Source organism: Oncorhynchus mykiss, chromosome 15 (genome assembly GCF_057628025.1).
Source record: "Oncorhynchus mykiss isolate SJ-2025 chromosome 15, ASM5762802v1, whole genome shotgun sequence".
NCBI lineage: Eukaryota > Metazoa > Chordata > Actinopteri > Salmoniformes > Salmonidae > Oncorhynchus > Oncorhynchus mykiss.
In genome coordinates, this window is record NC_143036.1 from 32,973,787 (window position 1) to 33,107,951 (window position 134,165).

Genomic DNA, 134,165 nt, shown 5'->3' on the forward strand with positions numbered 1-134,165 from the left:
TAAGGTTATTTCATTAGTAGGGGATGTCCAAGGTCTGCATGTGGGAGAAGTTGGAGCTCAGGGATGATTTTCCACTCAGGCATTTTCCACTAGTAACTAAACTCAGCAAAAAAATAGAAACTTCCCCTTTTCAGGACCCTGTCTTTCAAAGATAATTTGTAAAAATCCAAATAACTTCACAGATCTTCATTGTAAAGGGTTTAAACACTGTTTTCCATGTTTGTTCAATGAACCATAAACAATTAATGAACATGCACCTGTGGAACGGTCGTTAAGACACTAACAGCTTACAGACAGTAGGCAATTAAGGTCACAGTTATGAATACTTAGGACACTAAAGAGGCCTTTCTACTGACTCTGAAAAACACTAAAAGAAAGATGCCGACGGTCCCTGCTCATCTACGTGAACGAGAATTAGGAATGCTGCAAGAAGGCATGAGGACTGCAGACGTGGCCAGGGCAATAAATTGCAATGTCCGTACTGTGAGACGCCTAAGACAGCGCTGCAGGGAGACAGGACAGACAGCTGATCGTCCTTGCAGTGGCAGACAACTTGTAACAAAACCTGCACAGGATATGTACATCCGAACATCACACCTTCGGGACAGGTACAGGATGGCAACAAAAACTGCCCGAGTTACACTAGGAACGAATAATCCCTCCATCAGTGTTCAGACTGTCCGCAATAGCCTGAGAGAGGCTGGACTGAGGGCTTGTAGGCCTGTTGTAAGGCAGGTCCTCACCAGACATCACCGGCAACAACGTTGCCTAAGGGCAGGAACCCAGACTGGCTAAAACAGCCTCCACTCGTCTGGGAAGGCTTTCCACTAGATATTGGAACATTGCTGTGGGGACTTTCTTCCATTCAGCCTAAAGAGAATTAGTGAGGTCGGGCACCAATGGGCGATTAGGCCTGGCTGCACAGGGCTCTGTGCAGGCCAGTCAAGTTCTTCCACACCGATCTCGACAAGCCACTTCTGTATGGACCTCGCTTTGTGCACGGGGGCATTGTCATGCTGAAACAGGAAAAGGCCTTCCCCAAAGTGTTGCAAAAAAGTTGGAAGCAGAGAATCATCTAGAATGTCATTGTATGCTGTAGCGTTAAGATTTCCCTTCACTGGAACTAAAGGGCCGAGTCAGAACCCTGAAAATTTGCCAGAGACAATTATTCCTCCTCCACCAAACTTTAGCGCTGGCACTATGCATTGGGGCAGGTAGTGTTCTCCTGGCATCCGCCAAACTCAGATTCATCCGTCAGACTGTCAGATGGTGAAGCGTGATTCATCACTCCAGAGAACACGTTTCCACTGACCCAGAGTCCAATGGCGGTGAGCTTTACACCATTCCAGCCGACGCTTGGCATTGCGCATGGTGCGGCTGCTCGGCCATGGAAACCCATTTCATGAAGCTGCTGACAAACCGTTCTTGTGCTGATGTTGCTTCCAGACTCAGTTCGGAGTTGCTTCCAGAGGCAGTTTGGAACTCGGTTTTGAGTGTTGCATCTGAGGACAGATGTTTTTCCGCGCTATGCGCTTCAGCACTAGGCAGTCCCATTGTGTGAGCTTCTGTGGCCGATCGGTTCGCGTTTGAGCCGTTGTTGTTCCTAGACGTTTCCACTTCACAATTACAGCACTTACAGTTGAACGGGACAGCTCTAGCAGGGCAGAAATTTGCCAAACTGACTTGTTGGAAAGGTGGCATCCCATGACAGTGCCACGTTGAAAGTCAAGGAGCTCTTCAGTAAGGCCATTCTACTGCCAATGTTTGTCTATGATTCTAGATTCTATGGCTGTGTGCTCAATTTTATACACCTGTCAGCAACAGGTGTAGCTGACATAGACAAATCCTCTAATTTCAAGAGGTGTTCACATCATTTTCTATATATAGTGTATTTACTTTATTTTTACTGCAACTTTAGGCAAAGCGCAGAAATGTATCCTTGGTAATAAATGTCTAGACAATCTCCATTATGTCCATAGACCTGGAGGCGCAGCATGAACTTCAGGTAGCTAGCAACTAATAGTGAGGTTGACTCCCACGTAATCAGCATACTAACATTAACACCTTAATTTAGCTGTAAAAATACGGAAACGACTTGTAGATTTACCATCATACAGTGTTCTGAGAATGTCCTAAAAAAGTCCTTGGGACATCCCTGGAACAATAATGTAACTAGATAAAATCTGGAGGGGACCATGACTTGACATTTTAATTAATGTCTGTCATACCTTTTTAAGTAAAGTATTCTAAATTACATTTGATATCTCAGTTTTCACATGTGCTCAAATGTTGTCACATGTATAGTGTTATGGTACAGTATCACATTCCTCATGTTGTCACATTTATTTCACATGAGATCGTGTTTTCACATGTCATGTGTAGTTTCATGTTCTCACATGTTGACATTTTGCATCCCCATGTTGTCACATTTATTTCACATTCATTTAATGTGAGATCATGTACTCATGTGCTTACATGTCACATGTTGCTTCACATGTTATCACTTTAAATCACATATGATCACTGAAATGCATCTGTTTTTTTGTAAGGATCACTGATGTAATGGACAGGTCGTAGAAATTCAGTGAATAAAGAAATTCAGTGTAAACATGAAACTGACAAACGTGAAGACCATTAATAAAAAGACAACTTTCCCCTACTTGACTACGCAACGGATCACCTACATTGTGTCACACAAGGTGGCTCTCTCTACACATCGAAAGTGCTAAACTCAAATTGAATTGTTTCACAATACCTAGCAGTTAAACAGAACGGTCTTCATAATAGAGGAGAATTAATATTAGAGGGCGTATCCATCTGTGCGGAGGCTGATATATCAAGGGTGAGAGAGCGCGGAGGGAGGGTCTTCGTTTGGTTGGTAGGAACAGGCACACTGTAAACAACCACTCCGTGAAGTAGCCCACTCAAACTACATCAAGGCGAAGCCAGCATTTTTTAAATCGCTGTCTATCCAGTGTAGTCTATACTCGTGCGGCAGAGACAATCCAGGTACAGACATAACATATCAAACAGACACTGAAGCCGAATGTGGATTGCTGCTGTACTTTCAGTATAGATGACACACAGCGGATATATAAGGTGAGATTGATTTGATATTGTTGACGTGCATATTGTATGGTAGGCTTTATTGTTTGAGTTGTCTAAACAATATAAACTTATTTATTGGATAAGGCTACAAATGTTCAGTAACATACACTGTCTGCAGCTTGCTACCCTCGTTAGCTTGGTGCTTTATCCTTTCTCTGATAATAATGTTACAGGAAACGTTAAACATGTGTTATGACACTGATTGCTGCAATAACACATTGATTGCCCCTTTTATATTTTAAAATAATTTAGCCTACACATCAAGCTTCAGTTTGGTTGACAAATAAGTGTATCATGCAATGCATTGATGGGGAGGTCAAAATTCCAATATATCACGTTTTTTTAGAAAGCTAATTGGTATTTCAAAATGTCTACCCTGTTAATAGTGTTATGTAGAAACTGTGTTACAGTCTTTTTGTAGTTGCTTCTATTTGACTTCAGAGCCCACTCTGCTCCCTGATAGGAGAGAGAACAGAGAAAGATAGACAGACCATGACATAATAGGAAGGTTTTGCATTGTCTCCAGTCCATCGCATGATTTGCCTATTGCTTGTAGGCCTAGGATATAGAGTAGGGCCTAGTCTGATTTAATCAGGCTGTAATACACAATTAATTGGTATATATCTACAGCCTGAAACGAATGCCTGCAAATTCATGTAAATGTTCCTTACAAGCCAGAATGTTGAATACAATTAAATGTAAACTTACTCTACTGGTTGTCTGTGCGGTATGTCCTTCAGCTGCTCGAAATTTGAGACAAAATATCTACAGGAAAATGTATTTGTTTACCCAACATTATAGAGAGCCTGTAGGTATGTAGTTCGTTTTGGCACCTAGGTTAAATTAGTTTTATATTAGATATTTAGTTTTCTCTCGTCAATAGCTATTGAACCAAGCATGCCATGACAGTGAAATCCGAATATTGCTGTATATACCAATTTATTCAAGTTTTAATGTTATGTGTACATGTACAGTGAAATGCCTTCCTTGCAAGATCTAAACCTAACAATGCAGTATTTCATATCAATGTAGTACTAAATATAACATAAGGTAGAACAAGAACACACAATATATCAAAATAATAAATAAGAACATGAGAAAGTAAGAAGCTATATACAGTACAGGGTCAGTTCCAATACCACTATCCTGATCACTAGGCATCAGGATTTATGATAAATAGAGTAACAGCAGCATATGTGTGCAGAGTCATTATAAATGTGTGAGAAAATGGTGTGTGTGTGTGTGTGTGTGTGTGTGTGTTGGAGTGTCAGTGTGCTTGAGTGTATAGAGACAGTGTAAAAAACAAATACAAAGAACAACTCAGTGCATGTAGCCATTTGGTTGCTATTTTGCAGACTTATGGCTTGGAGATAGAAGCTGTTACGGAGCCCGTTGGTGTCAGACTTGATGCACCGGTACTGCTTGCTGAGTTGAAGCAGAAAGAACAGGCTATGGCTTGGGTGGCTGGAGTCATTAACAATTTTCCAGGCCATCCTTTCACACCATCTGATATACAGGTGCTGGATGGCAGAGAGCTCCGTCCCAGTGATATACTGGCCTGTCTGCACCACCCTCTGTAGTACCATGCGATCGAGGGCAGTGCTGTTGCCATACCAAGCAATGATGCATCCAGTTATGCTCTCAGTGGTGCAGCTGTATAACTTTTTGAGGATTTGAAGACCCATGCCAAACCTATCCAACTCCTGAGGGCGAAGAGGTGCTGTTGCACCTTCACGACTGTGCATTTGTGTGTGGACCAATTTAAGTCCTTAGTGATTTGGACGCAGAGGGACTTAAAGCCTTAATTGTGTATTACAGCCTGATTAATCAGGCTAGATAAAGAGCTTATTCTGTAGACAGCAATTCAGGCATTGATGGTGGATGTATGATATTGACCCTTTCAACATGTAAATGTTTCTTAATTCTATCTAGTTTTTTGGGGGGCAAATAGCCCAATAATGTCTCTTTAGGAATGTTGGCAAGTTTACCAAAAGTCATTAAGTTTACCAAAACTCATAGTAGAGAGAATGATTTATTTCAGCTTTTATTTCTTTCATCACATTCCCAGCGGGTCAGAAGTTTACATACACTCAATTAGTATTTGGTAGCATTGCCTTTAAATTGTTTAACTTGGGTCAAACGTTTTGGCCCATTCCTCCTGACAGAGCTGGTGTAACTGAGTCAGATTTGTTGGCCTCCTTGCTCGCACACACTTTTTCAGTTCTGCCCACAAAATGTCTGTAGGATTGAGGTCAGGGCTTTGTGATGGCCACTCCAATTCCTTGACTTTGTTGTCCTTAAGCCATTTTGCCACAACTTTGGAAGTATGCTTGGGGTCATTGTCCATTTGGATGACCCATTTGCGACCAAGCTTTAACTTCCTGACTGATGTCTTGAGATGTTGCTTCAATATATCCACAAAATTTCCCGAACTCATGATGCCATCTTTTTGTGAAGTGCATCAGTCCCTCCTGCAGCAAAGCACCCTCACAACATGATGCTGCCACCCCCGTGCTTCACGGTTGGAATGGTGTTCTTCGGCTTGCAAGCGTTCCCCTTTATCCTCCAAACATAATGATGGTCATTATGGCCAAACAGTTCTATTTTGCTTCACCAGATCAGAGGACATTTCTCCAAAAAGTATGATCTTTGTCTCCATGTGCAGTTCCAAACTGTTGTCAGGCTTTTTTTATTGCGGTTTTGGAGCAGTGGCTTCTTCCTTGCTGAGGAGCGTTTCAGGTTATGTCGATACAAGACTCGTTTGACTGTGGATACAGATACTGTTGTACCTGTTTCCTCCAGCATCTTCACAAGGTCCTTTGCTGTTGTTCGCACAAAAGCACATTAATCTCTAAGAGACAGAATGCATCTCCTTCCTGAGTGGTATGATGGCTGCGTGGTCCCATGGTGTTTATACTTGCGTACTGTTCTTTGTATAGGTAAACGTGGTACCTTCAGGCATTTGGAAATTGCTCCCAAGGATGAACCAGACTTGTGAAGGTCCACAATTCTTTTTACGAGGTCTTGGCTGATTTCTTTTGTTTTTCCCATGATGTCAAGCAAAGAGGCACTAAGTTTGAAGGTAGGCCTTGAAATACATCCACAGGTACACCTCCAATTGACTCATGATGTCAATTAGCCTATCAGAAGCTTCCAAAGTCATGACATAATTTTCTGGTGTATTCCAAGCTCTTTAAAGGCACAGTCAACTTTGTGTATGTAAACTTTTGACCCACTGGAATTGTAATACAATGAATTATAAGTGAAATCATCTGTCTGTTAACAATTGTTGGAAAAATGACTAGTGTCATGCACAAATTTGATGTCCTAACCGACTTGCCAAAACTATAGTTTGTTAATTAACAAGACATTTGTGGAGTGGTTGAGAAACAAGCTTTAATTACTCCAACCTAAGCGTATGTAAACTTCCGACTTCTGTATATGTACATATTTACCTCAATTACCTAGTACCCCTGCATATCGGCTTGGTACTGGTACCTCGTGTATATAGCCAAGTTATTTTTACTTTTTGTTTATTTATTCCTTTTTAAATGTTTCTATTTCTTCTATTTTTTTCCTCTGCATTTCACTGTTAGTCTACACCTGTTGTTTATTAAGCATGTGACAAATAACATTTGAATTGATCATTTCACAAATGCAAAATATAGACTTACTGTACACTTTTATCCGGCTTTATCACAGTTGCAGGCAACAGTATTTTTCAGTTAGCACACATTTCTGGCGACCTTCTTCTGTTACACACAGGTGTTCGGAGCATGCTAGATAACTAATTAGCACAGGTGGTCGCCTCTGTCTTCCGTAAACAGGCGCTGTAAAATGGAGATATGGCCGTGTGGGAACACTAACCATATAAAGGTGTGTAGTAATTTAACCTTTTATTTTTTTGAAAATGATTTCTTGCTGATATGAAAGATAAGGACATTATGCTTCCAATACCGTATGGCAAGCAAAGCGTGTTCACTTGCAGATTGAGCGTCGGGGCTCTTAACAAAAGTCCCCTCGGCTTAAGGTAGTTAGCGTATATGAATGGGGTCGGTGGCAAAGAGCTTTGATAAGATAATACTGAATATTTGAAAGCCTGTTTTAACAGTAAAGGATACTAATACAATCTGTAAATAAGAACCATTGATGGCATTGACTTGTAAGCATAATCAGAAATGACAAGGATAGCAAAACAAGATATTGTTTTCAAAACCGGATGTTTTAGAGAATCACGCATAGCAGAGATACAACATTTGGGGGGAGATTTTCAGTTTCAACATTTCTTTAGCCCCATCCCTCAGCAGTTTACTGAGTTGGAGGTGTCCACTTTGCCCGTTGTTCCCAAACCCCTACTTTCTTTAGATAAATATATGGATACCATCCATTGGATAGTTAGGTTTCTTAACTGTGTTGACAAGTATTTTCCAATACAAATTAAAAGGCTGGAAGGTAAGAATGCTGGAGGTCTGCATCATTTTAGGTTCACAAAGGTGGGCATGGCACTTTGGTCGATATTTTTGCATACACAGTAGCTGAGGTGTGATGTCAGTGGGAGTATTAAAACAAAATAAAAAAAATACACATTTCTCCAGTATATAAATAGAGCAGTGATTGACACCCAGTCTTATTTAATCAATGCGTTGGTGGGAGGACATATGACAAAGAATACCAATTAAATTTAGGTTTCAGAATGAATATGCCTCTGTTGATTTTACAGTTGGATATTCTTAGGAATAAATAGAGAAATATTCAATGCCATGGCTTTTATCATCTCTTTCATACATCCTTCTATATTCACACCCTTCAGGTGTTTGTCTAACATCTCCTGGGAACCTTCCTCCCTTTCTCTCCTCCTCCTGTTCTTAATACAGACTTTCTACCCAACACTCTCTTTCTCACCACCCCTCTCCCTCTCTTCATATCTCCCTCTCTCTCTGTGTCTCTCGGTCTCTCCCCCCTCTCTCTATTCCCCCCCCCCTCTCTCGATCTCTCCCCCCTCTGTGTCTCTAGGTCTCTCCCCCTCCCTCTCTCTATCTCTACCTCTCTCTCTCTCTCCCTGTCCCATTTTTCAAAACTGCTCCACCACCTCCACTGTCCCCTTCATTAATTTCTCCTTTCCCAAGATGGCTTTCTCAGTACCTCTCCTCCTCCTTTTCTCCTCTCTTCCCTCCATTTGCATCTTGGCGCTACGCTCCACGCGTCTGGCTGAAGTCAGATGGCTAATTGTGTCCCATCTGTTGGGAGAGGTCTGTGCTAAATCCAGGCTAAGGCCCTATTCTGAGATGAAGGACAGTCTCTGAGGAGCGGAGTGGCGAAACAGATTTCTACTTTTCAATTCATATTACCTCCTTGCCTTACCTTTCGTTGTAGCCGGCAACATCACATTCTTGGTCCACAGCTCAAATTGACTGTAAATATCACAGTAGCCACTAAGCCACAGTAAGAACAAACTATTTAACAATCCTATCAACTTTTCTTCTAAAACATGTTACAATGGTTAATAATGCAACAATTCACAAGCATGTGCAGACAATTAAAGGGTATATTTTCTCATCCGTACACATTAAATTAGCAAACAATACACAGCTAAATACTGCTAGCTAGCTAACTAACTCTATGCTTAATGATCTAGTAACGTTTACCCCCCCAAATGAATGACACTGTTTGCATACAGTGTCATTCATACTATAATATAGGCTACACAACTAGGTAACGTTAGCTAGCTAAAGAAAATAATTTCTGCATCCTCACATAAATGTTGTTGCTGTAGCTTAATGCTAATGTTCAGCTGAACCATAGCTGGAAAGGAGAGCTCTTAGGCTTACACTGGCTACAGTATTAAAGTTACCTTAGAACAAACCAGGCTTAATTTTATCAATATCATGGAAGTCATTACAGGGCTGGACATTAACTTTGTCCTTTGGACAAGTAAGACTGACAATTTATTTTTTTGGTCTGAAAGCTCAAGTCAATTGTCCCCCTAAAATGAATGGTCTGTACACCGTGGGCCAAAAAGGTGACTGAAAATGGTCTTTTGGATGCAAGGAACCACTTCACAAAATACATTTAATTATTATCACTGGTATTGACAATGGAAGGCTGCTGGTCTCTGATCCCTGTATTATATCTCATTCCATTGTGGCTTTGAGAAATGCACTTGGGGAAAACCATCCACGTCGCGGACACCAACACCTTCTTCGCCCGCTTTGAGGATAACACAGTTCCCCCGACGCGGCCCGCTACCATGGACTGTGAGCTCACCTCCTCGGTGGCCGACTCGAGTAAGACATTTAAGCGTGTTAATAACACGGTCACTGCTGCCGACCCAGAAGGCATCCCTAGCCGCATCCTCAGAGCATGCACAGACCAGCTGGCTGGAGTGTTTACGGACATATTCAATCTCTCCCTATCCCAGTCTGCTGTCCCCACATTTTTCAAGATGGCCACCATTGTTCCTGTACCCAATAAAGCAAAGGTAACTGAACTAAATCATGAAGTACTTTGAGTGGCTAGTCAAGGCTCATATCACCTCTACCTTACCTGACACCCTAGACCCACTTAAATTTGCTTACCGCCTCAATAGATCCACAGACGATGCAATCACAATAGCACTGCCATATCCCATCTTTACAAGAAGAATACCTATGGAAGAATGCTGTTCATTGACTATAGCTCTGTATTCAACAACATAGTATTCCATAGTAGCTCATCATTAAGCTTGAGGCCCTGGGTCTGAACCCCGCCCTGTGCAACTGGGTCCTGGACGTCCTGACGGGCCGCCCCCCAGGTGGCGAAAGTAGGAAACAACACCTCCACTTCGCTGATTCTCAACAGTGGTGCCCCACAAGGGTGTGTGCTCAGCCCCTCCTATACTCTCTGTTCACTTATGACCGCATGGCCATGCACGCCTCTAACTCAATCATCAAGTTTGCAGACGACACAACAGTAGTAGGCCTGATTACCAACAATGACAAGACAGCCTACAGGGAGGAGGTGAGGGCCCGGGGTGTGTGGTGCCAGGACAATTACCTCACTCAACGTCAACAAAACAAAGGAGCTGATTGTGGACTTAAGGAAACAGTAGAGGGAGCACCCCCTCATCCACATCGACTGGACCGCAGTGGAGATGGTGGAAAGCTTCAAGTACTTCGGCGTACACATCACTGACAAACTGAAATGGTCCACCCACACAAATAGTGTGATGAAGAAGGTGCAACAGCACCTCTTCAACCTCCCGGTACAGCAACTACACGCCCGCAAACGCAGGGCTCTCAAGAGGGTGGTGTGGTCTGCACAACGCATCACCGGGTGCAAACTACCTGCCCTCCAGGACACCTACAGTGCCCGATGTGACAGGTAGGCCAAAAGGATCAGGGACAACAACCACCCGAGCCACTGCCTTTTCACCCTGCTATCATCCAGAAGGCAAGGTCAGTACAGGTGCATCAAAGCTGGCACCGAGAGACCATAAGACTGTTAAATTGCATTCACTAGCACATTAGAGGAAGTGGCCCTATATACATAGACTTGAAATCACTGGCCAATTTAATAATGCAACACTAGTCACTTTAATAATGTTTACATATTTTGCATTACCCATCTCATATGTGTATATACTGTATTCTATTGTACTGCATCTTAGTCTATGCCGCGCTGACAATGAACCAGGGATCAAGTGGCTAACGTGGGCGAGGTAGCTAACGAAGATGTTTATCTATATTTAAGTCTTGAATATTCAGTGTTCCGGCCAGGGAGATATTGACAGTATAGGCATTAGGCTACTTGTCAATTAGGCTATTCTAATATATATTTGTTTGTATTACTTTGTCAGAATTACATAGCCACTATTGAATAGAGGAGAATCCTAACCAATTTTGAGCACTTGAGAGACTGTTTTACAACTGGAGTATGCAGCATTGGTTTCATCAACTGCACACCTGTATCAACTGTTTGTCGGCCATTTGTGGTTATAGTTTACATGAGTGCCAGTGGAAAGTTATTTTAGGACATCAGACATGACAAGGACATTAATACATGCTAATAGCTAAATAGTTAACCATCCAAACTACACTATGTTTTGAATTGGCTAACTCGTTAGTCTGTTTTAGGCTTTATCATTATTGTGCCTGCTCGCTCTCTCTCTCCTCTGGCAATGGCCCATTGGCACACATGCAGGTGAGCTATACTGCAACTGGGCAAATAACTCATGAACTAGCAATGAATATCAACAAATGTACACAGGCAGCTAGGTTCACTTTGATCTCAAAAACGCATCTTGCGACTGCATGATTGAAAGACCGCTCGTGCCTGTCAATGAAAGCCATCAATAATTATACTCCTATGTGCTGTGAGATTTGTCAATGCAGGCCTACAATTATACTCCAGTGCACTCTGCAGAGATTGGGAGGTAAGTGCATAACACATCGTATCCGAAGGACACTTTGGCCGTGTCTAGACTTGACAGTTCATATATTTCTGTATTGTGATAATGGAGATCTGATCATGGACTTCCGAACACGTCATGAATCTACATGTATATTTAAATGTGTCCACCATGTCCATGTTGTGTCCATTCCCGATCTATATTCAAGTGCCAGTATGCAGTCTACAAACTGTGGAATAGGCAGCATATGATAATACCATAACAACTGATGGCAGTAGCTAACTACTGTAGCTAAGTAGCCAGCTAACCTCTGTAGCTAGCCATCACGTTAGCAAGCAACACTAAAGGGATTGCAAATAAGTCTCTCGTAATTTATTTCAAAATATTAGCTAGCTGGCTAGCATTTATGAGGCCGGGCAAACACGTTCCCCACACTCTAGAAATTTATTTCCTCCAACGTTATAATGAAAAGGTGCCTCTAGGGCACAAAATACATGTTTTCTGGAGACTTGTGGGAGGAATGCTGATGACATTGCCCACTATGCGATTTTGGTAGCCGGATTGCGTCCAGACTGAGGAGGACTCTTCAAACACAATCGGACCACAAAGCGGCTTTTGTGCGTCTTGACCCGTCTTTTCAATGATAGCAGAAGTCGCATGTAATGTCAAGTGTAGATGACCTTTGATACAATTCTGATCGGAGTAGCCTAATTATCTGATATTGGGATTTTTGCATAATGTTTTTTTACATGTCCTTTCAAACAACTTAATCCCTTAATCTATAATCTGCTTGTCCGGCAATTATTTTTACTTGCCCTGGGCAGGCGGACAAGCTTTAATGTCGAGCCCTGCATCATATGAAGTAAAAGCAAATTGCTATAAAAACATTTGCTGTAAGAGTGCTGGCTCAACAAGATATTTCTGTTTACACTGCCCTGCTTAGAGGGGAGCAATTGTCACACGAGTGTCATGTGCTACCTCTGTAGGTAGCGGTCAAGACGTGACAAGTTCATAAATTTACATTGCATTATGTGTTCCCGAAGAGACTTTTAGCAAAAATAAAAGTGTGAAGACCCTCTCATTTGTGTCAGGATTTTTACCATATTGACTCAGTTCTGCTGGGGGCAATGGCACCATGTTAACCACTTTCAGTGGGCTCAGATTCACAGATGCACATCTTAGTTTTTTTCTAGTTGTTCATGGACTCTTACTTGTGCTGTTAGTCTTGGGATGTGATTGAGAGATTCCTGTGGCATTGACTGACTTGACAGAAATGTGCAAAATAATGCTCCCTCCCTCTCCCATTCTGTAATATTTTGTACATGTATCAACGAGTTGTATTGGTAACCTCACTCCTCAGCTTGAAATGCCTCCACCTGCACCATCACGTTCTTGTTAGCGTTGTTGAGGGCAGAAATGCGTGTTTGTGAGACAGAGGACACAAGATGAATCCCAGTGAGTGAGGGAGATACAGTATACTGTTAATCAAGCAACAGAGCCCCATTACATAAGGATTGGGCTGAAGTGCAGACAGATCAAGTCTTCACTCTTTCTCTCTCTCACGTCTTCTCAAATTCAAGCTGCTTTATTGGCATGAAAAACATTGCGTCAATATTGCCAAAGGAAAACTGTATACAATATACATTGTAAAAAATAATGAAGAATTATAATACTAAAATAATACAAATAACAGTAACAGTCAATAGTAGAAATTTAATAAATATAAAAGGCTAAACATGAAAAATGAAACTACAACTAACTTAACTGTTATCCTCAACATTACATCAGTACTACAACTACAGTCATCATCATCACTATTACTACTACTACTACCATCATCATCATCATCATCATTCAACTGCTATTTTTACCATCACCCCTACTACCCATACCACTACTATTTGGAATAACAATCATAATAATAATAATAATACTAATAGTAATAACAATAATACTAATAATTATTATGTTACTGCTTACTATGCCGATGTTATTATTCAGTGTCCCTCAGCCTATGGAAAGGCAAATACATATTTGGTTGGAAGAGGAGCCGTTGCTCCTTCGACCCATGAGTATTTTTAGAAATGTGGAATAAATGTAGTAGTTTCTGTGAATAATTCATGTCTTGGTGACAAATATTTCTCACAGTAAAGGAGAAAGTGCATCTCTGTTTCTACCTCCCCTCTCGTGTAGTGACCACATACACCTTCCTCTTTGGGTAGCCATGTTTTTTTCAGTCTGCCAGTTTCTATTGCCAGTTGGTGGTCACTCAGCCTGTACTTGGTAAGGATCTGTCTCTGCTTCGTATCTATGTCAGTGTAGAGATAATCGGCCAATTCATATTCTCTGTTGGGGCCAGATAGTAATTTAGTCGGCTTTGGGATTTTGTTTTGTTAATCGTTGTAAATATTGTTGTAAATATGAGTCCTTTAATTGGTTAATGATTTTGTTTATTTGAATTCTTTCTTTTGAAGCAGTTCTGGTGTCAGCTTGGTTGGTTAGGTCCAACACCAGCTGACTGAGAGGGCTTGTTTCTGGGCTCAGCTCTTGGGTTTGAAGTGCTTTAAATCGGAGACTTGAATTTGGACTTGAATTTAGTTGTAGACAAAATTGTAATGATCTTTTTTTGTACTTTCATTATCACTAGAAAGCGACCTAATCCTGCACTAGATGAATTAGTTGGGGCAGGGCCTAAACTTTGGTTTTAGAAGTGGGGGGGACATAATTATTATTATTATATTCGCTTTTTATCAGGTTGGATAAATACTTGAAACAGCCTACCCGACTGCTCGGAGGCATTCGTATGGTCCTAAAGCACACCATTGCCTTGCGCAAGCGCTCTCTCTCACTCTTGCATGCTCTCTCTTCCTATATCCTTTCTTTCTATCTTCCTATATCCATTCTTTCTCTCGCTCTCACAATCTCTAACTCTTCCTATATCCCTCCTCTCTCACTCTCACACACTCTCTCTCTCTCAATCTTTATATATCCCTCCTGTCTCTCTCTGCGTCTGTCTCTGTCTCTCTGCTTTATTGGCATGGAAAACATATGCTTATATTGCCAATGCAAGTAAAATATATGATAAACAATAAAAATGTACAGTTGTAACTAGTGCGATGAGAGTCGGGAAGCAAGTTCAGTGAGTGTGTGTTTAAAAAAATAAACACAACATAATTAGAAACAAGAACAACGCACAGACATGACACAGAAATAATAACTCCTGGGGAAGGACCCAAAGGGAGTGACATATATAGGGAAGGTAATCAGGGAAGTGATGGAGTCCAGGTGAGTCTGCCACACAGGTTTGTGTAATGATGGGGACAGGTGTGCGCCATAATGAGCAGCCTGATGACCTGCAGGAGAGGGAGCACACGTGACAACAGTAAACATTACACTCACAAAATGTACAAAGGAATAGACATTTCAAATGTCATATTATACAGTGTTGTAACAATGTGTAAAGAGTTAAAGTACAAAATAAAATTAAAAGAACATACAGTGCATTTGAAAAGTATTCAGAACACTTTACTTTTTTTTGTTACAGCCTTATTGTCACGGTTTTCTGTATGTGAAGGAGAGTCGGACCAAAATGTGGCGTGTAGATTGCGATCCATGTTTATTAAACTGAAGCAAACACGAATCTAAATACAAACACTACAAAACAATAAACGTAACGAAAACCGAAACAGCCTATACTTGTGTAAACTAACACAAAACAAGGACATCAAGACACTAAGGACAATCACCCACAAAACCCAACACCAAACAGGCTACCTAAATATGGTTCCCAATCAGAGACAATGACGAACACCTGCCTCTGATTGAGAACCATATCAGGCCAAACATAGAACTAGACAAACTAGACATGTAACAGAATGCCCACTCAGCTCACACCCTGACCAACCAAAACATTGAAACATACAAAGCAAAACATGGTCAGGCTGTGACACTTATTCTAAAATGTATACAAAAAAATTATATTAATCAATCTACACACAATACCTCATAATGACAGCATTTTTGCAAATGAAAAAAAGAAACATGACACATTTACATATGTATTCAAACCCTACTTTGAAGCACCTTTGGCAGCAATTACAGCCTCAAGTTTTCTTGGGCACACCTGTATTTGGGAAGTTTTTCCCATTCTTCTATGCAGATCCTCTCAAGCTCTCTCAGGTTGGATGGGCAGCGTCGCTGCACAGCTATTTCAAAGTCTCTCCAGGGATGTTCGATCGGCTTCAAGTCCGGGCTCTGGCTGGGCCGCTCAAGGACATTCAGAATCTTGTCCCGATGCCACTCCTTTATTGTCTTGGCTGTGTGCTTAGGGTCCTTGTCCTGTTGGGAGGTGAACTTTTGCCCCAGTGTTTGGTCCTGAGCACTCTGGAGCAGGTTTTCATCAAGGATCTCTCTGTACTTTTCTCCCTTCATCCTTCCCTCGATCATCACAAGTCTACTGGTCCCTGCCGCTGAAAAACATCCCCACAGCATGCTGCTGCCACCAACCTGCTTCACCGTAGGTCTGAGAGTTTTTAGGTGCCTTTTTGCAAACTCCAAGTGGGCTGTCATGTGTCTTTTACTGAGGAGTGGCTTCCGGCTGGCCACTCTACCAGGCCTGATTTGTGGAGTGTTGCAGATGCTTGTCCTTCTGGAAGATATTCCTATCTCCACAGAGGAACTCTGGAGCACTGTCAGAGTGGCCATCAGGTTCTTGGTCACCTCCCCGATCAAGGCCCTTCTCCACCGATTGCTCATTGCTCCACCGATTGTGGTCGGCCAGCTCTAGTTAGAGTCTTTTGTGGTTCCACATTTTTTCTATTTAAGATTGATGGAGGCCACAGTGTTCTTGGCGACCCTCAATGCTGCATACATTTTGTTGGTACCTCTCCACAGATCTGTGCCTGTCTCAGAGCTCAACAGACAATTAATTTAGACCTTTATGCTCTGACGTTCACTGTCAACTGTGGGACATTAAATAGACAAGTGTATGCCTTTTCCAAATCATGCCCAATAAATTGAATCATGTTCAATCAATAAATTTAATTTACCACAGAAGGACTCCAAGTTGTAGAAACATCTCAAGGATGATGAATGAAAACAGGAATCACCTGAGCTCAATTTTGAATCTCATAGCAAAGGGTCTGAATACTTACGTGAATACGTTTTTTTTTATTTCTGAAAACCTGTTTTCCCTTTGTCATTATGGGGTATTGTGTGTAGATTGAAGAGGAAAATATTTTATTTAATCAATTTTCAAATAAAGCTGCAATGTAACAAAATGTGGAACACTGTAAATATGGGTTGTATTTACAATGGTATTTGTTCTTCACTGGTTGTCTTGTGGCAACTGGTCACAAATGTGGCTGCTGTGATGGCACACTGGTATTTCACCCAATAGATATGGGAGTTTATCAAAATTGGATTTGTTTTAAAATTCGTTGTGGGTCTATGTAATCTGAGGGAAATATGTGTCTAATATGGTCATATATTTGGCAGGAGGTTAGGAAGTGCAGCTCAGTTTCCACCTCATTTTGTGGGAGAGTGTGCACATAGCCTGTCTTCTCTTAAGAGCCAGGTCTGCCTAGGGTGGTCTCTCAATAGCAATGCTATACTCCCTGAGTCTATACATAGTCAAAGATTTCCTTAATTTTGGGTCAGTCACAGCGGTCAGGTATTCTGCCACTGTGTACTATCTGTTTATGGCCAAATAGCTTTCTATTAAAATAAATAAATATATATATATATATATATATATATATATATATATATATATATATATATATATATATATATATATATATATATATATATATATATATATATATATACAGTATATATATTCTTTCCAATGTGTCAAGTAATTATCTTTTTATTTTCTCATGATTTGATTGGGTCTAATTTTGTTGCTGTCCTGGGCCTCTGTGGTCTGTTTGTGTACAGAGCCCCAGGACCAGCTTGCTTAGGGGACTCTTTTCCAGGTTCATCTCTGTGTAGGTGATGGCTTTGCTATAGAAGGTTTGGGAATCGCTTCCTTTTAGGTGGTTATAGAATTTTAACGACTCTTCTGGATTTGGATAATTAGCGGTTATTCGCCTATTTCTGCCATGCATGCATTATTCGGTGTTTTATGTTTTACTTGGAGGATATTTCTGCTGATGTCTCAATTTGGTGTTTGTCCCATTTTGTGAATTCTTGGTTGGTGAGTGGACCCCAGACTTCACAACCATAATTGGTAATGGGTTCTATAACTAATTCAATTATTTTTTGCCAGATTCAAATGGTATGTCGAATGATGTTCCTTTTGATGGCGTAGAAGGCCCTTCTTGCCTTGTCTCTAAGACCGTAAACAGCTTTGTGGAAGTTACCTGTGACGCTGATATTTAGGCCAAGGTATGTATAGTTTTTGTGTATTCTAAGGCAATGGTGTCTATATGGAATTTTTATTTGTGGTCCTGGCAACAAGATCTTTTTTTGGAACACCATTATTTTTGTCTTACTGAGATTTACTGTCAGGGCACAGGTCTGACAGAATCTGTGGAGACGATCTAGTGCCCTTGCCAATTTGTTGATACGCTATATGACAAATGATGTGGACACCTACTCGTCGAACATCTCATTCCAAAATCATGGGCATCAATATGGAGTTGGTCCCCCCTATGCTGCTATACAGACTCCACTCTTTTGGGAAGGCTTTCCACTAGATGTTGGAACATTGCTGCGGGGATTTGCTTCTATTCAGCTAAGAGCATTCGTGAAGTCGGGCACTGGTGTTGGGTGATTAGGCCTGGTTCATAGTCTGCGTTCCAAATCATCCCAAAGGTGTTCAATGGAGTTGATGTCAGAGCTTAGTTCCGAACTTCTTCCATTTGTATTTTTTATTTTTTTTTATTTTGAAGAATTTTACCCCCTTTTATACGGAGACTTGATTACACACAGGTGGATTGTATTTATCATCATTAGTCATTTAGGTCAACATTGGATCATTCAGAGATCCTCACTGAACTTCTGGAGAGAGTCTGCTGCACTGAAAGTAAAGGGGCTGAATAATTTTGCACGCCCAATTTTTCAGTTTTTGATTTGTTAAAAAAGTTTGAAATATCCTTTAAATGTCGTTCCACTTCATGATTGTGTCCCACTTGTTGTTGATTCTTCACAAAAAAATGCAGTTTTATATCTTTATGTTTGAAGACTGAAATGTGGCAAAAGGTCGCAAAGTTCAAGGGGGCCGAATACTTTCGCAAGGCACTGTACATTGTTTAGGTATCTTTCCACAGATCTGTGCCTGTCTCAGAGCTCTACAGACAATTAATGGGGTTGATGTGCAGGCCAGTTACACCACTCCAGCCGACGCTTAGCATTGTGCATGGTGTTTTTATGCTTGTGTGCAGCTGCTTGGCCATGGAAACCCATTTCATGAAGCTCCCGATGAACAGTTCTTGTGCTTACGTTGCTTCCAGAGGCAGTTTGAAACTCGGTAGTGAGTATTGCAACCGAGGACAGACGATTTTTAAGCGCTGTGCGCTTTAGCACTCGGTGGTCCTGTTCTGTGAGCTTGTGTGGCACAGCACTTCGCTGCTGAGCCGTTGTTGCTCCTAGATGTTTGCACTTCACAATAACAGCACTTACAGTTAATTCCTCTAGGGTCTGTGGGACGCTAGCGTCCCACCTGGCCAACATCCAGTGAAATTGCAGAGCACCAAATTCCAAAAGAGAAATACTCATTAGAAAAATTCATAAAACATACAAGTGTTATACATCGGCTTAAATATTAACTTCTTGTTAATCCAACCGCTGTGTCAGATTTCAAAAAGGCTTTACGGTGAAAGCATAACATTCTGAGAACAGTGCCCAGCTGAGAAATCATTACAAACATTTACCAGCCAAGTAGAGGAGTTACAAAAGTAAAATGAATCACGATAAAATTAATCACTTACCTTTGATCTTCATATGGTTGCACTCACAAGACTCCTATTTACTTAATAAATGTTTTGTTTTGTTCGATAAAGTCCCTGTTTATATCCAAAAACCTCAGTTTTGTTGGCACGTTTTGTTCAGTAATCCACAGGCTCAAAGGCAGTCACAACAGCAGACGAAAAATCCGAAAAGTATCAGTAAAGTTCGTAGAAACATGTCAAACAATGTTTATAATCAATCCTCCGGGGGTTTTTAGTCGTAATAATTCATAATATTTCAACCGGACAATAGCTTCGTAAATATAAAAGGAAAACAAGAAAGGCGCACTCTCGGTCGTGCGCAGGAAACAACTCTGGGGATTTTCCCAGACCACTCATTCAGAGTGGTCTAACTCCCTCATTTTTCAAAATACAAGCCTGAAACAATTTCTAACGATGGTTGACATCTAGTGGAAGCCATAGGAAGTGAAGTCATTGGAATCTGTATTGGCAGTCAATGAAAAACTACAAACATAAAAAATCGCACTTTCTGGATGGATTTTTCTCAGGTTTTCAACCTACCATATCAGTTCTGTTAAAATCACAGACATTATTTTAACAGTTTTGGAAACGTTAGAGTGTTTTCTATCCAAATCTACCAATTATATGCGTATCCTAGCTTCTGGGCCCGAGAAACGAGCAGTTTACTTTGGGCACGCCTTTCACCTGGAGGTGAAAATAGTGCCCCCTACCCTAGTGAGGTTAACTTTGGAAGCTATAGTAGCTTAGAATTTTGAGAAACGGACTTATTAGAATCAAATCAAATTTTACTGGTAACATATACATGTTTAGCAGATATTAATGCGAGTGTAGCGAAATGCTTGTGTTTCTAGTTCCGACAATGTAATATCTAACAATTCCCCAACAACTACCCAATACACACAAATCTAAAGGGATGGAATAAGTATATGTACTTATAAATATATGGCTGAGCGATGGCCGACATGCTTAAGGAAAGAGGCAATAGATGGTATGAGATACATTACTCATCTTATATGTATGTACTGTAAGATATGTAAACATTATAAAAAGTGGCTAATTGCTGTTTAACCTTTTCCATTTAGGGAGCAGTATTTTTGAATTTGGCTAAAAAACATACCCGTTTGAAACCGCCTATTTCTCAGCCCCAGAAACTAGAATATGCATATAATTGTCAGATTAGGATAGAAAACACTCTAAAGTTTCCAAAACTGTAAAAATATTGTCTGTGAGTGTAACATAACTGATATTGCAGGCGAAAGCCTGAGGAAAATCCAATCAGGAAGTGCCTCTTATTTTGAAACCTCTGTGTTCCTATGCATGCCTATCCTCCATTTAAAGGGAGATCAACTAGATTCCTTTTTCTATGGCTTCCCTGAGGTGTCAACAGTCTTTAGACGTAGTTTCAGGCTTTTATTTTGAAAAATGAGCGTGAAGGATCACATTGCGTAAGTGGATGGGTGGGGGCTCTCAGAATGAGTTTTGCGAGTAAAGCGGCCATTGTTTCTCCCGCTGTTATTGAAAAAGCTACACACTCGGATGATATATTATCGAATATATATTTTAAAAACAACTTGAGGATTGATTAATAAAAACGTTTGACATGTTTCTATGGACATTATGGATATTATTTGGATTATTTGGATTTCGGAACATAACGCCACAAACAAACGTCGGTATTTTGGGTATAAAAATAATCTTTATGGAACAAAAGGAACATCTGTTGTGTAACTGGGAGTCTCGTGAGTGAAAACATCAGAATATCATCAAAGGTAAACAACTTTTTTGATTGCTTTCCTGATTTTCGTGATATAGCTACTTAATGCTTAGTGTACATAATGTTATGTTATGCTATCGATAAACTTACACAAACGTTGGATTGCTTTCGCTGTAAAGCATAATTTCAAAATCTGAGACGACAGGTGGATTAACAAAAGGCTAAGCTGTGTTTTGCAATATTGCACTTGTGATTTCATGAATATGAATATTTTTTAGTAATATTATTTGACTGTGGCGCTATGCTATTCAGCCGTTGCTGATGACGGTACTGTGATGGGTAGCGTCAATGCCTTGAGATAGAAGCTGTTTTTCAGTCTCTCGGTTCCAGATTTGATGCACCTGTACTGACCTCGCCTTCTGGATGGTAGCGGGGTGAACAGGTAGTGGCTCGGGTGGTTGTTGTCCTTGGATGATCTTTTTGGCCTTTTTCCTGTGACATCGGGTGCTGTAGGTGTCCTGGAGGGCAGGTAGTTTGTCCCCGGTGATGCGCTGTGCAGACCGCATAGCCCTCTGGAGAGCCTTGCAGTTGCCATACCAGGCAGTGTGATACAGTTGCGCCTTCTTCACCACACTGTCTGTGTGGGTGGACCATTTCAGTTTGTCTGTGTATCCAAGGAACTTAAAACTTTACACCTACTGTCCCTTCGATGTGTATAGGGGGATGCTCCCTCTGCTGTTTCCTGAAGTCCACGATCATCTCCTTTGCTTTGTTGACGTTGAGTGAGACGTTGTTTTCCTGACACCACACTCCAAGTGCCCTCACCTCCTCCCTGTAGGCTGTCTCGTTGTTGGTAATCAACCCCACTACTGTTGTTGTCTGCAAACTTGATGATTGAGTTTGGGGCGTGCATGGCCAATGATCGATGTTATTCTCTGAGGCTGCCCTGAACATTTCCCAGTCCGTGTGATCAAAACAATCTTGAAGTGTGGATTCCGATTGGTCAGACGATCATTGAATGGTTCTAGTCACAGGTACATCCTGATTGAGTTTCTTCCTATAGGATGGTAGGAGCCAGATGGAGTCGTGGTCCCTATACAGAAAGGGGGTATCCTATGACAGTGCCAGGTTTATAGTCACTGAGCTCCTCAGTAAGGCCATTCTACTGCCAATGTTTGTCTATGGAGATTGCATGGCGGTGTGCTCGATTTTATGCACTTGTCAGCAACGGGTGTGGCTGAAATAGCCGAATCCACTAATTTGAAGGGGTGTCCACATACTCTCAAATGAGCTTTCCATGCATACAAACAATAGGCATATTGATACACCGACTATGTCCCAAATGGCTCCCTATTTATACAACGGGTGAGTCTAATCCTGAATGCTGATTGGTTGAAACCACATTCCATCCGGTTTCTATTCCACAAGTTGCTACCGGCTAAATCTACAATGCCTATTTACTCTGTTCCATCTGACTTCGCAATCCACTGTCTCATCAGCCCAGCCAGGTAACTTATAAACACTATAAAAAGCATCTAAACATTATCTCACATTTATTTTAGACCAACATTTTGTTTTCAACAGTGGAGATTTGTATAAATATTGCTGTTGGTCTCTGACATTTGCAACATTGTTTCAATATTCAAATTCGATCTCCTGCTGTCCCCTACTAATGAACGTGTCGGGAGTCGGAGACAGACAGGCAGGCAGCGTTTCTCAGCCAGTCGAAATCATGAATTAGCTGGCTTTTTTTTATGGATATATTCCACAAATATCAATTGAAAAAAGGTTTAACGAAATGCAGCTAATATGCAGTCTTTCCAGCTTAGTTTGAAGTGACTGTGTTACTGCAGTTGCATTATTTGATAGCTCCTCTGAACAACAATGTCCTTATGAGTGAGCACATTTTCGATGACAGGCAAAATTGCGCCTCATTAGCTCATTGTTATGGATGTACCCAAATAAATGTCACTAGAAAACAGCTTTAAAAAAATGCAAATGAAGCTACTTTGCTGTTATTCTGGCGTTACTTTTTGACGTGACTGTTAATTAGCTGTAGTTGGCTAACTACAGTAGCATGCAAGGAATAAGAACATTGCCAGTCAGTATGGCAATGCAACATTTAGAACACGTCCATAGATACAGAACAAAATGACTGGGTCTTGTCTCAAGCGACCCTATATTTTTGTCGGGACTATATCTTGTGGAAGGATAAAATTGTATGAATAAATTAATCAATAACGTTTTTAATTACAATGTCAATCATTCTTTGAATATGTTGGCAACCCTTTGTATAGAACACAATGCCCTCGAAGCGGGTGTTTGGACAAAAAAACGTAGTGCACTGTATAGGGAAATAGGTTGCCATTTTGGATGTACTCACCCACTAACTTATCCTTAATGACAGTATTAAATGCATTTCCGAGGCCTTTCTTGAGCTCCGGTATTTAATAAATACTGTTTTTCTTTCTTTCTCACCTACTAGTTTTGCTGCAATGTCTCCAAATGTAATCAATCACCATCTCTAAGTTGTTCTTGTTTAAGACATCTTCTTGTTAATTATTACTGTTATTTCTAGCTTCCTGGATGTATTGTAAACTTGGTCTGCGTTCCAAATGGCACCATATTCCCTACATAGTGCTCTACTTTTGACCAGAGCGCTATGGGAACCCATTTGGAGCTGATAAAAAGTAGATCACTACATGGGGAATAGGGTGCAATTTGGGACGCAGTGGGCAACAGCAAATGCGTCCATTGTTGTCAGATCAAATTAATTTACTCTGCTTCCAGCGTGCTACTAAAACAGAGGTAAGGTAGAGAGGTAGCATCTGCCATGGTGGCAGTGATTATTTTAGCATCTGCAGCGGTGGTAGTGGTTATTTTGTTGTACTGTGTGCTGTAGCTAACCCTTCACAACATTGAAAGGTGAAAGAAAGCATTACCACACTAACAGTTGTTGTCAGTGCACACCATGGCTTCACAGCACAGGTGGTCTTCTGTTACATTTTGTTTTGTTCTGAACAGACCTTGTTGATTTGTGTACGTACGTTAGTAGGTAGTGTACTATGAAATGTGATGAATGAATGGCACGGTTTGATACTGTTCAATTAATTTCATTCCAGCCACTACTATTAGCCATCTTACCCTCACCAGCCTCTATTGTGTCATGTGTTGGGTCAATTCAGTTGTAACATTGATGCTTTGGCAATATTAACTCAATGTTTTTCAGGCAAATAAAGCAATTTGAATTTGAGAGAGAAACATACAGATTGCGATGAATGGCTGTCACAGTAACATTGATAGTTGCAGTGTAATATCCCTGAGCTGTGAATGTCTAACCCTATACAAACTACAGTGCCTTGCTGTGTTGCTTTTACGCCAAACATAACGTTTTGCATTGTTGCCAAAAAGTTCAATTTTGGTTTCATCTGACCAGAGCACCTTCTTCCACATGTTTGGTGTGTCTCCCAGGTGGCTTGTGGCAAACTTTAAACAACACTTTTTATGGATATCTTTAAGAAATGGCTTTCTTCTTGCCACTCTTCCATAAAGGCCAGATTTGTGCAATATACGACTGATTGTTGTCCTATGGACAGAGTCTCCCACCTCAGCTGTAGATCTCTGCAGTTCATCCAGAGTGATCATGGGCCTCTTGGCTGCATCTCTGATCAGTCTTCTCCTTGTATGAGCTGAAAGTTTAGAGGGACGGCCAGGTCTTGGTAGATTTGCAGTGGTCTGATACTCCTTCCATTTCAATATTATCGCTTGCACAGTGCTCCTTGGGATGTTTAAAGCTTGGGAAATATTTTTGTATCCAAATCCGGCTTTAAACTTCTTCACAACAGTATCTCGGACCTGCCTGGTGTGTTCCTTGTTCTTCATGATGCTCTCTGCACTTTTAACGGACCTCTGAGACTATCACAGTGCAGGTGCATTTATACGGAGACTTGATTACACACAGGTGGATTGTATTTATCATCATTAGTCATTTAGGTCAACATTGGATCATTCAGAGATCCTCACTGAACTTCTGGAGAGAGTTTGCTGCACTGAAAGTAAAGGGGCTGAATAATTTTGCATGCCCAATTTTTCAGTTTTTGATTTGTTAAGAAAGTTTGAAATATCCAATAAATGTCATTCCACTTCATGATTGTGTCCCACTTGTTGTTGATTCTTCACAAAAAAATACAGTTTTATATCTTTATGTTTGAAGCCTGAAATGTGGCAAAAGGTCGCAAAGTTCAAGGGGGTCCGAATACTTTCGCAAGGCACTGTATATATTTCAGCTAGTCTGAAAAGACGGGCTATACGGACTCCTCTTCCTAGTATCCTGATGGCTAATGTCCAATCACTGGAAAATAAACTTTGAACTCCAAGGAGGGCTTCATTCGCAGAGGAACATCAGGTAATGCTATGTCTTTGTTTTTACAGAGACATGGCTTGCTATAAAACCAGATGGCTCTTCCATTTTCCATACAGAGAAATCTGTACCATGCTGAGAGCCCATACTGCAGCATTCAATGTCAGCAGAGCGAACCCAGATGACTCGGTGGCACACGACCTGTACAAGGCAAGCTCCGAAATCCATTCCGGACACAAAGAAAACTTGAATCGATGTTCAACAACTCATACTCGTGACGCATGTGGCAAGGACCACAGACTATCATGTACTACAAAGGCAAATCTAGCTGTGAGGTGACCCCCGAAGCCTCCCTTCCAGACAAGCTTAACACATTATATGCTCGCTTCGAGGCAGACAATACCAAGCCATCCAGGAAGGCTCTCGCAGCTGAGGACGACCAGGTTGCTTTCGCTGACTGAAGCTGATCTGAGAAATTTAAATGCAGGGGACATCTTCTCTGACATCTTCAACAACCTGTCCCTGTCCTAGGCTGTAGTCCCCAGCTGCTTCAAGGAGAGCACCATCGTCCCAGCCCCCCCCCCCCCCCCAAAAAAAAAACAAGGTGACAGCCAAGTCACTGCTGCCCCATCACTCTCTCTCTGGTCATCATGAAGTGCTTCAAAAGTCTGGTCATAGCCCACATCAAGGCCAGCAAGCCAGGCACACTGAACCCGCACCAACACATCCACGGAAGATGCCATTTCCATCGCTATTCACACTGCCCTTATTGTTCCCTCCAAACTTGACACCAAGCTCAAAGCCCTGGGTCTGGATACTCTGCAACTGTCAACTGTCAAGGGGTCTGAATACTTTCAGAATGGGAATAGGGTGCCACTTGATATGCCAACTGTCTGGCTCTCACATTCACAGCTTCATTATTTAATGTGGAAATTGACACAAACAGTGGTAATTTCTCCTCATAAAAACGTTTTGAGAACATCAGTACGACGACTAACACAGTGGTAATGTTATGATTGTAGTGTACGTTAACTTAAACATATAGTGTCCTTGTAATGATGGGGCGGTGAGTCGGAAACAGGTGCAGGTGAAACGTTTTTAATAAAACAAAACCAAGAACACGACACTAACATAAGGCAGTACGCCGATACACAAGTACATTTGCTTTTGATCGATCTGTTCTTTTTTTATTTTAAATAAATGATTGGAAAAATGCAACACAAAAAAAAACACTCCCTGATGCTTCCCTTAGGTGAGGTGTTACTGACTCTGTTTTCATGTTGGTGAGTGTTTCTTTTATTTATAAAAACACTCAGTCCCTGAACTTACTTCATGACTCTCAGTGCACTCGTTACAGAATAACACCTCACCTAAGGGAAGCATCAGGGAGTGTTTTTTTAATTTTTCAGTGTAAATGACGTCGGGTCCGGAAGCCGCTACAGTCTCTCATGCCTCCGCCGCATCGCCAGGCTCCTCTGCTTACACCGGCTCTCCAGGCTCCCCTGCCTCAGACGGTCTGTCAGGTTCCCGCGCCCCAGCCAGCTCGACAGGTACCTGCGCCTCAGCCGGCGTGCCAGGTTCAAGCACTTCGGCTGGGGTGACCGGTCTGCTCCTGATCCCCGGGTTCGTCCCCTTTGTCGCGTCCTGCGGCTGGAGCCGCTCGTCGGGGAGGGTGTACAGTAACGTATACTCCCTCTCTGGCCTCTAGGTCATCAGGCTGCTGATTATCCCACACACGTCACCATCGTCAAGCGCACCAGCGCCTCATGACACTCACCTGGACTCCATCACCTCCTTGATTTTCTTCCCCAAATTTACATACACTTAGGAGTCATTAAAACTTGTTTTTCAACCACTCCACAAATGTCTTGTCCTAACCGACTTGCCAGAACTATAGTTTGTTAACAACTACTTTGTGCATGACACAAGTAATTTTTCCAACAACTGTTTACAGACTAATGATTTCACTTATTCACTGTATTACAATTCCAGTGGGTCAGACATTTACATACACTAAGTTGACTGTGCCTTTAAACAGCTTGGAAAATTCCAGAAAATGACGTCATGGCTTTAGAAGCTTCTGATAGGCTAATTGACATAATTTGATTCAAATGGAGGTGTACCTGTGGATGTATTTCAAGGCCTACCTTCAAATTCAGTGCCTCTTTGCTTGACATCATGGGAAAATCAAAAGAACTTAGCCAAGCCCTCAGAAAAATAATTGTAGACCTCCACAAGTCTGGTTCATCCTTGGGAGCAATTTCCAAACGCCTGAAGGTACCACGTTCATCTGTAAAAACAATAGTACGCACGTATAAACACCATGGGACCACAGCAGCCGTCATACCGCTCAGGAAGGAGACACGTTCTGTCTCCTAGAAATGAAGTACTTTGGTGCGAAAAGGGGGATGCTTGCAAGCCGAAGAACACCATCCCAACCGTGAAGCACGGGGGTACTATGCTGCAGGAGGGACTGGTGCACTTAAAAAAAAAAATGGCATCATGAGGAATAAAAATTATGTGGATATATTGCAGCAACATCTCAAGACATCAGTCAGGAAGTTAAAGCTTGGTCGCAAATGGGTCTTCGAAATGGACAATGACCCCAAGCATACTTCCAAAGTTGTGGCAAAATGGCTTAAGGACAACAAAGGCAAGGCATTGGAGTGGCCATCACAAAGCCTGACCTTAATCCTATAGAAAATTTGTGGGCAGAACTGAAAAAGCGTGTGCGAACAAGGAGGCCTACAAACCTGACTCAGTTACACCAGCTCTGTCAGGAGGAATGGGCGGAATTCACCCAACGGAATTCATCCAGGAGGAATTCACCCAACTTGTTGTGGGAGGCTTCCTGAAACGTTTGCCCCAAGTTAAACAATTTAAAGGCAATGCTACCAAATACTAATTGAGTGTATGTTAATGTCTGACCCACTGGGGATGTGATGAAAGAGTAATAGCTTAAATAAATCACTCTCTATTATTATTCTGACATTTCACATTCTTAAAATAAAGTGGTGATCCTAACTGACCTAAGACAGGGACTTTTTTACTAGGATTAAATGTCAGGAATTGTGAAAAACTGAGTTAAAATGTATTTGGCTCAAGTGTATGTAAACTTTCGACTTCAACTGTATCTGTCACTGACTCTGTTTCATGTCGGTGCGTTGTTTGTGTTTATTGTTCTGTTTATTTATAAAAACACTCACTCCCTGTACTTGCTTCCTGAATCAGTCCTGGAGGTTAGGGGCCTATCCCAAATGGCACCCTATTCCCTGAACAGTGCACTACAATTTTACTAGAGCCCTTGTCAAAAATAGGGCACTATTCTGGAAATCGGGTGTCATTTAGGACGTAACCGATCTTGTGCTTGGTATGTAAGTGGGGTTTTGTTTCATTTCTCCCTTCTGTTCACTGGCCAGGTAGCTGGATATTTTATTCTCCCTCTATTTTTTGCTCCCTCTCTGACTGCCTAGCCATAGGCATATCATTTTACTTTCAGATTTGACTTGGGATTGAATCAGAATGTTAATTCCCCTACTGAAGAATTGCCTTGCTGTAGTGATATCTAGGTTCAGCTGCAGTCAACAGGGTCGTTTTTTTTGCTGGGTAGGACTTACTGGGAGAGACTGGGCTGCTGGAAAGGAGGGAAGGGGCTTTAGGGGAATCTTTAATAGGTTATTATCCCTGGAGGGGAAGTGTGTGAGTGTTTGTTGAAACGGCCGCCCAACTGTGTTGATTCTGCTGGGGTGGAGTTGTTGAAACGCATACGCCTGTGGAGCTCCAGATTGTGGATATATTTCCTGGTTCCGTAAGGACACAGAGCATGTGTCTCAAGTTGCACCATATTCCCTACATAAGGGCACTACTTTCGATCAGGGCCCATAGTGCACTACTTTGTCTAGATCCTTATGTAGGGAATAGGTTTCTATTTGGAATGTAGAAACAAACATCTCCCATAGGGCTGCTTCTCAGTGAAACCTTGCCAATGATCTAAAAAAGGAGAATGAGGGAGAGAGCAAGAGGCAGAGTCAAATCAAGGATATACAGTAGCTTTACACAGAGGATGCTTTTTCAAGTCTGTTATACTTTCATATTTTCAAACCATCTCAGTCAGTTTAGATGCACTTTAGTGTACTGCCACGCTTTCGCTCTCTTTATCCCCTTTTGAATTTCTCTTACTACCACAATGATGATGCTGTGTGTGTGTGTGTGTTTGTTACACTGTGCAGTCTTTCCCATTTAGGCTCACACTCGTACTTATGTGCTTGGCAGTTGCAGCCAGATCTTGGCTGTGTGTAAAAAAAAAAAAAAGTCTAAAAGTGAGGGGAATGGGAAGGTAATAAGGAAGGAGTCTTCCATTTCTTTCACACTGTATTTCACTCTGTTTTACACACTAATGTCGGTAGATATAGGCGATAGATGTTAGCTTTTGTATGGGATCTGTCTAACATGGATAATGCCATACTTGACTGTTGCTGTATGTTGTACAGTAGTAGGTGTGTGTGTGTGTGTGGTATGCTCTTGATTTATTAATTCATATACACACAGACAGAATGCCTCATTGACTTGACCCATCTTTCTTTATTTGCTTAAACTGCTAACAGTATGACAAACAGGCCAATCTGGCTACCGCGATAATTTATCATCAAATCACATTATTTATATAGCACATTTCAGACATGGAATGCAACCCAATGTGCTTTACAGGAAAGAACTATGACAAAACAATGAGAATAAAAGCTGAAATATGTAATACACAAAGTTAAGATAAATACAAAAGAATGACACTAACTGAGCAACTAATGAAAAGCTAAAAATGTGTTTTTAAGATCTCTTTTTAAATATGTCCACAGTTTTGGCAACCCTCAGGTTCTCTGGCAGGCTATTCCAGAGGCTGGGGGCATAATAATGCCTCTCCATGCCTATTGGTCATAGGCTTTGGGATAGTTTAAAGGCAAGTGCCAGAGGACCTGATGACCTACTGGGTACATAACTTAAAAGCATGTCTGACATGTATTGGGGAGCACAATTTTGGATTGATTTAAAAACAAATAGAAGAAGCTTAAACTCACAGGCAGCCAATGCAGAGATCTTAAAACCGGTGTAATGTGTGCTCTATTTGTTTTTGTTCAGTACCCGTGCTGCAGCATTCTGTATGTTTCGCAATTGACTTTCTTGGCTTTCTTGGGTAGACCAGACAGGAGAGCATTACAATAGTCAAGCCTGCATGTAATAAACACATGGATGAGTCTCCCCATCAGCCTGAGAGAGAAATGGCCGCACCTTGGCAATGTTCCTCCGGTGGTAAAAAAACAATTTTTATCACATTCCTTATGTAGTTCAGAATCTAAAATAACACTTAGTTTTTTTAACCTGGTGTTTTATCTTTATTGCCCATGAATTAAAATGTGTGGCTAGATTCTCTCTCTGTGCTTTGGCTCCAACAATATGTACCTCGGTCTTGATTTAGCTGGAGGGTTGTGAGCCATCCAAGTATTTAAATCACTAATACAGTCTAATAATTTATCTGTGGAGCTAAAATCCTCTGGTGACACAAATGTAAAGTTGTGTATAATCTGCGTAGAAGTGAAAATCAATGCTGTGCTTTCTGATAATGCTGCCGAGGGTAACATATATAAACTGAACAGTACCGGTCCCAAAGTCTAACCTTGTGGAATGCCACACGTGATATGTATTTTCTCTGAGTCAATTTCACCAAGGGTGACAAACCAATAGGTAATAAACCAATTTAGATATGGACCGGAGAGGCAGACCCACTTCTCCAGTCTGTCCAGAAGGACATCATGGTCAATAGTGTTGAATGCAGCACTTAAATCTAAGAGAACAACAGAGAGCTGTTTGGCATCTTTTACCACTTTATTTAAGGCTGTCTTTGTGCTGTGGTGGGTACGAAAACCAGTGGAATTTTTCAAAAATACATTTGACACTTAGAAAATCATTTAGCTATTTTAAACACCAATTTCTCCAGAATTGTGCTTATAATGGAAGGTTGAAGATTGTCCGATAATTGCTAAGAGCTGAAGAATCTAGATTACTTTCATTCAGAAGGGGTTTCACCATAGCAGTTTTTAGTGCAATGGGGAAAGTGCCTGTGAACAGGGAGAGATTAACAATAGCTTGCACTTTTTCAGATATTAAATTACATTTTTTTGAAGGGGTTGGGGATGGGATCGAGAAGGCAGGTAGAAGGCTTAAGTTATGATATCAAATCTAATTTTATTTGTCACACGCGTCGAATACAACAGCTTGTAGACCTTACAGTGAAATGCTTACTTACAAGCCCTTAACCAACAATGCCATTCAAGAAAAAGTTAAGAAAATATATACTAAATAAACGAAAGGAAAGAAATAAATAAACTCAGCTAAAAAAGTTATGAAAAATTAGGACACTAAAAGAGGCCTTTCTACTGGTCCCTGCTGATCTGTGTGAACGTGCCTTAGGCATGCTGCAAGGAGACATGAGGACTGCAGATGTAGCCAGGGAAATAAATTGCAATGTCAGTACTGTGAGACGCCTAAGACAGTGCTACAGGGAGACAGGAAGGACAGCTGATTGTCTTCGCAGTGGCAGACCATGTGGAACAACACCTGCACAGGATCTGAACATCCTAACATCACACCTGCGGGACAGGACCAGGATGGTAACAACAACTGCCTGAGTTACACCAGGAATACACAATCCTACATCAGTGCACAGACTGTCCGCAATAGGCTAAGAGAGGCTGGACTGAGGGCTTGTAGGCTTGTTTTAAGGCAGGTCCTCACCAGACATCACCGGCCACAATGTCGCCTATGGTCACAAACCCACCGTCGCTGGACCAGACAGGACTGGCAAAAAGTGCTCTTCATTGACGAGTCGCGGTTTTGTCTCCCCAGGGGTGATGGTCGGATTCACGTTTATCGTCAAAGGAATGAGCGTTATACCGAGGCCTGTACTCTGGAGCGGGATCGATTTGGAGGTGGAGGGTCCATCATGGTCTGGGGCGGTGTGTCACAGCATCATCGGACTGAGCTGTTGTTATTGCAGGCAATCTCAACGCTGTGCATTACAGGGAAGACGTCCTCCTCTCTCAGGTGGTACCCTTCCTGCAGGCTCATCCTGACATGATCCTCCATCATGACAATGCAACCAGCCATACTGCTCGTTCTGTGTGTGATTTCCTGCAAGACAGGGATGTCAGTGTTCTGCCATTGCCAGCAAAGAGCCCGGATCTCAATCCCATTGAGTACGCCTGGGACCTGTTGAATCGGAGGGTGAGGGATAGGGGCATTCCCCTCCAGAAATGTCCGGGAACATGCAGGTGCCTTGGTGGAAGAGTGGGGTAACATCTCACAGCAAGAACTGGCAAATCTGGTGCAGTCCATGATGAGGAGTTGCACTGTGGTACTTAATGCAGCTGGTGGCCACACCAGATACTAACTGTTACTTTTGATTTTGATCCCCCCCTCTTTGTTCAGGGACACATTATTCAATTTCTGTAAGTCACATGTCTGTGGAACTTGTTCAGTTTATGTCTCAGTTGTTGAATCTTGTTATGTTCATACAAATATTTACATATGTTAAATTTGCTGAAAATAAACGCAGTTGACAGTGAGAGGACATTTCTTTTTTTGCTGAGTTTTATATATCAAAAAGTAACAATAAGAGGACATAACAATAACAAGGCTATATACGGGGGGTACCGGTATTGAGTCAGTGTGCTGGGGTACAGGTTAGTCGAGGTCATTTGTAAAGTGACTATGCATACATTATAAACAGCAGTGTAAAAACAAACTGTTTCATCAAACTTCTCATCAAATCAAAATCAAATGAAATTGTATTAGTCACATGCGCCAAATACAACAGGTGTAGACCCTACAGTAAAAGGCTTACTTATAAGCCCCTAACCAACAATGCAGTTTAAAAAATTCAAATAAGAAAGGAAATAAACGGAACAAGTAATTAAAGAGCTGCAGTAAAATAACAATAGCGATACTATATACAGGTGGTACAGAGTCAATGTGCAGGGGAAACCGGGTAATTGAGGTAACATGTACATGTAGGCAGAGTTATTAAAGTGACTATGCATAGATAATAACAGAGTAGCAGTGGCGTAAAATAGGGGGGGGGGGGGGGGGGGGCAATGCAAAGAGTCTGGGTAGTCATTTGATTAGATGTTCAGGAGTCTTATGGCTTGGGGTAGAAGCTGTTTATAAGCCTCTTGGGTCTAGACTTGGCTCCCCGGTACCGCTTGCTGTGCGGTAGCAGAGAGAACAGTCTATGACTAGGGTGGCTGGAGTCTTTGACAATTTGTAGGGCCTTCCTCTGACACCACCTGATAGAGGTCCTGAATGGCAGGAAGCTTAGCCCCAGTGATGTTCTGGGCCGTACGCACTATACTCTGTAGTGCCTTGCGGTTGGAGGCCGAGCAGTTGCCATACCAGGCAGTGATGCAACTAGTCAAGATGCTCTCGATGGTGCAGCTGTAGAACCTTTTGAGTATCTGAGGACCCATGCCAAATCGTGTCAGTCTCCTGAGGGGGAATAGGTTTTGTCGTGCCATCTTCACCACTGTCTTGGTGTGCTTGGACCATGTTAGTTTGTTGGGGATGTGGACGCCAAGGAACTTGAAGCACTCAACCTGGTCCACTACAGTCCCGTCAATGAGAATGGGGGCTTGCTCGGTCCTCCTTTTCCTATAGTCCACAATCATCTCCTTTGTCTTGATCACATTGAGGGAGAGGTTATTGTCCTGGCACCACATGGCCAGGTGTCTGACCTCTCCCTATAGGCTGTCTCGTCGTTGTCGGTGATCAGGCCTACCACCTTTTGTGTAATCTGCAAACTAAATGATGGTGTTGGAGTCATGCCTGCCTGTGCAGTAATGAGCGAAGAGGGAGTACATAAGGGGACTAAGCATGAACCACTGAGGGGCCCCCATGTTGAGGATCAGCGTGACGGGTATGTTGTTACCTACCTTTACCACCTGGGGGTGACCCGTCCGGAAGTCCAGAATCCAGGTGCAGAGGGAGGTGTTTAGTCCCAGGGTCCTTAGCTTAGTGATGAGCTTTGAGGGCACTATGGTGTTGAACGTTGAGCTGTAGTCAATGAATAGCATTCTCACATAGGTGTTACTTTTTTTCCAGGTGGGAAAGGGAAGTGTGGAGTGCATCATCTGTGAATCTGTTAGGGCAGTATACAAGTTGGGTTAGGTCTAGGGTTTCTGGGATAATGGTGTTGATGTGAGCCATGACCAGCCTTTCAAAGCACTTTATGGCTACAGACGTGAGTGCTATTACCTTAGTGTTCTTGTGCACAGGGACTATGGTGGTCTGCTTAAAACATGTTATTATTACAGACTCAGATAGGGAGAGGTTGAAAATGTCAGTGAAGACACTTGCCAGTTGGTCAGCGCATGCTGCAGGACACATCCTGGTAATCCGTCTGGCCCTGCGGCTTTGTGAATGTTCAACTGTTTAAAGGTCTTTCTCACATTGGCTGCAGAGAGTGTGGTCACACAGACGTCCGGAACAGCTAGTGCTCTCATGCATGTTTCAGCGTTATTTGCCTCTAAGCGAGCATAGAAGTAGTTTAGTTCCTCTGGTAGGCTCGTGTCACTGGGCACCTCTCGGCTGTGCTTCCTTTTGTAGTTTGTAATGGTTTGCAAGCCCTGCCACATCCGACAAGCGTCGGCGCCGGTGTATAATGATTTGATATGTATGCACTGTCACTGTCTTGCTTGATACCGAGCCTAATGTTGGTTATCTTTGAAATATTCCGCAAACTCATCACATTTAGATGTGGAGGGAAGTTCACATAAATCCTACCCCCAAAAACCTATCAGGCCATCAATGTTCGAGAAGAGCACTCTAAGTATTCTGATTTAATAGTGATCATGTTAGAAAAATGAGCCTGTCTGGTATTTCTAATTGCCTTGTTATATATTCCAAGTTGCTCTCTCAGAATATCATAATGGACCTGCAACTGTGACTTTATCCACTTCCGCTCTGCCTTTCTGCATTCCACTTTTAATTGATTAGTTTCCTCACTCATCCAAGGGGCTCTCCGATTGGATGTTGGCTTTTTCAACTTTACTGGAACTATGACATCAATGATTTCCCTCTATTTGCTCATAAAGTTGTAAGCTAAATCATCCTGCACATTATGTGTTCACTTCACTCCAGAGTGTCTCCATGGCAGCCCTTTAGGCTGTGGTGCTCTGCCAGCACCTTGCCAGAGGGGAGGTTGACAGTAGATGGTGGATGGCCACGGTCACGTGTGTGTCCCCTAGTCTGAATCCTATAGAAAATGTGTGGGCAGAACTGAGAAAGTGTGTGCGAGCAAGAAAGCCTACAAACCTGACACCAGCTCTGTCAGGAGGAATGGGACAAAAAAACAAATAAAGTTAAACAATTTGAAGGCAATGCTACCAAATACTAATTGAGTGTATATAAACTTCTGACCCACTGGGAATGTGATGAAAGAAATAAATGCTGAAATAAATCACTCTACTATTATTCTGACATTTCACATTCTTAAAATAAAGTGGTGATCCTAACTGACCTAAGGCAGGGAATTTTTACAAGGATTAAATGTCAGGAATTATGACAAACTGAGTTTAAATGCATTTTGCTAAGGTGTATGTAAACTTCCAACTTCAACTGTAGTTAACTTTAATTGGAGCCCTATGGGCCCCGGTCAAAATAAGTGCACTGCATAGGGAATAGGGTCCCATTTGAAACGCAGCCTATGACAGTGTGTACCTGGTAATGAGGAAAGCATTTATTGTGCAGCAGGCAGAAACTAGCGAGGTAATCAGTAATTAATTGCTTTAATGCCTGGACAGCACTGTAATGGTTCTGGAGATTAACAATTAGACTTGTACAAGGTGTGTGCCTTGTCCTTCTTTCTCTCTCTTTCTCATTTTCTTGCTTGCTCTGGCTCTCTCTCTACCTCTCTTTCTCTACCTCCAAAGAGATGAGCAGTAGGAGATTACGAAATTCTGAAATTGCAGCTGGCTTTTGTGAAATAATAGAGCTGTAATTAGGAAGAGCAGGGAAATGTTAGAGCCAATCTAGCCAGATCTGTCTGGTTTAGCCAACAATTCTGGTGTTGGTTGTTATGCCAAACATGTAGCCATGTAATGACAATTTACGATTAATGAGTTGGCTGAGGCACAAATAGATCTAGCAGGCTAGGGAAATCAAATCTACCTTAGTTCCTTCCCACAAATCCCAAATCCAACAATCATTATGCTACAGACAACAGTCCTGTCTGTCTGCCTGTCTGCCTGTCTGTCTGCCTGCCTGCCTGCACACGCTTATTCTCCCTCCTTTTCCATTCCCTCTAATTACTACAGAAAGCTGGGCTGTAGAACCAAAGCTACGTAAGATGATGCAGATGACAAGATAGAAGGAATGAATGAAGGAGAAATAGAGCAGCAGAAAGGAAGAGCTGAGAGAAAGGGAGAGTGAGTGGTGGAAAGAAAAAAGCCAGGGACAGAGAATAAGTTATCTGGCTTGTCTTGACATTTCTCTCTGTCTCCCCGGGGATAAATCCCTGGGTTTTAAACGATCTAGACTACTGATGGAGGAAAGGTGTGGAGAAGGAGAGCGGGAGAGCAAAGGGGAGAGGGGGGGACAGAGAGCGGGAGAGGAAGAAAGGAGGAAAGAGTGACATGAGAGGAGGGGATAGGGAGAGAGAAACTACTTACACACACAGCAGGTAATGCTACTAGCACATAACATATGCAACTTTATAGTACAGCGTTTCTCTGTACCAGGGACTGTACCATAGTCCTCCTGCTTTTTTTGCCAGCTCTTTTTTAACCAGCTCAAGTTTAAGACAAATACAACATCTAAAAGCACCACTGGAGATACAACTCACCAGTATATCGTTGCCTCCCTGTTAATGCAGTCTGTTTCTGCATCTTATCTGCTGTCACTCTCTCTCTCTGTCTGTCTCTTGTCTGTCCGTCTGTCACTCGGTCCATCTGTCTGTCTTTGCTTCTCCTTGTGCTCTTCTGTTGTCACTCCTAAGTGTTAATTGCTGTTACATATAGAGCCAACATACAGTGCCTTGCAAAAGTATTTATCCCCCTTGGCATTTTTCCTATTTTGTTGCATTACAACCTGTAATTTAAATGGATTTTTATTTCGATTTCATGAAATTGACATACACAAAATAGTCCAAATTGGTGAAGTGAAATGAAAAAAATAACATGTTTCAAACAATTCTACAAAATAAAAAACAGAAAAGTGGTGTGTGCATATGTATTCACCCCCTTTGCTATGAAGCCCCTAAATAAGATCTGGTGCAACCAATTACATTCAGAAGTCACATCATTTGTTAAAATAAATTCCACCTGTGTGCAATCTAAGTGTCACATGATCTGTCACATGATCTCAGTGTATATATACACCTGTTCTGAAAGGCCCCAGAGTCTGCAACACCACTAAGCAAGGGGCACCACCAAGCAAGCGGCACCATGAAGACCAAGGAGCTCTCCAAACAGGTCAGGGACAAAGTTGTGGAGAAGTAAAGATCAGGGTTGGGTTAAAAAAATATATCAGAAACTTTGAACACCCATTGGAGCACCATTAAAAAAATGGAAAGAATATGGCACTCCAACAAACCTGCTAAGAGAGGGCCGCCCACCAAAACTCACAGACCAGGCAAGGAGGGCATTAATCAGAGGCAACAAAGAGACCAAAGATAACCCTGAAGGAGCTGCAAAGCATAGGACCACTTTAAGCCGTAAACTCCACAGAGCTGGGCTTTACGGACGAGTAGCCAGAAAAAAGCTGTTGCTTAAAGAAAAAAGTAAGCAAACACGTTTGGTGTTCGCCAAAAGGCATGTAGAATCTCTGCGGACATGTGTGGAGAATGCATCAAACATTTAAGAAACATCTGCTCTGCCGCTAATGTATTACCTCGCGCCGCATCTCCCCATTCTCTGAAACATCTTCCAGCCAGGACAATGGCAACAATAGAGACAAAACAAGACATACACAAAGCAAAAATTTTACTTCATAATTATCAGCAAGATACAGTTCAAGTCAGAAGTTTACATAAACCTAAGTGTAAGTCATTAAAACTTGTTTTTCAACCACTCCACACATTTCTTGTTAACAAACTATAGTTTTCTTAAGTCGGTTAGGATACCTACTTTGTGCATAAAACAAGTAATCTTTCCAACAATTGTTTAAAGACAGATTATTTAATTTATAATTCACTGTCACACAATTCCCGTGGGTCAGAAGTTTACATGCACTAAGTTGACTGTGCCTTTAAACAGCTTGGAAAATTCCAGAAAATTATGTCATGGCTTTAGAAGCTAATTGTCATCATTTGAGTCAATTGGAGGTGTACCTGTGGATGTATTTCAAGGCCTACCTTCAAACTCAGTGCCTCTTTGCTTGACATCATGGGAAAATCAAAAGAAATCAGCCCAAAAAAATTGTAGACCTCCACAAGTCTGCTTCATCTTTGGTGGCAATTTAAAGGGCCTGAAGGTAACATGTTCATCTGTACAAACAATAGTACGCAAGTATGAACACAATGGGACCACGCAGCCATCATACCGCTCAAGAAGGAGATGCGTTCGGTCTTCTAGAGATGAACGTACTTTGGTGCAAAAAGTGCATATCAATCCCAGAACAACAGTAAAGGACCTTGTGCTGTAGGAAACAGGTACAAAAGTATCTATATCCACAGTAAAACGAGTCCTATATCGACATAACCTGAAAGGCCGCTCAGCAAGGAAGAAGCCACTGCTCCAAAACCACCATTAAAAAGCCAGACTACGGTTTGCAACTCCAAACTGGAACAAAGATTGTACTTTTTGGAGAACGTGCTCTGGTCTGATGAAACAAAAATTGAACTGTTTGGCCATAATGACCCTCGTTATGTTTGGAGGAAAAAGGCTTGCAAGCCGAAGAACACCACATCCCAACCAAGAAGCACGGGGGTGGCAGCATCATGTTGTGGGGGTGCTTTACTGCAGGAGGGACTGGTGCACTTCACAAAATACATGGCATCGTGATGATGGAAAGTTCTGTGGATATATCAGTCAGGAAGTTAAAGCTTGGTCGCAAATGGGTCTTCCAAATGGACCATGACCCCAAGCATACTTCCAAAGTAGTGGAAAAATGGCTTAATGACAACAAAGTCAAGATTTTGGAGTGGCCATCACAAAGCCCTGACCTCAATGCTATAGAAAATGTGTGGGCAGAACTGAAAAAGCGTGTGCGAGCAAGGAAGCCTACAATCCTGACTCAGTTACACCAGCTCTGTCAGGAGGAATGGGCCATAATTCACCCAACTTGTTGTGGGAAGCTTGTGGAATGCTACCCAAAAATGTTTGAACCAAGTTAAACAATTTAAAGGCAATGCTACCAAATACTAATTGAGTGCATGTAAACTTCTGACCCATTGGGAATGTGATGAAATAAAAGCTGAAGGATATCATTCTCTCTGCTATTATTCTGACATTTCACATTCTGACACTGACATTCAAATAAAGTGGTGATCCTAGGGGATTTTTACAAGGATTACATGTCAGGAATTGTGAAAAACTGAGTTTAAATGTATTTTGGCTAAGGTGTATGTAAACTTCAGACTTCAACTGCATATGTGAATCATAATAATGTAGCTAACCAGATAGTTTAACAGGCAGAAATGACCAAATACCAATGTTACCCAATTCTCTGTGACTATTTCGTTAGCTAACAGTAGTAGCTAGCCAGTTAGCGCTATTGACTTACTATGATAGACTTACGACCTATGCACACTACAATGGGTATTGTAGGCAGTTAACCAAGGCTAAATTAAAACTGCATGTATTTATTAGCATATCATGTTCAAATATTGTAGTCAGATAAAATATGGGACACGTTTCAGGAAACTAGGAGTATGTCGCACGTCACTACTTCACAGGAGTGGCATTTGAACATATTTTTTTGGCAGCTTCGTTAAACAGTACCCGCATAACACCAATCTCAACGTCAACAGTGAAGGGGCGACTCTGGGATGCTGGCCTTCTAGGCAGAGAAAAAGCGATATCTCAGACTGGCCAATAAAAATAAAATATTAAGATGTGTTAAAGAACACAGACACTGCGCAGAGGAACTCTGCCTAGACGGCCAGCATCATAGAGTCACCTCTTCACTGTTGATGTTGAGACTGGTGTTTTGCTGGTACTATTTAATGAAGCTACCAGTTTAGGACTTGTGAGGCGTCTGTTTCTCAAACTAGACACTCTGACGTACTTGTCCTCTTGCTCAGTTGTGCACCGGGGCCTACCACTCCTCTTTCTATTCTGGTTAGAGCCAGTGCACTGTTCTGTGAAGGGAGTAGTACACAGCTTTGTACAAGATTTTCAGTTTCTTGGCAATTTCTCGCATGGAATAGCCTCAGAACAAGAATAGACTGATGGGTTTCGGAAGACAGGTTTTTGTTTCTGGCCATTTTGAGCCTGGAATTGAACCCACAAATGCTGATGCTCCAGACACTCAACTACTCTAAAGAAGGCCAGTTGTATTTCTTCTTTAATCGGAACAACAGTTTTCAGCTGTGCCAACATACTGTAATTGCAAAAGGGTTTTCTAATGATAAATTAGCCTTTTAAAATTATAAACTTGGATTAGCTAACACAACGTGCCATTGGAACACAGGAGTGATAGTTGCTGATAATAGGCCTCTGTACGCTTATGTAGATATTCTGTAAAATTCTGTTTCCAGCTACAATAGTAATTTACAACATTAACAATGTCTACACTGTATTTCTGATCAATTTGATGTTCTTTTGAATGCCCCCCAAAAATGTGCTTTTTAAAAACAAGGACATTTCTATGTGACCCCAAACTTTTGAACGGTAGTGTGTGTGTGTATGTGTGTATATATGTATATATATATATATATGTATATGTATATGTATGTATATATATATGTACAGTGCCTTGCGAAAGTATTCGGCCCCCTTGAACTTTGCGACCTTTTGCCACATTTCAGGCTTCAAACATAAAGATATAAAACTGTATTTTTTTGTGAAGAATCAACAACAAGTGGGACACAATCATGAAGTGGAATGACATTTATTGGATATTTCAAACTTTTTTAACAAATCAAAAACTGAAAAATTGGGCGTGCAAAATTATTCAGCCCCTTTACTTTCAGTGCAGCAAACTCTCTCCAGAAGTTCAGTGAGGATCTCTGAATGATCCAATGTTGACCTAAATGACTAATGATGATAAATACAATCCACCTGTGTGTAATCAAGTCTCCGTATAAATGCACCTGCACTGTGATAGTCTCAGAGGTCCGTTAAAAGCGCAGAGAGCATCATGAAGAACAAGGAACACACCAGGCAGGTCCGAGATACTGTTGTGAAGAAGTTTAAAGCCGGATTTGGATACAAAAAGATTTCCCAAGCTTTAAACATCCCAAGGAGCACTGTGCAAGCGATAATATTGAAATGGAAGGAGTATCAGACCACTGCAAATCTACCAAGACCTGGCCGTCCCTCTAAACTGTCAGCTCATACAAGGAGAAGACTGATCAGAGATGCAGCCAAGATGCCCATGATCACTCTGGATGAACTGCAGAGATCTACAGCTGAGGTGGGAGACTCTGTCCATAGGACAACAGTCAGTCATATATTGCACAAATCTGGCCTTTATGGAAGAGTGGCAAGACGAAAGCCATTTCTTAAAGATATCCATAAAAAGTGTTGTTTAAAGTTTGCCACAAGCCACCTGGGAGACACACCAAACATGTGAAAGAAGGTGCTCTGGTCAGATGAAACCAAAATTGAACTTTTTGGCAACAATGCAAAACGTTATGTTTGGCGTAAAAGCAACACAGCTCATCACCCTGAACACACCATCCCCACTGTCAAACATGGTGGTGGCAGCATCATGGTTTGGGCCTGCTTTTCTTCAGCAGGGACAGGGAAGATGGTTAAAATTGATGGGAAGATGGATGGAGCCAAATACAGGACCATTCTGGAAGAAAACCTGATGGAGTCTGCAAAAGACCTGAGACTGGGACGGAGATTTGTCTTCCAACAAGACAATGATCCAAAACATAAAGCAAAATCTACAATGGAATGGTTCAAAAATAAACATATCCAGGTGTTAGAATGGCCAAGTCAAAGTCCAGACCTGAATCCAATCGAGAATCTGTGGAAAGAACTGAAAACTGCTGTTCACAAATGCTCTCCATCCAACCTCACTGAGCTCGAGCTGTTTTGCAAGGAGGAATGGGAAAAAAATTCAGTCTCTCGATGTGCAAAACTGATAGAGACATACCCCAAGCGACTTACAGCTGTAATCGCAGCAAAAGGTGGCGCTACAAAGTATTAACTTAAGGGGGTTGAATAATTTTGCACGGCCAATTTTTCAGTTTTTAATTTGTTAAAAAAGTTTGAAATATCCAATAAATGTCGTTCCACTTCATGATTGTGTCCCACTTGTTGTTGATTCTTCACAAAAAAATACAGTTTTATATCTTTATGTTTGAAGACTGAAATGTGGCAAAAGGTCGCAAAGTTCAAGGGTGCCGAATACTTTCGCAAGGCACTGTATATATATATATATATATATATATTAATATATATATATATATAACATGGTCCGGCCCTTCTGGCATTTGCCAGATGGCCAATCCACCCATGGGCAGGTTGATGTATTAGTTATTACACACAGTAGAGTAGAGTTGGCCTATAAATTGGTTTTAACTTGATGTAATTAGGAGATTAAGGCCTCAGCAGTTTTCCCCCAGCTAATTTGTTTAGAAGATGCTAATTTCCCCCAGGTGCTTTTCAGGAGTGCCGGTGGTGACAGCTAGCTCTAACACAACACTGACTCAAACGTAACAATGGCCTACAGGTGTCCACAGTGTTACTTTTTGTGGTTTGTCACAGTTTCGTTTTACCACAGCTTACCTCACACACATGTGAGCATACACACACACACACACAATGCTAATAGCCACTGAATAGAGCTGTAAGGGGAGGTACTGTGTGTCATCAGTGGACTGTAATGAATGGTGATAAATGGGTGGTTTGGCTGGTAGTATGTACCACCCAGCATGCCCTCACAATGGGAGACAGAGACAGCCGAGCCACGTTTCAATCAGCAGCCAGACGGCTGGACATCATATGAGCTGACAGTACAGACAGAACTAAAACACAACCAGCTTCTGTGAGATATGGGGCTCCAGAGATCAGGGTTTATAGACTGAGAGGGGGAAGTGAGGAGTGAGAGCGACAGAGAAAGACAGTGAGAGATACCTATTTCAGACAGAATTTACAGTGTTTTCTGTAAAAAAGAAGGCAATGTTTATATGACCCCTTTCAAACAGTCCTTTTATTTGCCACTTTCTTGCAGGTATAATTTATATACACCCCAGTGTAGCTTGCATCGCGGAGGGATGAGAGTAGGGGGTGTGCCAATGTGGCCATAGTCTACTTGTATTCGTAATCATATTCATAATTGACTGTTGATAGTCTGATAGAGGGCTCCAGACTGAGACCATTTAGTCACATTTTGATTGACTGTTTGACTTGGCTGTGCGAGTAAAAATATGTATTGGTCGCATCGGTGCAAGCACATTCTAAACAGGTCACCTCAATCAAAATTTCCTGTCATTTGGCTAAAAAGATGAAAGTGATTGCCCAGCCCTTGTGCCAGTTTAGCTGGAGCCTGCTTCTGAGATGAGCTAGCCATTCTCAGTCCCATCTGCCCTCTGGGAGAGAAAAATGTGTTCTGAATTCACAGGGAAACACAGCTATGGAAGGGAAGATGGTCCCAGCTTTCTGTAGGTATCATTTGTATTTATCAACTCTCAATAACAACTATTTTCCCTCTGAGATATTTGATATGGCTTTGAGATGGAGTGCATGAAATACGCATCAAGTACAACTGCATTTGTTGGGGGGGACATTACATTTACTGTTAGTACATGGCTACTAATAGCAATCTAGCTACTGTGTTTTGAGTTTCACTTCCTCAGGTGATTAAGTAGTCCCAAATTCAGGAGATGTTTTATGGCTCGGTTTTCAGAGTGGTAGGCAGAATCTTTAAAGAAAGTACCGCAATCATGACTACCTCTGTTGGTGGGTTTTACTGTGCAACATTTGTTACCAACTACACCTTTCAGATATAACAAAAATATGGTATAAAGACGACGCAATGGTAAAGATTGCTCATATGCCTCACATAAAGCTCATTCTTGCGGGAAGCTGCTTCAGACCACCAAGTGCGAACAGTCAGTATCTGGATAACATGTGTGAAGTGCTTGATAATGTATGTGATATCAACAGAGGTATATTTTCAGGCTGATTTAAATATTGACTGGCTTTCATCAAGCAGCCCACTCAAGAAGAAGCTTCAACTGTAAACAGTGCCTGCATCCTGATTCAGGTTATCAGTCAACCTACGAGGGTAGTTACAAACAGCACAGGAATTAAATAATCAAAATGTATTGATCTTTACTAATGCTGCAGAAATGTGCTTTCTACATCCGTTGGATGTAGTGATCACAATATAGTAGCCAGGAAAATAACCTCACACTCAACGTCAACAAAACGAAGGAGATGATTGTGGACTTCAGGAAACAGCAGAGGGAGCACCCCCCTATCCACATCAACGGGACAATAGTGGATAGGGTAGTAAGTTTTAAGTTCCTCGGCGTACACATCATGGACAAACTGAATTGGTCCACCCACACAGACAGCGTTGTGAAGAAGGCGCAGCAGTGCCTCTTCAACCTCAGGAGGCTGAAGAAATTTGGCTTGTCACCGAAAGCACTCACAAACTTCTACAGATGCACAATCGAGAGCATCCTGTCGGGCTGTATCGCCGCCTGGTACGGCAACTGCTCCACCCACAACCGTAAGGCTCTCCAGAGGGTAGTGAGGTCTGCACAACGCATCACCGGGGGCAAACTACCTGCCCTCCAGGACACCTACACCACCCGATGTCACAGGAAGGCCATAAAGATCATCAAGGACAACAACCACCCAAGCCACTGCCTGTTCACCCGACTATCATCCAGAAGGCGAGGTCAGTACAGGTGCATCAAAGCTGGGACCGAGAGACTGAAAAACAGCTTCTATCTCAAGGCCATCAGACTGTTAAACAGCAACCACCAACATTGAGTGGCTGCTGCCAACACACTGACTCAACTCCAGCCACTTTAATAATGGGAATTGATGGGAAATGATGTAAAATATATCACTAGCCACTTTAACAATGCTACCTAATATAATGTTTACATACCCTACATTATTCATCTCATATGTATATGTATATACTGTACTCTATATCATCTACTGCATCTTTATGTAATACATGTATCACTAGCCACTTTAACTATGCCACTTTGTTTACATACTCATCTCATATGTATATACTGCACTCAATACCATCTACTGTATCTTGCCTATGCCGCTCTGTACCATCACTCATTCATATATCTTTATGTACATATTCTTTATCCCCTTACACTTGTGTCTATAAGGTAGTAGTTTTGGAATTGTTAGCTAGATTCCTTGTTGATTATTACTGCATTGTTGGAACTAGAAGCACAAGCATTTCGCTACACTCACATTAACATCTGCTAACCATGTGTATGTGACAAATACAATTTGATTTGATTTGAACAGTAGACAAAAATAGACACACGACTGAACAGTAGACACACAACTGAACAGTAGACAAAAATAGACCCTGTAGGACCTGCCTGGTAGATAATGTTGTTAAAAAGGCAGAGTAGCGCTTTATTATGGACCAACTTCTCCCCATCTTAGCTGCTGTTGTATCAACATGTTTTGACCATGACCGTTTACAATCTGGGGTTACTACAAGCAGTTTAGTCAACTCAACTTGCACAATTTCCACATTTTACATTCCACGGTTGTGGGCGGAGCAGTTGCCGTACCAGGCCTGACAGGATGTTCTCGATTGTGCATCTGTAGAAGTTTGTGAGTGCTTTAGGTGACAAGACAAATTTCTTCAGCCTCCTGAGGTTGAAGAGGCGCTGCTGCGCCTTCTTCACGATGCTGTCTGTGTGGGTGGACCAATTCAGTTTGTCTGTGATGTGTACGCCAAGGAACTTAAAACTTACTACCCTCTCCACTACTGTTCCATCGATGTGGATAGGGGGGTGTTCCCTCTGCTGTTTCCTGAAGTCCACAATCATCTCCTTAGTTTTGTTGACGTTGAGTGTGAGGTTATTTTCCTGACACCACACTCCGAGGGCCCTCACCTCCTCCCTGTAGGCCGTCTCGTCGTTGTTGGTAATCAAGCCTACCACTCTTGTGTCGTCCGCAAACTTGATGATTGAGTTGGAGGCGTGCGTGGCCACGCAGTCGTGGGTGAACAGGGAGTACAGGAGAGGGCTCAGAACGCACCCTTGTGGGGCCCCAGTGTTGAGGATCAGAGGGGTGGAGATGTTGTTACCTACCCTCACCACCTGGGGGCGGCCCGTCAGGAAGTCCAGTACCCAGTTGCACAGGGCGGGGTCGAGACCCAGGGTCTCGAGCTTGATGACGAGCTTAGAGGGCACTATGGTGTTAAATGCCGAGCTGTAGTCGATGAACAGCATTCTCACATAGGTATTCCTCTTGTCCAGATGGGTTAGGGCAGTGTGCAGTGTGGTTGAGATTGCATCGTCTGTGGACCTATTTGGGCGGTAAGCAAATTGGAGTGGGTCTAGGGTGTCAGGTAGGGTGGAGGTGATATGGTCCTTGACTAGTTTCTCAAAGCACTTCATGATGACGGAAGGACTACTGTTCAGTCGTGTGGTCAGGTGCCACAAAGAGGGACAGGGCAGCATGGCTGGCCCTTAAATGTAAACAGAGAGCTAGCATTAATAATATGCATGTCAATCTCTCAAGTGGAGGAGAGTGACCAAATCACAACTTGTTTTTGTAGGAAGTGTTGACATGCTTAATGCCCTTAGGTGTCTGTTTTAAACTACTAGCACATAGCTTGGACACCCATGCATACCCCACAAGACATGTCACCAAAGACATGCCTCCACAATCCCCAAATCAAGAAAACTAGGAGAGGCGCACAGTACTAGCATTAGAATCAGTAGAATAAGATTTTAAAAACAGATAAGGTGTATTTTTATGGAACAATTGGGACTGTGGAGACACACACACACACATATATACACACACACACACACACACACACACACATGATAACACACGCACTCGACACAATTAAAATAAAAGTGATCATGCAAGAAGAGCACACCTGTATCATTTAGGACACACAGGATTGGCTCCATCGCTGGATTGTCCTGTAATTCTTTGCTTTTTTATTGGACATCATGCAGTTGATTTGGTTTTGCAGTTCAAACACGTACACATGGATTTTGTAGAGATTTGATAGTAGAGTAGTGGCCTGAGGGACCACAATGTGTTATGAAATGTAATGTCATGTGATATTTAAAATTGTATTAATGTTGCTGGACCATAGGAAGAGTAGCTGCTGCCAAGGCAGCATGGGGATCCTTAATAAATACAAATACAAATGTAGGATTTATGTAAAAGGGACTAGAGAGATAGGTGGGCGGAGCAGAAGAAGAAAAGGGAGAGGGAGGAGTGGGGTAGAGAAAGATGGCGTGAGAGTATGTGTTTTAAAAAGAACGGAAAACTGTGAAGGAGATATATTCCCTGCCCCCGAGGTACAGTGTAACTCAAGGTTTCGCAACATAGGCTAGTAATAATGACAGCCTAAACGCACGCATGTCCCTCCACCTCACCAGTCAGCGTAACTCAGAGGAGAAACATTTCTCTATTCCACTTTCAGACACACTTTTTGTGTCACAAAGGATAACACACATAGCATTTTCCGATGCAGTATATTTCCATTACTATTGTGTTTTAGTCCAATAAGACTGGTTTAAACAGGCTGTCTGTTCTGCTCTATCTGCGGTTGTAGCTGAGCACTGACAACATCTACAGATAACCATCAGCTTTCTGTCGAGAGAGAGAGAAATTTTGCAGATACAAGGTTATCATTTTTGATTTTTATTGCTTTGAACTGAACAAATTGGAAGGACACATTTTACAAACAGTATTTTAGGAAAATTATAAATGAGCCCCATTGAACACACCTTAAGGCTGGTCTACACACCACATGAGGGACAGAGTTTTACAGTGTGTGTGTTGCAAATGTATTTCGTGCACTTGATGCATGTGTACTATGTCTTCCTGTCCTTCTTGGATCTACACACATCGGAGCGCTTCTTCTTGTTGCTACCTGCTGCAATCTAGAATGAGGAAAACACTTAGTTCAGGAATTTTACTAACATCTCACTCACTCACATATATAGTTACAGTTGAAGTCAGAAGTTTACATACAGTACACTTAGGTTGGAGTCATTAAAATTTGTTTTTCAACCACTCCACACATTTCTTAACAAACTATAGTTTTGGCATGTCGGTAAGGACATATACTTTGTGGATGACACAAGTCATTTTCCCAACAATTGTTTGCAGACAGATTATTTCACCTATTCACTGTATCACAATTCCAGTGGGTCAGAAGTTTACATACACTAAGTTGACTGTGCCTTTAAACAGCTTGGAAAATTCCAGAAAATTATGTCATAGCTTTAGAAGCTTCTGTTAGGCTAGTTTACATCATTTGATTCAACTGGAGGTATAACTGTGGATGTATTTCAAGGCCTACCTTCAAACTCAGTGCCTCTTTGCTTGACATCATGGGAAAATCAAAAGAAATCAGCCAAGACATCAGAAAAAAATGGTAGACCTCCACAAGTCTGGTTCATTCAGCAATTTCCAAACACCTGAAGGTACCACGTTTATCTGTACAAACAATAGTACGCAAGTATAAACACCATGGTAAAACGCAGCCATCATACCGCTCAGGAAGGAGACACGCGAGCAAGGCCTACAAACCTGACTCAGTTACAGGAGCTCTGTCAGGAGGAATGGGCCAACATTCTCCCAACTTGTTTTGGGAAGCTTGTGGAAGGCTACCTGAAGTGTTTGACCCAAGTTAAACAATTTTAAAGGCAATACTACCAAATACTAATTGAGTGTATGTAAACTTCTGACCCACTAGGAATGTGATGAAAGAATAAAAGCTGAAAAATCATTCTCTACTATTATTCTGACATTTCACATTCTTAAAATAAAGTGGTGATCCTAACTGACCTAAAACATGGAATTTTTACGAGGATTAAATGTCAGCAATTGTGAAACTGAGTTTAAATGTATTTGGCTAAGGTGTATATAAACTTCTGACTTCAACTGTACATCAGGCCATGGTAGGAAAGTCAGACACACACACATACATGCAACAACATCACTTACACTTACTTCGGGTAGTGGAGTTAATGGTTCTGTGGTTCGGGCAGATGGTGCATCAGCATTCTCCTCACGATGGCTGCAGAAGCTAGGGTCCTTGGGATATGTTGCCTCCTGGATTTGAGGTCTTACCAATGACTTGTCCAGGTACATGAGAAAGAGCAGTCTCTTCTGGAGCTTCCCTCTGTTCCAATCTAGGTTCAACGCTATCCAGATGACAAATGCGTTGCATGACGAGATGTTGAAGAATATCACAAGTGGCCAGCGTAGGGTTCTTCTTCTGCAGCTGTAGCCGGTCACCAGCTTGTTTGTTGTCCACCCCTCCTTTTGTGGCATTGTAATCCATTATGATTTCTGTTTTTTGATATTCCTGGCCACAGAGTCTCCGATCCCTATGCAGCGTACTCATGAGTACCACATTTTGTCTTTCTTTGGCACGTAGGTCACTAGGGACGTGTCGGCCGTGAACACAAACTTTGAGGAATTGATTGGCCTGTTCCGTTTATTCAACTCCTGAGGTGGGTTCTCTGGCTTGTTTTTTCTTACTGTTCCTACCATCGTCAGCTGCCTCTTGAGGAGCTCCTGTCCCAGCTTTTGCGAAGTAAAAATAGTTATCGCTTCTGATGTTGTGCCCACAGAGTCCCTGTGTCATATCTAGGACAACCCACACCCCTTGGTTCTTCTCAGGGGCTCCTCCATCTGGCTTCCCCGTATACACTTGCAAGTTCCACACATATGATGAAGCAGCATCACAGGCAGCCCAGATCTTGACTCAATATTTTGCGGGTTTAGACTGCATGTACTGCCTGAAGGTGCAGCAGCACATAAATGGCACACGCTGCACATCAACAGCAACTTTGGGTGTCGGGTGGTAAAACCGGGGAAGGCCCACTTGTCCCACACTGACCTGATTGCAGCTAGCTTGTCTCTCCACTGCTGAGCTGGTCTGGTGTCTCAATTATCGAAGCGGATAATCCTGGAATTCGTGTGGAAGTTTTCCAGAGACATTTTTGCACGGAAAAGTTCTCTGCCAGTTTCTGCATCCCACAGGGATTCTGTGGATTCCCCATTGGATGTATTTTATGCTACTGCTTCTCTCTGGTTATCTATGCATAGTCACTTTAACGCTACCTACATGTACATTTAACCTTGACTATCCTCTGTACCGGTACCCCCTGTATATAGCCTCGCTACAGTTATTTTACTGCTGCTCTTTAATACATTGTTTGCTTATCTATTTTTTACTTAAGACTTATTTTTCTTAACTGCATTGTTGGTTATTAAGGGCTTGTAAGTAAGCATTTCACCGTACACCTGTTGTGTTTGGCTCAAGTGACAAATAAAATTGGATTTTTAACACCAAGGATAAGAACGCTGAATTATGCATGTAAATGAGTTTGGTCCATCTTTCTCCAAAAACACATTTTCTGGATGGTTTCTGGGATGAACAGCTCAAAATAAGACTATGTCCTGCACATGAGTAACCACCATCCGATTCGGCCCTGGTTGCATCCTTATCACATTGGCAGCCATGCGGGGAGGCTCATTCTTTGGGCAAGAACAATTTTTGGACATACATATTTCTTCTCCTGCAGGTTGTTGATGAACTGGTTGCTGATGGGCTGGTCCTGGGGCTGGTTGAGGGTCAATCTCATCTTCTTCCAACTCACTGTCAGACAAATTCTTAATCTTCCAAGGTGGAAGACACTCCTTCCACACTAGTTTCTCTCTCTGCAAAAAAAATTTCTAATGCCCTCTGAGCAGAGATTATTTTTTGCCATATTGATTGATTGTGGTAAGGAGCCACAAATGCCAAGCTATTATTTGTTGTATCCCTCCCCCATTTTCACCTGGCTGGGGTAGAGCGTGGGAAAATACTGAATTTGTATTGAAATAATGTATCAAAATCATATATAGTAAGGACATTGTGTTGTTATACACACTACAAAGGGTAAACAGTGCGAGAAAAGCGGGAGAGGCAGACAGGCAGGGAGACAAACAGGCTATTGGTGCCTTGTTGAAACAGCAGGCCCAGGGAGGAAGAATACAGAGTGAAGGCACACAGCAAACCTTTTTGTTTCATTTTTACTTGTTTTCACCTACACACACTTATTACCCTCGGGCCCAGTAGACCCAAACACCACATATGTCATATAAATATGTAGGAGTGTGCACTCAATGAAAATGTGTTCTTCATGTAAAGTCTCAGGTTGAAAAAATTATTAATTGTATCATTTTTCTTTTAGTAAACATGGGTCCCACAGACCCTAACACCTAAACCTATTTTATTTCAGTTAAGAAGAAGTAGAATGTATAATTCTTTCTATTTTGGTGTCTTGTTACCATGAAAATGGCTGCTCCAAAGGATGGGATACATTTAGGTTAACCACTGATTAATAATATATAAATATCTAGTATTTCTCCTCCGTTTAACAAGAGAAACATCTCTATAGTAGGATAGGTTATGTTTCGGTCACACTTTATTTATAAAGTCCCATATCAACCTGGACTCAGGTCCATCATCAATTTTGTATGTTATTTTCTGAATTACAATTTGTATAATATGTTACGAATTGCAATTTGTACTATATGTTTCAAATTTGCAATATGTATAATATGTTACGAATTCCAATTTTGTTTTGGCTAACGTTACCTAGGTGGCTAATGCTAAAGTTAGCTAGGTGGCTAACATTAGCTAGGCGACTAACATTAGCTAGGGTTAGAGTTAAGGTTAGGAGTTAGGTTAAAAGGTTAGGGTTAGTGAGGTCCTCTTTATGTGTCTTTCATTGACTGTGTTTAGGCTGTGGTGTGTTATTCATTGACTTTATATGTGTGTGTGTGTTTCATTGACTCCTCTCTTAATGTATGTGTTTGCCTGGTTCTTAACGACCAGCTCATAGTGTGTCATTCCCATCGATTGGTTCTCTGGTGGTGATCCTCTTAAGGCTTTTGTTACTGTGCTGATTTCAGTTTCACACTGCTGAAGTGTGTGTGTGTGTGAAGGGTTGCGTACAGTGGAAAAAGAACACCAGGTGTTAGCACTTTACAGTCATTAGGTTCCATTCAGACTGATGCTGTTGTGGATGAGTCCCAAATGGCACCATATTCCCATCATAGTGCCCTACTTTTGACCAGGTCCCTCCCATGTGGTTAAAAGTAGTGCACAATGGAGGAAATAGGGTGCAATTTGGGACACAGCTCCAAACAATAGGACTTTTGTGTGAAGATCGTCACTAAATGGCTGTAGTATTAACCAGGGTAGAACCCTCACTCATTGAAGCCACGAAGTTCAATGTTGATCACGGCACTTCAGGAATTATTTGCAAAAAACAGGATACCCAATTATAGTGAAGTGGAAAATAGCAATCATCCTGTAAATAAATAACAATTTAGAAGACAGTCATGGTACCAATAATGACTTATATTACGCCAGATGTCCTTGAACCGATTATGTTAAATCTCACACAGACGTTAAGGATCATTTAGTAGCTAATGGCAGCCTGCAATACCCCGGTCGGCCTGCAACCTGAGATACTCAAGAGATGGCAGCACTGAGCTAGCTTGCAACCTCACTTCCTTGAGTAGCTCAAACTGCGCATGTTACAGTTGAAGTCAGAAGTTTACATAGACCTTAGCCAAACACATTAAAACTCAGTTTCACAATTCCCGACATTTAATCAGAGTAAAAATTTGCTGTCTTTAGGCCAGTTTGGATCAACACTTTATTTAAAGAATGTGAAATGTCAGAATAATAGTAGAGAGAATTATATATTTCAGCTGTTATTTCTTTTATCACATTCCCAATGGGTCAGAAGTTTACATAAACTCAATTAGTATTTGGTAGCATTGCCTTTAAAATTGTTTAACTTGGGTCAAACATTTTTGATAGCCTTCCACAAGCTTCCCACAACAAGTTGGGTGAATTTTGGCCCATTCCTCCTGACAGAGCTGGTGTAACTGAGTCAGGTTTGTAGGCCTCCTTGCTCACACACACTTTTTCAGTTCTGCCCACACATTTTCTATAGGATTGAGGTCAGGGCTTTGTGATGGCCACTCCAATACCTTGACTTTGTTGTCCTTAAGCAATTTTGACACAACTTTGGAAGTATGCTTGAGGTCATTGTCCATTTGGAAGACTCTTTTGCAACCAATCTTTAACTTCTTGACTGATGTCTTGAGATGTTGCTGCAATATATCCACATTATTGTCCTTTCTCATGTGGCCATCTATTTTGTGAAGTGCACCAGTCCTTCCTGCAGCAAAGCACCCCCACAACATGATGCTGCCACCCCCGTGCTTCATGGTTGGGATGGTGTTATTCGGCTTGCAAGCCTCCCCCTTTTTCCTCCAAACATAATTATGGTCATTATGGCCAAACAGTTCGATTTTTGTTTCATCAGACTAGAGGACATTTCTCCAAAAAGTACGATCTTTGTCCCCATGTCCAGTTGCAAACCGTTGTCTGGCTTTTTTATGGTGGTTTTGGAGCAGTGGCTTCTTCCTTGCTGAGCGGCCTTTCAGGTTATGTCGATATACGACTCGTTTTACTGTGGATATAGATACTTTTGTACCCGTTTCCTCCATCTTCACAAGGTCCTTTGCTGTTGTTCTGGGATTGATTTGCACTTTTTGCACCAAAGTACATTCATCTCTAAGAGACTGAACTCGTCTCCTTCCTGAGTGGTATGACGGCTGCGTGGTCCCATGGTGTTTATACTTGCGTACTATTGTTTGCACAGATGAACGTGGTACCTTCAGGCATTTGGAAATTGCTCCCAAGGATGAACCAGACTTCTGGAAGTCTACAATTATTTTATGCGGTCTTGGCTGAATTCTTTTGATTTTCCCATGATGTCAAGCAAGGAGGCACAGAGTTTGAAGGTAGGCCTTGAAATACATCCACAGGTACACCTCCAATTGACTCAAATGATGTCAAATAGCCTATCAGAAAGTTCTGAAGCCATAACATAATTTTCTGGAATCAACTTAGTGTATGTAACCTTTTGACCCACTGGAATTGTGATACAGTGCATTATAAGTGAAATAATCTGTCTGTAAACAATTGTTGGAAAAACTACTTGTGTCATGCACAAAGTAGATGTCCTTACCAAAACTATAGTTTGTTAACAAGACGTTTGCGGAGTGGTTGAAAAACAGGGTTAAATGACTCAAAACAAAGTGTATGCAAACTTCCGACTTCAACTGTACGTCTACATAAATCTCACTGTGCTGTTCCAAGAGCTTTTATCTGATTGTGTCTGTAGAGATTGTGAAGGAGGTTTAAACAAAACCCTCAGTCTTTGTGTGTCAAACTTTGTAGGAGGAAGAGCTAAATAGATGCATACAAAAAAGGAAAATATTACATGAAAATATGCTAGAATTACTGTATATTAATGAATATGCAATCCCAACATACCTGGCTCATGTTGACTTTATGTGAAAGAGACAAGAAAGAGCGTGTGTATGTGTTTACAGTATGTTTGCGTATGTGTGCATGTCTGTATTTTTTTTGTGTGTTTATTTGTTTTGTGTCTGACCTTTTGATTACCCCACTCCCCCACTACTTCCCTTCTCCCTCCCCTGGGCTGTTGGGTATTATTTGTGTGGAGACATGAAACGAGAGAGGTTCAAAGTGGAATGGAGAGATGGACAGAAAGAGAAATAAAAACAAGGTGGTGGAAGAGACAGACGGAAAGTGAGAGCAATAATAACACCTCGTCAAGGAGAGTGTGTTTATATGTCATGGTCAGGGGGGTCAATCCCATACTTAATGTAAGTATGGGATCGACCCCCCTGACCATACAGGATACATCAGATCATCCTCCCTCTGCCCACTTTCCCTGTCTCTGCCTCCCCTTCTCCCCCTATCCTTCCTCTTCCCCTGCTGCCTTTACCCCTGCCCCCCCCCCCCTGTCCATGTCCCATCTCCCTGCCTCTTCCCCTGTCCCTACTCCTGTACCTGTCGGTGTATCTGTCTAGCTATCTGTCAGACAGACAGGCCCATATGGTACTGAGGTTGGGAGATAAAAAAATGTTTAGCAGATGTTATTGTGGGTGAAGTGAAATGCTTGTGTTTCTAGCTCTGACAGTGCAGTAATATCTAGCAGTTTCACAACATATACCCAATACACACAAATCTAAGTTAAGGAATGGAATTAAGAATATATAAATATGGATGAGTAATGTCAGAGCAGCATGACTAAGATACAGTAGATTAGAATACAGTATATACATATGAGATGAGTAATGCAAAATATGTAAACAGTATTAAAGTGACTAGTGTTCCATTTATTAAAGTGGCCAGTGATTTCAAGTCCTATGTATATAGGCAGCAGCATCTAATCTGCTAGTGATGGCTATTTAACAGTCTGATGGCCTTGATATAAACTGTTTTTCAGCCTCTCGGTCCCAGCTTTGATGCAACTGTATTGACCTTCCCTTCTGGATGATAGCGGGATGAACAGGCAGTGGCTCAGGTGGTTGTTGTCCTTGATGATCTCTTTGGCCTTCCTGTGACATCGGGTGCTGTAGATGTCCTTGAGGGCAGGTAGTATGCCCCCGGTTATGCGTTGAGCAGACTGCACCACCCTCTGGAGAGCTCTGCAGTTGCGGGCGGTGTAGTTACCGTACCAGGTGGTGTTACAGCCAACACAGATGCACAATTGAGAGCATTCTAAAAGTTTGAGGGTTTTAGGTGCCAAGCCAAATTTCTTCAGCCTCCAGAAGGCGCTGTTGCTCCTTCACTACACTGTCTGTGTGGGTGGATCATTTCAGTTTGTCAGTGAAGTGTACGCCGAGGAACTTTAAGCTTTCCACCATCTCCACTGCGGTCCCATCGATGTGGCTAGGGGGTGCTCCCGCTGCTGTTTCCTGAAATTCACGATCATCTCCTTTTGTTTTGTTGCCGTTGAGTGAGAGGTTATTTTCCTGGCACCACACTCAGAGCCCTCACCTCCTCCCTGTAGGCTGTCTCGTCATTGTTGGTAATCAAGCCTACAACTGTTGTGTCATCTGCAAACTTGATGATTGAGTTGGAGGCATGCATGGCCACGCAGTCATGGGTGAACAGGGAGTACAGGAGGGGGCTGAGCACGCACCCTTGTAGGGCCCCAGTGTTGAGGTTCAACGAAGTGGAAGTGTTGTTTCCTACCTCCACCACCTGGGGTGGCCCGTCAGGAAGTCCAGGACCCAGTTGCACAGGGTGGGGTTCACATCCATGGCCTCAAGCTTAATGATGAGCTTGGAGGGTACTATGGTTTTGAATGCTGAACTATGGTTGTCTGTAGACCCTGCTACATACGTCTCACGTTTGAGCCGTTGAATTTCTAGTCCACTTTGATTCTCTATACTGATGTCATGCCTGTTCGATTCCCAGTCATCTTGCCATGGTTTAATGCGGTGGTTCACACTTTCAGTTTTGCACGAATGCTGCCATCTATCCACAGTTTCTGGCTAGAGTAGGTTTTAATAGTCACAGTGAGTACATCTCCTATACACTTCCTGATAAACTCAGTCACCGTATCAGTATATTGATCAATAATATTCTCGAAAGATACCCGGAACATATCCCAGTCTGCGTGATCAAAACAATCAAAACAACAAGTGGTGTGCATGCCTCCTAAGTCGGACTAGAAGACCAATCTGAGTACCTCTCCTCCGCCAGCGGTGTTTTGAGTCGGGCTCTGGAATCAGTTCAATTGCTCTGGGGGGTGCAAACAAAGGATCCACTTCAGGAAAGTCGTATTCCTAGTCGTAATGCTGGTAGTGCTGGTGAGTTACCACTGCTCTGATATCCAATAGTTCTTCCCAGCTGTATGTAATAACACCCCAAAAATTCTGAAATAATAATTTAAGAAATAATACATAAAAAAAACAAAATACTGCAAAGATTCCTAAGAGCTAGGAGCATGGAAGCCCTCTCTGTTGGTGCCATTTTTCCCTTGTAGTATACTACTTTTGACCAAAGACCATAGTGCTCTGGTCGAAAGTAGTGCACCGCTGATATTGAATAGGTTGCCATTTGGGATGCATGGCCTAACAATCTCAGCATAATGAACACCTTCCTACTTAGCTACAGAAGTCAGACCACCAGACTAGACCTGACACTAGATTCCACATTCTCATTTATGACAGTATTTGATGTTTCTGAAAAATAAAAGTTCTAAATATTCTTTATAGGTAGTGCATGACCCTAGAATTGCAACAAATACATTCTAAGTTGTTTTAATGGGCTTTCTCCATTCAAATGGCTTTATACTGTTATAACAAAAATAATGGGACATAACTGACTGTTTTTAATATTATTTGTAGAACATGACATAGGAATCAAAATCCTATTTTGTTGCCTCACTCTGGTACTTGACCAATGTTTGCCATTTGCATTGCACAGCATTCATTTTCATACATTTCTTGATTTCCTGCACTAATTTGTTATCATTTACAAACGGTGTCACATTTCTTTTGTCGTAGTATACCTCTATTCCGTAAAAAAAAATCCTTTATCAGAATAATTATTATACTCTTCCATGTAATTTCAGTTCTTACGTTAGCCACTAGAGTAGTGAGTCGGGCAATTTCCCAGGGTCTCTACTTGGCAAGCTTGTTCTCCTGAAGTTGGCTTGTAAGTTAGCAAGCAGTTCTCAGCGGAAATTATGTTGAGTCATTACTGAATTATTTAGTGTAACAAAAATCCACACAGGTGTCAATATCGGTATTTAGTCAAATATGATATGCTGCCTAGCCCTACTTTACACTAATAGCCCAATTACAATTGAATCCCTGCAAATAGCTGGTTTTGTACACCCATCATGTTCCCCTCTCCTCCTTCACACATTTTTTTAATTATTTAACCTGGCAAGTTAACCTGACATTAACTCATTTTACTTCATTGTTTTTTATTTTTATTTTACCCCTTTTTCTCCCCAATTTCGTAGTGTCCAATTGTTGTCTCATCGCTACAACTCCCGTACGGGCTCGGGAGAGACGAAGGTTGAAAGTAATGCGTCCTCCGATACACAACCCAACTTAGCCGCACTGCTTCTTAACACAGCGCGCATCCAACCCGGAAGCCAGCCGCACGTGTCAGAGGAAACACCGTGCACCTGGCACGGTTAGGCCAATTGTGCGTCGCCCAACGGACCTCCCGGTCGGTTACGACAGAGCCTGGGCGCGAACCCAGGGTCTCTGATGGCACAGCTGGCGCTGCAGTACAGCGCCCTTAACCACTGCGCCACCCGGGAGGTCCCTACCTTCATTGTTATGAAACCAATTAACTAGCCTCCTAATATTGTTGCACTCACTAAGTTTAGGGATCTTAGGCCTGTGTAACTGATCTGTAACCATGTGCATCTACAGTATGGGAGAAATCAGCACATGAGGATCTTGCTGTATTTTTTTATTATTTAACTTTATTTAACTAGGCAAGTCAGTTAAGAACAAATTCTTATTTACAATGATGCCCTAGGAACAGTGGGTTAACTGCCTTGTTCAGCGGCAGAAAGACATATTTTTAACTTGTCGGCCTGGGATTTGATGTGGCAACTTTTCGGTTACTGGCCCAGCGCTTTAACCCCTAGGCTACCTGCCGCCCCTAAATTATGTACATATGCCTAAATTTACCAGGATTAGACCCTGACTGATTTGGGATTTTGGGGTCTGATACGATTTGAGGGAGGAAAAAGTCATCGATTTAGCAATATATCTGCCAATATATTGTTTTTTAGAGGTGGAATGAAAAACACTTGTTTTTTTTTACACATTGTGCTCCAAATGATTAGCAGATACAAAGGATTAACATTATTTAAGAACATTTTATTCGTAGTTTACAGGATATCCACCAAAAAACAACTATATCCTCTATAAATAAAACAGTACAACTTGTTTAGTTTACCTTCTTTGGTACAACTTAAATATGTGCTATCTATGGCAGTGGATAAGAAGTATACACAAGTGTTTGTGCTATACCACCACAAGGGGTGGTTGGTAGAATGAATGAAACTTTGTCTCATGTTCACAAGTTCACATATAAGCACTGAAATGCAGTAACATGCCTTCCTTAATGTCACCACTAGGTGTAAGCGTTAGCATTTGTCTTAAGTAGATTTACTACAGTGTTTACAACAGTCTAAGGTCATGTAAACACTTTATGGCAACCTTGCAATGAGAGTTCATTATGACCTATCCCTCAGTGGTTATGACAAGCACAAGCTAGCTGTTCATTACGACAATGTCTTCTTACGTTACACTGTTACTCAATGGAAAATGTATTGGCTATACATTTCAACTGCATATGGCATGCGCTGATGACTGAAAACGTTTATTCAGGCAAACGCTTGCCTCACCCGTTTTAGTCACATGTAATAATTTAGCTAGTTAGCTACATATCTCATCATGACTGCAAGCACATGGCCTGAATGATTGATCTGTGCCAACTGTCTTGCTTTTTGCAGATTGCATATTTCGGAAAAAAAAACTAAATAAGCCTACCTGCTAATATAACAGGCCCAGACAGTAACAGTGTTTTTGTATCAAGGACGAGTGTTCACTTTGGCGCCAGTCCAGTCTTGGCACACAAGTAGCACAGATTGCTTGCTAGCTAGCTAAGCTATCCACCTTGCTGGCTAGCTAGCCAGCTAACATGAGCTAAGTGAGAATGTGACTAGGACAGGGCTGCTTGCTTGGTGAAATGTACTTTTGATTATTTACGTACTCAAATACGCTGGCTGTGGTAAGCTCCTCACCATCAAACAACCATACCTACTCTCTCTCTCTGTGAATTATGTTCAATGAGCAGCTCATAGAGCACCCTCTCTTCAGGCAACCATTGAAAATGACTGCAAATGTGCAGACATATGTTTATTCTATATATATATATATTATCTCTGTGCTTTATCTGTGGAATAAAGACCAATACAAATATTTCTGTGAAAGGCTAATATGGACCAATAATATTGATGAACCGATGTATCAGTTGGGCTCAAGTCATGACCTCTTTTCCAGCCAGTCCAAGCAGATAAGTATTCATTCAGTGCTGACCTAAAATAAATATATACAGAAATAATAACACAAAGAGGCAGGGTTAAACTAATGAGGTTACACAAAACAACACCAAACGCTGGCAGGCCGGGAGGCCTCCGGTCACAAATTGCCAATCATCCTGATTGCTCACAGCTGTCAATTTTATCTAGGCTTCCTGGCAGAGCACAGCCCTTGACCCGGTTGGTGCTGCCACCAGGGGATGGAGTGTGGAAGTGTATCCTGGTAGTGATGCCTAACTGTTCGAACACTAAACTACCCCATATATCATAAGACCATTTGATATGGGTCTACTGTATACTGTAGCTCTTTGCATGTCGCTAAGGTGTGAGTGGGTTCCTCTTGCATTCACACTTGAGCAACAAGTCATCATTCGTGAATAGCATTTTTTTTACATAACCCGTGACCTTATTTTTGCATAAAACAGAGAGGAATAGAACTCTAACTTCACTTATCCGTTTCGGTTGTTAATCCTTCATAGTTTTGTTCGGATATCTATCAGAAAACGCATTGCTTTCATGTTGCTGCTCTCTGCTTGTTGTCGCGTGTTTTTCGTTGTAGTTTGGAGGCCTCACATAAGTATCACAGATGCCCCCTCATCTGTCAGAAAAGACGGCGCTCATTTTCCAGCATTTGCCAGGAACGAGGGGGTATGAGGGCGGATGAGGGAAAGGAGGAATATCAAAGGCTGTTGATTTGCCAACATCTGGTGATGTTTGCAGTGGGAATAAAAACATTTGAAAGGCGACTGTCATTAAAAAGGAAATAATAGCTGCAGGGTTCTAGAGGGTGGAGAATTTAAACCACTTGTCACTTTATATCAGTTACCCTTTTTCCAAAATATGTCCCCTGGAAAGAAAGAAAGAAGTGGTTTTATTTGCTTTAATCGCTGTATTTTCATGTGTAAGGGGAATAGAAAGGACCTAGGAGGGTGTGTGAGTATGCCAACTTACAGATGTGTCTGAGGGTGATTGAGATGAGAAAGGGTGAGGATGAGACCTGAGTGTGTCTAATATTGATGGTTTAATTTCAATGGATTGAATGCGTCCCAAATGGCACCCTATTCTCATAGGGCTTTGGTCAAAAGTAAGCTTCCACAGAGGGATGCCATTTGGGATGCAGGCAGTGTCTTGGCTGGCCCAGGGCCGGGGTGTGGTGTAGTGCCAATCATTTCATCGATCCGTTTGTGTTTTCACCAGCCAGAGGTGTCCACCACCGCACTGACGCCAACCAGTCAGATGAAATATCTCACCCCCTTCTTCACACCAACCTTTTCTTTTGCGCTTAAAGACACAAGGAGCGGGAGAGCAAGAAAGCGAAAGGGAGAAAAAAAGAGAGAGGGGATATGAAAATAGCCAACAGATGACAGGACATTCATCCCTCCAGTGTCAGTGATTCCCAGGGTAGCAGTTGTCATGACTACTGGCTTTGACAGTATGGGTTGAGAATTTGGCCCATTCCTTTGTTTTTGTATAGCTCAGATCAGGCTTATTTTGTCACGCACTGATTGTACATGCCTCTCTTTGGTTCCAATTGAGGACAACCACCACACAGCTTTCTAGTCAGAAAGTTAAAACTATGATCTAGTCAATGTACAGTACATACTGTACATTCATACATATTATGAGCCGAGTTACTGTAATCCAATATATTTCTTACACAGTAGCAATGCTCTTGAAATACATTTTAGAGGGACACAAAGTACATGTGTGAAAGCTGTCCCTGTAAATGTTGTTAGCTAGTGATTTGATACATGTTTGTGAAGAGGCTTACTGAGAAAATCACCCTCTTGAATTTTAAATATCTTTAAAGAGGTGGAATTAGGTATTATTGTAATTTGTTTATAGTCAAAGGATTGTCAACTATTGTAATTTATAAGAACTAATACAGAATATATACAGTACCAGTCAAAAGTTTGGATACACCTACTCATTTCAGTTTTTTTTCTACATTGTAGCATAATAGTGAAGACATCAAAACTATGAAATTACACATATGGAATTGTGTAGTAACCAAAAAAGTGTTAAACAAATCTAAATATATTTTATATTTTAGATTCTTCAAAGTAACCACCCTTTGCTTTGATGACAGCTTTGCACACTTGGCATTCTATCAGCCAGCTTAATGAGGTGGTCACCTGGAATGCATTTCAATTAAACAGGTGTGCCTTGTTAAGTCAATTTGTGGAATTTCTTTCCTTAATGCATTTGAGCCAATCAGTTGTGTTGTGACAAGGTAGGGGTGGTATACAGAAGATAGACCTATTTAGTAAAAGACCAATTCCATATTATGTCAAGAACAGCTCAAATAAGCAAATAAAAATTACAGTCCGTCATTACTTTAAGACATGAAGGTCAGTCAATCCAGAACGTTTCAAGAACTTTGAAAGGTTCTTCAAGTGTAGTCGCAAAAACTATCAAGCACTGTGATGAAACTGGCTCTCATGAGGACCGCCATAGGAAAGAAAGAGCCAGAGTTACTTCTGCTGCAGAGAATAAGTTCATTAGAGTTAACTGCACCTCAGATACCGCAACCCAAATGAACGTAACAGACACATCTCAACATCAACTGTTCAGAAGAGACGTGAATCAGGCCTTCATGGTTGAATTGCTGCAACAACAAAAAACACTCCTAAAGGACACCAATAAGAAGAGACTTGCTTGGGCCAAGAAACATAAACAATGGACATTAGACCGGTAGAAATCTGTCCTTTGATCTGATGAGTCCAAATGTTTTGATTTTTTTTGTTCCAACCGCTGTGTCTTTATGAGACTCAGAGTAGGTGAACAGATGATCTCTACATGTGTGGTTCCCACCGTGAAGCATGGAGGAGGAGGTGTGATAGTGTGGGGGTGCTTTGCTGGGGACACTGTCTGGGATTTATTTAGAATTCAAGGCACACTTCCACACTTCAAGGCACAGAATTCAAGGCACACCTCCAGGCTGTGTAAGGGCTATTTGACCAAGAAGGAGAGTGATGGAGTGCTGCATCAGATGACCTGGCCTCCACAATCACCTGACCTGAACCCAATTGAGATGGTTTGGGATGAGTTGAAATGCAGATTGAAGGAAAAGCAGCCAACAAGTGCTCAGCATGTGTGGGAACTCCTTCAAGACTGTTGGAAATTCATTCCAGTTGAAGCATGTTGAGAAATGCCAAGAGGCTGCGAAGCAGTCTTCAAGGCAATGGGTAGCTACTTCGACGAATCTAAAATATAAAAAATATATATTTTGATTTAACAGTTTTTTGTTACTACAAATCTGGTGGCCAACTACAACAAACGTCTGACCTCTGTGATTGCCAACAAGGGTTTGCCACCAAGTACTAAGTCATGTTTTGCAGAGGGGTCAAATACTTATTTCCCTCATTAAAATGCAAATCAATTCATAACATTTTTGACATGTGTTTTTCTGGATTTTTTTGTTGTTATTCTGTCTCTCACTGTTCAAATAAATCTACCATTAAAATTATAGACTGATCATTTCTTTGTCAGTGGGCAAACGTACAATATCAGCAGGGGATCAAATACTTTTTTCCCTCACTGTACATGATTCCATAAGTGTTATTTCATAGTTTTGATGTCTTCACTATTATTCAAAAATTTAGAAAATAGTAAAAAATAAATTAAAACCCTTGATTGAGTAGGTGTGTCCAAACTTTTGACTGGTACTGTATTTTTATCGCCAAATTTAAAGACCGTTTGAAAGGAAGGACAATAAAAAAGAGGACTGTTTTAGAATGCAGTTGTCTGTAAGCACACACAGGGACAATATGGGGAATTTAACTGAGCTAAAAACCTGGTTAGATTGACTGATAATTAAGGACCAATTGATCCCCAATTGATGGCGTAGATGGGACGTAAATGGCACCCCATTCTCTTTGTAGTGCAGTACTTCTGAGCAGGGTCAAAAGTAGTGCACTATTAAGTTAATAGGGTGCCATTTGGGACACAACCTTGTGTCCACAGTAAAGGCCCTTCCTTAGTAATTAACGACAGGGGTTATCTTTTCAATTATTTGTTTTGATATCTCACATGAGGGATTCACCTGAATGTCAGAAGCTTGTAGAATCAATCACACTGTCAGAGACAGATCGGTCAAGAGGCAAATGAGATGAGCCCCTCCCCTCATCATAAAGAGCCACTCGCTCACCCTGTGATCATTCACACTACTGTAAGCGCTCCTCAGCATGACTTGATCTCTTTTCCTGTTGAACTGTATACAGTTGTGCCACAAGGTTACACACTGGTGGGGGATGGCAGCACAAAGGGACTGGTACGACTGGAGGAAACTCCCCTCTCGCACTGTCCTAGAAAAGCAACTCATGCCAGCTTGCGTGGCGGAAGCCGAATGTAATTAGGGAAAAACTTGACCGGCAAGTCTAAACTAGACTTTTTTGCCCACATGAATGTCAAGGACATCGAGGAGCTGGGCCTCACCAAGCCTCCGGTGGTTGAGCCGTCACTGGCCAACCACCTCAACCCCAGTGCATCGTCGCTGACAGGCACATTCCTCCCTGGTAAGACGGACCGCTTTTCTGCATCAATCAACGAAAAGGTCTGCGTGGCTGCCACATGTTCTGTATGGATGCTGGACGTTATGTCCCTACTGCTGGTTTACCAGGCCGATTTGATGCTAGAGATGCATAATCTTCTAGCCATCTGCAATTCTAACAAAGACCTTTGGGATGAGAGCTGTGTCGTCACAGACTTCAACCTCCGAGCATCCAGAGGATGGCCGTGCTATGAGCCTTGCAGTGGTGGTGAAGGGAGCCTTTTGGCTCAACTTTCCAGTCTGTCAGACAAAGAGAAAGCAGATTTCCTTGATGCTCCTGTCGAGTCGAAGGAACTGTTTGGTCCGGCTGTCGCCAAAGTCGAAGCTTTCAACTTCTGCCTGCGCCGTAGACCAAGGAATTGTGTCTACCCGGCTTACCCCTCCATGGACCAAGGCTTGGCAGCAGGGAGAGTGCAATTCGCTGGCACAAGGGGTTTCCCACGCAAAGCCCTCAGCGATGCAGCGGGCACTGACCCCACAGTACAACTCCCTAAACAGGGGCCGACTGGGGAAAATGGGCCTGTACTGCAGCCACATCGAGGGCCTGCCCATCTGATTCCCTGCGGGAAAGTAATGGCGCCCGAACTATGGATACGCCCCCTGTGGCAGAGCGGGGCAGCCAACAGGTCACCTTGTGTTCTGCCCCGCCACAATGGGGGAGAGGCACAAAACTATGCTCCTAGAACCCTTCCCTTTGTGCAGCGACCCATTCTCATATGTTCGCTCTCAAAGAAGACGGAGGGAATCCACTCTACCCCCGAGTGCCCTCTATGCCACGGCTCTCCCGCCAGCTCTATTTCAAGGGGCAGGAAGACATTGTCAGTCACCACCAAGAGCTGTCCCCATTTCCCAGTGTGGCAACACTGCCCTTTTCAATAGAAAAGGGTCTGCTGTATCCAGGTGTCATGCCAAGCACACAGAGCAAAAATACAATGAAAGGGCAAATTGCTCCATTGCCACCAGAGGATGCCCTTGCACCACTGGTGAGCAAGAGTCTACCGACCTGTAGGCTACTCGCCACTAGAGCACGGAACTGGCACGCATGCGCAGTCCAGCCTTAGGTCTTAGGTTCACGGTTACGAAGGATTACAGACTGCAGTTCACGCTGAGACCACACATTTTCAATGGAATTTTGGAATCCGTAGTGACTGGTGACTCTGGCTCACATACTAGAGCAAGAAATCTACTCTCTATTGTAATAACTTTCCTTTGAGGATCACAATGGGTCAGTTCAGCTTGGCAATGATTGACAATAACCAGACCATCTGTCACCAACAGAAGAGGCGAGGAGGGAACTGGGCCGGTTTGACAGTTCACACCATGTTGAAAATTACAGGAGAAGGGGGCTCTTTCTCCTCCTCCAGTAAAATCCTGCATAGTAATCACTTTGTTAAAAGGCTTTTCCCACCAAAACTATAACACGGTCAAAAGTGGATACTGGAACAATAATTCTCAAAAGTGGATACTGGAACAATAATTCTAACATAAGAATGTGGGGAATGGTCAATGGGGAGCTATAGAAAACTAATGTTAAATTGTTTTTGATTTTGTGATGTCATTAAAAAGGTTATGAAGGAAATACTGTAACTTGAAATATTGTATATGAATGAATGTTGTATATGAAATAAGATGAAAGTATGTATGATAAGATAGGAATGTGATTATAGGAGGTATAAGAGAATCTATCCCCTATAAGCTCTGCATAGTAAGTAACCCCGCCCCGAGTGTGGTCAAAGAGTGTCTAAGACTGATGGAACTGTCCCCTTTGGCCAGAGGGCATGAAAGTATTAGATTAACATTAGACCAGGAAAGACAGGGAGTTGCAGCCCATGTCTAAAGTGGTTTAAGCGCTGAATCTCCGAGACCAGGAAACGGGAGGCGGGAGCTACACATTTTAAATGGTTGGAACTTTGAACCTCAACACAAGGTGAAGAAATAAACTAACCTTCCTATAGACTAGAGAGACGGCGAGCTGCAGCTCATGTACATCGTGGTCCGAATCCTGAATTCCAACACAAGGCGGAGAACAAACTCCCCTCTCAGAAAATCACTGAGACAGCTGTGTTGAGTCAAAAGAGAATCTAAGTGAGACTGTCCTACTATGCTCATCACCAATTGGAACCATCGACACGGCTGGCTAGCTATCTTTCAGAGTGAACAAAAGTAGAAGAGACGGGTCCTGACACTTTCGGACAATCAGAGCCTTACAGGCGTGCCACTGAAAGGCCAATCCACATCTTTCCTAAGAAGGCCTGGTTCTGACAGAGAAAAACGGCAAACAAAGGCACTCGCACATAAATATATTTATTTTTTCTTATTCGAAACGGACAGTGGTTAGTGTGGAAAGTATATGATTAATGTGAGAATAGTTCTAAAATATATTGATGATAAGTGTCCCTCTTTCTCCCTCTCCATGTCATTGTTTAAAAAGCCATATTGTGCCAGTCTGCTAGGGACCTTTGTCTCATGTAGTAAGTGTGTATGTTTATTCTGTTATTATTTAGTTAGCTAATAAATGAATAAACCAATTGGTGTTGTACTGAATCATGAGTAAGGCTGGGGTTTTTGCAGATGCATAAGGTTACGACTGTTCAGAATGATGATATGATAAGATATGATAAATACGTTGACTGTTTTATAGATGTGATTGCTATAGACCTTTAGAGTTTAATTCAGGAGATGGTACCTCTAAACAAAACCCCCCTCCCACCCCACCAAGATGAACACAGCAATGTAGATCACCTCAAGATAAAAACGTAATATTCAATATCGGTAAGTTAGACTAAATATTAGCACTTCATAATCTGGTGGGTAATAACCTTCAATCTAGATAACAACACAAAACAAATCGTAAGACTAGAGAAATGTATTGACAAATATTACGAAAACAAGCAACACCCAAACATGATGGCGAGTAAGACAGGGGAACCTATCTCAAAATGAAAACGTGACTCTTCTCTTCACAGGCGATTTAATATTTTCACAACCGGGAATGATAAAGGTCGAAACCGATCTCTTAAAATCAATAAATGACAAACTGGGCATACTTGAACTAGTCAGTAAGGATAAAAAAAGAGTTGAAGGCAAGCCTCGAGATGAATGACGAAAATGCTGCGACATTGGAGAAAGACACAAACAAGCTAAAAGGGACAGTCAATAAGATTGAAACCAAAGTTAATGAACTTAAAAAGGAGAACATCGTTCTGAGAGAGACCTTACTTGACATACAGACTAGATCCATGAGAGAGAATTTGCTGCTTACAGGTATCCAAGAGAAAGAAGGAGAAGTTCCTGAGTCTGTAGTTAGAGAGTTCCTCCTTACAGTGCTTCAGATCCCACATGAAGCTATCGACTAAATTCAACTCGAATGTGTACACCGCTTCGGACAGAGAGGGCAGAGGTATGAACCAATCGTTGCCAAATTTGCTTTCTTTAAAGATAAAATAGTGGTAAAAAGCCTGGGTAAAAGTCTTGCTGGCACGAAAATAGGCATGAATAATCTGTTCCCGAAAGAACCGTTCTGCAATTTCCTTCTAACTTTCAAGGAAAATAGATTAAAAGGGAAACACATAGCTCTCGTAGTCGATAAATTGTATATTGATAACCAATTGTTTAGAGACACAAAGACTACTCCATGGCTATTCTAAAAATTACGAAGTGCTCATAGAGGTGGCAAATACTGAAACACACAATACTAGCCATGGTATAGATTGTAATAATACAAAAAATTGCTTCTCTATCTATCTTCAAATATAACTACTTGGAACACAAAAGCAGTAATTCAACATGGTGGAGATAAAAACACAGCAGACAAAGGCACAGTATGTGGGTATGTGTGGCTGTATTGAGATGGATGGTGTGGTGTGAGTGAGAAAGGAAATGGTTGCATATCCCAGAACCAATGTACAGTATGTCTGTGAGCAGGGGATGTGAGAGCTTTCGATTTGCCCTATCATGGGGACCTACATTTAAAAAATAAATTATACATGAAATGTATTTATTTATGGTCCTATGTTGATGGAACGGTCCACAACCCTATACCCTAGACACCTACCTGAATGACCCAGATACTAATGAGAAGTCCCTATCTGTTTTATGGGCCTGCTGAAAGCGGCCTGTATGCAGCCAAAATGCGGTCAGAGACCTTCTACAGCAGCACCGTACCCTCAAGATTCTGAGCCTAACTGGGATCATGTGACAGATCATGTGACACTTAGATTGAAAACAGGTGGACTTTTTAAAAACTATGTGACTTCTGAAGGTAATTGGTTGCACCAGATCTTATTTAGGTGCTTCATAGGAAAGCGGGTGAATACATATGCACGCACCACTTTTCTGTTTTGCATTTTTTGAAACATGTTATTTTTGAATTTCACTTCACCAATTTGGACTATTTTGTGTATGTCCATTACATGGAAAACAAATAAAAATCTATTTAAATGATGGGTTGTAATGCAAAAAAATAGGAAAAGCGCCATGGGGGATGAATACTTTGCAAGGCACTGTATTTAACAAAACTAACAAAAATACATATATATATTTTTTAAATGGTTTAAAAATAAATGTACAAAAAAAACATATTTAAACAACCTCTTCAGTGGTGCACCAATTCCTAATGAGTTAATTGTTACATGATTAATTGAATCGGGTAACAATTAAACATAGTTAGTGGATTAAATAAATAACAGTCATCAGATTAATGAAAGTAAAGTCACAACACTTTTAAACAAAGGAAGGGGCTATCAGGGAAATCCAGCAGCAGAGAGCCACCTCAGCTTCTACTCTCAGTACGCCCTGTTTCTCAAAAAAGGGGGAGGATTATGGCCCATTCTGGACCTATGGATCCTTAACAACTATCTGAAGAAGTTCACATTCCATATGCTTATGTTCAACGTGCTGTCTCGCTCTATTAGACGAGTTGACTGGTTCACCTAAGTATACCTGCAGGACACTTATATTCACATAAGCATCCTTTCAGCCTACAGGAATTTTCTAAGGTTTGCTTTTCACAGGCACAGCCTACGAGTACCTCGCTGTTCCATTTGGCCTAGTGCTTGCTGCCCGACCATTCAACAAATGTGTAGAGGCAGCTCTCACAACCCCGAGAAACACCCCTGATGGACTGATAGTCTCCGCCTACAGTTGAAGTCGGAAGTTTACATACACTTAGGTTGGAGTCATTAAAACTCGTTTTTAAACCACTCCACAAATTTCTTGTTGACACAAACTATAGTTTTGGTAAGTCAGTTAGGACATCTACTTTGTGCATGACATAAGTAATTTTTTCAACAATTGTTTACAGACAGATTATTTCACTGATAATTCACTGTATCAAAATTCCAGTGTGTCAGAAGTTTACATACACTAAGTTGACTGTGCCTTTAAACAGCTTGGAAAATTCCAGAAAATGATGTCATGGCTTTAGAAGCTTCTGATAGGCTAATTGACATCATTTGAGTCAATTGGAGGTGTACCTGTGGATGTATTTCAAGGCCTACCTTCAAACTCAGTGCCTCTTTGCTTGACATCATGGGAAAATCAAAAGAAATCAGCCAAAAAAATTGCAGACCTTCACAAGTCTGGTTCATCCTTGGGAGCAATTTCCAAATGCCTGAAGCTATCACGTTCATCTGTACAAACAACAGTACGCAAGTATAAACACCATGGGACCACGCAGCCGTCATACCGCTCTGGAAGGAGGCGAGTTCTGTCTCCTAGAGATGTACGTACTTTGGTGCGAAAAGTGCAAATCAATCCCAGAACAACAGGAAAGGACCTTGTGAAGATGCTGGAGGAAACAGGTACAAAAGTATCAAAATCCACAGTAAAACGAGTCCTATATGGACATAACCTGAAAGGCCGCTAAGCAAGGAAGGAGCCACTGCTCCAAAACCGCCATAAAAAGTCAGACTACGGTTTGCAACTGCACATGGGGACAAAGATCATACTTTTTGGAGAAATGTCCTCTGGTCGGTTGAAACAAAATATAACTGTTTGGCCATAATGACCATAATTATGTTTGGAGGAAAAAGGGGAGGCTTGCAAGCCAAAGAACAACATCCCAACCATGAATCCCGGGGGTGGCAGCATCATGTTGTGGGGGTGCACTTCACAAAATACATGGCATCATGAGGAATGATAATTATGTGGATATATTGAAGTTACATCTCAAGACATCAGTCAGGAAGTTAAAGTTTGGTGGCAAATGGGTCTTCCAAATGGACCATGACCACAAGCATACTTCCAAAGTTGTGGCAAAATGGCTTAAGGACAACAAAATCAAGCTATTGGATAGACCATCACAAAGCCCTGACCTCAATCCTATATAATATTTTTGGGAATAACTGAAAAAGCGCATGCAAGCAAGGAGGCCTATAATCCTGACTCAGTTATACCAGCTCTGTCGTGGGGAATGGGCCAAATTTCACCCAACTTATTGTGGGAAGCTTGTGGAAGGCGACTTGACCCAAGTTAAACAATTTAAAGGCAATGCTACCAAATACTAATTGAGTGAATGTAAACTTCTGACCCACTGGGATTGTGATGAAAGAAATATAATCTGAAATAAATCATTCTTCTATTATTCTGACATTTCACATTCTTAAAATTAAGTGGTGATCTTAACTGACCTAAGACAGGGAATTTTTACTTGGATTTAATATCAGGAATTGTGAAAAACTGAGTTTTAATGTATTTGGCTAAGGTGTATGTAAACTTCCGACTTCAACTGTACATCGACGATTACCTGCTTTGCTCTCCAAGCGGTACAAGAGATGACTTCCCTTGTATCCCACTTCGCTAAGCTAGGGTTCAAGATAAATCAGGAAAAAAAGTTGTTTGGTGACCACACGGACTATCTAGGCGTAGTGCTGGATTCTCTCATCTGGCAACACGATTGGATGACCGCACTGTGTCTTTCCGACAGTGCCTCTCCCTGTTCCACAGTGGGCACTTGATCACGTTTAGGACGTGCCGCCGAGTGCTGGGGGTTGTTGGCGTCCACCATCTCAGTAGTTCCTCTTGGCCTACTGAGGATGAGAGACTTCTAGGACTTGGTGTTTGGTGTTTGGCCAACATCTGTGTACACAGCATAACCTCAATCTTCAAATAAAGGTGACCTCCACCTGGCTCTCGGCTCTCCATCACAGGAAGAGCCCCTCAATCTTCATTCTTGGCACTCCTCTAGGGTGTAGTGGCAACAAGGAAAATGGTGATGACAGATGCATCACTCACAGGCTGAGGCGCAGTTCATGATGTTGAATGCAATAAATGGACCTCACAACTGTGTATTGCTCACACAAATTACCTCTAAATGGTGAGTTTCTCTCTAAGACACTTTCATCCTTCCCTTTGTAATTGTAACGTTTTGATCAGAATGGACAATACATCTGTTGTGGCTTACATCAACTGCCAGGGTATCACTCGATCCATGCGCTTACCCAGACTTTCCATCGGGATTATTCAGTGTAGCAGAGAACACCTAATGTCACTACACGTGACTCGTGTTCCAGGCATAGTGAACGTAGGAGCGGACTTATTGTCCAGGGAGAATCCCCTTCAAAGGGAAGTGGTGAAACAGATCTGGGAGAGATACTGTCAAGCATCCGTAGATCTATTCTCATCGCAAGAAAACGAGCACTGCCTGTTATTCTTTACGCTAGCAGGACATGGAGCACTGGGGGTGGACGCTCTGGCACACCCTTGGCCGAGGGTGAAGAAGAGTGAAGAAGGCTCATCCCTCATCTTGGTAGACCCTCGATGGCCAGACAAGCTCTGGATAATGTAGATCATTCTCCTCATGTACGACGAGCCCTGTCAACTCCCGTTACGCAGGGATCTTCTGACCCAAGTGAACGGAGAGAATTTCCACCCTCATCCGGACGACATGGCCCTCTGTGCCTGACCATTGAGAGGTTAAATCTGGATGCGACAGTCCTGCCTCGCCGAGTCATTGACACTGCCCACATGAAAAAAAGACTACAGTTTACTACAGTATTTACTATATAGAATGATATACTGTAGTAAAATGTAGTATACTGTAGAATACTATACTACACACTGGTATCCTTCAATACTATAGAAGTAAATAGTACACTATTATCTGCAAAAATACACTGTAATAAATACTACAGTAATGTCCGCAAAAAAACGACACTTTTTAAAATATAGCAAATACTACAGTATTTAATTTGCATATACCCTTCCCATTCCCCATATCGAAATTTGTGCCACCCATAAGAAAGAAACCTTCAGGCCATGTATAGACCATATAATGTTCACAGGTTATAGAAAATGTGCTCTTTTAGTATTTCTCCAGTATGTTTCTTTCAGGAGAACGCCTTCACTTCTATGTCAAAGATATTAAACCAAAAACACTATAGTAAACACTACATTAATGTCTGCAAAAACACTACAGTAAATACTACATTATACTCCTGTCCTCAGAAATACTACACTGTAATACCATCTGCAAAAACACTACATTAATCACTATAGTATATACTACAGTTTTGCATTACAGTTAACTACAGTATCCTAGATTTTAAATTTTAACATTTGAGTCATTTAGCAGACACTCTTATCCAGAGCAACTTAGAGTTAGTGCATTCTTCTTAAGATAACTAGATGGAACAACCTCATCACAGGCATAGAAAGTGCATTTCCCCTCAATAACGTAGAGTCAGAGCTGGGGGGGTCAAGTGTAAGTGCTGTATTTTATTTTGTAAACATTTAAATGGGAGGGGGCGAGGTGAGGAGGAGGATTATTTAAGATAATGTTTGAAAAGGTTTCAGATGTTTTTGGAAGATTGGCAGGAATTCTTCTGTCTTAGCTTCAGGAGGAAGCTGGTTCCACCATTGGGGTGCCAGGACTGAGAAGAGCTTGGACTTGGCTGAGCAGGAGCAGCCCACACGTAGGAATGGGAGGGCCAAGAGACCTGAGGTGGCAGAATGGAGTGCTCGGGTTGGGTTGTAGGGTTTGAGTATAGCCTGAAGGAAGAGAGGGTCAGTTCCTCTTGTTGTTCCGTAGGTAAGCACCATGGTCTTGTAGTGGATGTGAGCTTCAACTGGAAGAGAGGATCTGGGTGACATGAGAAAACTTATAGGAAGGGTGAAAACCAGGCGGGCTGCAGCGTTCTGGATAAGTTGCAGGGGTTTAATGGCACAAGCAGGGAGCCCAGCGAACAGCGAGTTGCAGTAGTCCAGACGGCAGAGGACAATTACCTGGATTATGACCTGCGCCACTTCATGTGCGAGGTACAGTTGTACTATACGGAAGTTGTAGAGAAGGTATTCCCAAACTGGGGTATGCACAATGCCGATGGGGGTACGCCAAATAAACATGTAATTCATTTAAATAAATTATCACATTTTCAAACAGTCGATTTACATTTTCCAACGGGGATATAGATTTGGGTGAGATTTCTTTCTCGCCTAAGTAGCCTTGTTTCACTGCCGAAAATGTTATTAAACCATCTAGTGTTCAGCGAAATAACAACACAATATCAAATACAGGTAGCCTACTCAAATAGTTAGCGACCATGTAACGCTTTTACAACATACAGAAGTGCGCTGATTATCAAGGGGCAAAGTATTGACCAGTTTTTATTTAAATTGAGAGACGAGCTTAAAGGTTTCTTTACTGACCATCATTTTCACTTGTCTGACCACACGATTGGCCTATCTGTGTGATGTTTTTTCAGGATTACAGGAACTCTCCGCAATATATTTAATATGTGGTACAAAATTGAGGCCATTATTAAGAAGTTGAAGCTTCTTAAGGACAACAAATGAACTAAAGTTTACGGACAATGTCAAATGTGATATAGCAAAGCACCTGAGTGAGTTGGGTGCACAATTACGCAGGTACTTTCCCGAAACAGATAACACCGAGAACTGGATTCGTTATCCCTTTCATGCCCTGCCTCCAGTCCATCTACTTACCGATATCTGAACAAGAGAGCCTCATCGAAATTCTGTGAAAATGTAATTTAATCAGAAGCCACTGCCAGATTTCTGGATTTGGCTGCGCTCAAGAGTATCCTGCCTTGGCAAGTGGCGCTGTTATGACACTGATAGCCTTTGTAACCACGTACCTATGTGAGAGTGGATTCTCTGCCCTCACTAGCATGAAAACTAAATATAGGCACAGGCTGTGTGTGGAAAATGATTTAAGACTGAGACTCTCTAATACAACCCAACGTTGCAAAGTTATGTGCATCCTTTCAAGCACACCCTTCTTATTAACCTGTGGTGAGTTATTCACAATTTTTGATGAACAAATAAGGTTTTATAAGTAAGATGGTTAAATAAAGAGCAAAATTATTGATTAATATTATTTGTGCCATGGTCCTATAAGAGCTCTTTATCACTTCCCACGAGCCGGGTTGTGCCAAAAACTCACACTCATTATTGTGTTTAATAAATGTATCTTATAGTGTGTGTGTGGCAGGCTTACAATGACCCTGGTGATAGAGGGTGTCCGCAGCTGGAGGTTGAATGTTTGAAGTAGTACGGGACTATAAAATGTTTGGGAACCACTGTTGTAGAGCATGAACTTGCAGCAGCGGGCCACTGTTTGATGTTTGCAGAGAATGACAGGGTGTTGTTGAGGGTCACGCCAATGTTCTTTGCACTAAGGGAGGGCGACACTGTGTAGTTGTCAACCTTGATGGAGAGGTCTTTGAGCGGGCAAGCCTTCCCCGGGAGGAAGAGCAGTTCCAGCTTGTCGAGGTTGAGCTTGACGTGTTGGGCCAACATCTAAGTTGAGATATCTGGCAGGCACGTTGAGATGCGTGTCGCCACCTGGATGTCGGAAGGGGGTAAGGAGAAAAGCAGTTGAGTGTCATTCGCATAGCAATGAGGGGAGAGACCATGTGAGAATATGACAGAGCTGAGTAACTATTTGTATAGAGAGAAAAGGAAAAGAACCATGAACTGGGGGACACCAGTATTCAGAGTACCTTCTGCAGAAACAGATCCTCTCCACGTCAACTGGGAGGAGTGGCCTGCAAGGTAGGTTACAATCCAAGAATGTGAAGAGATTGAGAAGCTAGGCCCTGAGAGGGTGGAGAGGAGGATGTGATGGTTCACGGTGTCGAAGGCAGCGATAGCTGTAGGAGGATAAGAACAGAGGAGAGAGAGAGTCAGTTTTGGCAGTCCGGAGAGCCTCCATGACACGTCTTGTAGCCTGACTGGTTAGTGTCAAGAAGATTGTGCTATTGTGTGTTTTTTTCTCATTCTCAATTTATTTTGTACATAATGTTTCTACCACCGTCTCTTATGATCGAAAATAGCTTCCAGATATCAGGACAGTGAATACTCACCTAGTACTGGAATAATATTTTTTCTTTAATGAGTCGGACGCAAAGGATTTACTTCAAACACCCGACAAGGCCCTCATCCCCGTCATTCGCAGTAGAAAGTGACGGAGATATCGGGGACGTAGGTCGGGGTGCCTTGTAAGGATTCGATGACGAGTGAGTAATCTGCCTTTACCATCGGTCCAATTAGCCAACGTATGTTCATTGGATAATGAAATAGGCAAACTACATCTGTCACGCCCTGGTCGAAGTATTTTGTGTTTATCTTCATGTATTGGGTCAGGCCAGGGTGTGGCATGGGGTTTTTGTATTGTGGTGTGTTTTGTCTTGGGGTTTTGGTGTGTATGTATTGGGATTGTAGCTAGTGGGGTGATCTAGCAAAGTCTATGGCTGTCTGGAGTGGTTCTCAATCAGAGGCAGGTGTTTATCGTTGTCACTGATTGGGAACCATATTTAGGCAGCCATATTCTTTGAGTTTGTCGTGGGTCATTGTCCTATGTGTCGTTGTTCCTGTCTCTGTGTTAGTTTACACAAGTATAGGCTGTTTCGGTTTTCGTTAAGTTCTTTGTTTTGTAGTGTTTGTTATTGATTTGTGTTTTACGTTCGTTCATTAAACATGGATCGCAATCTACACGCTGCATTTTGGGTCCGACTCTCCTTCTCACCTAGAATACCGTTACAACATCATGTATATCCTACCAACGGGACATTAAAAACTGTAATATCTTATGTTTCACCAAGTCGTGGCTGAACAACTACATGAATAACAGGTAGTGGTTTTACGCTGCATCGGCAGGATAGAACAGAAAAAAAATCTAGACCACCTTTACTCCACACACAGAGACACGTACGCAAAGCTCTACCTTGCCCTCCATTTGGCAAATCTGACCATAATTTTATCCTCCTGATTCCTGCTTACAAGCAAAAACTAAAGCAGGAAGCACCAGTGACTCAGTCAATAAAAGGCTGATCAGATGAAGCAGATGCTAAGCTACAGGACTATTTTGCTAGCACAGACTGGAATATGTTCCGGGATTCTTCCGATGACATTGAGGAGTACAACGCTTCATCAATAAGTGCATCAATGACGTTGTCCCCACAGTGACTGTACGTACATACTAGGGATGCACAATATATCGGTGAACATATCGGAATCATCCGATATTAGCTAAAAATACCAACATCGGTATCGGCCCGATATCTAGTTTAACAGCGATTTTAAAAGCTGATGTCAAAGGTACCGTGCATACCTACAGTGCCTTGCGAAAGTATTCGGCCCCCTTGAACTTTGCGACCTTTTGCCACATTTCAGGCTTCAAACATAAAGATATAAAACTGTATTTTTTTTATGAAGAATCAACAACAAGTGGGACACAATCATGAAGTGGAACAACATTTATTGGATATTTCAAACTTTTTTAACAAATCAAAAACTGAAAAATTGGGCGTGCAAAATTATTCAGCCCCCTTAAGTTAATACTTTGTAGCGCCACCTTTTGCTCCGATTACAGCTGTAAGTCGCTTGGGGCATGTCTCTATCAGTTTTGCACATTGAGAGACTGAATTGTTTTGCCATTCCTCCTTGCAAAACAGCTCGAGCTCAGTGAGGTTGGATGGAGAGCATTTGTGAACAGCAGTTTTCAGTTCTTTCCACAGATTCTCGATTGGATTCAGGTCTGGACTTTGACTTGGCCATTCTAACACCTGGATATGTTTATTTTTGAACCATTCCATTGTAGATTTTGCTTTATGTTTTGGATCATTGTCTTGTTGGAAGACAAATCTCCGTCCCAGTCTCAGGTCTTTTGCAGACTCCATCAGGTTTTCTTCCAGAATGGTCCTGTATTTGGCTCCATCCATCTTCCCATCAATTTTAACCATCTTCCCTGTCCCTGCTGAAGAAAAGCAGGCCCAAACCATGATGCTGCCACCACCATGTTTGACAGTGGGGATGGTGTGTTCAGGGTGATGAGCTGTGTTGCTTTTACGCCAAACATAACGTTTTGCATTGTTGCCAAAAAGTTCAATTTTGGTTTCATCTGACCAGAGCACCTTCTTTCACATGTTTGGTGTGTCTCCCAGGTGGCTTGTGGCAAACTTTAAACAACACTTTTTATGGATATCTTTAAGAAATGGCTTTCTTCTTGCCACTCTTCCATAAAGGCCAGATTTGTGCAATATACGACTGATTGTTGTCCTATGGACAGAGTCTCCCACCTCAGCTGTAGATCTCTGCAGTTCATCCAGAGTGATCATGGGCCTCTTGGCTGCATCTCTGATCAGTCTTCTCCTTGTATGAGCTGAAAGTTTAGAGGGACGGCCAGGTCTTGGTAGATTTGCAGTGGTCTGATACTCCTTCCATTTCAATATTATCGCTTGCACAGTGCTCCTTGGGATGTTTAAAGCTTGGGAAATCTTTTTGTATCCAAATCCAGCTTTAAACTTCTTCACAACAGTATCTCGGACCAGCCTGGTGTGTTCCTTGTTCTTCATGATGCTCTCTGCGCTTTTAACGGACCTCTGAGACTATCACAGTGCAGGTGCATTTATACGGAGACTTGATTACACACAGGTGGATTGTATTTATCAACATTAGTCATTTAGGTCAACATTGGATCATTCAGAGATCCTCACTGAACTTCTGGAGAGAGTTTGCTGCACCGAAAGTAAAGGGGCTGAATAATTTTGCACGTCCAATTTTTCAGTTTTTGATTTGTTAAAAAAGTTTAAAATATCCAATAAATGTCGTTCCACTTCATGATTGTGTCCCACTTGTTGTTGATTCTTCACAAAAAAATACAGTTTTATATCTTTATGTTTGAAGCCTGAAATGTGGCAAAAGGCCTCAAAGTTCAAGGGGGCCGAATACTTTCGCAAGGCACTGTATAGTTACAGTTGAAGTCAGAAGTTTACATACAGTACACTTAGGTTGGAGTCATTAAAATTCGTTTTTCAACCACTCCACACATTTCTTAACAAACTATAGTTTTGGCATGTCGGTAAGGACATATACTTTGTGGATGACACAAGTCATTTTCCCAACAATTGTTTACAGACAGATTATTTCACCTATTCACTGTATCACAATTCCAGTGGGTCAGAAGTTTACATACACTAAGTTGACTGTGCCTTTAAACAGCTTGGAAAATTCCAGAAAATTCTGTCATAGCTTTAGAAGCTTCTGTTAGGCTAATTTACATCATTTGATTCAACTGGAGGTATAACTGTGGATGTATTTCAAGGCCTACCTTCATACTCAGTGCCTCTTTGCTTGACATCATGGGAAAATCAAAAGAAATCAGCCAAGACATCAGAAAAAAATGGTAGACCTCCACAAGTCTGGTTCATTCAGCAATTTCCAAACACCTGAAGGTACCACGTTTATCTGTACAAACAATAGTACGCAAGTATAAACACCATGGTACCACACAGCCATCATACCGCTCAGGAAGGAGACACGCGAGCAAGGCCTACAAACCTGACTCAGTTACAGGAGCTCTGTCAGGAGGAATGGGCCAAAATTCTCCCAACTTGTTTTGGGAAGCTTGTGGAAGGCTACCTGAAGTGTTTGACCCAAGTTAAACAATTTCAAAGGCAATACTACCAAATACTAATTGAGTGTATGTAAACTTCTGACCCACTAGGAATGTGATGAAAGAATAAAAGCTGAAAAATCATTCTCTACTATTATTCTGACATTTCACATTCTTAAAATAAAGTGGTGATCCTAACTGACCTAAAACAGGGAATTTTTACGAGGATTAAATGTCAGCAATTGTGAAACTGAGTTTAAATGTATTTGGCTAAGGTGTATATAAACTTCTGACTTCAACTGTACATCAGGCCATGGTAGGAAAGTCAGACACACACACTCACACACATACATGCAACAACATCACTTACACTTACTTCGGGTAGTGGAGTTAATGGTTCTGTGGTTCGGGCAGATGGTGCATCAGCATTCTCCTCACGATGGCTGCAGAAGCTAGGGTCCTTGGGATATGTTGCCTCCTCTGGATTTGAGGTCTTACCAATGACTTGTCCAGGTACATGAGAAAGAGCAGTCTCTTCTGGAGCTTCCCTCTGTTCCAATCTAGGTTCAACGCTATCCAGATGACAAATGCGTTGCATGACGAGATGTTGAAGACTATCACAAGTGGCCAGCGTAGGGTTCTTCTTCTGCAGCTGTAGCCGGTCTCCAGCTTGTTTGTTGTCCACCCCTCCTTTTGTGGCATTGTAATCCATTATGATTTCTGTTTTTTGATATTCCTGGCCACAGAGTCTCCGATCCCTATGCAGCGTACTCATGAGTACCACATTTTGTCTTTCTTTGGCACGTAGGTCACTAGGGACGTGTCGGCCGTGAACACAAACTTCGAGGAATTGATTGGCCTGTTCCGTTTATTCAACTCCTGAGGTGGGTTCTCTGGCTTGTTTTTTCTTACTGTTCCTTTATGTTTTGGATCATTGTCTTGTTGGAAGACAAATCTCCGTCCCAGTCTCAGGTCTTTTGCAGACTCCATCAGGTTTTCTTCCAGAATGGTCCTGTATTTGGCTCCATCCATCTTCCCATCAATTTTAACCATCTTCCCTGTCCCTGCTGAAGAAAAGCAGGCCCAAACCATGATGCTGCCACCACCATGTTTGACAGTGGGGATGGTGTGTTCAGGGTGATGAGCTGTGTTGCTTTTACGCCAAACATAACGTTTTGCATTGTTGCCAAAAAGTTCAATTTTGGTTTCATCTGACCAGAGCACCTTCTTCCACATGTTTGGTGTGTCTCCCAGGTGGCTTGTGGCAAACTTTAAACAACACTTTTTATGGATATCTTTAAGAAATGGCTTTCTTCTTGCCACTCTTCCATAAAGGCCAGATTTGTGCAATATACGACTGATTGTCCATAGGACAACAGTCTCCCACCTCAGCTGTAGATCTCTGCAGTTCATCCAGAGTGATCATGGGCCTCTTGGCTGCATCTCTGATCAGTCTTCTCCTTGTATGAGCTGAAAGTTTAGAGGGACGGCCAGGTCTTGGTAGATTTGCAGTGGTCTGATACTCCTTCCATTTCAATATTATCGCTTGCACAGTTCTCCTTGGGATGTTTAAAGCTTGGGAAATCTTTTTGTATCCAAATCCGGCTTTAAACTTCTTCACAACAGTATCTCGGACCTGCCTGGTGTGTTCCTTGTTCTTTATGATGCTCTCTGCGCTTTTAATGGACCTCTGAGACTATCACAGTGCAGGTGCATTTATACGGAGACTTGATTACACACAGGTGGATTGTATTTATCATCATTAGTCATTTAGGTCAACATTGGATCATTCAGAGATCCTCACTGAACTTCTGGAGAGCGTTTGCTGCACTGAAAGTAAAGGGGCTGAATAATTTTGCACGCCCAATTTTTCCGTTTTTGATTTGTTAAAAAAGTTTGAAATATCCAATAAATGTCGTTCCACTTCATGATTGTGTCCCACTTGTTGTTGATTCTTCACAAAAAAATACAGTTTTATATCTGTATGTTTGAAGCCTGAAATGTGGCAAAAGGTCGCAAAGTTCAAGGGGGCCGAATACTTTCGCAAGGCACTGTATATAACATGATGTAATAATGCCACGTAACATGTTGCGCTACATGTGCAACACCATTTTCCTAACCTAGCCCACACAATGTCTGCTGTGTGGATCGAGTAGTCAACAAGTTGAGCAGTCATTTGAAAGAGTAAGAAAATTTCAGCGAGACAACAAAAGATAATGGAATTCATTGCCCTTGACAATCAACCGTTTTCTGTCGTGGTCTATGTTGGTTTTCGCAGACTGGTCGAGCATTGGCACACACTACCAAGTGTGCTATTTTTCAGATGTTGCCCTACTGGAGTTACACAGTAATAGCGTCACCGCTATTAGCTTCATGACATACATACCATGAAATGCTGTTTGGATATTTGCGTGTCAAAAAAGATACAGTAGCACTGTCAAAGCTGTACAAAAAAGTCTGCAAACACCGCCACAAACAACTTGTTTACAATACCGCGTTGGTAATAAAGCATCATTAGTTCGCTCGTAACTTCTGGGGTAGCTAGCTTTAGCTTGGTACCTAGCTAGCACCTGAAAACAATGACCAGAAGAAACTGCAGTCATTTTCATTATTCTTAGGAATGATTTAGGAATCCTTGTGAGTAATTATTAGCTCGGTTGCCACTTGCTGTTTGCCTATTGAAATTGAATTTCAGTTCATGAAAATAAATATCTAGCCAGCTACTTAACCCTGTTGCCCAAAGTTAACGTTATAAGCAGCCAGCTAGCTTCATCTGACTAGTGAGGCTCGACCGGACCGGATTATGTGTTGTGAAGCTAGCCACAATAAAGAATTAGGCACAATAGTGGAATTTACGGTTTGCCTTCAAAATAAAAGTATGTAACTGACAGTGATGCAAATTAATACAAATAGTAGAATTATGTCATACTTTTATTTTGAAGGTTAACCGAAAAGTCCACTATCGTGGCTAATCCTTATTGTGGCTATCTTCACATAGATGGGTCCGACCACCATTAATCAAATAAGAACTGTCTTATAAATTAGGGTTATTTTAGATGATGACACCTAGCTATGTAGTTACTATAGCTACTGAAACAGATTATGTTGTGTATCTTTTTTTGACTCGCAAAGACCCAAATGGCGTTCCATAGGAATCCTGGTTGAGAATGAAACGACCGAACAAATGAACAGCAAAACAGCACAGCAAGTGAAGGAAATAGGTTTGGATTATGTTTTGCTGGTAATCGGGATATATATAAATTCCTACGAAATGTGTTTTTGGTCAGTGTGTGTGTGTGTGTGTGTGTGTGTGTGTGTGTGTGTGTGTGTGTGTGTGTGTGTGTGTGTGTGTGTGTGTAACCTTTATTTAACGAGGCAAGTCAGTTAAGACCAAATTATTGTTTACAATGATGGCCCGAACGACGCTGGGCCAATTGTGCACCGTCCTATGGGACTCTCAATCACGGCCGGATGTGATACAGCCTGGATTCAAACCGGGGACTGTAGTGACGCCTCTTGTACTGAGATGCAGTTCCTTAGACCGCTGTGTCCATGTGTGTGTGTTAACTATTTAACTGTACTAGAATGCTTAAAAGGCCGCAAACATTTTAAATATTGAGTATCGGTATCGTTTTTTGGCAAGGAAAGTATCAGATATCTGTATCGGTCATATCAGTGCATTACTAGTACATACCCCAACCAGAAGCCATGGATTACAGGCAACATCCGCACTGAGCTAAAGGGTAGATCTGCCGCTTTCAAGGAGCGGGACTCTAACCCGAAAGGTTATAAGAAATCACGCTATGCCCTCCGACGAACCATCAAACAGGCAAAGTGTCAATACAGGACTAAGATTGAATCGTACTACACTGGCTCTGACGCATGTCGGATGTGGCAGGGCTGGCAAACTATTACAGACTACAAAGGGAAGCAAAGCCACGAGCTGCCCAGTGGCACAAGCCTCCCAGATGACCTAAATTACTTCTATGCTCACAAGGCTGCAGGGCCAACTGGCAAGTGTCTTCACTGACATTTGCAACCTGTCCATGACTGAGTCTGTAATACCAACATGCTTCAAGCAGACCACCATACTCCCTGTGCCCAAGAGCACTAACATCTGTAGCCATGAAGTGCTTTGAAAGGCTGGTCATGGCTCACATCAACACCATACCAGAAACCCTATACCCACTCCAATTTGCATACTGCCCAAACAGATCCACAGATGATGCAATCTCTATTGCGCTCCACACTGCCCTTTCCCAAAAGGAAGAAGGAACACCTATGTGAGAATGCTATTCATTGACTACAGGTCAGCGTTCAACACCATAGTGTTCTCAAAGCTCATCACTAAGCTAAGGACCCTGGGATTAAACCCCTCCCTCTGTAACTGGATCCTGGACTTCCTGACGGGCCACCCCCAGGTGGTAAGGGTAGGTAACAACACATCCACCAAACTGATTCTCAACACGGGGGCGTGCTCAGTCTCCTCCTGTACTCCCTGTTCACTCATGACTGCATGGCCATTCACGACTCCAACGCCATCATTGAATTTGCAGATGACACAACAGTGTCACCGACAATGATGAGACAGCCTATAGGGAGGAGACCTGGCCGTGTGGTGCCAGGATAACAACCTCTTCCTCAACGTGATCAAGACAAAGGAGACGATTGTGGTCTACAGGAAAAGGAGGACCAAGCACGTTCCCATTCTCATCAATGGGGCTGTAGGAGAGCAGGTTGAGAGCTTCAAGTTCCTTGGTGTCCACATCAACAACAAACTATCATTGTCCAAACACACCAAGACAGTCATGAAGAGGGCATGACAAAGCCTATTCCCCGTCAGGAGACTGAAAAGATTTGGCATGGGTCCTCAGGTACTCAAAAGGTTCTACAGCTGCACCATCGAGAGCATCCTGACTGTTTGCACCACTGCCTGGTATGGCAACTGCTCGGCCTCCGACCGCAAGGCACTACAGAGGGTAGTGCGTACGGCCCAGTACATCACTGGGGCCAAGCTTCCTGCCATCCAGGACCTCTATACCAGGCGGTGTCAGAGGAAGGCCCTAAAAATTGTCAAAGACTGCAGCCACCCTAGTCATAGACTGTTCTCTCTGCCACCGCACAGCAAGCTAGTACCGGAGAGCAAAGCCTAGGTCCAAAAGGCTTCTTAACAGCTTCTGCCACCAAGCCATAAGACTCCAGTAACAGCTAATCACATTGCTACCCAGACCATTTGCATTCCCCCCCTCCTTATTTTACGCTGCTGCTACTTTCAATTTATTATCTATGCATAGTCACTTTATTTCTACCTACATGTACATATTATCTCAATTACCTCGACTAACGGGTGCCTCCGCACATTGACTCTGTACCGGTACCCCCTGTATAATTCCTCGCTACTGTTATTTTACTGCTGCTCTTTAATGACTTGTTACTTTTATGTTTTATTTTGTACTTAACACTTATTTTTCTTAATTGCATTGGTGGTTAAGGGCTTGTAAGTATTCAGCGCATGTGACAAATACAATTTGATTTGAAATGTTGAAACTGTTAATTACTGTTCGCAAAACAATGTCCATTACAAGCTATAACACTTTACAATGCAAAAAGATATCTTGTTAGCTTACAGCTGAAGTTAAAATCAATTCACTACCCTAGTACCTTGTTTGTGATAATACCGTAACTCAAAATATTGCTGATTTCAAAGCTGATTGTCACCCAAAAACTTTATTCACTCACTTTGTCTCCCGATCCTCACCTCTCTCCCAGTCAAGATCATATTTGCTCAAGCTTTGAAGTCTGTGAATGATGTCATGGGTCTCACAGAGACAGCGCACAGCTATATCAATTAAGATATTGCTTATTTTATGCAAATGTTGTTGAAATCAGCCAAAAGAGCTCAATAACTAAATTAATGCACATACTCCTATTGAATATGCCTAGGCTACGTCTTGATTTACCCAGTTTATCAATAGACTACAGATTTACCATTCAAATAAAGTCTTACCATTATGTTATGTAGTCTAATTGATTGCATACTGTAATTGATTAATTAATGCATACATTCAAAAATCTAACATTTAAAATGTAATAATATTATAACTATATAATATAGTTATAATATATAATATAATATAATATATAATATAGTTATATAACTCAAAAGGTCTTTCTGGATCAAGTGCCATTCTGTGACTTTGGCAAATATGCCTTATTTATTTGCCATGCTATCGAGTATCGTGGTGGTATCAAGTATTGTGGTACTTAACCTGGTACTCCCTAAGAGGGGAGGTCCCAATCTTGTCAGCGGTTATCACATTGAATTGTGGAAGCTATTATATTGGCCTACTATAGCAAGAGGTTACAGCGTTCGGAAGGCCTGAGAGCTCACTCCAGAGGCTTAGCTACTTCTTGGGCACTATTTAATGGCATCTCCTTGCAGGAGATTTGTGATGCAGCTTTTTGGGCATCCCCTCTTATGAGATTCTACCAGCTAGACATCACTGTGCCTAGTTTGTGTGTTGGGAGTGATTACAGCCTGGAGTGTTGGGGCCTCTGATACAGTTAGACTACCTGGCTTCGGAGACCATGCTGCCATACGGGACTTGGCCATATCCCGCATGTGAGATATTGAAAGGTATAATTGAAAAATAACTTAAGGTTACTTCCGTAACCCCGGTTCTCTGATACAGTCCCTTACAAAATAATTCATCCCCCTTGGCATTTTTCCGATTTTGTTGCATTACAATCTGTAATTTGGATTTTCCAAATTGGTGAAGTGAAATGAAAAAAATAACATGTTTCAAACATTCTACAAAATAAAAAACAGAAAAGTGGTGTGTGCATACGTATTCACCCCCTTTGCTATGAAGCCCCTAAATAGGATCTGGTGCAACCAATTACATTCAGAAGTCACATCATTTGTTAAATAAAGTCCACCTGTGTCCAATCTAAGTGTTACATGAGCTGTCACGTGATCTCAGTATATATACACCTGTTCTGAAAGGCCCCAGAGTCTGCAACATCACTAAGCAAGGGGCACCACCAAGCAAGCGGCACCATGAAGACCAAGGAGCTCTCCAAACAGGTCAGGGACAAAGTTGTGGAGAAGTACAGATCAGGGTTGGGTTATAAAAAAATATCAGAAACTTTGAACATCCCACGGTGCACCATGAAATCCATTATTAAAAAATGGAAAGAATATGGCACTCCAACAAACCTGTCAAGAGATGGCCATCCACCAAAACTCACAGACCAGGCAAGGAGTATCTGTCCATAGGACCACTTTCATCCATAGACTCCACAGAACTGGGCTTTACAGAAGAGTGGCCAGAAAAAAAGACATAGCTGAAAGAAAGAAATACACAAACATGTTTGGTGTTAGCCAAAAGGCATGTGGGAGACTCCCCAAATATATGGAAGAAGGTACTCTGGTCAGATGAGACTAAAATGTAGCATTTTGGCCATCAAGGAAAACGCTATGTCTGGCGCAAATTCAACACCTCTCATCACCCCGAGAACACCATGTTTTTCTTCGGCAGGGACTGGGAAACTGGACAGAATTGAAGGAATGATGGATGGCGCTAAATACAGGGAGATTATTGAGGGAAACCTGTTTCAATCTTTCAGAGATTTGAGGCTGGGATGGTTTTGCCTTGAAGAATTGCAAAAAAATCCCAGTGGCTAGATGTGCCAAGATTATAGAGACACCCCAAGAGACTTGCAGCTGTAATTGCTTCAAAAGGTGGCTCTACAAAGTATTGACTTTGGGGGGTGAATAGTTATGCACGCTCAAGTTTTCAGTTTTTTTGTCTTATTTCTTGTGTTTTTCACAATAAAACATATTTTGCAACTTCAAAGTGGTAGGCGTGTTGTGTAAATCAAATGATACAAACACCACAAAAATCTATTTTAATTCCAGGTTGTAAAGACATCAAAATAGGAAAAATGCCAGGCGGGTGAATACTTTCGCAAGCCACTGATGTAAGTGAGATAAGTGAGTAAGTGAGATAATTGAGAACTCACTGTAAGTGAGATATCTCACTCCATTCCCCTACTGGCAAGAGTGTGAGGATGTTCGGCATGCGCGAGAATGATGAATGGAGGGACTTACCTTATTTGCCACTCCACCGGTCTCTTCGACAGACGTGTTTGATTGGTTTTCTTCGAGCTTCTGAGATTCTGGTGAATCTCTCGTGAGATATCTCACTCATAATATTAGAAAACTGGGATTACCCAAGTAACCTTGAGATATAGCTGTAGCCTCCCATTGCGTTTTGCCTTATGGGCTAAAACAATACTTTGTCTGCATCCCAAATTGTCTGCAACCATATTCTGTGTCAAGGATCATCAACTAGATTCATCCCCAAAAAAATTTGAGCGAATTTTTTTTTGAGCGGATGGTCAGGGGCTGGAACATAATTACAAATAAATTGTAGACTGCATAATTATCTCAAGAAACCCAAACAGAATTCATATTTGACAAACACATAATAATTTCAAACCTTTCTTACATTTGTATACGATCATGATCACGTCTCATTGCTTAAGAATACTTGTGAATCACTTGGATCTCATTTCCTGATGTTTTTACAGTATTTTATATCCAACAATGAAAATTCCCATAAATAAATCATATTAAACCCTGACCTATACTGCACCACTTTTGACCGGAGCCCTATGGGCCCTTGTCAAAACTAGTGCACTATATAGGATATCCAGTTGAAGTCGAAAGTTTACATACACCTAAGACTCAGTTAAACTCCATTTTTCACAATTCCTGACATTTAATCCTAGCAAAAATTCCCTGTCTTAGGTCAGTTAAGATCACCACTTTATATTAAGAATGTGGAATGTCAGAATAGTAGTAGAGAGAATGATATATTTCAGTTTTTATTTCTTTCATCACATTTCCAGTGGGTCAGAAGTACATACACTCAATTAGTATTAGGTAGCATTGCCTTTAAATTGTTTAACTTGGATCAAACGTTTCGGGTAGCCTTCCACAAGCTTCCCACAATAAGTTGGGTGAATTTTGTCCCATTCCTCTTGACAGAGCTGGTGTAACTGAGTCAGGTTTATAGGCCTCCTTGCTTGCATGCGCTTTTTCAGTTCTTCCCAAAAATATTCTATAGGATTGAGGTCAGGGCTTTGTGATGGCCACACCAAAACCTTGACTTTGTTGTCCTTAAGCCATTTTGATACAACTTTGGAAGTATGCTTGAGGTCATTGTCCATTTGGAAGATCCATTTGCGACCAAGCTTTAACTTCCTGACTGATGATGTCTTGAGATGTTGCTTCAATATATCCACATAATTTTCCTACCTCATGATGCCATCTATTTTGTGAAGTGCACCAGTCCCTCTTTCACCAAAGCACCACCACAACATGATGCTGCCACCCCGTGCTTCACGGTTGGGTTGGTGTTCTTCGGCTTGCAAGTATCCCCCTTTTTCCTCCAAACATAACGATGGTCATTATGGCCAAACAGTTCTATTTTTGTTTCATCAGACCAGGAGATATTTCTCCAAAAAGTACGGTCTTTGTCCCCATGTTTATTTGCAATCCGTAGTCTGGCTTTTTAATGGCAGATTAGTAGCTTCTTCCTTGCTGAGCGGCCTTTCATGTTATTTTGATACAGGACTCATTTCATTGTGGATATAAATACTTTTGTACCTGTTTCCTCCAGCAATTTCATAAGGTCCTTTGCTGTTGTTCTGGGATTGATTTGCACTTTTCGCACCAAAGTATGTTCATCTCTAGGAGACAGAACGCGTCTCCTTCCTGAGCTGTATGACGGCTGTTTGGTCCCATGTTGTTTAAACTTGGGTACTATTGTTAGAAGGTAGCAGATGAACGTGGTACCTTCAGTCATTTGGAAATTGCTCCCAAGGATGAACCAGACTTGCGGAGGTCTACAATTTTTTTTCTGAGGTCTTGTCTGATTTCTTTTGATTTTCCCATAATGTCAAACAAAGAGGCACTGAGTTTGAAGGTAGGCCTTGAAATTGACCAATTTTCTGGAATTTTTCAAGCTGTTTAAAGGCACAGTCAACTTAGTGTATGTACACTGGAATTGTGATACAGTGAATTATAGGTGAAATAATCTGTCTGTAAACAATTTTTTGAAAAATTAGTAGATGTCCTAACCGACATGCAAAACTATAGTTTGTTAAGAAGAAATGTATGGAGTGGTTGAAAATTGAGTTTTAATGACTCCAACCTAAGTGTATGTAAACTTCCATTTGGGACGTAGACCTTAACTCTATTATTTGGGTGGGTGGCTGTTGATTGGTTTGTAAATTGTCAAATTTTAAGTCAATAATATCTATGGGTGGTTAACTTTACATATTTGGAGTCTCTGTAGTTGGTACACACAGCATGGATTATAACTTTAGTAGCTAGCTACCTCTGCACCAGTTTAACCTTTCTGATCTCCCCATCCCGGATCCGGGATCGTGAATACAGACTCAAGCTCATTACCATAACGCAACGTTAACTATTCATGAAAATCGCAAATGAAATGAAATAAATATGCTAGCTCTCAAGCTTAGCCTTTTGTTAACAACACTGTCATCTCAGATTTTCAAAATATGCTTCTCAACCATTGCAAAACAAGCATTTGTGTAACAGTATTGATGGCTAATGTAGCATTTAGCGTAGCATTTAGCATTAGCAGCATTCAGCAGCAGCATTAGCAGCATTCAGCTGGCAACATTTACACAAAAAAACAGAAAAGCATTCAAATAAAATAATTTACCTTTGAAGAACTTCAGATGTTTTCAACGAGGAGACTCTCAGATAGCAAATGTTCAGTTTTTCCTGAAAGATTATTTGTTTAGGACAAATCGCTCCGTTTTCTGCGTCACGTTTAGCTATGAAAAAACCCCTGTATCCAGGATTGTGTAAATCTATCAGCAAGCTCATTAGCATAACACAACGTTAACTATTCATGAAAATCGCAAATGAAATGAAATAAATATGCCATCTCTCAAGCTTAGCCTTTTGTAAACAACACTGTCATCTCAGATTTTCTAAATATGCTTCTCAACCATAGGAAAACAATCATTTGTGTAAAAGTAGCTAGCTAGCTTAGCATTTAGCGTTAGCATTAGCGTTAGCATCCAGCACGCAACATTTCAACAAAAACATAAAAGCCTTCAAATAAAATCATTTACCTATGAAGAACTTCAGATGTTTTCAATGAGGAGACTCTCAGTTAGATAGCAGATGCTCAGTTTTTCCAAAAAGATTCTTTGTGTATTAGAAATAGCTCCGTTTTGTACATCACATTTGGCTACCAAAAAAACCCGAAAATTCAGTCCTCAAAACGCGAACTTTTTTCCAAATTAACTCCATAATATCGACTGAAAACATGGCAAACGTTGTTTAGAATCAATCCTCAATGTGTTTTTCACATATCTCTTCGATGATATATCGTTCGTGGAAGCATGGTTTCCCCTCTCAATCAAATGGAAAAATACTTGCACATGGCTTTGCGCACCAGTTTCGACGCAGGACACCAGGCGGACACTTGGAAAATGTAGTCTCTTATGGTCAATCTTCCAATGATATGCCTACAAATACGTCACAATGCTGCCGACATCTTGGGGAAACGGCAGAAGGTCTAAGCTTATTCCTGTCGCACTCACAGCCATATAAGGAGACATTAGAAAACAGAGCTTCAGAAATTCTGCTCATTTCCTGTTTGACGTATCATCTTGGTTTCGCCTGTAGAATGAGTTCTGGGGCACTTACAGACAAAATCTTTGCAGATTCTGAAACTTCAGAGTGTTTTCTTTCCAAAACGGTCAAGAATATGCATAGTCGTGCATCTTTTCGTGACAAAATATCGCGCTTAAAACGGGAACGTTTTTTATCCAAAAATGAAATAGCGCCCCTAGAGATGCAACTGGTTAACAACATGAGGATCTGTTATGAGAGAGCGAGAAACTTCATTGGACAGGCATTTGAACATTGAATTGTTATTCATTTTTTGTCAGATATTTATTCTAGAACGTAAACTTTCATGTGCTTTAATAACATGTGTATGCCATCTGTAAATACGTAAGAATAGAATTGCCTAGTTGGTTTAGTCACGGAAAAAGGCAGGAACCTTCCGACTAACTATGATTGGCTGATATAATGGATTGGCTGTACATGCTGAGAGATGAGTTCTGATTGGTCTGCCATGTAGCACCCTTTTGTCTATAGCATGAGCTGCTCAGTATGCGTAGACAATCCTTTCTACCGCTGCTTTTTTTAAAGCATTGCTGCTGCTGCTCTCAACAACATTGCTGCCCAGAATATAGCAGGTGCTATTGACAAAGATCAGTGTGAAAAAGTTGTGATGGACTACATTCTGCGTACGGTCAGTGTGAACCGGAGTGACTAGACACATCAACGGGCCAAACAAGTTGTAGCTAGCTTCTAACCAAACAGAAAAGAAAACCATTTGCATTGCTAGTTATAGCCTAATGATAACTTGCTAGCTAACATTGAATGTAGTTGCTTAGCTTTAGCTACCTGCAGATTCATTCTCCGGCATTTCATGGTGGGTAGCTATGAAAATCTGTTTGTACTGTAGCTGTGGTTTAGGATTATGGTTCATTGTTTAGCTAACTAGCTAGATGTCTAAACAAAATACTCCACTTTGCAAGATAATTATTACATGATCAAGTTAGCCAGGTGTGTCTGGGGGTGAATACTGCCATCTATTGTATTTCATGATTAAGTGTACATATCTAGACAATAGTGACCCATCCTCTTAGCTAGATGTGGCTGGGGGGTGGTTATAGCATTTCTTTCTTTCACGTGACCCATCAATTTAGACAACTGTCTGGGTAAGCATCTAATAATTATGAAATATATTTTTATCTGGATACTTTAAAAATCAGATCAGGATATAGGGACAACTACAAATACCTAGGTGTCTGGTTAGACTGTAAACTCTCCTTCCAGACTCACATCTCACATCTCCACATCTCCAATCCAAATCTAGAATCTAAATCTAGAATCTAGAAATCTAGAATTGGCTTCCTATTTCGCAACAAAGCATCCTTCACTCATGCTGCCAAACATACCCTCGTAAAACTGACCATCCTACTGATCGTCGACTTCGGCGATGTCATTTACAAAATAGCCTACAATACCCTATTCAATAAATTGGATGCAATCCGTTTTGTCACCAAAGCCCCATGTACTACCCACCACTGCGACCTGTACGCTCTCGTTGGCTGGCCCTCGCTTCATACTCGTCGCCAAACCCACTGGCTCCAGGTCACCTGCTAGGTAAAGTCCCCCCTTATCTCAGCTTGCTGGTCACCATAGCAGCACCCACCTGTAGCACGCGCTCCAGCAGGTATATCTCTCTGGTCACCCCCAAAACCAATTCCTCCTTTGGCCGCCTCTCCTTCCAGTTCTCTGCTGCCAATGACTGGAATGAACTACAAAAATCTCTGAAACTGGAAACACATCTCCCTGACTAGCTTTCAGCACCAGCTGTCAGAGCAGCTCACAGATTACTGCACCTGTACATAGCCCATCTATAATTTAGCCCAAACAACTACCTCTTTCCCTACTGTATTTATTTATTTTGCTCCTTTGCACCCCATTATTTCTATTTCTACTTTGCACATTCTTCCACTGCAAATCTACCATTCCAGTGTTTTACTTGCTATATTGTATTTTCTTCGCCACCATGGCCTTTTTTTTGCCTTTACCTGCCTTATCTCACCTCATTTGTTCACATTGTATAGAAACTTATTTTTCTACTGTATTACTGACTGTATGTTTGTTTTACTCCATGTGTAACTCTGTGTTGTTGTATGTGTCGAACTGCTTTGCTTTATCTTGGCCAGGTCACAATTATAAATGAGAACTTGTTCTCAACTTGCCTACCTACCTATAAAGGTGAAATAAAATACAAATATATAAATAAATAAATAAATATAGGCCAAGGACAATATAAAGTCTGAGACAGCTGTTTATCATTGTCTCTCATTGGGGATTCTATTTAGGTTGCCATTATTCCATTTTGGTTTTGTGGGTTATTGTCTATGTGTAGTTGTATGTCAGCAGTCATGTTATATAGCTTCACATTCGTTTTGTTATTTTGTTTAGTGTTCTTTGTTCAATAAAGAAGAATGTATTCATATCACGCTGTGCCTTGGTCTCATCAATACGACGAACGTGACAGAGATGGGTGGGGCTAAGGCTAAGGTGTGAACGATGCTGAAAAGGTGGAGACAAAAAAGAGCTCTCCGGTAGGTGTACCAAAACATTCAAAGGCCATTTTCTCAAAAGTCGGGTTTCAAGTTTAGCAACTTTCAAAGCAGAATTACTTTCCCATTGTTCCTCAACTGGAGTGTATGATATAGTATTTTGTAAGTCTCTACTTTTATCCAATGAAAAAAATCTCCATCTCAAATTCTGCTTCATACAGTGCATTCGGAAAGTATTCAGACCTCTTGACTTTTTCCACATTTTGTTACATTACAGCCTTATTATAAAATTGATTAAATTGTTTTTCCCCCCTCAATCTACACACACTACCCCATAAAAACAGTTTTTTTTTGCAAAGGTAATTAACAAACTACTGATATATCACATTTACATAAGTATTCAGAGCCTTTACTCAGTACTTTGTTGAAGCACGTTTGGCAGTGATTACAGCCTTGAGTCTTCTTAGGTATGATGCTTTAAGCTTGGCACACCTGTATTTGGGGAGTTTGTCCCATTTTTATCTGCAGATCCTCTCAATCTCTGTCAGGTTGGGTAGGGAGCGTCGCGGCACAGCTATTTTCAGGTCTCTTCAGAGGTGTTCAATGGGGTTCAAGTCCGGGCTCTTGCTGGGCCACTCAAGGACATTCAGAAAATTGTCCCAAAAGCACATTGTCTTGGCTTAGGATCGATGTCCTGTTGGAAGGTGAAACTTTGCCCCTGTCTGAGGTTCTGAGCACTCTACAGCAGGTTTTCATCAAGGATCTCTCTCTATACTTTTCTCCATTCATCTTTCCCTCGATCCTGACTAGTCTCCCAGTCCCTGCCTCTTAAAAACATCCCCACAGCATGATGCTGCCACCACCATGCTTCACCGTAGGATGGTGCCAGGTTTCCTCCAGACGTGACACTTGGCAATCAGGCCAATGAGTTCAATTTTGATTTCATTAGACCACAGAATCTTGTTTCTCATGGTCTGAGAGTTGTCTTGACTTAACAGTCATCAGATTAATGAAAGTAATTTATTGAATCAACGAACTATGTTTATTTGTTACCCGTTTTAAATGAATCATGTAACAATTAACTCATTAGGATTTTGGGGCACCACGAGAGCGGTTGTTTAAAGATTTTACCATCTCCCGAATTAAACTCTAAAGGTCTTTACCTACCTACCTTCACCCATAAAACAGTCAAGGTTAAATCATAACCTTTTATAATATCATCATTCTGAACAGTCACAACCTTCTTGGAACTGCAAAAATCCCAGCCTTACTTATATTTCAGTACTACACAAATTGGTTTAATTATTTATTTACTAGCTAACTAAAATATAACACAGAATAAACACACACTTAATACATGAGGAAAAGGTTCCTAGCGTACTGACAAAATATGGTGGCTTTTTACACAATGACATGGAGAGAGAGAAAAACTGAAAGAGATACTTATCATTGATACATTTTAGAAACTATTCTCACAGTAATAATATACTTTGCACACAAACTACCCCCCCATTTGAAGTAAGAAATCATTCATGTATTTACGTACTGTGAAAATATTGTACAATCCAGGAGTGAAAAGCTCTTACAGAGTATTTTGTGTAGGTCCTCAAAAAAGGGGGTGTGAATACTTTCTGAAGGCAATGTATTTGACCTGATTGTTGTAGCGAACGTCCTCTACTTTCATCATAAGTGTTGAATAAGCTTGATACCTCTGGCAATGTTATTTCAAAGATTATTTTCAACAGCAAGCCAGTTTGACCCACTGAGAGTTTTACACTGGAGAGTTACTCAAAGGGCTTAAGAGTTGTAGCGCAGATGTGTTACTGTTACTGTGGTTATAATGACAAAGTAGCTGGTGTTGATCTTGAGAAGGTGAAAAGAAACAGTTTCAGTGCTGGCAAGTCAAATGAACAATATTCTCTGATATATTCTCTCTCTCGCATATATCTCTATACCTTTACAAGAACACCAAGCAACATTTGTGACGACACTCAAGTATCTTCCAATGCTAGATCCCCGCTTGCCTCCCTCTGTTTCTAGATATCATCAGTTTGACTGATGGAGTGAGGAAAGCTTTGCCTTTCGCTAGTGTAGAATCTAGTGTGTTAGGTAAATACGTTTTAAAGGCGTGTGTATTTGAAGACTATAGTGTGTGTTCGTGTGTGTTTGAAGACCGTCTAATGGCGGCGGCCATCAAAAATAAATGGATAGATCAAGTTTTAGTAGAATATAAAGTGGTATGTGTATAAGCGTTAGTAGAACATCAAGTGTTACAAGTCCTCTCACGCTGTACTGCTGTGCTGCTCGAGTTAAGAAGGTCAAGCTGTCTCTTTCAGTGTGTGCAAGTTTGCATGTGCACACACTGACTTGTCAGGACATTCTGGTCCTGATAATGTAGGAAAACATGTACAAAAAAAACTCACACACACACTCCTGCTGCGTTACCTGTCGATGTGTGAATGATCCCGAGTGGTGTGTTTAAAGTACCAGCTGGTTAGCAGGAGGATGTGTTATTTCAAATAGGTACGTTCTTCTCTCCCCTGCAACTCATCCCCAGGTTATTGCTGTAAGATATGTATTTTTTTTCTGTCAATGTACCTGGTAAAATGATGGTTAGTCAACAACTCTAAGGGGCGCCCTGTAAAATCTTTTTTAATTTTCTTTTTTTACTACAAATGACATTTATTGGTAACACTTTACATTAAGTTGCCCCTATTAGTATGTAATTATGTGACAGTTTAATTACTTTTTAATTACAATGTAACAACCTTTGCAACAATAGGCTAACCAGGAAAAATAAGGAGACAGTAGAATATTTTTCAGTTTGACTTTTTAATGGATTTGAAAAATGTATGTTAACATTTTTATATTTAAACCATTCAAATTCAATTCCCCATTTCAGACTATATCGGCCTAAGCATATGGGTGTTTTGAATGAATCATCGCCTTAGAAAGCGTTGTCCATTTTGAGCCCAAGCTATAAAAAAAAAATGAATTAAAATAATGATTGTGCTATTATACAAAACGTAGCCTATACCGCATATTATGCATGGCAGAAGAACATTACAAATCTGATTTAACATTGTCTTTGGTACATAATTGGTCTAGCTCCAAAATTAAACAAATTATATTACTTACCATTGAATGTGGACTGTATTATTATGCATACAGAATAGACTGGTTACCTTATACTAAGCTCCAAACGTTTTATCCATGAGTCTGGTATAAGGTATGCGCCTAGGGCCTAGGCAATGCAATTGATTGCGCAGGGCGGCATACAGAGTTAGCCTACAATTATAGTGAATTTGTTTTTCATTTCAAATAGCCTAGTAAGAGGGCATTTTTTATATTTTCATCATGAATAGGCTGACACATTACCTTTTAGCTACAGAATATCTCTCCACCATGTGTTTCCACCTCCTCCCCTCTCTCCTTCATTACTTTCTCAAGAGCGCAGAGAGAGGGGCTGTCCGATTTGTTTTGTTGTGAAAACATCTTACTATCGATGTTCCCTGACCAGATTTCACTTGGTTTCCAAAAGTAATCACTGGGTAAGCTGCAGGAACAGGGTTGGACAGACCATGGCATGCAGAGTTTGGGTGTAATATCACCAGTTGTGCAGCAAGAGGATGCATGCTCCTAAAACAGTGGTTGATGTGTGGAGTGAGATAACCGGAGTAGCTACATGGCATGAGAACCGGAGGGAAAGTGACATATTTTTTCTGTTCTTGCCCATTTGAAAATGAGCCATTCTGAATCAAAACTAATTTGACATATTAGTAAAGACAAGATTAAATTGAGAATAGTCTGATGGGTGTAAATAACCTCAGCAAATAAATACTTGTAGGCCTCTTGTAAGGAAGGTCCTCACCAGACATCAACGTTGCCCATAGGCAAACCCGCTGGACCAGACAGGACTGGTAAAAAGTGCTCGTCTCACCAAGGGTGATGGTCGGATTCGCGTTTATCATCGGAGGAGAGCGTTACACCAAGGCCTGTTCTCTGGAGCAGGATCGATTTGGAGGTGGAGGGTCCATCATGGTCTGGGGCGGTGTGTCAAAGCATCATCGGACTGAGCTTGTTGTCATTGCAGGCAATCTCAATGCTGTGTGTTACAGGGAATACATCCTCCTCCCTCATGTGATACCCTTCCTGCAGGCTCATCCTGACACGACACTCCAGCATGACAATGCCACCAGCCATACTGCTCGTTCTGTGTGTGATTTCCTGCAAGACAGGAATGTCAGTGTTCTGCCATGGCCAGCGAATAACCCACAACTCAATCCCATTGAGCATGTCTGGGACCTGTTGGATCGGAGGGTGAGGGCCATTCTACCCAGAAATGTCCGGGAACTTGCAGGTGCCTTGGTGGAAGAGTGGGGTAACATCTCAGAGCAAGAACTGGCAAATCTGGTGCAGTCCATGAGGAGGAGATGCACTGCAGTACTTAATGCAGCTGGTGGTCACACCAGATACTGACTGTTACTTTTGATTTTGACCCCACCTTGTTCAGGGACACATTATTCCATATCTGTTAGTCGCATGTCTGTGAAACTTGTTCAGTTTATGTCTCAGTTGTTGAATTTTGTTATGTTCATACAAATATTTACACGTTAAGTTTGCTGAAAATAATTGCAGTTGACAGTGAGAGGACGTTTCTTTTTTTGCTGAGTTCATGATCACTTGATGAGAAACAGCGTCTGCAGCCTGAGGAAAGGAACAGAGCGCAAGATTTTTTTTGCAACTTTCTCAAATCATAATTCAGCTCATATGTTTTGATTTCTAAAACATAAGGTTTGTATTATTCACAACTAAAGTTTCCAAATAACTCTAAATCTAGCGTATAGGACCTGTTTCAAATGATCACTTTTATGCATAACATAGCCACTTCATATGTGCATGCACACGCTCTTGAATAGGAAAAATATCCTTTCTATTTTTTTCAGCTAAATTCAATTATATTCTTCTTACTATAAAATAATTTAACATAAAATAATGGCACTGGGCTTATGCACATATTTTCTGCTAAATGAACAAGCCAACAGCCTGTGGCCAATGCAAATTCTGTTCTTCTGAAATACATTGTCTTCATATCATAATGTTTCTTTAGACCTGCCTAAAATAAATTATGTCAGGCCTCCCGGGTGGCGCAGTGGTCTAGGCCACTAGACTACCGCGCCACCCGGGAGACCACTAGAGACCCTGGTAGTAGCTACTATCTTGTCTCATCGCTACAACTCCCGTACGGGCTCAGGAGAGACGAAGGTTGAAAGTCATGTGTCCTCCGATACACAACCCAACCAAGCCGCACTGCTTCTTAACAGAGCGCGCATCCAACCCGGAAGCCAGCCGCACCAATGTGTCGGAGGAAACACTGTACACCTGGCAACCTTTGTTAGCGCGCACTGCGCCCGGCCCGCCACAGGAGTCGCTGGTGCGTGATGAGACAAGGATATCCCTACCGGCCAACCCCTCCCTAACCTGGACGACGCTAGGCCAATTGTGCGTTGCCCCACGGACCTCCCGGTCGTGGCCGGTTACGGCCTGGGCGCGAACCCAGAGTCTCTGGTGGCACAACTGGCGCTGCAGGACACTGCCACTGCGCCACCCAGGAGGCCCTGGTGGCACATTCTAGAAGGGCAAGGGAGGGAGTCAAATCCAGACTCATTGCATAGAAGAAACAAACATTTGTGAGTGTGGAGTTTGGCCAGAGCAATGAGTCTGGGTAGCCAGGCTTATCTTTTACTCAATTGTATTTAATTATAGAATGGGTTGATGCCATTGAATATAGAAGATAGAGACATTGTATCATCAGTTGGATCTGGTTAGGTATTACTATAATATTGATTGTTTGCAAGCCATGACTGACATCAAGCAAAGGATACTAAACCTGGATAGGTGGATAGAAGCTTCTTATTTCACATTGAGTTAACAACATTAAGGCCGGATTCAATCGAACAGCTATACACCTGTTAAAGACAATGTTCCCATGGTTATGGAGACCGCATGCATACATCCGCTAGTGCTGAGCGATTGGCGGGGTGGGGGTTATTAAACAACATCTTGGTTTTGTTTTTTTCCGGCTCCGATTACACTTTTACGCCTGCTACGTTAGGTTAAGTACACACAGACTGTATAGAACGCATTAGAGAGACATGTATACAACACAACGACGAGAAGGATAGAGACAGTTCATGGAAGTATGCCTTATCTCCTTTGAAGAACTAGTAAAATACGTTTGTCAGACAGCCCTGAGGCATACTTAGGCAGGCTAGCCTAGCTAAATAGGATGACTAAAGACAGTACATTATAGGGAGCACAGAGATAACTTTAGATGGTCTGGCTGGCTCCTACTGCCTGAGCAGAGATGAGATGATGACTGAAGCCCTTTCCTGCAGAATGACTAAAGTGCCCTCTAGTGTCCTCATGGGTGGAATATTATTAATATTTTTCATAATTTCATAATTAATAAACATGATTTATTTTTAACCAATGCAATTCTGGTGTTTCTATGTCAAATGGTTTTGTTATATTTCTGTCTCATGTGATCTATTTAAAGTGTAATATTGGGAGGCAAATGCAACATGTAATACATGGTACAGGTGTATTTTCTTTAAACCCGTAACCATGTTTGTGAGGTGTATACTTTTATTTCAAAGTAGATTTGTTTAATTAAGACTACCAAGGAACACTCTGTGTGACCCTGATTTAGCCCACTGCAGTTAAAGGTTAAGGAATTAAAAATAATAAAGTAATCAAATAAAAACAGATATACACAACTAAAATATTTTATTATTCCTATTTTTCTGTGGATGTCTACTCAATGTGGATCTGACAATGGAATATTTTCAACGTTTTGGCAATTGAATGTTCGCAATTTTCAGCTGTAGAATTTCCATCAAATAGCTCTGTCATTCTTCTATATAAAAAAAAGAATATCCGCTCAATTGGAAATTCATACATGAAAATATACTACAGTTTACTATACAATACTACAGTACTTACTATAGAATTAAACTGTAGTATACTGTAGAATATGATAATACACACTATATTATCCCTCGATCATGTGTAGTACTGACAATAGAACAGTGGCGATTTTAGCCTGTAAATCTTGTTGGAGCTAAATAAATTAAGTTTTATGTATGCCATCAAAGCCACTTCACAATACAACACTAGCCAATACACGAATTGCTGTCTTTAGTCCACAAAAACACTACAGTGAATACTACAGTAAATTCCGCAAAAACACTACAGTATTTATACATTTACACGGTAAGCATTGTGTGGACAGCACTGTTATGATAAAATTGTTTATCCTCAGAAAGACCACTTTCTCAAATGATTAACGGCACATTATTTCTTATTTTTCTATGGACATTTCTATGGAAATTTAGCCAGCTGAGACATTCAATTAATAAGTATGGCTCTATTGTTATTTCTAGTCTGTCCAGTTTTCCACCAGGGTGTGTTCATAAGAAAGGAAAGGTAGCCAAGAAACTTGTCAAATATTGGCGTTGGAGGAGATGCAAGCTCCTCAAGAGATTTATGATCACCTCCCTCTCCAGGACACACACACATACTCCTCTGCCTCTTCAGCTGTTTCACTGATGTATCCCAGAGGTAGTGGAGTGTGTATGTGTTGGTCACACTCATGTGGGTGTGTGGGCCAGAGCCCATATAGTACCGATGCCCGGCAGGCTCTCATACTGCTGATGGAGACTCTGTGTGTGTGTGTGTGTGTGTGCTGATGGAGACTGGTTTCTCAAGCTGGAAATTGGCATAATGTGTCCTACAGCGGTCTGCTGCACAGGCCTCTATCAGGGATTCCATCTGTCCTGGACACACACAAACACACACACTTTTCATAATCGAGATGCCTCCTTCGATGCCTCTTCTCCGTTTCGCCTGCGTGTGATGTATAAGAAAAATGGAGTGGAATTGAGATTAATTGTTGAGTGGAGGATTAACATAGGAGTGAGTGTGGAGCGTAAAAGTGCTTGATAACTCAGACAAGGGTTTGTCCTAGACCTAGCCTCATGCCATGTAATGTCAACTAACCTCCTAGTTTCAATGTACAGAGAGTAAGAGCTTGTGAATCTCAGCCAGAGTTTTTGATCTTTGTACCTGTAAGTAAGTGGCCACTCGTGTGTTAAGTCGTTCACACCTCAAGGCACTTTACACATATGGGGCCAAGCTCCCTGCCATCCAGGACCTCTATACCAGGCGGTGTCAGAAGGCGGCCCTAAAAATTGACAGACTCCAGCCACCCAAGACATAGACTGTTCTCTCTGCTACCTGACAGAAAGCGGTACCGATGCACAAGTCTGGAACCAACAGGACCCTGAACAGCTTTTAACCCCAAGCCATAAGACTGCTAAATATACTGAACAAAATATAAAGTGTTGGTCCCATGTTTTATGAGCTGAAATAAAAGATCCCAGAAATGTTCCATACGCTCAAAAAAAACATATTTCTCTCAAATGTTCTGCACAAATCTGTTTACATCCTTGTTAGTGAGGATTTTTACTTTGCCAAGATAATCCATCCACCAGACAGGTGTGGCATATCAAGAAGCTAATTAAACAGCATGAACATTACAGAGGTACACTTTGTGCTGAGGAAAATAAAAGGCCACTCTATAATGTGCAGTTTAGTGATACAACACAATGCCTCCGATGTCTCAAGTTTGTGGGAGTGTGCAATTGTAATGCTGACTGCGGGAATGTTCACCAGAGCTGTTGCCAGATAACTGAAAGTTAAATTCTTTACCATAAGCTGCCTCCAGCGTCATTTTAGAGAATTTAGCATTACATCCAACCGGACTAAAAACCGCAGACCACGTGTAACCACGCCAGCCCAGGACCTTCACATCTGGCTTATTCACCTGCAGGATCGTATGAGACCAGACAACTGATGAAATTGAGGAGCATTTATGTCTGTAATAAAGCCATTTTGTGGGTGAAAACTCATTCTGATTGGCCGGGCCTGGCTCCCAAGTGGGTGGTCCTATGCCCACCCAGGCCCACCCTTGGCTTTGCCCCTGCTCTGTCATGTGAAATCCATAGATTAGTGCCTAAGGCATTTATTTAAACTGACTGATTTCCTTATATAAACTGTAACTCAGTGAAATTGTCGCATGTTGCGTTTATATTTTTTGTTAACCAAATAGCTACCCAGACTATTTAACCATCTGCATTGATAGTCCCTTTTTTGCACCGTTTTTTGTCTCATGTCATACGCTGCTGCTACTGGTTATCATCTGTCCCTTTATTCCTAGTTATATGTACTTATCTACCTCAATTACCTCGTACCCCTGCACATCAACTCAGTACTGGTACCCTGCGTATATAGCTAAGTCATTGTTATTCATTTTGTATTCATTGTTACGTGTTTTACTTTTCTATTTCGCAATTTTCTTTCTCTCTGCATTGTTAGGAGGGCCCGTAAGTAAGCGTTTCACTGTTAGTCTACACCTGTTGTTTACGAAGCATTTGACGAATAAGGGAAATACGGAAATTGTGTGCCATTTTGGATTCAAACTTGGTCCTCTCTTTCTGAAGGTAATAGGCGTTGACCTGGGTTTCTTTTTCCATCCTCTCCTCTCTTCTTTTGTCTTCCTCCCCTGCTACATTCCTCACCTCCCTCTCTGACTTGCTCCAACAAGTTTATCATTTTTGAGAATGTGTGTGTGTGTGTCCCTGGTTATTTTCAGCAGCTGTCAGTGAGGAAGAGTGAATGTTCTCCCTCTGCTGATTGTCCTTGCTGTGGAGCGAGACAGGGGAGACTGGAGGGACAGAGAGTGTGTTTGTGTGTTACAGCCCCTCTCAGCTGAGGGAGTGTGTCTGTCCTTTCAGATGGTCCCAGGGGCCCAGAAGGGCTGTGAGGAGGGGACAGTGGGCACGAGTAGTGCACTCACCATCATTACTAAATCATATTCCCTTCCTTGCACAGTCATATGATATGATGGACCAAACCTTGACTGATACTAAGACTTTTTAAAATTCATTCACAGTTGCTTTTGAGGGTTTTCTAGAGGATGTTTGACAGTGAAGTGTGTTCTCTCCCACACTAGGTGAAAATGAGTCACAGAACTATAATGTCAGAGAAAGGGAGCGAGAGTGAGGGTAAATAACAGAGAATAGAGGGGAGATGGAAGTGGATGAAGGAGGTAAAGAGAGAAGAGTGGAAGAGTGGGTGTATAGGAATATTGAATCACAAAGAATTTCTGCCAGATCAAAGCTAATCCTTAGTTTAGGAAGGGTTTTTACTAATACCCCTGGCTGTCTTACCCCTCAAAGGCAGGGCTTTCTTTATCTTTCTCTCTTCTTCTCCATCAGTCTCTCCGCCCTCTCTCTCATCCCCTTCAACTTTAAAATTACAGATTTTTCTGCATTTGACTTGACTTTGACATGGTGGTAGAGAACGCAGAATGATTTAGAGAAACTAGGTCACGCGGATAGTGAGGAGAGAAGCGGGTATCGCGTCAGGACCAACTCAGAAAGATGCATTTTGCCTGGGAAGGGAGAGAGGAAAAGAGAGGGGGGGATGCTAACCACTCCAAATGGGTTGTGTTAACAATGGATTTAGCAACCTAACAAGTCAGACACCTTTGTATCCCAAATGGCACCCTATTCCCTAACTAGTGCACTACTTTTGACCAGGGCCCATAGGGAATGGGATGCCATTTGGGACACAACGGTCTTTTCCACATGGACGTCTTCACAATGGCTGCAAGTCCATTACAACGTGGGAATAAACAGGTGTAAGAGCTGAGGGGTTTAACTTGACAAGATCTAATTTGCCAATACTGTTGACATGACTGTAGAGCTCTCCAAACTCATTCCTGGACAGCTACCATCCTGTAGGTTTTCATTCCTAACACGATAGGAACGTATTTCCTCCAACGTTATAATGAAAAAGTACCTCTCGGTCCCAAACCACAAGTTTTCTGGAGACTTGTGGGAGGAGTGCTGATGAAGTCTCCCGCTGTATGTGCTTTCGGTAGCCTGATTGTGTCCAGACTGAGGAGAAGTCCGCACACAATACATCCCTGACCATCTCATGAAGTGGTCAGCCAGATCTGAACACAATCAGACCACAAAGCGATGTTTGTGCATCTAGACCCTTCTTTTCAATGCAATATTTGTTTTCTGATAGCAGAAGTTACATGTAAGGCTCAAGTGTAGACACTATCTAAGTTACCAAGACATGTGGCTAATACCGTACAAGCTACAGTGTCCCTATAAGGCTTAGAGATGGAAGAGGAAAGACGAATCTCAATTTACTTTGAGTCCAAACCTCATTTCACACTCCCAACTCACAGGAAAATAAAGCGTAGGAAGAGATCCTCATTAGCATTTTAACAGCAATATTTTGACAGAACCTAATCATCTATCTGCAATGTACATGGATTAACTAACATGGCTGATATGATTATGCAAGATGAAGTGTGGGAGTAAGAAAAACCAAAACAAACTTTCACAGAGCCTGTGCAAAATAATGGGGTATTAAACAGATCACAACATTTCCTTTGCAACTTTGGGCGTTCACCCTCACATTTCAAGTCCTCCATGAAAGCAGGCTGCTAAGAGAAGGACAAACTCATTTGCTTTCATGGAGGACTGGCTTGAATTCTGAGGATGACCACACAAATTATTTTCACCATGAGCAAAATCTATTGGTTTTCAATCCAAAGTTGCAAAGAAATGTTGTGATCTGTTTAATAGACACTTAAGAGCACAAGCAAAATGGATGAAAAAGTGGTGGTATAGCAGCAACAGCGGCATCTAGTGATCAAAAACTGAGACTTATTTTTGGTAAATAATGCAGAAGACTTCAATGACTCATTTCTCTGAACAGTGGGGGAAAAAAACATCAGATTCACAGGGAATACATTACATAGTATAAAGTAGCAATTCTCCAAGCTGCATCTTTATAATACTTGTCAATCATGGAGAACTGACACTGTATACTGGTTGTTGAGGTGGGATTGCCGTGGGGCTTGGGGGATCTGTGGGTTGCTTTTGACAAATGTTTTGTATTCCTCATGCCTTACTCATTGGTAGGATGAAGTCTGTTCCATATCCAATGTTGGGTACTATATTTATTTAATATTATCTGAATCCTGTAAACTAAAATGGGCAATTTGGGTGCAATCAATAGCTAATTGATTGCACCCAAATTGCCCATTTTAGTTTACAGGATTCAGATAATATTAAATATTTCCCTGAAATCAATTCAAATGTAAACAAAATAATGTTTCAGAAATGCCAATCTTACCTGTTTCTAAGTACAGGAACGATTTCAGAACAATCTGAGATGGTGGGTGTCATGGCTTGCTTAAATGACATGGAATGAATCACTTGGGGCTCCGGGTGGCACAGTGGTCTAAGGCACTGCATCTCAGTGCTTGATGCATCACTACATCACCCTGGTTTGAATCAAGTCGGTATCACAACCAGCTGTGATTGGTGTGTGGCACTACCCAGGGGGAAATGAGGGAGACAAAGGCTGCCTGTTAAATGGCACCCTATTCCCCCATAAGTCTCTGGCCAAAGGAGTGCACTATATTTGGAATAGGGTGCTATTTGGGGGACACACAAAGCCAACATGCTCCTGCTTTTAGAAATGATGCCCACTTCTAAACACACACACTTTTATTAGATTTTTTTATTTCACCTTTATTTGACAAGGTAGGCCAGTTGAGAACAAGTTCTCATGTACAACTGCTGTCATGTATTGTCATGTTGTGTCCTGTTCCTGTTCTTTCTCTTCACCCTGTCTCCCTCTGCTGGTCGTATTAGGTTACCTTTTCTTCCCCTCTTTCCCCCAGCTGTTCCTTGTCTTCTCTAACTACCTCGTTCACCCCTTTTCCCACCTGTTCCCTTTTTCCCTCTGATTAGGTCTCTATATCTCTCTCTGTTTCTGCTTCTGTCTTTGTCGGATTCTCGTTTGTGTTACTCATGCCTGAACCAGACTATCGTCGTGTTTGCTGCAACCTTGTCCTGTCCTGTCGGAATCTGCCTGTCCATCTGAGCCTACGTGTGTTTCGTCATTAAAGAAACTCTGTTTTGTTAATTCGCTTTTGGGTCCTCATTCACGCACCTGACAGAAGAATCCGACCAAGAATGGACCCAGCGACTTCGGATCCTCTCCACTCAGCCGTCGAGATCCAGGGAGCGATGCTAGGCAGACACAAGCAGGAATTGTCTGCTGCTCGACATGCCGTTGAGACCCTGGCCACCCAAGTCTCCAACCTCACAGAACAGGTTCACCATCTCCGCCTCGATCCACCGGCCACTTCCAGGGCTTTCGAATCTCCGGAGCCCAGAATCAATAACCCGCCGTGTTACTCTGGGGAGCCCACTGAATGCCGCTCGTTCCTCACCCAGTGGGATATTGTGTTTTCTCTCCAGCCCAACACTTACTCCAGGAGCACTGCTCGCATCGCCTACGTCATATCTCTCCTTACTGGACGGGCTCGTGAGTGGGGCACGGCAATCTGGGAGGCAAGGGCTGAGTGTACTAACCAGTATCAGGACTTTAAGGAGGAGATGATACGGGTTTTTGATCGATCTGTTTTTGGGGAGGAGGCTTCCAGGGTCCTGTCTTCCCTATGTCAAGGTAATCGATCCATAACAGACTACTCTATTGAGTTTCGCACTCTTGCTGCCTCCAGTGGCTGGAACGAGCCGGCTTTGCTCGCTCGTTTTCTGGAGGGTCTCCGCGCAGAGGTAAAGGATGAGATTCTCTCCCGGGAGGTTCCTTCCAGCGTGGATTCCTTGATTGAACTCGCTATTCGCATTGAGCGACGGGTTGATCTTCGTCACCGAGCTCGTGGAAAGGAGCTCGCGTTCTCCGTTGCCCCCCTCTCCGCATCACTACCATCTTCCTCTGCCGGCTCGGGTGCTGAGCCTATGCAGCTGGGAGGTATCCGCATCTCGACTAAAGAGAGGGAACGGAGAATCACCAACCGCCTCTGTCTCTATTGCGGTTCCGCTGGTCATTTTGTCACTTCATGTCCAGTAAAAGCCAGAGCTCATCAGTAAGCGGAGGGCTACTGGTGAGCGCTACTACTCCTGTCTCTCCTTCAAGATCCTGCACTACCTTGTCGGTCCATCTACGCTGGACCGGTTCGTCAGCTTCCTGCAGTGCCTTGATAGACTCTGGGGCGGAGGGCTGTTTTATGGACGAGACCTGGGCTCGGGAACATGACATTCCTCTCAGACAGTTAAGGGAGCCCACGGCCTTGTTCGCCTTGGATGGTAGTCCTCTCCCCAGGAGACGCTACCTTTAACCCTCACTGTCTCTGGTAATCATAGCGAAACCATTTATTTTTTAATTTTTCGTTCACCTTTTACACCTGTTGTTTTGGGCCATCCCTGGCTAGTTTGTCATAATCCTTCTATTAATTGGTCTAGTAATTCTATCCTCTCCTGGAACGTCTCTTGTCATGTGAAATGTTTAATGTCTGCTATCCCTCCTGTTTCCTCTGTCTCTTCTTCACAGGAGGAGCCTGGTGATTTGACAGGGGTGCCGGAGGAATATCACGATCTGCGCACGGTGTTCAGTCGGTCCAGGGCCACCTCTCTTCCTCCACACCGGTCGTATGATTGTAGTATTGATCTCCTTCCGGGAACCACTCCCCCCCCGGGGTAGACTATACTCTCTGTCGGCTCCCGAACGTAAGGCTCTCGAAGATTATTTGTCTGTAGCTCTTGCCGCCGGTACCATAGTCCCCTCCTCCTCTCCCGCCGGAGCGGGGTTTTTTTTTGTTAAGAAGAAGGACGGGTCCCTGTGCCCCTGCATAGATTATCGAGGGCTGAATGACATAACAGTGAAGAATCGTTATCCGCTTCCTCTTATGTCTTCAGCCTTCGAGATCCTGCAGGGAGCCAGGTTTTTCACTAAGTTGGACCTTCGTAACGCTTACCATCTCGTGCGCATCAGGGAGGGGGACGAGTGGAAGACGGCGTTTAACACTCCGTTAGGGCACTTTGAATACCGGGTTCTTCCTTTCGGCCTCGCTAACGCTCCAGCTGTCTTTCAGGCATTAGTCAATGATGTCCTGAGAGACATGCTGAACATCTTTGTTTTCGTTTACCTTGACGATATCCTGATTTTTTCACCGTCACTCCAGATTCATGTTCAGCACGTTCGACGTGTCCTCCAGCGCCTTTTAGAGAATTGTCTTTTTGTGAAGGCTGAGAAGTGCACTTTTCATGCCTCCTCCGTCACATTTCTCGGTTCTGTTATTTCCGCTGAAGGCATTAAGATGGATCCCGCTAAGGTCCAAGCTGTCATTGATTGGCCCGTCCCTAAGTCACGCGTCGAGCTGCAGCGCTTTCTCGGCTTCGCGAACTTCTATCGTCGTTTCATCCGTAATTTCGGTCAGGTGGCAGCTCCTCTCACAGCCCTTACTTCTGTCAAGACGTGCTTTAAGTGGTCCGTTTCCGCCCAGGGAGCTTTTGATCTCCTCAAGAATCGTTTTACATCCGCACCTATCCTTGTTACACCTGACGTCTCTAGACAGTTCATTGTCGAGGTTGACGCGTCAGAGGTGGGCGTGGGAGCCATTCTTTCTCAGCGCTCCCTCTCTGACGACAAGGTCCACCCTTGCGCGTATTTTTCTCATCGCCTGTCGCCGTCGGAACGTAACTATGATGTGGGAAACCGCGAACTGCTCGCCATCCGCTTAGCCCTAGGCGAATGGCGACAGTGGTTGGAGGGGGCGACCGTTCCTTTTGTCGTTTGGACTGACCATAGGAACCTTGAGTACATCCGTTCTGCCAAACGACTTAATGCGCGTCAGGCGCGCTGGGCGCTGTTTTTCGCTTGTTTCGAGTTCGTGATTTCTTATCGTCCGGGCTCTAAGAACACCAAGCCTGATGCTTTATCTCGTCTCTTCAGTTCTTCAGTAGCCTCCACTGACCCCGAGGGGATTCTCCCTGAGGGGCGTGTTGTCGGGTTGACTGTCTGGGGAATTGAGAGGCAGGTAAAGCAAGCACTCACTCACACTCCGTCGCCGCGCGCTTGTCCTAGGAACCTTTTTTTCGTTCCCGTTCCTACTCGTCTGGCCGTTCTCCAGTGGGCTCACTCTGCCAAGTTAGCCGGCCACCCTGGCGTTCGGGGTACGCTTGCTTCCATTCGCCAGCGTTTTTGGTGGCCCACCCGGGAGCATGACACGCGTCGTTTCGTGGCTGCTTGTTCGGTCTAAGTCCGGTAACTCCCCTCCTGCCGGCCGTCTCAGGCCGCTTCCCATTCCCTCTCGACCGTGGTCTCACATCGCCTTAGATTTTGTCACCGGACTGCCTTCGTCAGCGGGGAAGACTGTTATTCTTACGGTTGTCGATAGGTTCTCTAAGGCGGCTCATTTTATTCCCCTTGCTAAGCTTCCTTCTGCTAAAGAGACGGCACAAATCATCATCGAGAATGTTTTCAGAATTCATGGCCTTCCGTCAGACGTCGTTTCGGACAGAGGTCCGCAATTCACGTCTCAATTTTGGAGGGAGTTTTGCCGTTTGATTGGGGCTTCCGTCAGTCTCTCTTCCGGCTTTCACCCCCAGTCTAACGGTCAAGCAGAACGGGCCAATCAGACTATTGGTCGCATCTTACGCAGTCTTTCTTTTCGCAACCCTGCGTCTTGGTCAGAACAGCTCCCCTGGGCAGAATACGCCCACAACTCGCTTCCTTCGTCTGCGACCGGGCTATCTCCTTTTCAGAGTAGCCTCGGGTACCAGCCTCCGCTGTTCTCATCTCAGTTCGCCGAGTCCAGCGTCCCCTCCGCTCAGGCTTTTGTCCAACGTTGCGAGCGCACCTGGAAGAGGGTCAGGTCTGCACTTGGCCGTTATAGGGCGCAGACTGTGAGAGCTGCTTATAAGCGTAGAACTAAGAGTCCTAGATATTGTCGCGGTCAGAGAGTTTGGCTCTCCACTCAGAACCTTCCCCTTAAGACAGCTTCTCGCAAGTTGACCCCGCGGTTCATTGGTCCGTTCCGTATTTCTCAGATCATTAATCCTGTCGCAGTGCGACTTCTTCTTCCGCGATATCTTCGTCGCGTCCACCCGGTCTTCCATGTCTCCTGTGTTAAGCCCGTTCTTCGCGCCCCCGCTCGTCTTCCCCCCCCCCCCCCATCCTTGTCGAGGGCGCACCTATCTACAGGGTCCGTAAGATTTTGGACATGCGTCCTCGGGGCCGTGGTCACCAGTACCTAGTGGATTGGGAGGGGTACGGTCCTGAGGAAAGGAGTTGGGTTCCCTCTCGGGACGTGCTGGACCGTTCGCTGATCGATGATTTCCTCCGTTGCCGCCAGGTTTCCTCCTCGAGTGCGCCAGGAGGCGCTCGGTGAGTGGGGGGGTACTGTCATGTATTGTCATGTTGTGTCCTGTTCCTGTTCTTTCTCTTCACCCTGTCTCCCTCTGCTGGTCGTATTAGGTTACCTTTTCTTCCCCTCTTTCCCCCAGCTGTTCCTTGTCTTCTCTAACTACCTCGTTCACCCCTTTTCCCACCTGTTCCCTTTTTCCCTCTGATTAGGTCTCTATATCTCTCTCTGTTTCTGCTTCTGTCTTTGTCGGATTCTCGTTTGTGTTACTCATGCCTGAACCAGACTATCGTCGTGTTTGCTGCAACCTTGTCCTGTCCTGTCGGAATCTGAATGTCCATCTGAGCCTACGTGTGTTTCGTCATTAAAGAAACTCTGTTTTGTTAATTGGCTTTTGGGTCCTCATTCACGCACCTGACAACTGCGACCTGGCCAAGATAAAGCAAAGCAGTGCGATAAAAACAACACACATAAACAAACGTACAGTCAATAACACAATAGAAAAATCTATGTACAGTGTGTGCAAATGTAGAAGATTAGGGAGGTAAGGCAATAAATAGGTCATAGAGGCGAAATAATTACAATTTAGCATTAACACTGGAGTGATAGATGTGCAGATGATGATGTTCAAGTAGAGATACAGGGGTGCAAAAGAGCAAGAAGATAAATAACAATATGGGGATGAGGTAGTTGGGTGTGCTATTTACAGATTGGCTGTGTACAGGTACATTGATCGGTAAGCTGCTCTAACAGCTGATGATTAACAGCTGAACCCTCTCTGTCTCGTGGTCCTCTTCAGCCATTAATGCTGCTGTCTTCTCTCTTGTTTCACAGATGAACCACCATGTGACCTTGATCGTCCTGTGACATCACACCGACACTGAGACGGCGGGTGGGTGGAAGGACACACGGAGGGACGCAGAGCAGAGCACAGAGAGGAGAGCACAGGAGAGGATACATACTTAAACAGCGCAGCTTTGCTGTGAGAAGGATTCAAGCCCCTTGTAGAGGATCTTGATACCATTTGGCTTTCTGCTAATACAGTCAAATAATAAGAGACGTTATTCTTTGTCATCTTGGTTTGTGTTGCAGTAGTCAAAAACACCAGCATTTTACAACAAAGGGTCCCAAGCACCTTTTCATTTGTTTACGCAAGAGGAAAAGAGTTGAGCACGTTCTCGCCTTCTTCTGAAACTAGCCTTGTGAAGCCAGCCTATTCTGTTTATAGTAAGTGAAACGAAACGTGAGCGCAACGGTCAGTCTGCTCGACCAGGCTATCAAGGACCCATAATAACAATCCAACACAAAATGGAGACTCTGTCTCTCTCGCAGGACTCCATCTTGGAGTGTCAGATCTGTTTTAACTACTACAGCCCGCGGCGGAGGCCCAAGCTGCTGGACTGCAGACACACGTGCTGCTCCGTGTGCCTGACCCAGATGAGGTCCAGCCAGAAAGAGATCCGATGCCCCTGGTGCCGCGGCGTCACCAAACTCCCCGCCGGCTTTTCCATATCCCAGCTCCCCGACGACCCCGACATCATCACCGTTATCGCCATTCCGCACGCCTCCGAGCACACGCCGGTCTTTATCCGCCTGCCTAGCAACGGCTGCTACATGCTGCCCCTGCCTGTCGCCAAGGACAGGGCACTGTTACCCGGCGAACTGGGCTGCCGGTTCTTGCCAGGTGGCAGTGGGCAGCAGAAGGTGGATGTGGCGGTGGTGGCTATGCCTGAGTTGCAGCCCCTGCGTCTGGGGATGAGTCTCGAAGGCCTGGAGGAGACAGAGAGAAGGGGAGTCGGGGGAGGTGGTGGTGGTGGAGGGGGGAAGGGCTCCACGTGGTCCGGGGTGTGTACAGTGATCCTGGTAGCCTGCGTCCTGCTCTTTCTCCTGGGAATCGTGCTCCACAACATGTCCTGTATCTCTAAACGCTTTACTGTCATCTCCTGCGGCTGAAGGGAGGGGCCAGAAGGCATGTCAATTAACATGCCTCTCCCACCCCCTACTGTGGCTCCACCCTTCCTCAACCAGGACTATGATGAGAATAAGGGATTTTACACATATCAGGGGTGGCCAAGAAAACTGCCGACAGACACACAGAGAGTGAGACAACCAGGACAACCACGAACAAACTAGGGAAAGAATCTTTCCTCCAATTGTTGACTTGGAGTTATTCTGGATACAAATACTCTCTCCCTCTGATTTGGGGTACCCTATGGACCTGGGGCCAATGGTAATTCACCATGGCCGATCTGTCCTGGTCTGTTTCTTTCTGTGGTCAGTAGAGTTACTTCAGTCAGTGATCATGTTGTTTAGCTAAGTGTCAGTACTGAGTACATATCTCCAGCTGGAGCTGCAATATACATTGTTAGGACCTTTTGGCAGACCTGGGATCAAATACTTGAACAATATTTTCAAAACCTTTAAGGGATTGCTTGAGTCTCTCTGGAGTGACAGGTGGGCAGGGTTTGGCATTTTTGGGACTTTTCTATTGGTTTATTAAGCCAGGAAAGTTTAAACGGGCACAGATGTATTTTAAATTGATTTTTCAAGTAATTGAAACTCAGATCTGCTTCGAGGCTGCTTTTGTCTTTGCTGCAATTTAGCAGTGTATACATTAACTATGTACAGTCCACCAAGCCACCTTTGGCCAAGTGTTGCTCATAAAGAGACTGCATAAAGGGACTGAACAATCAATACTGGTGGTGGTGGTTCACTGTCCCAAATGGCACCCTATTCCTCATATAGTTCTCTATTTTGACCAGGACCTATAGGGCTCTGGTCAAACATAGTAAACTTTAAAAACAAGTATTTCGCTGCATCTTAGATAACATCTGTAAATCTGTGTTTTTTATTTGATATTGAGAATAGGGTGCCATTTGGGAAGCAAGCCTGTGTTTCTTATTTTCTCAGAATCACTTTAACGTTCTGAAAACAGTGTTTACTTACTGTTGCTCCAATATGTAATGCAGTACTGTATGTATGTATGTGTTTGTATTTTGATCAATAATGTGTTAAACACAAAAACAGGGAAATATGTGATTGTGTGTTGTGCTATATACATATAAACCAGCCTATATTTGACAGAAAGCACACACTACATGTATTCAGTAGCCAGCCAGCCTAAAGTAATAATGATTAAGTTACTGTTGAATATTACAATTATTTGCCTAACCCCGATGCTCTTCACTGAGAACAGATGGTCATTGCTTTTAATATTGAACTCTCTCGCTAAGTCCCAAATGGCACCCTCTTCCCTATATAGTGCACTACTTTTGACCAGTCATGGGTAGTACACTATATAGGGAACGGGGTGCCATTTAGGATGGATCCTATGACTTTGACCTGGTTATCACAAGTGCCCATACACTCTGTCTCTACTATCAATCTCCCTTTAGGTTAATACTATATTTGATGTTTGTATGGGGGGTGTTGGTTCACAGTGAGGTGGAGTGTGGGTACTGGGAGGGGTTAGGAGTGGGCGGGTGGGGAGTCCCCATCTTAATGCTAATTGCATTGATTTCTGAACTGTTTTAAATACTTTCTCTTCTATGCCGGTGTTTCTCTTATTCTGTGTTTCAAATGGCATACCATTCCCTGTATAGTGCACTACTTTCAACCGGGGCCGGTAGTGCCCTGGTCAAAGTAGTGCACTATATAGGGAATAGGGTGCAATGTGGGACACATACCATGTCTTCGTTGTTGTTGCCAAAATGATTGTGATCCAGTTTCTACAGTATTAAAGCAATTGAGTGTAAACACCAACAAACAAACAGGGTGAACTATTTTGTATAGCAGCCATGTACAGAATGATTGTATTTATCCTTGTTGTCCTACTTTCTATTTGTGTTCTACATGTTTACTTGTCTGTCTGTCTGTAATAGTAGCCTGGTCTAGAATCAACTCTTATTGCAGCATGTTAGAACCCTTGGTGGACAGTGTTTGGTAAAGATGTGGTTGGACTGGTCTAAGAGCAGTGCTAAAGACAGTGGGTTATTTAGGCACCTTGTTAGGTTTCCAAAATTCCAGTAACTTTCCCAATATTTCCAGAAATCCTGGTTGGAACCAATCACAGCCAGAGAAAGAGGAGGAGGTTGTAGAAATTAGAGATTTCAGTTGTTGTGGGAATTGGCTGTTTAGCTCTTACCTAGGGATAATTGCACTGGGTTTCTAGGCTAGCTAGAGAAAGGGTATGTGCCAAATGGCACCCTATTCCCTTAAAAGTGCACTACTTTTTGCCAGGGCCCCAAAGTGCACTATATAGGGGATAGGGTGCCGTTTGGGATGCAGGCATAGAGGTCATGCAGAGGTTCCATCATGGCCGTTGGTGGCCCCGGCATCTCCCTGCGATACACAGTAACTGGTGGCTCAATAGCTGACAACTTTTTTTTCACTTATTTGTAACAGACATTTTGAGGTGGTGCATATGAGTCAGCAAAGGGGCAATTGATTGTCAGCTATTGATTAACTGATCTAATGATACATAAGCCGCCCTGAGTATTGTTATATTAGACAAACACTGAAGATGTATTGAAAATGCTGTAAATGTATGGTGCCAGTAAACCAGACTAGTTCAGTTACATTGTCTGTAGATAGATACCGCAGTAAACAGCATAAACAGTACCCACTGGGCATATACTTGTTGAATCGATGTTGTTTGAATCAACGTGGAAAACTGATTTGATTTGAAAAAAATACATAAAAAAAAAAAAAAATCCAACTTTTAACCTAAATCCAATGACCTGGTGACATTTTTTGTTGATTTCACGTTGAATTTTACCAAATGTAAATCAAAACTAGATGTTGAACTAATATGGACACAACTCAAGGCCTCACACCCAGCCAGGCTTTGGTTTGGTTCCCAAATTGCTACCTATTCCCTATATAGTGCTGTACTTTTGACCAGAGTCCTATGGGTATCTGTCTCCATCATAGCTAGCCCCTTATCTGAAGGTCTAATGGCCAAAGGATTTCTTTAGGTCAGTGGTGGCTGTTGAGGGGAGGATGGCTCATAGATTGGAATGGAAAGTTACCTTTCCATGTATTCCATTCCAGCCATTACAATGGGCCCGTCGTTGGGTTTAAAGTGGCACCAGCCACCACTGCTTTAGATCAGTGTTGTTTGATGTAATAATACATACAGCCAGTAAAATGACTTGAACCAATGGACTCAATGTGTTGGGAATCCATGTTGTACTGCCAATAGATCCATTGTTAAAAGATGCAATGCATGATGCTTGGGTGGAGTTAGTAGAGGTTGGGGTCTCATATGCAAATGAAGGTAACTGGGTTTTACTGGGTTGCACTGGGTTTCTAGGATGTCAAATAATATACACTGCTCAAAAAAATAAAGGGAACACTAAAATAACACATCCTAGATCTGAATGAATGAAATATTCTTATGAAATACTTTTTTCTTTACATAGTTGAATGTGCTGACAACAAAATCACACAAAAATGATCAATGGAAATCAAATTTATCAACCCATGGAGGTCTGGATTTGGAGTCACACTCAAAATTAAAGTGGAAAACCACACTACAGGCTGATCCAACTTTGATGTAATGTCCTTAAAACAAGTCAAAATTAGGCTCAATAGTGTGTGTGGCCTCCAAGTGCCTGTATGACCTCCCTACAATGCCTGGGCATGCTCCTGATGAGGTGGCGGATGGTCTCCTGAGGGATCTCCTCCCAGACCTGGACTAAAGCATCCGCCAACTCCTGGACAGTCTGTGGTGGATGGAGCGAGACATGATGTCCCAGATATGCTCAATTGGATTCAGGTCTGGGGAACGGGCAGGCCAGTCCATAGCATCAAAGCCTTCCTCTTGCAGGAACTGCTGACACACTCCAGCCACATGAGGTCTAGCATTGTCTTGCATTAGGAGGAACCCAGGGCCAACCACACCAGCATATGGTCTCACAAGGGGTCTGAGGATCTCATCTCGGTACCTAATGGCAGTCAGGCTATCTCTGGCGAGCACATGGAGGGCTGTGCGTTCCCTCAAAGAAATGCCACCCCACACCATGACTGACCCACCGCCAAACCTGTCATGCTGGAGGATGTTGCAGGCAGCAGAACGTTCTCAACGGCGTCTCCAGACTGTCACGTCTGTCACATGTGCTCAGTGTGAACCTGCTTTCATCTGTGAAGAGCACAGGGCGCCAGTGGCGAATTTGCCAATCTTGGTGTTCTCTGGCAAATGCCAAACGTCCTGCACGGTGTTGGGCTGTAAGCACAACCCCCACCTGTGGACGTCGGGCCCTCATACCACCCTCATGGAGTCTGTTTCTGACCGTTTGAGCAGACACATGCACATTTGTGGCCTGCTGGAGGTCATTTTGCAGGGCTCTGGCAGTGCTCCTCCTTGCACAAAGGCGGAGGTAGCGGTCCTGCTGCTGGGTTGTTGCCCTCCTACGGCCTCCTCCACGTCTCCTGATGTACTGGCCTGTCTCCTGGTAGCACATCCATGCTCTGGACACTATGCTGACAGACACAGCAAACCTTCTTGCCACAGCTCACATTGATGTGCCATCCTGGATGAGCTGCACTACCTGAGCCACTTGTGTGGGTTGTAGACTCCGTCTCATGCTACCACTAGAGTGAAAGCACCGCCAGCATTCAAAAGTGACCAAAACATCAGCCAGGAAGCATAGGAACTGAGAAGTGGTCTGTGGTCACCACCTGCAGAACCACTCCTTTATTGGGGGTGTCTTGCTAATTGTCTATAATTTCCACCTGTTGTCTATTCCATTTGCACAACAGCATGTGAAATTTATTGTCAATCAGTTTTGCTTCCTAAGTGGACAATTTGATTTCACAGAAGTGTGATTGACTTGGAGTTACATTGTGTTGTTTGTGTTCCCTTTATTTTTTTGAGCAGTGTAGTTATAAATGGTGTCTGTACACAATGTTTGATGAAGCATTAGAGTGGGGATTTTTGGACTGCGTCCCTGAGTAGAATGTATGTCCCAAATGGCACCCTATTTCTTATATAGTGCACTACCTTTGACCAGAGCACTATGAACATTGGTCAAAAGTAGTGCACTATATAGGGAAGAGGGTGCCAATTAGGACTCAACGATGGATACATTTTCTCACCTTTCTATCCCTAGAACACCTGTACTGTATGATTATGAGAGAGGGAAGGAGACTTAGGGTTGTCAGTCTGTTTGTGTGTTTGTCAATCAGTGATGTACATTTCCTATAGTAGTTTCTGTTTGTGTCCGGGTTGACAGAAAAACACAGCTGTTTCAGTGATCTATTAAATAAACCTGTGAAATTAACCAGCACTCGTTTGTCTTGTTTATTTTTTCAACAACTATTTGTTATTTTAAATCAATTAATACTCTTAAGAATAACAGGCCCAGCAGCCTTAGTTGGGTTTTGGGGCACAGAGTTGAACAGCAGACAGAGAAGCGTGAAGAAATATTATGGTTTTACTGTCAGTGCTTGTAAAAGCCCACATTGCAAATTTGATGGTGAAGACATTTTCAGTCTAGGTATTCAAGGCAAAATAAATAATTGAAGGACAAGTTTGCTAACTACCCCTCTCAAAGAGTGCAGTATATAATGTCAGAACATCTGCTGTCTCAGCCACTGCCTGTCACCAAGGGTGTACCAGAAGGCTCGATCCCAGGCCCCACACTCTTCTCAACTTACATCAACAACATAGCTCAGGCAGTAGGAAGCTCTCTCATCCATTTATATGCAGATTAAACGTCTTATACTCAGCTGGCTCCTCCCTCAGATGTTGTGTTAAATACTCTACGACAAAGCTTTTTTAGTGTTTAACAAGCTTTCTCTGCCCTTAACCTTGTTCTGAAACCTCCAAAACAAAGGTCATGTGGTTTGGTAAGACAAATGCCACTCTCCCCACAGGTGTGATTACTACCTCTGAGGATTTAGAGCTTGAGGTAGTCACCATATACAAGTACTTGGGAGTATGGCTAGACGGTACACTGTCCTTCTCTCGGCACATATCAAAGCTGCAGGCTAAAGTTAAATCTCGACTTGGTTTCCTCTATCATAATTGCTCCTCTTTCACCCCAGCTACCAAACTAACACTGATTCAGATGACCATCCTACCCATGCTAGATTATGGAGACATAATTTATAGATCGGCAGGTAAGGGTGCCATCAAATTTGCCACCAATGTTCCTTATAGGAGACATCACTGCACTCTATACTCTTCTGTAAACTGGTGATCTCTGTATACCCAACGCAAGACCCACTGGTTGATGCTCATTTATAAAGCCCTCTTAGGCCTCACTCCCCCCTATCTGAGATATCTACTGCAGCCTTCATTCTCCACATATAACACCCATTCTGCCAGTCACATTCTGTTAAATGTCCCCAAAGAATTTGTTCTTAACTGACTTGCCTAGTTAAATAAAGGTTAAAAAAAGTTTTGACAAACAGACAGGGCAATAGGCTACAAAGACTAGGCTACTTACTGTAGCAACCTAACAAAAATGACTAGCAAATGCGAAAGACTAGCATGTACAGAAAGTTCATATTATTATCACATATGATCGCCAAGCACTCTGGAAATCAGATCGACAACTACTAACCTCAATTTCGACTTCAAATACGACTTCAACTCCGACTCGGCTGTTCATATCGGGCCTTATTCATTTGTTCAATGGGCTACCGAAACATTGCAGGCATAGACGTAGGAGACAAGGTGGAATCCTGGTGAAATTGAGGCAAAGAGAAATGGGGCTCCCCTCTGTTCTTTTGGCAAATGTTCAGTCACTCGAGAATAAAATGGATGAGCTTCGTTTGAGAGTCTGCTATCAGTGAGACTTGAAAAGCTGAAATATTATATGTCTTACTGAAATGTGGCTGGAAGATGACGCTATGCACGTAGTACACCGTGGATTCTCCATGCAGCGGCAGAATCAGACGCCGGATTCGGGGTTGTCGAAAGGATGAGTGTGTTTTTTATATATAACAACTGGTGTGCAGCTTCAAGAGGGAAGGAAATCTCAAGCTTTTGCTCACCTGATATAGAAAACCTCATGGTAAGCTGCAGATCCTTTTATCTTCAAAGACAGTTCTAATCCATAATTATCATGGCTGTCTACATCCCTCCACAAGCCAACACCACTCTGGCCCTCAACAAACTGTATGGGGCCATAAACAAACAAGAAACCGCTCACCCAGTGACAGTGTTTCTGGTGGACGGAGACTTTAACGCTTGGAGACTTAAAACCGTCCTACCTCATTTCTACCATCATGTCTCCCGCGCCACTAAGGGCGCTTAAACTCTAGACCACTTTGATCGTACGCACAGAAACGCAGAAAAGGCCCTCCGTTGTCCTCCTTTCGGCAAATCTGACCAATGACACAATTCTCCTGCTTCCTGTTTACAAACAAAAGCTTAAACAGTAAGCACCAGTCATTCGCTCAATACGGAAGCGGTCAGATGAAGCAGACGTAAGGCTACAAGACTGTTTTGCTAGTACAAACTGGGATGTGTTCCGGGATTCATCCGATAGCATTGAGGAACTTACCACAACAGTCATGGGCTTCATCAAGAAGTATATAGACATTGTCATCCCCACAGTGACTATAAGAACATATCCAAACCAAAAACCATGGATAACAGGCAACATCCTCACTTGGCTAAAGGCTAGAGCTACTGCTTACAAGGAACAGGACAAGGACATGGATGCATGCAAGAAAGCCCACTACTACCTCCAACGAGACATCAAGCTTGTAAAAGGACAATGTAGGAGAAGCTGCAATCCTATTACACTGGCTCCGACGCTCGTCGTATGTTGCAGGGCTTGCAGACAATAACAGATTACAAAGGGTAACCCTCAAATGAGCAAAATGCCTGTTATACTCACTTCAAGGAATATAACACTGTGCCTTGCGTGAAAGCCCCTGTTTTTCCAGATGACTGTGTGATCTCACTCTCCGTGGCAAATGTGAGCAAAAGTTTAAAAAGGTTAACAATCAGACGGAATACCAGGGTGCGTTCTCAAAGCATGCACAGACCAGTTGGCAAGTGTCTTAACTGACATTTTCAATCTCTCCTTGTCCCAGTCTGTAATCCTAACATGTTTCTACGCACCACCATTGTCCCTGTTCCCAATAGCTACAAGGTAACCTGCCTAATTAACTATCGCCCTATAGCACTCACATCTGTAATTATGAAATGCTTTGAAAGGCTGGTCATGACACACATCAACACCATCATCCCAGACCCACTCCAATTCACATACCGCCCCAACAGCTAACACTATCGAGAGCATCTGGACTGCTTGGTATGGAAAAGCACTACAAAAGGTGGAGTGGACAGCCCAGTACATCGCTGGGGCTGAACTCCGTGCCATCCAGGACCTCTATATCAGGTGGTGTCAAGAGGAAGGCCCGACAAAGACACCAGCCACTCAAGCCATAGACTGCTACCATCCGGCAAACGGTACCGTAGCATCTGCTCTCTGACCAATGGGCTCCGAGACAGCTTCAACCCCCAAGCCATAAGACTGCTAAGTAACTAGACTGCTAAATAATAAATGAATGGTACCCATACTATCTGCACTGACCATGCGCAGACTCACTAGACTATATACCGTGTATACACACTCACACACACGACATTGACATTCCCACACAAATCCAAAAATAATTTACATATACTACATATAGTGCATTTGGAAAGTATTCAGACCCCTTGACTTTTTCCACATTTTGATACTTTACAGCCTTATTCTAAAGTGTATTATCATTTTTTCCCCCTCATCAATCTACACACAATACCCCATAATGACAAAGCAAACATTTTTGAAAATGTCTTGATAATAAAACTGAAGTATCCCATTTACATAAGTATTCAGACCCTTTACTTAGCAATTTGTTGAAGCATCTTTGACAGCGATTTCAGCCTCGAGTCATCTTTCCCTCAATTCTGACTAGTCTTCCACTCCTTGCCGCTGAAAAACATTCCCCCAGCATAATGCTGCCACCACCATGCTTCATCTTAGGGATTGTGCCATGTTTCCTCCTGACGTGACGCCTGGTATTGAGGCCAAAGAGTTCCATCTTGGTTTCATCAGAGCAGAGAATCTTGTTTCTCATGGGCTGTCATGTGCCTTTTACTGAGGAGTGGCTTCCGTCTGGCCACTCTACCATAAAGGCCTGATTGGTGGAGTGCTGCAGAGATGGTTGTCCTTCTGGGAGGTTTTCCCATCTCCTCAGAGGAACTCTGGAGCTCTGTCATCGTGACCATCGGGTTCTTGTTCACCTCACTGACCAAGGCCCTTCTCCCCCGGTTTCTCAGTTTGGCCTGCCAGCCAGCTCTAGTTAGGGTCTTGGTGGTTCAAAACTTCCTCCATTTAAGAATGATGGAGGCCACTGTGTTCTTGGGGACCTTCAATGCTGCAGAAATGTTTTGGTACCCTTCCCCAGATCGGTACCTCAACACAATCATATATTGGAGCTCTACGGACAATTCCTTCCACCTCATGGTTTGGTTTTTGCTCTGACATGCACTGTCAACTGTGGGACCTTATAAAGACAGGTGTGTGCCTTTCCAAATAGTGTCCAATCAATTGAATTTACCACAGGTGGACTTCCATCAAGTTGTAGAAACATAGCAAAGGGTATGGATACTTATGTAAATAAGATACTTCCGTTTTTAAAATGTTCATAAATGTGGAAAAATATTTTAAAAAACTGTTTTTGCTTTATCGTAATGGGGTATTGTGTGTTGTTTGATGAGGAAAAACATTAATTTAAACAATTTTAGAATAAAGCTGTAATGTAACAAAATGTGGAAAAAGTCAAGGGGTATGAATACTTCCGAATGCCCTGTATGCAAACACACACACGCACACACACTTTTACACATAATTTGGTCTTGCTACTCTGTTCTTTATTTTACTCATATGACCTATTCATATTATCTATTATATTACCTATCCTGATGCCTAGTCACTGTACCCTGCCTTCATGTACATATCTACCTCAAATACCTCGTATTTGAATATTGATCTGGTACGGGCACTTCCTGCACATAGCCCCATTCTTGTGTATTTCATTTTGTTTCTCTTGTGTTACAAATTAAATAGTATTATTATTGTTAAACTCTGCATCGTTAGGCAGGGCTCGTAAGCAAACATTTCACAGTAAAGTCTACACCAGTTGTATTCGAAGCATGTGACATACATATATATATATATATATATATATATATATATATATATATATATATATATATATATATATATATATATATATATATATATATATATTTTTTTAAATGTTTATTTTTTTATTTAATGGCTACAAAGACAGAATTCCAAAATACTACATAAACAGAGATACAGCAACAGCAGAACATTGTCTATACTGTCCAGCCCTCTCGACCATGTGGCCAGAACATCATACATAGCTTGAAACCGAACATAGCTTGAAACCGAAAACGGCCTAACTAGCCTACAGGAGGGGAGAATCTAAATTGGGTTGACGTTTACAGAAGAGGAATCACAAAATACAGTATATTAGTGATAACTAATTTAGCTAGTTGTTTTATAGATAAAAGCAAAAGTAGCACATTGTTTTTAAATATGTGTATTCTTTTCTCCTTAGAGAAAACAACAACTGATTCTAAGGGGGGTGGCAGACTTTAAAAGCCGGGAGCTGGTGAAAGGATACTCATGAGTATCTTCGGTGAGAGGAGGCTACACAGGAGTGGAGTACACTTCTCTGTTCATCTATTAACGAATTGACACTCTCCTCGACCTCTCAACAAACACTTACCTGTTTAATGGTCACAGAGGAGAGGAGGATGGAGGAGTTGAGGACAGGACAGGCTGTTGCACAATTGAGAATCTCCTGAGCATCCACGTAAATAGACGTCAAAACGAGATATAAAAAAATAAACAAACATAACGGTGATTGGAAATAGTATAGTCATTATAGTAAATGTAATATGGGAGTGAACTTTATTTAGAATAAGGGTTACGTTGAGAAAATCATCCCTCTTTGAAATGAAAATGGATGGCCTGTAATAGGTGCGTGTTGGTGGAAGGGAAGTCAGGTGCAGGAGAACGAACTTGGTATAAAGGGAGTCGTTTAATAAGTGTTCATAAAACTAAACAAAAAACAAAATATACAAAAAATAATAAAAGTGGGTACAAAACCCGTCGCACACCGACACGACTTGCACAAAACATACAATCAAACAATCTCAGACAAGGACATGAGAGGAAACAGAGGGTTAAATACACAACATGTAATTGATGGGATTGGAACCAGGTGTGAAGGAAGACAAGACAAAACCAATGGAAAATGAAAAATGGATCAGTGATGGCTAGAAGGTCGGTGACGTCAATTGCCGAACACCGCCCGAACAAGGAGAGGGACCGACTTCATAATAATGAAAACAAAGTGGATGGCAGAGAACATGTCTACCATTTATACTCACTTCTTCGACAGACCAGAGCTTTAGATATGCAATTTTAGAAACTGTTCATCGTCCTGGAAGCATTACATTGCAACGTAGAAATATCGATAACACACAGGGCTAAGGGCCAGAAAGTTGCGAGTTCGCAAATCACCATGGACAAGAGTACGGGTGGAAAGATCTCCATTATAATAAAACGACTGCATGAATCTATTGTCGTGTTGTATCAGCCCAGACAGAGTAGGCCTACCGACACAGAAAAACGTAAGCTTCAACTGCTGGCTACTCTTTTTCAATGGATTAACCCAATGAGAGTTTTTCCCTAAAAGCTGTCTGGGTTTAAACATCTATTGTACAGAAAGTGAATAGCTTAATTAATTGGTAGTGACAGAATTAGATTCCTTCCCAAGCAAAGTCAGCCTCTGAATGCCAAAGAAACAAATTATTTTGCAGCATCAAAGACCAAAGCGTTTTTATAGATCACTTTATATAATCGGATGCGTTTTATTTTCTGCAAAATCTTAAAATAACAAAGGGTAGGCTGGTGCTTTTTGCCATGTTCTTAAGTAAAAGGGAGACCTATGGCGTACCCTCCCATACTCCCTCAATTTGGTTCCCGAGTGGCGCAGCGGTCCAAGGCACCTCCAAGGCATCTCAGTGCAAGAGGTGTCACTATAGTGCCTGGTTCGAATCCAGGCTGTATCACATCCGGCTGTGATGCGGCGCACAATTGGCCCGGAGTTGTATGGATTTTCCCGGAGTAAACCGTCATTGTAAATAACAATTTGTTCATAACTGACTTACCTAGTTAAATAAATAAAACCTTCTTTTTTTTTTAAATGAAGTCTTGGTTTTAACTTAACAGCCCTTCGCTGACACAGAGGTAGCATATTTCAAGAGATAGTGGTGGGTGAAGAAATTGACTGACACATCTAAGAATATAGCAGCCTATAGCCTTATTTCGTCTGTCAAACAGGTAGGCAGGCCGACCTCTTATTTCTTAAATAGGAAGAAACAGGCTCCAACACAAAGCCCTCGTGTTATTAGTGAAGTCTAATTAAAATGAAAATGATTTAAATGACTTATACCACCATGAGCTGTCCATTTCAGATTGATTATGCCGCAGCTGCTGCTTCAAATTTCAGCACAACAATGTAAATTACTATAAACTGGGTTATTGTGAGGTCAATAACTCTGAGAAATACATCATGGGCAAGACAAGTATTGTTTTTAATAAAATCAATTATATTAGTAGCAAGCTATCATAGTTGACCTCCGGTCCTCCTCATCTTCACTCTCTCCGTCTCAAACTGAACAGAAAGTAGTATGGTTATCCAACAGGTCGATCGCGAGCTACTAGTTGTTCACAGCCCACCTACGAGTAGCTTGCCAAACAATTCTAAAAGTACATGGCAATTTTCACGCTTTCCTCTGCAAACTGTCAGAAACAAATCTCACAAGGATCAGACGCCGCAAGCTCCTAGCTACTATTTAATCAAGGCAACGTTGATATTATTTCGCACCTGGTTAACGACTATTGGCTTAAAAAGCCAAACCTACCACAATATCTGCCAATTATTCCCAACACTATTGCCTCTGTCTGTCTGTGTGGTGCGCACGTTTGATGATCACTTTGTGTGTAGCCAGTACTTTCCCCAAAACCTTCTCAATTAAATGTTAACTGCAAAGTAGGCTTACCTGGCAGAAGTACTGTATATCATTAGTAAGAATACAATTTCTATCTTTTATTTGTTTATTGAAAACCTTGCCATGAAATGAGACCCGCTCATCAGAAGGCACATTCCTCATTATATGGGCAATTAAAAGGAAATTACACTCAGTCTAAATGTGTTAGTTTTCTTCCGTTCTTCCATTTAAGAATTTAAGTATTGACATGGACTCAGAACATCCAATTTCGTTGTTTCTCTATGAACAATTGTATGAACACCTAACATAAGACACTCAGCATAAGAATCACTCAAGCATATGTTTCACTAACTGGTCACAAAACAATGATTGATAGGCAGCTTAAGCTTCTCCAATGAAACTATTATTTGGTTGGTTTATACTTCAACCAACCGCCTTTCCTTTTGAATATAATCAATACATGTAAAATGTAGGCCTATCTGTGTAGTATGTTTCCCCTCACATCCCTTCCCTTTCTGTTCTTTTCACATCAAATATTTATTTATATTCTGTCAGGAAGGTAATTAACTGCCTACCTTTGTTCCATTAAAACAGCTCTTTACCTCAGGGAGAGAGCGAGGGATGCAAAAAGAAGGGGGGAAAAGACAGCTGGGGAGGGGGAGCGAGAAAGAGAGGGAGAGACCACAGAAGGATGTTGCATCTTAATTGGAGAGAACTGGTTCATGGAGCAGAATGAGTGAATGGTATCAAATACATCAAACACATGGTGCTCTGAGAAAGCAGTGGATTTTTATTGACAATTACAGTCTGTTTTCGGAGCGACGCAGGTCCTAAAAAGGGACGGCCAGAACCCAAACAGGAGAGGAGCTTGGATGCTAAGTGCTCCCATATATACAAAAAAAGTGATGGGATATCAGTCCTTGCCCACAACAGGTAACCCTCGTTGATCAAATGGCACAGTTCTAAGCAATCTTATATCCATGCCATTTCAAGCCAAGCCAATGACTATTTCATATAGAGGCTTAACTACTGGTCATAGCATGTTTGTGTTAGAGACTCCATCGGATCTGAAATCCTGCAGCTGCGGCCTTGGACTGATTTACGTAAATGTATGAAGTTTGAATTTAAAAAATGATGTTATTTGTCATTCTGGCTTCTCAAACCATCATGGGCATTTTGATAGTAAAAACAAAATGCCTGAATTATTAATATTGGGTGATTTTAACCTGGATTGGTTGGTTCCAGTATCAGAGAAACTGAAAGATATTTGTACTAAGCTAAATTTTACTCAACTGATAACTATACCAACCCACCAACACAAAACACCATGAAAAATCTACTCTTTTGGATATCATTCTGACAAACACTCCTCATAAGTATACAGCCAATGGAATCTTTGCTAATGAGCTCAGTGACCATTATCCATTTGCCTGCATTAGAGATACTAAGCTACCTAAATCGCATCTGTACATTATTACAAAGATACATTTTTGAACTTTCAATGAGCAACATTTCCTGTATGACCTTGGGTTGTATGTTTGGGAGAGTGTGTCCTCTATTCAGATCAGGCCCTTAAATATTTGACCTCTCTAACTAACTATGTTGCAGATAAGAATGCCCAATATAAAATATTAAATGTAACCTATGATTTGTCTTAAAGAGTTCATAAAATAAACTTAAGGCTAGATTGACTTATTCTACCTCTGGCAGTCTTTCAGACATTTGAAAAATAGATGTCCTACTCTGAACAGCCTCAGCTGGCCACCTATTTGAAAGAATGTTTTATGAAAATACCTCAGGTTCCACTAGAGCAGGACTGCCCAGCCCTCTTCCTAGAGATCTACTGTCCTGCAGGTTTTCAGTCCAACCCTAATTTAGCAGTTCTGATTCAGCTAGTTTAGGTCTTGTTGAGCAGCTAATTAGTAGAATCAAGTGTGTTAAATTAGGGTTGGACTGAAAACACACAGGATGGTAGATCTCCAGGAAGAGGGTTGGGCAGCCCTGCACTAGAGGGAGTTATTTACTCACCTCTAAACAGATAAAGTGCATTCGTAAAGTATTCAGACCCATTGATTTCTTCCACATATTGGGTGAAGGGATGGAGTGGTGGAGTGAAACAATAAAGGTAGTGTCAGTAATCTGTAAGATTGTAAGAGGTGAGAGAATGGATAGTATGAGACAGAGAAAAGAAAGAGACGAAGAGAAGGGGGGAAATAAATGTTGGGTGGATAAGTGGATGTGTGTTGTTTAGTGGAGCCAGTCCTTGTTCATGGCAGGAGATAATTGATGGTGTTATCGAGGGACGATGGGGGGCGGTGGGGCACAAGGAGGGTGTATACTGTATATGGAGGTAGTTTGTCAAACCCTGCCACAGCCCTGTTCTGTCTCAATGGGAACCACAGCAGGGAGAGCTAGTGGAGAATATGTGCATCCCAAATGGCTCTATTCCTTATAAAGTGCACTACTTTTCTATTTAGGATGCATCTTTTGTCAGCAGGCTGGCAGCAGAACTCACAGGCGAGAAGGAAACATAAAGCGTTCATAAGAATGAAGAACATTGTGATCTTTGTCTTTTTCTCCCAAAAATGGTTTATGTGTCGTCTGTGGCATGTGTGTGTGTGTGTACGTGTGTGTGTATGTGTGTGGTTTGAGGTCAGTGGCTGAGTGTCTGAGTGATCACCGATACAGTGCATTCGGAAAAGTTTTCACACCCCATCCCTTTTTGCACATTTTGTTACGTAACAGCATTATTCTAAAATTGATTTTTTTTTAAATTCAACATCAAACTACACACAATACCCTAAAATGACAGAGCAAAAACAGGTTTTTAGAAATTTTTGCAAATTTATTACAAATAAAAACAGAAATACATGATCAAAAATCAGATTAGTCACATGCGCCCCGAATACAACAGGTGTAGTAGACCTTACAGTGAAATGCTTACTTATGACCTCCTAACCAACAGCGCAGTTAAAAAAAATAAGGATAAGAATTATAAATAAAAGTAACATTAATTAAAGAGCAGCAGCAAAATAACAATAGAGAGACTATATACGAGTGGGGGGGAGGGGGGTACCGGTAAAGAGCCAATGTGTGGGGGCACCAGTTATTAAAGTTATTAAATGCATAGATGGTAATAACAGAGAGTAGCAGCGGTGTAAAAGAGGGGGGGGGGGGACAATGCAAATAGTCTGGGTAGCCATTTGATTAGATGTTCAGGAGTCTTACGGCTTGAGGGTAGAAGCTGTTTAGATGCCTCTTGGACCTAGACTTGGAGCTCCGGTACCACTTGCCGTGCAGTAGTAGAGAGAACCGTCTATGACTAGGGTGGCTGGAGTCTTTGACAATTTTTAGGGCCTTCCTCTGACACCGCCTGATATGGAGGTCCTGGATGGCAGGAAGCTTGGCCCCAGTGATGCACACTACCCTCTGTAGTGCCTTGCGGTCGGAGGCCGAGCAGTTGTCATACCAGGCAGTGATGCAAACAGTCATGGTGCAGCTGTAGAACCTTTTGAGGATCTGAGGACCCATGCCAAATCTTTTCCGTCTCATGACGGGGAATAGGGTTTGTCGTGCCCTCTTCATGACTGTCTTGGTGTGCTTGGACTATGTTGGTTTGTTGTTGATGTGGACTTGAAGCACTCAACCTGCTCCACTGCAGCCCCGTCGAAGAGAATGGGGTCGTGCTCGGTCCTCCTTTTCCTGTAGTCCACATCATCTCCTTTGTCTTGAATGTTCAGACCCTTTGCTATGAGACTCAAAATTAAGCTCAGGTGCATCCTGTTTCCATTGATCATCCTTGAGATGTTTCTGCAAATTGTTTGGAGTCCACTTGCGGTAAATTCAATACATTGGACATGATTTGGAAAAGCACACGTCTATATAATCTCCCACAATTGATAGTGCATGTCAGAGCAAAAACCAAGCCATGAGGTCGAAGGAATTGTCCGTCGAGCTCCGAGACAGGATCGTGTTGAGGCACAGATCTGGGCAAGGATACCAAAAAATGTCTGCGGATTTCAAGGTCACCTAGAACACAGTGGCGTCCATCATTCTTAAATGGAAGAAGTTTTGAACAACCAAGACTCTTCCTAGAGCTGGCCTCCCGGCCAAACTGAGCAATCAGGGAGAAGGGCCTTGGTCAGGGAGGTGACCCAGAACCAGCTGGTCACTCTGACAGAGCTCCAGAGTTCCTCTGTGGAGATGGGAGAACCTTCCAGAAGGACAACCATCTCTGCAGTGCTCCACCAACCAGGCCATTATGGTAGAGTGGCCAGATGGAAGACACTCCTCAGTAAAAGGCACGAGAGCCCACTTGGAGTTTGCCTAAAGGCACCTAAAGGACTCCCAGATGATGAGAAGCAAGATTCTCGGGTCTGATGAAACCAAGATGAACACTTTGGCCTGAATGCCAAGCATCATGTCTGGAGGAAACCTGGCACCATCCCTATGTTGAAGCATGGTGGTGGCAGTATCATGCTGTGGGGATGTTTGTATCTAAAGCCATAATTTCATAAAAATTCCAACTTTGATTTTGCTTTATGCTCAATTATGCTTTTAAATACAAATGACAAATATATGTCAACAATAATTTTAACAAGGGCAATTCTATGGACTAAATTGCATGAACCCCCCCAAACATTTTTTTTGCACTGGCTTCGTATGGAATCATTCTCTTATCTGAGTGTTGTTCTGAGGTTTGTATTTGACCATATTCAACATGGTCTCATTACAATTTGTCAGACTAGTGACATTAAACCATTGTAGTTATGTCACATTGGCTAACATATTAGTCTTGTCACATATGCAGGAGTTGTTGAATCATTGTATCATTGTTCATGGTATTAAGACTATATAGATTGGTACAGTTTAGCTTTGGAATAATGGAAGTAGAGGAGAGATTGCTTGAAAAACATTACTTTTGATATCCATTTGTTGAAAGCAGTGTTGGGTGATGTGCATTGAGGTGAATTTAAAAGCCATGTCAATATTTAAAATAACATTTTGTATGCTACGTCAGGGAAAAAAAAAATCAATATTTTTTTCTATATGCTCTTAGGATTATTTTTGTGAAGGATACTTACATGTTTCTGACATGGGACTCCCGAGAATTTAAAGAATAAGAATGAGGTGAAACTGAATAAGATTAACATCTGTTGTAGACTATTGTCAAAATAAGTGCACAGTAAAGGGAATAGGGTGCATTTGGGACACATGCATTGATGTATTGGACTTAGCTGACTAAAAGTATACGTGCAATTGTACCCAGCATCTAATCAACATACCACATTCCTATCGTTGAAATGAAACAAATGTCCTCTTTGTTGAAATGGCAATATACTGTACAGTTGAAGTCGGAAGTTTACATACTTCTAGGTTGGAGTAATTAAAACTCATTAAAGCTAGTTTTTCAACCACTACACAATTTTCTTGTTAACAAACTATAGTTTTGGCAAGTCATTTAGGACATATACCTTAGGCATGACACAAGTAATTTTTCCAACAATTGTTTACAGACAGATTATTTTACTTATAATTCACTGCATCACAATTCCAGGGGGTCAAGAGTATGCATACACTAAGTTGACTGTGCATTTAAACAGCTTGGAAAATTCCAGAAAATTATGTCATGGCTTTAGAAGCTTCTGACAGGCGAACTGACATAATTTGAGTAATTTGGAGGTATACCTGTGGATGTATTTCAAGGCCTACCTTCAAACTCAGTGCCTCTTTGCTTGACATCATGGGAAAATCAACAGAATTCATTAAAAAAATTGTAGACCTCCACAAGTCTGGTTCATCCTTGGGAACAATTTCCAAACGTCTGATTGCACCACGTTGATCTGTACAAACAATAGTGCGCAAGTATAAACACCATGGGACCACGCAGCCGTCATACCGCTCAGGAAGGAGACGAGTTCAGTCTCTTAGAGATTAATGTACTTTGGTGCTAAAAGTGCAAATCAATCCCAGAACAACAGCAAAGGACCTTGTGAAGATGGAGGAAACATGTACAAAAGTATCTATATCCACAGTAAACAAGTCCTATATCGACATAACCTGAAAGGCCGCTCAGCAAGGAAGAAGCCACTGCTCCAAAACCACCATAAAAAACCCAGACTACGTTTGCAACTGCACCTGGGGACAAAGATCATACTTTTTGGAGAAACGGTTTGGCCTTAATGACCATCGTAATGTTTGGAGGAAAAAGGGGAAGGTTTGCAAGCTGAAGAACACCATCACAACAGTGAAGCCAGGGGGTGGCAGCATCATGTTGTGAGGGTGCTTTGCTGCAGGAGGGACTGGTGCACTTCACAAAATACATGGCATCATGAGGATGGAAAATTATGTGGATATATTGAAGCACCATCTCAAGACATCAGTCAGGAAGATAAAGCTTGATCGCAAATGGTTCTTCCAAATGGACAAGCATACTTCCAAAGTTGTGGCAAAATGGGACAACAACGTCCAGGTATTGGAGTGGCCATCACAAAGCCCTGACCTCAATCCTATAGAAAATTGGTGGCAGAACTGAAAAAGCATGTGCGAGCAAGGAGGCCTACAAACCTGACTCGGATACACCAGCTCTGTCAGGATGAATGGGCCAAAATTCTCCCAACTTGTTGTGGGAAGCTTGTGGAAGGCTACCTGAAACCTTTGACCCAAGTTAAACAATTTAAAGGCAATGCTACCAAATAATAATTGAGTGTATGTAAACGTCTGACCCACTGGGAATGTGATGAAATAAATAAAATCTGAAATAAATTATACTATACTATTATTCTGACATTTCACGTTCTTAAACTTCTTAGGGCTGAGATCCCGTTATCGGGATCGATATGACAACAGCTAGTAAAAGTACAGGGCGCCAAATTCAAAACAAAATAAATCTCATAATTAAAATTCCTCAAACATACAAGTACCTCATACCATCTTAAAGGTAATCTTGTTGTTAATGCCACCACAGTGTCCGATTTCAAATAGGCTTTACAGCAAAAGCACCACAAATGATTATGTTAGGTCAGAGCAATATCACAGAAAAACACAGCCATTTTTCGAGCTAAAGAGAGAAGTCACAAAAATCAGAAATAGAGATAGAATTAATCACTAACCTTTGATGATCTCCATCAGATGACACTCATAGAACTTCATGTTACAGAATACATGTATGTTTTGTTCAATAAAGTTCATATTTATATTAAAAACATCTCAGTATACATTGGCGCGTTATGTTCAGTAGTTCCAAAAACATCCTGTG

General features: G+C 42.2%; 1 protein-coding gene across 1 annotated transcript; it reads left to right on the forward strand.

Annotated features, from left to right (window-relative positions):
* The first annotated feature begins 2,773 nt into the window (after positions 1-2,773).
* LOC110490011 (E3 ubiquitin-protein ligase RNF152) lies at positions 2,774-119,126 on the forward strand. The gene is made up of 2 exons (XM_021563088.3): positions 2,774-3,099; positions 112,678-119,126. Exon 2 carries the CDS (start codon positions 113,152-113,154, stop codon positions 113,794-113,796), a length of 645 nt encoding a protein of 214 aa, XP_021418763.1. The 5' UTR covers positions 2,774-3,099; positions 112,678-113,151; the 3' UTR covers positions 113,797-119,126.
* Positions 119,127-134,165: the final 15,039 nt, after the last annotated feature.

What these genes read in the sequence shown, in the direction of transcription:
- LOC110490011 (XM_021563088.3), top strand. Translation starts at nt 113,152, where the DNA reads ATGGAGACTCTGTCTCTCTCGCAGGACTCCATCTTGGAGTGTCAGATC.